Source organism: Sceloporus occidentalis, unplaced genomic scaffold, assembly GCF_023333645.1.
Source record: "Sceloporus occidentalis isolate IW3139 unplaced genomic scaffold, rSceOcc1.0.p SCAF_1, whole genome shotgun sequence".
NCBI lineage: Eukaryota > Metazoa > Chordata > Lepidosauria > Squamata > Phrynosomatidae > Sceloporus > Sceloporus occidentalis.
Window position 1 is genome coordinate 151955056 of NW_028316981.1, and position 144179 is coordinate 152099234.

At 43.1% G+C, this 144179-nt stretch overlaps 4 protein-coding genes across 5 annotated transcripts in view; 3 read left to right on the plus strand and 1 right to left on the minus strand.

The window, feature by feature from the left end:
- LOC149322434 (tubulin alpha-1C chain) overlaps nucleotides 1-1793 on the plus strand; it is a 13920-nt gene extending 12127 nt beyond the window's left edge. Inside the window, exon 4 of the mRNA XM_089477609.1 lies at nucleotides 725-1793. Within this exon, the coding sequence (XP_089333735.1) occupies nucleotides 725-1699 (975 nt within the window). The 3' untranslated portion in view covers nucleotides 1700-1793. The remainder of the gene's footprint in view (nucleotides 1-724) is intronic.
- Nucleotides 1794-26693: 24900 nt separating this feature from the next.
- On the plus strand, nucleotides 26694-54472 carry LOC149322435 (peripherin-like). 2 transcript variants are annotated; one of them, XM_089477590.1, is made up of 9 exons: nucleotides 26694-27284; nucleotides 31974-32034; nucleotides 32392-32487; nucleotides 37542-37706; nucleotides 38330-38455; nucleotides 41570-41790; nucleotides 42662-42711; nucleotides 43378-43457; nucleotides 48015-54472. In XM_089477590.1, exons 1-9 carry the CDS (start codon nucleotides 26716-26718, stop codon nucleotides 48060-48062), a joined length of 1416 nt encoding a protein of 471 aa, XP_089333716.1. In that variant the 5' UTR covers nucleotides 26694-26715; the 3' UTR covers nucleotides 48063-54472. The 2 variants fall into 2 exon arrangements, with proteins under 2 accessions (XP_089333716.1, XP_089333723.1); XM_089477597.1 differs by lacking the exon at nucleotides 43378-43457.
- Nucleotides 54473-58343: 3871 nt separating this feature from the next.
- TROAP (trophinin associated protein) lies at nucleotides 58344-95087 on the plus strand. Its single transcript, XM_089477622.1, has 17 exons — nucleotides 58344-58408; nucleotides 62534-62767; nucleotides 63572-63746; nucleotides 66582-66739; nucleotides 69262-69343; nucleotides 69491-69579; nucleotides 72271-72395; nucleotides 73368-73408; nucleotides 74361-74518; nucleotides 75470-75563; nucleotides 75706-75830; nucleotides 77184-77243; nucleotides 78553-78627; nucleotides 85633-85731; nucleotides 89613-90006; nucleotides 92778-92950; nucleotides 94613-95087. Exons 2-17 carry the CDS (start codon nucleotides 62588-62590, stop codon nucleotides 94676-94678), a joined length of 2094 nt encoding a protein of 697 aa, XP_089333748.1. The 5' UTR covers nucleotides 58344-58408; nucleotides 62534-62587; the 3' UTR covers nucleotides 94679-95087.
- Nucleotides 95088-120047: 24960 nt separating this feature from the next.
- Nucleotides 120048-144179, minus strand: part of C1QL4 (complement C1q like 4) — a 29859-nt gene continuing 5727 nt past the window's right edge. The window contains exon 2 of the mRNA XM_089508188.1: nucleotides 120048-123239. Coding sequence (XP_089364314.1) covers nucleotides 123060-123239 — 180 coding nt within the window. The 3' untranslated portion in view covers nucleotides 120048-123059. The remainder of the gene's footprint in view (nucleotides 123240-144179) is intronic.

Here is a 144179-nt window from a genome sequence, read left to right on the forward strand (position 1 = left end):
AGTTTTGTAACGAACTACGAACTACATTCTAAAATAGTAGGGGACTCGAAGGCTTTCATGGCTGGCATCCATAGTTTTTTGTGTTTTTTTCGGGCTATGTGGCCATGTTCTAGAAGAGTTTCTTCCTGCTGGTTGGGTCTTGTTTCAGCTTTTTGTATATAGTAGGATCCAGGAGTTACTTGATTTTTTGTTTGTATTGTTCTGTATCCATGATTACTGTGGCATTGCTTTTGTCTGCTGGGAGAATGATGATTTATGGATCCGAATTGAGGTCCTTGATGGCTTTTCTTTCTTTTTTGGTTATGTTGATGGGAGGTGGTTTTGCCTTGTGCAGAATCCTTGCTGTTTCCCCTCTTTATCTCTTCTGCTTCCTCCTCGCCCGAAAAACCCACAACAAACTATAGTAGGAGAAATTCAGGCATAAATTGACTAGGATCAAATGAGATGAGAAGGGCTGCTAAGCATCGCTGCATAATACCTGCTTCAAAAGTGGGGAAGCCTGCTGCCTTGGAGCTGTAAGGCACATTGTCCTTAACTCAGCCATGTTGGAAGGGACTGGTAGCAGTTGGAGTCAACATGTGGACTGTCAGAAGATTTCCTAAAATAGAAGAATAAGATAGGAAATATGCCTTGAGTTTATTAACTGGAGCCTCTATGCAGCTAAGTAATTTTTTTTTTTTTTTTTGCAAACCTGCATTAAACATCTGTCTTTTCTTTCCCATAGGCTGACCAGTGCACAGGCCTGCAGGGCTTTCTGGTCTTCCACAGCTTTGGTGGTGGCACGGGCTCTGGTTTTACCTCTTTGCTGATGGAGCGGCTGTCTGTTGACTATGGCAAGAAGTCCAAGCTGGAGTTCTCCATCTACCCAGCTCCTCAAGTCTCCACAGCCGTAGTTGAGCCCTACAACTCCATCCTGACCACCCACACCACCCTAGAACACTCCGACTGCGCCTTCATGGTAGACAACGAGGCCATCTATGACATCTGCCGCAGGAATCTAGACATTGAGCGCCCCACTTACACCAACCTCAACCGCCTGATCAGTCAGATTGTGTCCTCCATCACAGCTTCCCTGCGATTTGATGGTGCCCTGAATGTAGATCTGACAGAATTCCAGACCAACTTGGTGCCCTATCCCCGTATCCACTTCCCCCTGGCCACCTATGCCCCCGTCATCTCAGCTGAGAAGGCTTATCATGAGCAGCTAACTGTAGCTGAGATCACCAATGCTTGCTTTGAGCCAGCCAACCAGATGGTGAAATGTGACCCTCGTCACGGTAAATACATGGCCTGCTGCCTGTTGTACCGTGGTGATGTTGTTCCCAAAGATGTCAATGCTGCTATTGCCACCATCAAGACCAAACGTAGCATTCAGTTTGTGGACTGGTGTCCCACTGGTTTCAAGGTGGGCATTAACTACCAGCCCCCCACTGTGGTCCCTGGAGGCGACCTGGCCAAAGTACAGCGTGCGGTCTGCATGCTGAGCAACACCACAGCCATTGCTGAGGCCTGGGCTCGCCTGGATCACAAATTTGACCTGATGTATGCCAAGCGTGCCTTTGTCCATTGGTACGTTGGGGAGGGGATGGAGGAAGGAGAGTTCTCCGAGGCTCGGGAGGACATGGCTGCCCTTGAGAAGGATTATGAGGAGGTTGGGGCAGACAGTGCAGATGGGGAAGATGAAGGGGAAGAATACTAATCTTGTATGAGGTTTTCTGTTTTTTACTCCTGCCTCCTTCTGGACTCCTGTCACTATTGTGCCAAATCTCATTAAAAGTTGTCTTCAGATGAAAGCAGTCTTTTCTCTTTCTTTGTAGAACAAGCCATGTCCTGTCTTACTGAGCTACATAAAGAGTGTAGTCCAGGGACCTGCTATGCTCTGGTGTCAGTTGAGAACATCCTGGTTGAATAATTTGAATGGGATTGGCTGGGCTGTTAACTTGGCAAAGCTTGAATGGTTCTGTGGCAGGGCAACATGTGCGTTTGAAAACCAGTGAAGCAAGCAAGGACAATGACCTAGAAATTGCAGCACTAGCAATTTGGTGACAGGAAGGGTAACTCCTAATCAGACACATGTTTCTTCTATTCAAGGGCCTCTTATCAGATTACTATATACTATGGATTTATTTTTCTTTCCTAGCAGATATTCTAGGGCACTCTTACCACAAAACAGCCTCTCTGAATCTGGTATCTACCAAATGTTTTGGGGGATCACTTCTGTTTATTTCCCAACCAGCATTGTTATGGGCCATGCTGGCTTGTGGTGATGTGAGTTGTAGTAAAAAACATCTGAGGGAACATTTAGGCAGAGGAAAAATATAGTAAGCTATTGTAAAACAAAACACAAAACTGTCAAGATAGCATTCTAACAATAAAATCAAAAACATTTCTAGGATATTTAAAAAAGATTCCTTTGACAGAAAAGCAATTTCACAGGAAGAATCCAAGGGTTATTTGTGCTGCTTTAAAAACAATTGGGTCTTAAAATAGATCAGGCCTGAGATTTCCCTAGAAGCCAAGATGATTAAGCTGAGGCTGTCAATATTGGCCACATCATGAGAAAACACGACTCATTAGAAAAGACCATAGTGCTAGATGGAGGGAAGGAGAGAGAGAGAACGACCACACATTAGATGGATGGACTATTAAGGAGGTCATGAGTATGAATCTGCAAGAACTCAGAAAAGTAGTAGAAGATAGGGAGTCTTGGAGATGTCTCATCCACAGGGTCACCATGAGTTGAGATTGACTCAAGGGTGGCTAACAACAACAAATGACAGTCCACACATCGAAGCCTGATTACTATGTGGCTAAGTGGTTAAGACACCAGTTCTGATGATCAGAAGATCGGAAGGTTGGCAGTTCGAAGCCCGAGTGCTGCATGATGGGGTGAGCTCCTATCACTAGTCCCAGCTTCTGCCATGCTAGCAGTTTGAAAGCATGCAATTGCAAGTAGATAAATAGGTACCACTTTGGTGGGAAGGTAACAGTGTTCGGTGCAGTCATGTTGGCCACACAACCACCAGAGCTGTCCTTGGACAATGCTGGCTCTTCAGTTTAGAAACAGATGAGCACTGTCCCCTACAGTTGGTTACACCTAGACATTCATGTCAAGGGACTGCCTTTATCTTTTTAAGATATAATGGTGGGTCACACCAGTGCAAGTGTTTCTTAGGGCATTGCGCTAGTAGGTATCTCGTACTTCTTTGTACAGCTCCCTTTTCCTGGCTGTGCAAGAATAGCTGGAGAACACCCAAGCATATTCTTGTGGCCAGTCAGTGGAGATTTGTGCCTGGATGCCTGGACACCATTGCTCAGCTGGAGACAAAAGTCTACACTTAGCACCCCTGGAGACCCAGAAAGTGAAGGCTTATGCAGGTTTATCCCCCTGGTCATTGACTGACTGTGGGTGGTTGTGTCTAGGTAGTTGAAACTTGGTGGCATGGGAGCAAATGGTGGCATGGGAGCAAATGTATCTGGTGGAATGAAGTGGGGATCTGATATGACAGTATTCCTGCTTTTATAGTACCTTGTAACTTTAAAAAAAAAAGGTGAGAGGAACCACCAATAGACTGGATAGGTCCCTTGGTCTTCATTGCAGTACTCAAGCAATTCAAGTGAAAGAGAGGTACTAGAACTTTTTTATAGGATGGTGAATATGGCTCTCATTGTTAAGTTTCAGAAGGAAACTTCTGGTCCTTTCGCACAAAAATCCATTCCTGGTTACCCAAATATTGACTTCAGGCATGTAGTTTAGAGTAGATGAGAAATTAATTTTGTTGCCATTATTAAATAATGGTAAATAGTTGGCAGACCAACCAGAGACCTACCAGCAGAATGTATAGCTCTTCACATACCTAACTTTAATGTCTATCACCCTAGTTCAGCGGTTGTGCTGGCTAAGGCTAATAGGAACTGCAGTGCAGCAACATCTGAGGATCATATATATATTCCGCAGCTGTGCTGTAGATTCAGATGCACTTACCTCAGATCATAAGAGGAGAATTCAAACATGTAGCCGTGTTAGTCTATTTGTCATATTGTTGCAAGGGGGTCTCATAACACCTTTGAAATTACAGTGGACCATTACTATCTGCTGGGGTTTAGTTCCAGGTCCACCTGTGGATACCAAAATCTGTGGAAGCTCAAGTCCCATTAAATACAATGACATAGTAAATACAGTGCCTTATATAAAATTGCAAAATTAATGTTTACTTTTTTGGAGTTTAAAAAAATATTTTCTAGCCATGGATACTTGAATCTGTGGATACAGAGAGCAGACTGAGAGAAAGAAGTTGGTAGCATAAGCTTTCTTGGACAAAGGGGCTGTGCAGACAGTGCCGAAGGGACAGCCTCCAGCCACCCCCTGACTGCCAGATTCGGGCTGCGGCAACCGCACGCTGTCGCCCTGATCTCGCCTTTTCAGGGTGCGAAAAGGAGCTACAAAAAGCAGCCCCTTTTTGTGCCCCCGGAAGGGCACATTAGCTGTGGCTCCATGGCTATATGGCATTCTTTCACCACTGCATCATGCAGTTGCAGTGGCAGAGGAGCGCTGTACAGCCATGTGCTGTGCAGTGCAGTGCAGTGCACAGCATCATGGCACCCTGGGTGTGGGGGCGAGGCATACATCATATGGATGTGATGCCCTGACTCTGCCTACAGGCTGGCCTTAATGGCTGCTCTGCACAGGGCCTAGATCTGCTTCATCAGATGCTGTAGACTTAAGTGTAGTGTAGAAGATAAGTCTATGAAAGCTTATGCTACAAACTTCTTTCTCCCATTTAGTCTCAAAAGTGCTACAAGATATTTTGTCATAGGAGAAGACTGTCCAGAGATCTATTTCTTTGACAACTATCATAAAATGAAAAAGATTGGTTGGGCACTTGCATTTGTAGGGTCATTCTCCATTCTAGGGAGTCTGAGGGCAGCATCCCAGACTGCAGTGAGCTGAATTTGATTTTTGACGATCACTTAATTTCTTGGGTCGACAATGCTTTCACAATGAGGTGCCTGTACAATATGTCATCCCATGATATGGGTGCTGAGTCAATTCATGTTATATCATTCAGGGTTATAAAAGGAGGCTATTCTGAAGCTGTTTGCATTGACAAAGCAAGACTAAGCTATGATATGTTGTAGAGCTAGATCTGGTATTTAACTACAGGGTGAGGGAGAAGCCCAGAAGTTAGCTAACTGCCCTGTAAATGCTCTGGTTATGCTAGAAAAGCCAATAAAATATCTCCTGGCATGGCTAAAAGGAGACATAGCTGTAGCAAAATGGGGAACTAGGACATAAAGGAACTGTGATCAGTGCCAAGGGCTGTGCTGGAAACATGACTAGAAAAAGTTCTGCATCAATAAACTTAGAAGAAAAGACAAAGCCTTCTTTTGTACACTGACCAAGATAGTACTTTTAAAAATTATGATCAAAATACTACTTCCAAAAATTGTGCTTTCAGAGCAATTGCTGATCTTTCAGGCCCTGAGGTTTTTATTTTCACTGGATTGTTAACAAAAATAGGCTTATAAAAGGCATCATAAAAGTAATTTGTATGTAGGTGATGTGGATGAGCCATTGTGGGGGACACACTGGGCTCCAGCTTGTCAAAATGTGTTTGCTTTTATCTTTGCCCTTGGCTTACAAGCCTCTTGCCTGTTCTTTCTAGGCCAACAAGAAGCCATGTATCAAAGGATGGGTGCACACTGCTAAGTCTGCAACTTGGAATTCAACTTCTATGCATGAGAAAATAGCCTCTTGCCAAATGGTTTACTGGGTGGAAGCATAATTAAAAGGCAGTAGAATCTGAAAGGATTGTACTAACAACTGCTGTTGCTTTCAGCTATTCTGCAACCATATCTGCATAAACCCAGGTCTGGGCAGAAAATCAACACAACAGGGAGGCTGGGGGGAAGAGGAAGGCTCTTTCTTGTTTTCATAGTATCTGGCTGAGATGGATAGTGGCCTAGAAATCTGTGGCTTCTCCATAGTTCCTTTGCTTAGTCCATCTGATGCCAATTGAGTTGGCTATGTGTTTGCCCTGGCTTATATGTGGAGAAGATGGCAAAATGCTAACAGGGGACAGAGAAAAGGCAGAACTACTCAACACCTTCTTTGCCTCAGTCTTCTCACAAAAGGAAAAGGGTGCTCAAACTGAGGAAAATGGAGCAGAAGACATAATAGGGATATGCAGCACCGAATAAGTAAAGAGGTAGTACAGGAATATCTGGTTAATCTAATTGAATTTAAGTCTCTGGGACCAGATGAACTACATCCAAGGGTATTGAAAGAACTAGCACGTGTAATCAGGCAATAATCTTTGAGAACTCATGGGGAAAAGGAGATGTCCCATCCTCAAAAGGGGGAAAAAAGAGGATCCCAACAATTATTGCCCAGTTAGTCTGACATCAACATCAGGAAAGATTGTAGAACAGCTCAAAACAGACAGCTCACTAAACAGACAGTCTGTGAACATTTAGAAGGGAATGCCATAATCACAAAAAGTCAACAGCGGTTTCTCAAAAGCAAGTCATGTCAGACTAATCTGATTTCATTATATATCTATAATTACTAGCTTGGTAGATAAAGGGAATGCTGTAGACATAGCATATCTTGATTTTAGTAAGGCCTTTGACAAGGTCCCCCATGATATTCTTGCAACAACTAGTAAAATGCGGTCTAGACAATGCAACTGATAGGTGTATTAGTAACTGGTTGACCGGCTGAAACCAAAGGGTGTTCAGCAATGACTCCTCTTCATTTTGGAGAGAAGTGACCAGTTGGGTGCCACAGGGCTCTGTCCTGGGCCCAGTGCTATTCATTATCTTTATCAATGTCTTAGAGAAAAATTAGGGGGCATAGTTATCAAATCTGAGGTGACACCAAATTAAGGGGTGTAGCTAATATCCCAGAAGAGAGGATCAAAATCCAAAATAACCTTAATAGATTAGAAAGCTGGGTCAAAACTAAAAAAAAAAAAAAAGGGGGGGGGGAAGAACTTCAATAGGGAGAAATGTAAGGTACTGCACCTAGGCAGACAAAATAATACGCACAGATATAGGATGGGGGACACCTGTCTTACTACATGTGAAAGGGATCTAGGAGTCTTAGTAGACCACAAGTTGAACATGAGTCAACAATGTGATGCAGCAGCTAAAAAGGCCAATACAATTCTTGCCTGCATCAATAGAATCATAGAATCATAGAGTTGGAAGACACCACTAGGGCCATCCAGTCCAACCCCCTGCGATGCAGGAAATCCAAATCAAAGCATCCCTGACAGATGGCCATCCAGCCTCTGTTTAAAGACCTCCAAGTAAGGAGACTCTATCACCCTCCGAGGGAGTGCATTCCATTGTCGAACAGCCCTTACTGTCAGGAAGTTCCTCCTAATGTTCAGGTGGAATCTCTTTTCCTGTAGCTTGCATCCATGGTTCTGGGTTCTGTTCTCTGGAGCAGAAGAAAACAAGCTTGCTCCCTCTTCAACATGACATCCTTTCAAATATTTAAACAGGGCTATCATATCACCTCTTAACCTTCTTTTCTCCAGGCTAAACATCCCCAGCTCCCTAAGTCGTTCCTCATAGGACATGGTTTCCAGACCCTTCACCATTTTAGTCGCCCTCCTTTGGACATGCTCCAGTTTCTCAATGTCCTTTCTGAATTGTGGCGCCCAGAACTGGACACAATATTCTAGGTGGGGCCTGACCAAAGCAGAATACAGTGGCACTATTACTTCTCTTGATCTAGACACTATACTTTTATTGATGCAGCCTAAAATTGCATTGGCCTTTTTAGCTGCCACATCACACTGTTCACTCATGTTCAACTTGTGGTCTACTTGGACTCCTAGATCCCTTTCACACATAGTTTCATTCAGCCAGGTGTCACCCATCCTATATCTGTGCATTTTATTTTTCCACCCTAAGTGCAATACCTTACATTTCTCTGTGTTGAATTTCATTTTGTTAGCTTTGGCCCAGCTTTCTAGTCTATTCAGGTCATTTTGAATCTTGATCCTGTCCTCTGGAGTATTAGCTATTCCCCCTAATTTGGTGTCATCTGCAAATTTGATAAGTATGCTCCCAATTCTGTCATCCAGGTCATTGATAAAGATGTTGAATAGCACTGGGCCCAGGACAGAGCCCTGTGGGACCCCACTGGTCACTTCTCTCCAGGATGAAAAGGAGCCATTGTTGAGCACCCTTTGGGTTCGGCCGGTCAACCAATTACAGATCCATTTAACAGTTCCTTTGTCTAGCCCACATTTTACAAGCTTGTTTGCAAGAATGTCATGGGAAACCTTGTCAAAGGCCTTACTGAAATCAAGATATACTATATCCACAGCATTCCCTTCATCTACCAAGCTGGTAATTTTATCAAAGAAAGAGATTAGATTTGTCTGGCATGACTTCTTTCTCTGAAACCCATGTTGACTTTTTGTGATTATGGAATTGCCTTCTAGATGTTCACAGACTCTCTGTTTAATGATCTGCTCCAGAATCTTTCCTGGTATTGATGTCAGACTAACTGGACGATAATTGTTGGGATCCTCTTTTTTTCCCTTTTTGAAGATGGGGACAACATTTGCCCTCCTCCAGTCTGCTGGGATTTCTCCTGTTTATAGAAATATAGTCTCTAGATCAAGGAAAGTAATAGTGACATTCTATTCTGCTTTGGTCAGGTCTCACCTGGTTCTAGGCACTACAGCTCAAAAAAAAAAAAAAAAAAAAAAAAAAAGGATGTTGATAAACTGGAGCATATCCAGAGGCGGGCAACCAAAATGGTGAAGGGTCTGGAAACCATGCCCTATGAAGAGAGACTTAGGGAGCTGGGTATGTTTAGCCTGGAGAAGAGATAGTTAAGAGATGATATGATAGCCCTGTTTAAGTATTTGAAGAGATGTCATATTGAGGAGGGAACAAGCTTGTTTTCTGCTGCTCCAGATAATTTGAGCCGGAACAATGGATGCAAGCTCCAGGAAAAGAGATTCCACTTCAACATTAGGAAGAACTTCCTGCCAGTAAGGGCTGTTCGACAGTGGAACACACTCCCTTGGAGTCTCCTTCCGTTAAACAGAGGCTGGATGGCTATCTGTGGGGGGTGCTTAGATTGTGAGTTCCTGCATGAAAGGGGGTTGGATTGGATGGCCTTTGTGGCTTCTTCCAACTCTTTGATTTTGTGCTTCTTAATCCAGGTGCCACTGAAATGTTAGCCACTCAATAGGCTATTTACAAAGTGTGTGTGTGTGTGTGAGAGAGAGAGAGAGAGAGAGAGAGAGAGAGAGAGAGAGAGAAGGAGAGCTCTGGCAGGGAGTTCTCAAGTTGTGCTTTAAGAAATAAGGGGCAGGGCTTGGAAAAGCTACTTTTAAGACTACAAATCCCAGAATTATACTGGCTTGGGGATTCTGGAGGTTGAAGTCCAAAAGAGTAACATTTTCCAAGTTCTGAGCAGCATGTCTGGACTTTCTCTGTTCATAAGAATGTCAATACACAATAAAAACAGCTGGACCTTATTGTGTTTCCGTTTGATTGAAAGGCTAACTAATGGATTCTAGCTTGCACACAAACAGCTCTGAGTCATCATCTAATACCAGTAGGGGAAGAGACAAAAGATGCTTTCATACTACACAGTCATAGTGCCATGATTCATTCCCCTTTATCTGTCATGGGAACATCCTACGAAATGCTGAGATTTGCAGTTTAGGAAGGATTATTTCAAATTCTCTGCCAGAGAGCAATTCCAGTGTCACACTAATCCCGCACATCCCAGGATTCCATAGGATGCAGCCATGGCAGTTAAAGTGGGATCATAGGGCTATAAGTGAGTAGAGCGAAAAGGCCCCAAGGCCAACTGGAAATACTGATTGTCCACTAAAGCAGGTATTATACTAGACTATACCTGGTAGGTGGGAGTCAATCTTCTGTCTGGCTTTTCCTGCAGTGTTTTCTAATATAATATTAGGCTAGCCCAAGCATTTTGGTCTCAGGCCAAATGCCATCCTCCCCAGTCCACCCAAATCCAATGCAGCCACTTCCTTTTGCCACAGGAGGCAGATAATCCCTACTCCATAGCAGTAAGAGTACATAATGACAAATTAACTAACCATTGGCTCCTCTTACATAACGACAAAGAGCCAGTATAGTTTAGTGATCTGAGTGCTGGACAAGAACTCTGGAGATCAAGCTTCGAATCCTTGCCTGGCCATAGAAATTGACTGAGTGACTTTGGGCAACTGCAGAGAAAGGCAAAGGCAACATTACCAAGAAAATTCCATGATAGGTTCACCATAGGTTGGAAATGACGTGAACAGCAACAACAACAACAGGACAAGAAACGGCATTCTGTTGCCTGTGGCAGCCGCTCATTTGGCCTAAGCTAGAGTACCGAGGATACCATGGATGGCCAAGAAGATAAACAAATGGGGGTCCTAGACCTGCTTAAGCGTGATGCCAGAGGCCAAGATAACCAAACCGACGCTGCCCTACTTTGGCAACATCATGAGGCGAAATGACTCACTAGAAAAGACAATACTGCTAGGAAAGGTAGAAGGCAGTAGAAAGGGAGGAAGGCCACAGGCCAGGTGGATAGCCTCAACCAGAGAGGCCAGGGACATGAAACTGCAGGACCTGAGCAGAGCAATGGAGGACAGGGAGTGCTGGAGATGCCTCAGCCCCAAGGTGGTCCCTATGTGTCAGGGTCGACTCCAGGGAACTTAACAACCAACACCACCCTCCCCTCCCTCCCCTCCCTCCTTGGCAGCCCAGCTCAGAGCTAAACCTCCAAGAAAAGCTTCGTGGCCTCCTGCGGAACCCAATCGCGCCCTCTTGCGCCAGGCTCACACTCCAACAGGAGCTGGCAAGAGCTGGCGAAAGGGCTCTTCTTCTCCACCCCATCTTGCAGCCCCTTTATTCGTGGCCCAGGATGATGAGGATGATGATGATGATGATGATGGATGGATCGGGTATTGCAATGAAGGAGAGATGTATTTGGAACCTTCTCCCGTGGCCCCTTCGCCAGGGTGCCTAGATGTCCTCCTTTCGCAGGAACAGTCATCCATTCCAGCCTTGGCCAGGGTACCCAGATGTCCTCCTTTCGCAGGGCCTGTCCTCCACTTCAGCCTTGGCTAAGGTGCCCAGATGTCCTCCTTTCCCAAGACCTGTCCTCCAGTCTTGGCCAGAGTACCCAGATGTCCTCCTTTCCCAGGGCCTGTCCTCCATTCCAGCCTTCTGCCCAGGAGGACATCCCCAAACGCCCTCCATTTGCAGCAGGACTGAAGAAGCGTGGGTTATACTGAGATGAGGCTGTCCTCGCTTTGCTCTCGGATATGCCCTCCATCGTGGGGGGGGGGTTGCCCCCCCTTGCGGTGAGGCCATCTATCTGCCTGGCTTCGCTCAAAGGCCAGGGGTGGCTGGGTCAGCTGTGTCCGCAGGGCTGGCGCCAGACGCAGCGCCCGCGATCGATGGCCAGAGGAGAGAGGCTCTTGCCAATGAAGCCCTGGGAGCCAGCATGGCACAGGGCTGCTTTGAGTGCGGGACTCTTATCTCTCTGGAGATCAGGGTTCGATTCCCTGCTCTGCTCCGCTCTGGGCCCACAACAGACTCCAACTCCCAGAATTCCATAGCCTTGAGCCAGGGCAGTGAAAGCGGTGCCAAACCGGGTTATTCCTCCAGTGTGGATGTAGCATAAGTCAGGGTTTGAATGTCGTCGTCGTCGTCGTTGTTGTGTGCCTCATTTTTTACTTGTGGCAACCCTAATAGAGTTTTTTTGGCGAGTTTCTTCTTCAGAGGGGGTTTCCTATGGCCACCCTCTGAGGCTGAGAGAGTGTGACCTGCCAAAGTGGGTTCTTATGCTCAATCAGGGATTTGAACCCCAATCTCCAGAGCCGTAGTTCAATGCACTACACCACGCTGGCTCTTTGAATATCATGGAAACATAGACTTGTGGAGATGGAAAGTATCCAAGGGTCATCTAGTCCACCCCGGCCTGGCAGTACAGGGATCCACAGCTAGTGCATCCCTGACAGATGGCCACCCAAGCTTTGTTAGTAACCTCAGAGGAAGGGGACTCCACCACCTTCTGAGATAATTCTTCCCACGTTCTAAACAACTCTTACAGTCAGGAAGTTCTTATCCTTAAGGTTACATTGCCTTTACTCACTAAAGCGGTCTGCAGGCAAGCTGTGCCTTGTCTCATCCTCGTTCCTCTTCATCCATAATATGTACAGGCAGTGTGGGAAGTTACTTTCACAAAGTAAATAGTTCAAGGACCAGTGTTCAAAAGTGGATCGTTTTCAAGAAATTGAAAGTAACGCTCTGCTTTCTTCTTGTTCAAAAGTAGTGGAAACAGTTACTTTTTAGTTCATTCTTTAACATACATGAACAAGCTACCAATTGCTGGGCTGTGATACAAAACAGATCTAAGTGGTGAGGCCATACACTCCTTTAAATACACAAAATAACTAAAAGTTACCCTTACACTGCAAAAAAAAATCTCTCATGGTGTCATGATAACTTAGTCATGACATTGCTATTAAAAAGAGCTAAATTATAAGCAACCCATTATTACTATAACTACTCATTTCCAAGGGCCAGTTAATACTCAGCTGCCTGACAGTGTTGTTAACAAAGATCAAAGAATGTGAAGAACTTTGAACAGTTGACAGCACTATAGAAAACTGGGCTGGGAGAACATGTGACCCTTTGGAAATTGCTGGATTGCAACTCCCATCATCCCTCAACATCCCTGTGTTGAGGGGCAATGGAAGCTGTAGCCTAACAACACTGCAAGGACCATACACATTCCCAATCTGAAATATAGATTATGAGATTTTACATAGATGCCTTTTTGGGGGGTGAAATTTGACCATGATTTACGTGTGGGAAAGCACTCTGCTCATCCCCTGAGTCACTCTTCCCTTGACTGATTCCTTTGTATTCCAGGGCTAAGCCTTGCACTATAAAACTGGTTTTGAAGCCTCAGCCTGGCCCCTAAAACAATCAATTATTCATGAACATCAGTAATTCCTGGCTTTGCAGATTCAGAGCCATGGCTTCCTTGATTGAGTCTATCCATCTATAATGTGGTCTTCCTCTTTTCCTATTGCCTTCTACCTTAGGAGGCATTATTGTCTTTTCTAGTGAGTTATGGCTTCTCATAATATTTCCAAAGTATGACAGTCTCAGTTTAGTAATCTTGGCTTCTAGGGAGAATTCAGGTTTGATTTGCACTAAGACCTATTTATTGGTCTTTTTAGCAATCCACAGTATCCACAGAACTCTTCTCCAGTATCATCTTTCAAATGAGCTGATTCTCTTCCTATCCTCTTTTTTCACTGTCCAGCTTTCACATCCATATATAAAAATGTGAAATACAATAGCATAGAAAATCCTAACTTTAGTATTCAAATATATATCTTTACTCTTCAGGATCTCATATAGTTTCTTCATAGGTGCCCTTCCATGTCCTTCTGATTTCTTGACTGTAGGCTCCATTATGATTAATGACTGAGCCAAGGTATGGAAAATTTTAACAATTTTAATATTCTCATCATCTTCTTTAAAATTATGTAGGCCATCTGTTGCTATTATTTTTGTTTTTTTAATATTCAGCTGTAAACCTGCCTTTGCACTCTCTTCTTTTACTTTTTTCAGTAATGGTTCCAAGACTTTCCTATTTTTTGCTAGTAGTATTGTGTCACCTGCGTATCTTAAATTGTTGATGTTCCTTCTTCCAGTTTTCACTCCTCCTTTCTCTGAGTCTAGTCCTGTTCTACATATGATATCTTCAGCATACATGTTATAAAGGTTGGGTGATAAGATGCAAACGTGCCTGACCCCCTTACCAATTGGAAATCATTCTGTTTCCCCATATTCTATCCTCATAATAGTCTCTTGTCTTGACTACAGATTTTTCATCAGGGCTATTAAATGTCATGGCATACAAATTTCTTTAAGAGCAATCCATAGTTTTTCACAATCTACACAATCAAAGGCTTTGCTATAATCTATGAAGCATAGGCTGATTTTTCTCTGAAATTCTTTGGTGTGTTCCATTATCCAGTATATGTTTGATCCTTAGTGCCCCTTCATCTTCTGAACCCATCTTGGACATCTGGCATTTTTCTTTCCATATACAGTAAAAGTCTTTGTGGTAGAATATTTTGAGCAGCACTTTGCTTGCAAGGGAAATTAATAAAATGGTTTTGTGGTTACTCCAGTCCCTGGTGTCCCCTTTCTTTGGGATTAGAATGTATTTTGTACAATCTGTGGGCTATAGTTTTGTTTTCCATATTTTCTGAGATATTTTATTTAGAACTAGAGTAAATTCAGTCTCTGTAGAGTGAAGCAGCTCTATTGGTAAGATACAAAAATGGAACATATAAACATTGCAATACTTGGGGTGAGTGAGCTAAAGTGGACAGGAATGGACATTTTGAATCAGAAAATTACAGTGTTTTACTCAGGGAAAGAAATTCTAAGAAGAAATTAGGTGACATTTATAGTAAGGAGATATGTAGCAAAAACAGTCAAAGGATATACAGGTAATGCAAAGTTTGACCAAATTATGACAATAAGACTTCAAAGAAAACCCATCAGTATAACCACAATCCTGGTTTATGCTCCAACAACAGAGGCAGAAGAAAAAAATATTATAAGATTCTATGCTGGAGTCCAGATAGAAATTGATTACACACTAAAACAGGACTTCTTCTAATCACAGGCAATGAAATGCAAAAGTAGGAAACAGAGTAGAATCAAAGAAGAAGAAGAAGAGCCCTCCCTCCGGTCCATCTGCCTTGGTCCAGGCCTCAGAGGGAGAGAAGAATGCTGGACCTGATTCCCTCCCCCTCACCATTCCCTTCTCCTTTGTGTCGTGTCTTTTAGATTGTAAGCCTGTGGGCAGGGAACTGTCTGTTATCCCCTCTATTGTAAACCGCTCGGATTCCCAGTGATTGGGCGGTATATAAATAAAACCTATTATTATTATTATTATTATTATTGTAGGAAAATTTGGCATAGGATCATGAAATGAGGCAGGAGACTGGCTGAATGAATTTTGCAAGGCCAATAGATGGTTCATCACAAACACATTTTTCATGCAACTCAGGAAATGACTATATACATGGAACTCACCTGATAGCTAATATAAACATCTTATAGACTACATAATTGGAAGCAGAAGACAATCAATGCAGAAAAGTATAAGGTGACAATAAAAAAGGAAGAACAAGAGACCTCTTCCACAAGATCCAAGAAATTAAAGAGAAATTTAAACCAAGAATTGGAATGCTCTACATGGCAACCAGCAGGGAAACGCATTGTATGACCAAGCAGAAAAAAGAGAGGATGGAATCAAGACATGAAAGAATGGTATAAATGAAGGGGAGTGACTGCCCTACTGGGTATTCACCTCCCTCTTAAATGTCACCTAGTGTGGTCTGCACCCCCTTTATGCCCTAGTGATGACTTTGGATAGATTCAATCAAGGAAGCCATGGCCCTGAATCTGTAAGATTTGAGGAGGGCTGTTGATGATATGATGACTTAAAGTTCTCTAACTGTGCTGGAAGGCTGCAGAAAGAGGTCAACATAAATCAAAGTCAATTTGACAGCAGTTAACTACAACAATTGAACAATTGATTCTGATCTGTGCCCATCTCTATCATTCACATATTTGAAGTGTATATATGAGCTAGGAAACCACACTCATAGCAGATCTCTGTGCATGCAGAATTCCTCAGGAATATAGTTGTTGAGGTTCCAGCTAGTGATGAAACTTTGTGTGCACAGACCTCCACATCCCTGCCTAGCCCAGGAAAGTCTTGAGGTGGAGGGCTATTGACATGATCCATAACCCTTTCACCTATGCAAATGAATACGAATGGAGGGGTAGTTTTCCTTCTTGGTTATACTCAAGATCAGGGGTAGGCAACCCTTTTGAACCGGGGGCCGGGTTGCTGTCCCTCAGACAACTGGGGGGCCGAAGCCAAAAAATAAATAATTAAATATTTTTAAAACAAACAAACAAACAAACAAACAAACAAAATGGGACAAATGTAGGACAAAATTTTCAAATGGAGGGCACTTTTTAAAATAAAAAATGGAGGACAAGCGAAAAAATTTGCTGATTTTTTTAAAAATGTTAAGATAAATGCATGTTTCTGAGGCTTCTATAGACAATTGCCCCCCAAAGGCCCCGGCGGCAATCGGTGGCAGGACCAGGCTGGGGCCGGTCCCAAGGCCTCGCCGGGCCGCATCCGGCCCCCGGGCCGCAGGTTGCCTACCCCTGCTCAAGATGGTGAGAACTCCCACTTCCAGCAACGAAATGCTGGTGGTTTGGGGATGCTAGTATTCTGTGCCCAAAAAACAAGAACACAGCATATATAGTCTCCTCTTCCCCATGTTTTCATTATTGTGGAGATACTAAACACTTATCTCCCTGCTTCCCCCATAGGCAGCATTTTAAAATATAAAAAAGTAGAGTTAATTTAATTCAGTGTCCGGCTGTTAGCAAAGGCTGGTCTGGCTGCAGAGGATCCATTAAGGCTGAAAATTCAATACAGTTGGCATTTCACTGATGTTTCAATTGCCCTGCTCCAACCTCTCTCCCTCCATCCCATCCCCTTTAGCAGTGCTTTGGGCACATTTCAAGTCCCTCAGCAAATATATTCAATTGCCTGGCTTTCCCGTAAGTAGCTGGCACAATTCTCAGACATGGGGGTGGAGTGGGGGTGGGAGTGACAGAATAGCAGCACAGGAATTGTGGATGGAAGTTACTTTGAATGACTGGTCTGAGAAACATTTATCACTGATTGTCTGCCCTTCTTCCTGAAAGTTGTTTCAGGAATAATTTATTTGTTATTATATCTGCATTGCCTGTCACTGTGTCCTCATGGTGACCTCATTAATATGGCTGTCCCTGAACCAGCTTAGAGTGGTACCAGACCCTCAGCACTACTAAGGAAAGGTCGTTCAGTTTAACTGAGGGATGTAGGGGGTGAGGAGAGAGGCTTTGAGTCTGCACTTTAATCATTGTGTGCATCCAATATTCTGCTGATGTCACAGAGGTTAATTTTCTTCTTCTGAAACAGCCAGAAAAACCCATAACTGTGGTGGAAGGCTGCAGAAAGAGTACCGAGTTAGACACAGTGCATGATCCTGTTTAATCCATCAGCTCACATTCCAAGCTCTCTCTGGCTTTGTCTCAGACCCAGGATCAGCACATGGCACTCTTGGGTAAAAAGTGGAGGGCCTGAGAGCTCTGAGGGGCCACCATGACTAAGGCTAAGACCCTATCATTCTTTTTTCCTGTATGTCTAATGTCCAGAGGAGAGCCAGTGTGATATATTAGTTTGAGTGTTTGACTATGACTCTGCAGACCAGGATTTGAATCCTGCCTTGGCCATGGAACACATTCTCAGCCTCAGAAGATGGCAAGAAGAAGAAAATTTGCCAAGCAAACACTGTGATAGGATTGCTGTAAGTCAGAAATGATTTGAAGGTCCACAATAGCAATCAATGTAATGCCCAGAGAGAGGCACTGTGAAGGAATTAAGATGGTGACAGTTTTACAATGGTCCAGCATTGCTCTTCCCAGTGGTTGGCAGCACTCAAGTACTGCTGCCACTCCTTTCAGAACTGCCACCCTTCCTCACAGCCTGTCTCTCCCTTCCATGCATACAGCTGCTCACAGTGGTTTTCTCAGACCTGGCACCAGCCCTGATTTGCCTCCTTCCTTAGTGCACTGCCTTCATAGCCTTATCCTTGGACACCCCCCTCCTCAGCTGCCTGAGGGACTCTTGAGCAGCTTCTAAAATTGCTTCTCTCATTCTACCCTCATACCTCTTGTCTCTGGGGCTTCTCTACACAATTAAAAATCCACATTCTATTTTAATATACTACAGTCTGGCCACATGTGATTTGGAGGATTTCAGAATTTTTGGAGGCTCCCCCCCAAAAAAACTCCACAAATTCCATAGTAAAAAGGAATCATGGTTTTTATCTGTGTATTCACAAGGATGCTCATTATCAGACACATGGCCATCAGTCGATTTCATGTGGATTCATATTGTTGGACATTTTTGGTAACGGGAGAGTGAATAGATGGAGATTTTCACAGGAAAGTGAAGAAATCAAGAAGGTGCAAAAATCTGCAACAATTTGCACAATACACTTATGTGTAGGCTAGCCAACTTCCTCCCCCAACATCTGGACCAGAGGTAGGACACCTGTATTTCTCCTTATCTCATCAGCCTCAGCCATTAAGACTGGTAGACAGGGATAAAGGGAGTTGTGATGCAGCACTGTCTGGAGGGACATGTGTTTCTCCCCTCTGGACCCCTATGATGCCCCCAGTCTCCTTCTTAATCCTTCTTCAGAACCAGTCTTGTTTCTTTGGCCTAGCCCTTGGTGCCTACAGAAAGTGACCACAAGTACAAGTGCCTTGGTACATGTTCTCCTCCTGCTGACTTTGCTTCTTTGTGCTCGCCTTCTTCTTTAATTCCCCCTACCCTGGATGCCTGCCCACACCTTCATTTAGAATTACAGTTAGAATGTAAGTGCTTCAGGGCAGAGACCTGCATTTTTTATTCTCTATGGATGCCAGACATTCTATATAAAGAATAATCATAAATAACCTGCCATTATTTGCCTACTCAGATCTGTGACTGAATCTTAGACCACTTTCTGGCAGAGGATGAGTAGCATTGGCCAGGTGCTTTCTGTTCTGCCCCTGTAAGCTCTGTGTTGCAGCCTTTTCCTTCTATTTATCATCTTTATAGCACTTTCTGAGGCGCCAGGAGCTTTACAGTAATTGCTTTTCTAATGTTCACATTAGTAGGTCATTCATAATGTCTTGATGAGAAAAATAAAAGAAGAGGAACATCTTGTCCAGACAATGCCAAGCAAGAATTTGCATCCTGCTCTTCTTCATTGCCTTAGTGGCTTCTTTTTGTTCATGTTCCTTAGACATTCTTCCCAAGTACGCACAACTTGACAGGAGAACCAACAGAATCCAGGCATCCAGGGGCCCATTCACACAACCTGTGATTATCACACAATGGTTTCAGTCGGCACAACCCCTGCTACAGACAAAGCTTGGTTTGATATGGGGCATATCCTTTACTACACAGTTATAACACTTTGATGTCACTTCAGTCAGTCACCAAGGTTCTACTGTGTGACATCCTGGATTTGTATTTCTGTGAGATACTTAGAATTCTCTGCTATTGCTTAGTGAGGAGGGAGCCAGTATGATGTGATGGTTTGGGTGTAGGACTAAGACACAGGGAGATTGGTGTTTGAATCCCCAGTTGGCCACAGAAAGCCCATTGGGTGATCTTGGACAAATCACACTCTCTCAGCCTCACGGGAAGGCAAAGACAAGCCCCCTCTGAACAAACTCTGCCAAGGAAAACCTGGGATAGGTTCACTTTAGGGTTACCATAAAGTAAGAAATGACTTGAAGGCAGACAACAACAAGAAGAGTGAGGGAATGTTTAGAGTTCTCTAGGAGAGAATAGTCAAATGACACACACCCAGTTGGATTCTTCAGGATGGAGCTATGGTATAATTGATATAATTGTGCAGCATGGACGCTGATGTAATTGTGCACAATGGACAAAATGGTTAAACTGAAGTGAAATATTCTAATTTTTACAGGGTTTTTTTTTAAATACACCACACAGCATAGAGGCCATTTTAATTCCTTCACTTGGTGGCCCCCATAGCATGCCAAGCTGTCTGTGTGAAGCTATTTGTTATTGCCACATGCGGCTGAGGCATGTGTGATCTCTCACTGCTCGCCATGCCAGCACAAACATTCAAAAGGGAGAGAGCTGTAACTGGCATAGAGAAAACCACCCCAAATGGTGGTCCAATTAGCTAATGTTAGACTCTGCATTTAATGGCTTCACTGGAAGGTGGGTAGGGGCTTTTTAGGTGATGGATGGGGATGTGGAGAGATATCATGGTGTAGTGGTTTGAGTGTTGGACTATAACTCTGGAGACCAGGGTTCAAATTCCCACTTGGCTGAGAAAATCCATTGGGTGACCTTGAGCAAATCACACCAACTCATCCTCAGAGGAAAGCAATGGCAAATTTCCTTTGAAACAAACTTGCCAAGAAAATCCTCTGGTAGGCTCATCCCAGCCATAGCTCTTGAAGACACACAATAACAACAACAACAACAATAACAGCATGGGAATATGTGGCTTTCCCCATATGGTTGGACTTTAACTCCCACGCCTTTGGCTAGGTTGATGGGACCCTACGGTGCAACAACGTAGAACTGCAGTAGATTGTGGATATATATTAATGTACATGCACGCACGCACATGTATGCATACACACACAGTATACATACTTGCCCATATACATAAGTGCTCAACCCATTCTGTTCAGAAGGGTCCTGGAGTTTGGCCTAAAAGCCTTGTCCTGGCAGCCCCATTGCCCCCAAGTGCTCTAAAAGACACACTTGTCACGCAATGAGAACAGCAGCTGCTGCCATAGTAGAAAGCAGCCCTCCCAAGGGACAGGCTCATCAAAGAGGTATTCTGCCTCCGCTGATTGCATCAACTGCTCCTAAGAAGGATTATTATTGCTATTATTATTTTACTTTCAAGCAGCAGGAGAATAAGGACTGCAATAATAGCAAGGCCAGGGTTTTATTTTTTGCTTGTCTTAATCTCTGGCTGTCTGGCTGTCTTTCTCTGGGCCCCAGCACTTCCTGCTGATGAAGGATCAGGTCTCTTGGCTTCTTTCTTTCTCTCTCTTCCTTTCTGTTTGCTAAGCTCCATTAGTTGTTAAGAGCCATGGGGGATTGCAGGAAAGGTTCGCCAGGCTGATTATCCAGCTTGCTCTTCGCCAGCCCAGATAAGTTGCATGCCATCCTGGGCATGCTATTTGTATTTTTTGTATTTTTTAGTGAGCAAAATGCTTAGAAATGCTTGGTTTTCTCCATCTTCTCAGACCCCTTGTTTAATTGGCCATTCATAAACAATAATACCAGAGTTTGTAAATGTTACCTTTTGGACCACAGTGCCCAGAATCTCTCAGCCATCCCAAGCAGGGTTTTTTTGTGAAGCTGTGAGCTGTTATCCAAAAATAATGTTCCCAAGGTGTGACTAACATAACTACTAATGGGGTGCATGGGAAGGAAGACAAGAGACTACCAATCTGCAAATTCAGTACTATTAGGTCTGCTTACAGTTATGTTATCAGCTGGATGTACAGTGACAAACAAAATTTAAGTGCTTCTAGCCCTAGGATGGGGAATGTGTGGCCCTCCAGATATTGTTGGATTGCAACTCCCATCATTCTTCATGTGCTATGCTGGCTAGGGCTGATGGGAGTTCAAGTCCATGTGTAGCAATATCTGGAGCCCACACATTATGCAGTCCTGCTTTATCCAGGGCAGAGTAGCATCTTGAACCTTTCTGATTTTGTCTGATTTTGGAAGCTCAGGAGGGTTGGACCTGGTTAGTACTTGGATGGGAAATCAATTGTGATCTCCGGATGAGACCAAAAATAAACAGAGCCTGTAAGAAGTGGGCCAGATGGACCTTTGGTTTCACTTGACATGAGGCAGCCTCCTGTGTTCCTGTTAAATCTGTGAAAACCTAGGTTCAAATCTCTCCTCGACCATAAAGGTCACTGGGTTGACTCCAACCTAGCTTACCTCACTGGGTTGTCATGAGGGCAGAATGGAGGGGAAACCATGTTACTGCATTGTGCATCTTCGAAGAAAAGCTGGATGTACATATAACTGAATATAACTACTTCACCGTTTTTCATGCCTAATACCAAAGACACACACAGCAGCGTTTTCAGTTCCTGGTCTCATTGAAGCGCAAGCCTAAATACATCTCATAGCCAGTTGCTTTGAAAATATTTGGTGATGAGGTTATACCAACACATTAGAGAGCCCAAATAAACATCCTAATGGGACCCTCAATGTACCAAATTGTTTAGGTAGGTTAGGCACTTCTGTATGTTCCCTTGTTGGGTTACAGCTCCCAGAAGCTGTAAGCCAACCATCGTCAGTGGTCATGCTGGCTGGAAGATACTGAGACTTGTAGTCCCAAAAAGTAAATTATCCACGCTGTGCTTTGGACCTTCTTTATGGCCAGCAAAATGTTTAAAATAAGCCCAGACATAGTCATGCTTAGAGAATATCTAGAATTACACGTAACAACTTGGCACAGAATTGTCAGTTTTCTTGGCCCAATGTACATACAACTAGGCCTGTGGACAAATGCATCTTGCACACCCATAGCAGAGGCTTTGTGTGTGTCTGTGCCTTCAAACGGCATGTTGACTTTTGGCAACCCCATGAATTTCATAGGGTTTGCTTAGGCAAGGAATACTGAGAGGTGGTTTTGCCAGTTCCTTCGCCTTAAATATAGCTGGTAGCACCTGATATTTGTTGGCAGTCTCACATCCAAGTATGAACCAGGGCTGACCCTTCTTAGCTTCCAGGTTCAGATGAGATCTAGTGTTTTTAGGATATTTAGGCTGTTTAGTGGAAGCCTTTGCTCCCTGCTCAACACCTGCTGTGTGAAATCAGTTGTTCTAGGCCTGAACGATTCCAGCTGACATAATTTTTCTGTTCCAAGCCCGCTAGGTTGTATTTCCCTCATAGGCTGAGAAACACAGGCATTGTCCCAACCTATTAATTGTGTAGCTGGCATTAATTAGCCCAGATATTGGCAGTCTCAGCAGGTGGCCACAGGACTGACCAAACCCTAGGGATGGCTTTCTCCCTGATGAGAGTGCCTCTCTAGTGGGTTGGTCACTTGGTGCACTGCATGACTGGTTCTGCCACAAGATGGCCTCCCTGTATGAAGCAGCTGTGATGGCTCCAAAGGCACAGTGACTGCTTTAATACAGCTTTCCCATAGGCATTGTGTTTTTCATTGGAGGCAGTTCACAAAGTCAGCTATATGTTGTCCAGTGATAGACCATCACATGTTATTGCTGGTGGTGCTGGTGGTGGGAAGAACCTGAAAGGTTGGCCTAGGGATAGAGTCAGGGTATAGCATCCTGATGACACACACCCAACTCTACCCACCCACCCCCCCAGCACCCTGATGCTGCATGCCACTCCAGGCAGTGCATGGCATGGCATGCCTCCAGCGCTACTTTCTACAGCTCATTTTTGCGGCCTCGAAAGGCTGGATTGGGGCCGCAGCATGAGGTTGTTGTGGCCCTGATCCAGCTAGGAAAGAGGTGGTCTGTTGAACCCATTAATTTTCTTTCTATCCTCTTTCTTCACTGTCCAGTTCTTGTTTGGAGGTTTTTAAACAGAGGCTGGATGGCCATCTGTTGGGGATGTTTTGATTGTAGTTCCCGCATGCCAGGGGTTGGACTGGATGGCCCTTGTGTCTCTTCCAACTTTATGATTCTATAAGTTCTCACATCCATACATGGAGAATACAATGGCCTGAACAATCCTAGCTTTGATGCTTAGTTGTATATTGTTACACTTCAGGAACTTGTCTAGTTCTTTCATAGCTGCTCTTCCCATTCCTAGACTTATGATTTCTTGACTGCAGTCAATATTTGATCCAAGGTACAGGAAATTTTTAACAATTTCTATTTCCTTATTATCTAGTTTGAATTTATGTAGATCCTCCATGGTCATTACTTTTGTTTTCTTTACATTCAGCAGCAGCTTGCCTTTGCACTTTCTTTTAAACTTTCCTTAATAACTGTTCCAAGTCTATGATGTTTTCCTCTAGTATTATGGTGCCCTATCTTAGATTTTTGATGTTCCTTCCTCCTGTCTTCACTCTTCCTTCTTCTGTATTCACTAGTATACCTTTTGAGGAGCTATCTGAGGTTCTGACTGTATTTTCAATAGGCTTCAGCACCTTGGACAGCCATTTTTAATCATTGGCTAAAACCAGGAGTGACTGGACCCGGAACAATGGATGCAGGCTACAAGAAAAGAGATTCCACCTCAACATTAGGAGGAACACACTCTCACAATGGAGAGTGGTGAAGTTTCCTGCCCTGGAGGTCTTTAAGCAGAGGCTGGATGGTGATCTGTCAGGGACACTTTGATTGTGATTTCCTGGCAGGATGGGGTTAGACTGAATGGCCCTTGGGGTCTCTTCAAACTCTATGATTCTATAATTCTATGACTTCACTGCCCCCCATAACATACAAGGCACTCACCATCACTGGCTGGCTGTGAGTTTCTTGAACTTTGGAGATCAGGGTTTGATTCCCACTCTTCCATGAAACTCACTGGGTATCTTGGACAAGTCACATGCTCTCAGCCTCAGAGGAAGACAATGGCAAACCCCCTCTGAACAAGTCTTGCCAAGAAAACCCCACTATAGCTTTGCCTTAGGTTGCCATAAGTCAGAAGGCACACAACAACAACGACAACAACAAGCAGTTGAGTGATTCTAAAAATCAGCCTGCAACAATGTGGTGCCTTCCAGACGTTTTATATCTGGAGGTTGCCAGGCTGGGGGAAGACTGCTGTACAGTACTGCACTCAATTTATATACATTTAGGTTTTTGTAGTGCTGTCCCATCTAGCTCACTATTTTATGGCCTTTAAGATACCACTTTTCATTCTTCATTTTTTTTGTAAGGACCTATGATCAGGTGTGACCAAATGGTGGTTTCTTCACCCAAAAGGAAATGAAAGGAAAAGAGGCAATGCAGAGAGGTGATAGCTGCAGTGCAGTGGCTTTAGCCAGAGCCTGGAAAAGTATGTTCCTTGGGCTACATCTACTAGAATCTGGACCTGCTAGCTGAAGGACTCTGTGGTAGCCCAAATATGACTCTTTCTACAGTTTTGAACCTAGTTTGAAAGGGAACTGTGGAGCAGATAAATGAGTTGAGCAAAAAGTTATCTGAAGGTGGTGGTGGTGTGTGTGGATAAATGAAGGAGGTGATGCTGGTAGAACCAAAGCAAGAAACATTTATAATGTGAATGAATGTGTGTGTGTGTGGGGGGGAGTGATTTGGGGCAGAAGGAGCTGCTGCCATCAGAAACTCTTGGTGAGGGGGGCAAGAGCAACAGCATGGGTTTAAGAAAGAGATTTCTCTCTGCAGTCTTTCAGATCCAAAGCTCCAGCCCTTCACCCTCCAAACAGGCATGAACTGGAGTGGTGGTTACGTATATTAGTACCAGGCTAAGCAGGTATAGGAAAATGAGATAAAAATGAGATCTGGATAGGAAAATTAGATTAAAAAAAGGAGTGGGTGGTGTTGAGCTGGCATCCATATCCACCTCTCACTTCTGTTCTGTGTCACCAGAAAGCTCTGTAGGTGGGGAGGGGTGTCAAGGCTGTTTTTGGAATTGGTATGTGAGTCAGCATATGTGGGTCTCTCTTTCTTTCTCTTCTGTGCACATGGAGGAGGGCGTTCTTCTGGGTGCATCATCCATGACTTGCAGATTTTAAGTGCATGCATGCACACCCATCATCTCATGCTTGCTGGATATGCAGAGATCCTTCCAAGTGTGAGGGAAGGACTGATTGTAAAGACACAGGGTTCTGTCAAGGTTCTGAATTAACTGCTGAGCAGCTGTTTGATGGAAACCATAAGCTCACTGGAAGGGTTTCTACTAAGAAGAATGGCTGTCTTCTCTCCCTCCTAAACCAGAAAGGCCAGCAAAAAGAAAAGGTGGAGCGGTAAGACACTTAGGTTCCATCTTTTCCCACCAGTTATTCAAACTTTTGCCTCTCCTTCGCTCTGCAGAAAGCTTCCTCATGGGGACTGCATCAAGCAGAAAAGCATAGGATCCAGAACAATGAATGCAAACTACACAAAAAGAGATTCCAGCTCAACATTAGGAGGAACATCCTGACGGTCAGAGCTGTTGGTCAGAGGAACACATTCCTTCAATGGAGCGTGGATGAGTCTCCTTCCTTGGAGGTCTTTGAGCAGAGGCCGGGTGCTTTGATTGAAGACAGAATGAGGTGGGATTGCATAGCCCTTGGGGTCTCCTCCAACTCCTCTATGATTCTATCACAGAAACATAGAGTTGGAAGAGACCGCAAGGGCTACCCAGTCCAACCCCCTTCTGCCATGCAGGAACTCTCAATCAAAGCACCCCCTGTGAGAGATGGCCCTCCAGCCTCTGCTTAAAGGCCTCCAGGGAAGGAGACTCCACTACACTCCGAGGAAGGAGTGTGTTCCCAAAAACAATTCAAGATGACGGTTCTAGGGTTTGCCTGGTGAAGGAGGAGGCAAAACCAGGAGTTGCGTGAGACAGAGGCTGGCTGTCCCTTGGTCTGAGGACGAGCCAGGCCTCTTGGGTTCCGACTAGGAAAAGCCCACCGAGCCAAGCCCTGGCCCGCCGCCTTGCCCTTGGCCTGCAGGGTGCCCAGCCAGCCATCCACCCGTCCGTCCTCCTTTCCCGGGGCCACGTCCTCCATCCCTGGGTCCAGGAGGGATGCCCCAAGGTGGAGCCCGGCTTGGCATTGCCCTGGGAGCGGGTGGGGCTTTGCTTTGGCCAGGTGCGACCTTTGCGGGAAGAAGGTGCCAGGGCCTGGTCCTCCTGCGGGGAGCCTCCCTCCTCCTCCTCCTCCTCCTCCTCTTTCTGCAATGCGGGGCTCTGGGCCGCATCCAAGGCAGCAGCAGGAGAAGGAGGAGCCCGCCCTTGGCCGCCTATAAAGCCGCCCTCGGGAAAGCCGGCGCCTTCTTCTGCTGCTTCTCCTGCGGTAGCTGCTCCCTCTCTCCTCCGGGGCCACCATGAGCCACCTGCGGGCCTCCTCCTCCTCCTCCACCTCCTACCGCCGCACCTTCGGGCCAGCGCCGTCGGGGATGCTGGGCTCGGCCGGCTCCTACTCCTCCTCCTCCTCCTCGTCCCGCTTGGCCGCCTCCTCCTCGGCCTCCAGGCTCCGCTCCTCCCGCGGGGCCACGGCGGGCCCCCAGCTGCTGCTGCTGCTGCGCCCGGGCCCCCATTCCCGCTCGCCGTCGGCGCTCTTCGGGGAGAAGGGCCCGGCGCTGGACTTCTCGGGGGCCGAGGCGCTGAACGCGGAGTTCCTGGCCACGCGGAGCAACGAGAAGCTGGAGCTGCAGGAGCTCAACGACCGCTTCGCCTCCTTCATCGAGAAGGTCCGCTTCCTGGAGGGCCAGAACGCCGCCCTCGCCGCCGAACTGGGCCAGGCCCGCGCCCAGGAGCCCCCCCGGGCCTCCCAGCTCTTCCAGGGCGAGCTCCGGCAGCTCCGCGGGCAGCTCCAGGCCCTGGCCAAGGACCGAGACCGGCTCCAGCTGGAGAGGGACGGCCTGGCCGAGGACCTGGAGGCCCTCAAGCACAGGTGAGCAAGGAGGGAAGGAGGGGCCGGCCTCCTCTGGGGGCAAGCGTCCGCCACAGTCCCCTCCCCGCCCTTGGAAGTGGAGAAGGGCCTTTTTGCCCTCGGGGGAGTGGGAAGGAGTGACCCTGGGCTCTTTATTTCTATAGAGGGGTGGGTTAGAGCCCAGGCACCAGATGGCTTACCTGCAAAGGAGGACAAGGCACTGCAAACTGGAGGACAGTGAAGAAAAATGGAGGACAGTTAAAAAACACTCAGAGAAATGGAAATGGATGATGCTTCTTAAGTCATGCTCAATATGGAGGACCTTGTGGGATTCCTCCTGGGCAGAAGGCTGACATGTAGGACATTTCCTGGAAACGGAGGATGTCTAGTCATCCCGGGTTAGAGATGCTTCTGAGAGAATTAATATAAGGCCGAGAATGCAGTCTGTATAAATCAGGACTTTGTTTTAGGCAGTTCTCCCTAGTAATGTTCAGTTCGGAGTCCCTGAGGGGGCAGGTGAAGAGGTACTCTCTGAACAGAATGTTTTCTTGTTATGGTATACCTTCCAGTCATTTCTGACTTACGGTGATCTTAAAGCGAACCTATCATGGGGTTTTCCTGGCAAGATTTGTTCAGAGGAGGTTTGCCATTGCCTTCCCCAGAGGCTGAGAGTGTGTGACTTGCCCAAGGTCACCCATTGGGTTTCAAAGCTGAGTAGGTTTCAACACTCAAACTGCTATGCCACGCAGAATGCAATCCATATAAAAGCTCCTACAGCAATGTTCAGTTTTGAGTCCACAATGGGGCAGGTGAGGAAGCACTCTCTGAACATATGCAAAGTGTCTTTTCCATCCACCATTTTACCATTGACTAATCTCAGCCAGTCAAGTTTTGGAATAGGGAGCAGGCTCCAACTCTGCCCCCTATGCTCCTTTGAAGCCCTCCCTCCCCAACTTTAGACTCTAAAGAAAAGAGATTTGCTTGGTACTATGAGTGGGATCACCATACGTGTGAAGACACACAACAACACGAGTGGGATTCCTAGTCTTATTGCTTTTTTTTACCTGATGTATACAGCAAATATTCCAACTGCATATAAGACAAATGTCAAATCTGTTGGAACAGTTTTTCTTTTGTATTCTGGGCCTTTGCATTAGAGGGAAGAATCCAGTGGCCCAGGGATTGCTCTGGGCTGGGAATCATATTAATCTCCAGCCCAAAGGAAGGCATTACTGGTTGCATCCCAGTTCCAGCTGTTTATGTCCAATGCTGGGTTATAAAGGCATGTAACCAGCATTTGGATGGTGCATCAATACTGAGGGAGGGGCTGTATCTAAACTGACAGAGGCTGCAAATCTAGGTACACTTATGTGGGCCTGAGCCTGGCTGAATACTCTGGAGATCTCTTCTGAGTAAGCATTCATAGCGCTGTGCTGCGTAGTCACGTAGGACTGGGGCTCAAGACTTTGAACCTGGAATCTGGGATTCGAGAGGATGGCTTTGGTGGGATGCAGCTGTGTGCTACCTCCCATGCTGAATCTGTGTTCTGTCCTGAACTTCAGAGAGCATGAGATGTGAAAGATGCACACAAGGCAAAGTAGGTGGGAATTTCTAGGTGCCCCCCCCCCCCAAAGTGATGCATGCAGAAAAAGAAGTATAGTTCCTGATTGGTCCTTGAGGTGAGCCAAGGAGGAAGGCAGAAAAGGTGTGTTGATGAAGTGCTCCACTAACAGGATGTGTCTGGCAAGGCATCACAGGTCAGGAGTGGATGTTGAAGTGCAGCAAAGGAAAGCACCCAGGCATCCAGAAAAAAAGAGCTTGCCCCCCTATAGGGTGGGGCAGGAGAGCATGGTGCTTTGGAGGAACCAGCAGAAGGTGGTGGGGTGTGGCAGGAGGAGAGGTGGACTTTCATGGTTTGGACCATTCTCCTTTGGCTTTGTGGCACCCATGGTATGCCTGGATGGGGCAGGGGAGGAAGGAGGGAGGAGGGTGTGGCTCTTTGTAGAATGCGGTGGTGGTATTAGCAGTGGGTGCTCTAGGAGTGTGGGGTGGCAATGAAGGAGTGACATGGTGGAGTTGGGTATGACTAGGCAAGAGTCTGGTGCAGCAGATGCCAGCCTGAGTGTGTTACCTGCAGCCATCTCTTCAAGTTAGGGCAACGGTTCGTGCATAAGGCCCCCCCCATCTGATACTGTGAGCCTCTTTCATCACAGGATAGGAGCGCTTTTGTGCATATCTCATTATGGCCATCACCCCATTTGTTGTTCTGGGTTTTCAAGTTGTTTCTGATGTATAGCGACTGTAAGGCAAACCTATCACAGGGTTTTCTTGGCAAGATTTGTCCACAGGGGCTTTGCCTTTGCTTTCCTCTGAGGCGAAGGAGTGTGACTTGCCCAATGTCACCCAGTGGGTTTGCATGGCACGCAGGGATTTGAACCCTGGTCTCCACTCAAACCACTACACCACACTGGTTCTCATTAACACATTGACTGAGATGTATGGGCAGAACCAAACTAAGGGGAAAAGGAACCAAGACTGCATTCCCTCAAGGCTCCGTGGGGTGTGGTTTACATTTCCGCAACCTGGCATTGCTCATGGTGTAGTGAATGGGGCAGCTGGAGAAGAGGAGAGAAAAGCATAAGGGTTGGAAGCCTGGAAGAGAGAGGAACTTTGAGGCAGGGCTCTTCCTTTATGTGTGCAAAGCAGTAGAACTGCCTATCTTCCATCTTGCCCTTCTTAAATATTTTCATCTTCCAAGTGATATGTATATGTGGGTGAGTGGAATACTGAGCGATGCATCAGAAGAGAAGGGTGTGGCCATATAGGAGCTGCCACCTGCTCTTTGGGCAAAAATGTTTTATCTAAATTTTATCCAAAGGTTAATAATAATAGATATTTACTTCACGTGAAAAGAATGGGATACTTTTTTTTAAACCCAGTGCTAATGCCTGTGAACTGTTTCGGAATTTGTTTAATTTCACTAAATTTGCATCTCTCCTCCAATCAAATCTCCCTAGTCATACTTACCTTTCTCTTCTGCCCCTTATCCCAAGGTTGTGGAATGTTTCTTTTGCAATTAAGTTGGACTGCAACTCCCATCAACCCTAGCTCTCATAGCTAATGTGGTGAGATAATGAGAGATGTAGTTTATCAGCATTGAGTAAGCCTGTTGTTTATTTACTCTTCTGTGCAGTGCCAAGAAGAAGGGCCCAAATAGCCTAAAGCAGTGATGTCCAAACTCTGGCCCTCCACATGTTTTGGACTTCAGCTCCCAGAATCCCAAGCGATTGGCCAAGGTGGCTGGGGCTCCTGGGAAATGAAGTCCAAAAACACCTGGAGGGCCAGAGTTTGGACATCACTGCCCTAAAGGCACTAGATCCTGTTTGATCTTGGAAGATAAGCAGAGTCAACACTGTTTAGTACTTGGATGGGAGGCCACCAAATGAATACCAGATGCTGTAGGCTGTATTTCAGTGAAAGGAACTGGCAAAACCACCTCTGGGTATTCCTTGCCTAAGAAAACCCTATGAAATTCATGGTGTCACCATAAATTGTAGGCATGCAAACACACAGACACACTGGCAAGCACACAGAAAAAGAAGGTAACTGGAGAAGTTCATTTCACATACCCTTCTGTTGACCATTGGCAAAGAGTTAAACATGATAAAAAGGAGGAAGAGAAAAACAAATGCGGCAAAACCTTTAAGACTAACTGGTTTTGTTTTTGCATATACTTTCATGGATATGACCCCACTTCTTTGGAAGCAATACAGAATGATAAGTGCTCAGGCACAATGTATATTTACAATGGTATGGAAATAGGATGGGATGTAATAGAATACAGTTTTCAAAGCATCTACTATCACTGTGCACTACATCTGAAAAAGGGGGTTTATATCCATGAATGCTTATACAAAAATAAAAACCAATTAGTCTTAAAGATGCTGCTACATTTCTTTTTCTTCCCCTCCTTCCTTCTTCCTTTTTTGCTGCAAGAAACAAACACAGCAACATCTTTGAAAATTAAGCAGGCTGGCTCTCAGAATCTGCCAGGTAGCATGGCTGCCAGGCAAGTTGGCTGAGGGATTGCGGCAATTATAGTGAAAAAAGTAACTTCTCCAACATGTGGTTTTGTGGATGGCAGCAAGGAGAGATTACAACAGTGGTTCTCAAATGGCGGAGGATGGCACCAGAGGGTGCAAGGGTTGCTCACAGAGGGATGCAAGACTTAGAGGCCCTGATCCCTCCTCATCATCATCCAGACATTTTTATGTGTAAAATTTACACATGCATTTAGTCAAATATTGAATTTACTTGAACAATGTTATTTCCTGATAAAATGCTAAAATACAAATATATATGAATGTGTGCATGAAAATACGTACATTAAATAAAATATTTTTATTCATATGCTATATTGAGTCAGGGGGCATTTTGTTCATTTATAGATGTAAAGTGGGGTTCCCAAGGGTAAAATGTTTGAGTACCTCTGGGTTACAGTAAAGGTATATATGATGTCCAAAGGGCAGGGAGGTGTGTGTGTGTGTGTGTGTGCATACACACACACACACACGGTACTACTTTCTGATATAAGAAAGGGGATGTGTTGGGTAAGATAGGGTGTGGTCAGAGTCAGGGTTGCAGTTTGGCCCTGTGCACACTAGAAATAAGGCAAGTCATGTTTGCATCTCTTTGTTGCTCTCTCTGCAGGCTGGATGAGGAAATGCACAAGCGTGAAGATGCTGAGAATAACTTGGTTTTGTTCCGCAAGGTGAGCAAACCTATCTTTTCTGTTTCATCAGTCCACATTTCCCTTTTCATACTGGTCTCACACTTTGGATCTAACACCCATGTATGAATGAGCGTGTTCACCTACACTACTGTTCTCATCCATTGCTTATATGTCAAGGATCAGGACTAGTTTTTGAATGCCATTTTGGCAGCTCTGTAGACTTCCCTAGTTGTGCTGAGCCAGGGAATCCTGTCCCATCCCCTCACTTCCACCCATGTCCGCCTGACTACCTTCTGTCTTGCACTGTTCCTTTCGCATTTTATGTGAAAATGAAAAGAGATGGATAAGTTATCCTTGGCTTTGCTTACTATTTTTCTCTTTTCTTTGATGTGGAAGGATGTGGATGATGCCACTCTTTCTCGCTTGGAGCTGGAACGCAAGATTGAATCCCTCATGGATGAAATTGAATTCCTCAAAAAACTGCATGAGGAGGTAGGCCTGGCATAAGGGCAGAAGGCACTTGATTTATTGTAGTTATTCACTGATTTTTTTTTATCTCACCTGGCTGCTAAAAAAAGAGTAGCATTGAAGGTTGCAGGAGAATTGCCTTGGATACACATTTGCAGGGAAAGCTGTGCATAAAACAAGGTACTTTTAAGGTGCATAATGTCCACAGAACCCTAGATATTTTGGGAGTGAAGGAAAATTCTTATTAGGGGGCAATGTCTTCATTTTTGTCCACTCCATAGTTACACTATAGTTATACCCCAGCATGGGTACAGGATACCAGGAACCATCCATCTGCTCTTCTGCAGCCACGAGAGAACAGCAGCAGTCCCAGATATGCAGCAAATACAATGGAAATCCAAGAGGAAGAGCACTGCTTTTTCTAAATCCCATTTACAGTCGGCCCTTCTTATACACAGATTTTTTATACATGGATTCAAGCATCCATGGTTTGAAAATGTTAAAAAAAGTATAAATTTCAAATATCAAACCTTGATTTTCCATTTTTTATAAGGGATACCATTTTACTATGTCATTATATTTAATGAGGATACGCCTGAACAGATTAGTTCCTGCTATTGCAGAAGAACTTCACCCTGAAAGCCAATGTGGCTTTAGAGCTAATAGGAGCACTACAGACATGGTATTTGCCCTTAGACAACTGCAAGAGAAATGTAGAGAGCAGAACAAAGGACCCTATGTAACATTTGCCGACCTCACCAAAGCCTTTGACACTGTGAGTAGAAAAGGTCTGTGGCAGATCCTGGAACGACTAGGATGCCCGACCCCCCAGTTCCTCAAAATGATCATCCTGCTACATGAAGGCCAGCAAGGTCAAGTCAGATATGGCGACGCTCTCTCAGAGCCCTTTCTAATAACTAATAGTGTGAAACAAGGTTGTGTTCTTGCTCCAACTCTGTTTACAATCTTCTTCAGCATGATGCTCCAAAGGGCTATGGCAGCTCTCGAAGAAGAAGACGGCATTTACATACGCTACCATACTGATGGTAGCCTGTTTAACTTAAGCCGCCTGAGGGCCCGCACTAAGACTCTAAACTATCTAGTCCGTGAGCTGCTTTTTGCTGACGATGCTGCCCTTGTTGCCCATATGGAAGCAGCTCTGTAGCGCCTAACATCTTGTTTTGCTACAGCTGCAGAGCTCTTTGGGCTGGAAGTCAGCCTGAAGAAAATGGAAGTTCTCTACCAGCCGGCTCCTCAGGAAGAACACTACCATCCCCACATCACTGTAGGCAAATCTGTGCTTAAGTCCGTTCAGCAGTTCACCTACCTGGGAAGCATCATCTCCTCAGACGCCAAGATTGATAAACAGATCGATCACAGATTAGCAAAGGCATATAGTGTATTCAGAAGGCTTCACAAAAGAGTCTGGAGTAACAAACACTTGAGGCGAAGCACAAAAATCAGTGTGTATAGAGCCGTTGTACTGTCTATTCTCCGTTATGGGTCTGAAACATGGGTCACCTATCGCCAACACCTACGACTCCTCGAACGCTTTCATCAGCGCTGTTTACGCACAATTCTAAATATATGGACTGACTATGTGACAAATGTTGCTGTCCTTGAGCAAGCAGGGACCACCAGCATTGAGAATGCAGCTGTGCTGGGCAGGACATGTTTCTAGGATGAAGGCCCATCACCTCCCAAAAATAGTATTCTTTTTTTTTAATTATATCTTTATTTAATATTTCAAAATCCAAAATCAATTATTCTGATCACCACATATATGTCGAAGTAAACTATATCATCTTCTTTATACGACACCGATCAAAGGTACAGACATATGTTTGAAAAATTAATACGACCTTGCTCAATCTTATTATACATATCTTCCATACTGATCTCTATTACGTTTTACTTTGGTATGACTCTTTACTCTGAAATATTGTTGTATTCACATATTCGCATCTTTTGTGTTAACATAGTTCCGTAAACCACATGTTCTACTTCTACTAAATATTATTTTAAATCCCTGCCTTCTCATTTGCCTTCATATTTAGATTGCTAATTACATTCTTATTATTACATTCTTTCATTCCACCTCTTGTGCACAAAGTCTTCAAAGGGTCTCCATACGTCATTTTTATACTCCTCATTTTTCAGCAGAGCCGTTAGCTTATCCATTGCTTTAATTTCTATAACCTTCTGTATCCATTCATCTGTATTAGGTACTTTTTTCATTTTCCAAAATTTAGCCAACAGAATTCGGGCGGCTGTAATAAAGTACAGTACAATTTTCCAGTATTTTTTCTCTGGCCCATTCCCCAAATAATTGGTCATGTTAAAGAGATATAATTCTGGAATCATAGTATATTTTACTCCAATTATTTTCTGTATGTTATCATGTATTTTTCCCCAGAAGCGCCTTATTTTAGAGCATGACCACCACACGTGAAAATAGCTTCCTTTTACTTTACTGCATTTCCAACATTTGTTTTTTTTTGCTATTATTATGCATCTTGGATAGTTTGGATGGTGTCAAGTACCATCTGTTTGCAACCTTTAAGAGATTTTCTTTGAGATCTTGGGCTACAGTAAACTTAGCTGTTTTTTTCCATGAGTTTTCCCAATTTTCTAGCATTATCGGATGTCCCACGTCTTGTGACCACCTTATCATATTCGATGTAATTGTTTCTGATTCAAGCTCCCTTGAAGCTAGAAGTTTATAAAATTTCGAAATCTTCCCCTTATCTGTATCCCAAAAGATTTTGTCTAACTCCGTTGGTTGCCACTCCAGTCCCTCCTTAAGTAGATCTTCTTTGAATTTAGATAAAATTTGAAAGTACATGAACCATTGAACATTAATTCCTCTACCTTCTAATTCTTCCCTGGTTTTAATTTCAATCTCCCCTCTTGTTGTTCTCTTGATTAAGTCCTTATATCTTATCCAACTCTGTGTTTTTTCCCATCTGCCAAATAGTGACTCCTGTGATGAAACCCAGTATGGTATCTTGAAATAAAACATAGATCTTATTATTTTCCAAATTCTTAACAGGGGCTTCCTAATTGAATGGTTGACAAATTCTTTATTGACTAGATCTTTACGATACCGTAAGTATCCATGCCAACCATATCTCAAGTTTGATGACTCAATGTTTAACAAATGGTTGTTTTCCAACTTAACCCATTCCTGCAGCCATAATAACCCTGCTGCCCAGAAATACAGTTTCATATTTGGTAGAGCACAACCACCCTTTTCCTTTCTTTTCCGTAATATCTGAGTTTTTATCCTTGCCCTTCCTCCTTTCCACAAGAATTTTTTAATCTCCTTTTCCCATGTCAGAATTATCTTATCATTGTTAATTATGGGCAGATTTAAAAAAAGATACATTAATCTAGGGAGTACGTTCATTTTTATGGTACTTATTCTTCCCAACAGTGATAAGTCCAATTTATTCCATCTCTGCATATCCCTTGAGATCTGCTTCCATGTTGTCTTATAATTGTTTTCAAATAGCTCTATATTTTTATTCGATAACCATATACCCAAATACTTTGCCTTTTTTCTTACTTCAATTCCTGATTTCATTGTTAGTCCTTTTTCATCTACAGTACTCATATTCCTTGTAATCAATATGGTTTTGTTTTTGTTTAGCTTAAATCCAGAGAAAAACCCAAATTCGTTCATTTCCCCTAAAACACGATCAATACATTTGATTGGGTCTTCTAAGATTAGTATTATGTCATCAGCATAGGCACGGAGCTTGTAATCTACTCCTTTTACCTTTGCACCAGTAATTGTTTTATTATCTCTAATAGAATTGTTCAAGACTTCTAAAGCCATAATAAAAAGTAACGGCGAGAGGGGGCAACCTTGTTTTGTGCCCTTCTCTACCTTAATATAATTTGTCCTTTGTCCATTTATCAAAATTTGTATCTTTTGATCGTCATATAAATGAGCAATATTTGCTAACCATCTACTTCCAAACCCCATTCTCTTCATGATTTCAAACGTAAATTTCCAAAAATAGTATTCTACAGTGAACTCGCCATGGGTCAGCGTAAGAGGGGTGCCCCAAAGAAGAGATACAAGGACTCCCTGAAACAATATCTCAGGCTTGGCCAAATTAATCACCAACAATGGTCCGCCCTAGCCTCATACCGGGAGGCATGGAGACGCACTATCCACGATGCTGCAGCCTTTTTTGAAAGCTCACGCCGAATGAGTCTCGAAGAGAAATGACAATGCAGAAAGAACCACAACCCAGAAACATCACCCAAGGAGACTTTCTGCTGTGCTTTTTGCAACCAGACTTGTTTATCTCGGATTGGCCTTTTTAGTCATCAATGCACTTGTAGAAAGCGCAGGATGAGTCCTTCCTGAATCTTCGTTCGCGAAGTAAAGCCAGAGAGAGAGAGATATTTAATGGGACTTGAGCATACACAGATTTTGTTATCCACAGGGGATCTTGGAACCAAACCCCAGCGTATAACAAGGGTCCACTGTATAACCATGGTGCCCCACAATCTCCTGCAGCCACTAAATGATTTCTTCTCTGCCCATTGAATGGCTAAGCTTGTTATTTACAGCAGGTGTACAAAGTAGGAGGGGAGAGTTATTTAGGAGCCACTAAATAGCTCCTTTTACAATATTTATGAAAGGACATATGTGTGCATAGAGTGTACATGTGTTACCAACAGGATTCTAGCCTGTGTGTTTAGGCTGGGCAGAGCTGATCTCCCTGAGAAATTCAGTGACAATGTGGGTGGTTTGTTTTTGTTTTGCATTTTGTCTGTCAGCCTGATAGTTCGTCTGTGGGTGGGCAACTCTCTTATGATGTCTCTAATTCTAAACAATGCCATTTTTTGTGTAGAGTTTCAAATTCTTGTTACCATGTGTAATGTTATTGTGTTGTATGTGTATCAAATTGGATCTTTTGTCATTTGTGTTCTGCTTTTTCTGCATGGCCCTCATATGGCTCTGCTATGCACAATTGACCTTATGTGTACCAATCATTTTTCACAACTGATGCATCCTTGTATGTCTCTGACATGCCTCCCTTTGGGCCTGACACATGTAGGAAATGCACGACATGCAGGTGAGCATCCACAGCCAGCAGCAGGTGCAAGTTGAGGTGGAGCAGGCCAAGCCAGACCTGACGGCTGCCCTGAAAGAGATCCGCACCCAGTATGAGAGCATCGCTGTCAAGAATCTTCAAGAGGCTGAAGAGTGGTACAAATCCAAGGTACCTAAACTAGAGGGGATTATGTGTTGCGGGTGGCTGGGGCGCATCTTGACAGAACCTGCATAGTGTCCTTGGGATAGCCAAGGTCTGGGTTCAGATCTCTATTTGGCTGGGAAACTCCCTGTAGGGTTTCTGTGAGGATAACTCTGTGAAAACTCTGTTTGCTGCCGTGAATTCTGTGCAGGACAAGGCTGAGGCTGCTGCAAGTGTGAGGAAGGACCATTGCCCACTAGTAGTGTTGAGAAGGTCCCAGGTATGATCCCTGGCATCTGCAGTTAAGAAGAAAAAAGTGACCCTTGTGTAGGAGTGATTTCTTCCTAAGACCATGGGAAGCTGGTGCCAGTCAAAGTAAAAAGTACTGGGCTGGGTGGACATTACTGGGCTACACTGTCCTATTCTCAGGCAACTTTCTGTATCCTCCATATTCCTAGATACAGGGGACAATCTACTGTTTCAAGCTGGCCTTGGTAACTAGAACAATTAAGTGTGAATTTCCTGGTTCACTCAACCCTCTTCCCTGACTGGCTGGAGGCAAATGCTTCCACCTAACAGGAGAACTTTTCTTTGCTCTTGGGGCTCTTCCCTGTGTCTTGAAAAAACTTCCACCCCCTAATTTCTTGCAGTTTGCTGACCTTTCGGATGCAGCCAACAGGAACCATGAGGCACTTCGCCAGGCCAAACAGGAGATGAATGAATCCCGGCGCCAGATCCAGAGTCTCACCTGTGAGGTGGATGGGCTCAAAGGAACTGTGAGTAGTCTCCCTCTGCACTATGCTAGCATGAGACTCTGGTCCTTTTCCCTGGGACAGACCCATAAGATTTTGTCTTTCCTGAGATGCTTTCCTCTGTATCCCAAGATCCCTCTGCTTTGATCACTGAGATTTGTGCATAGGCAGAATGGACTCAGTGCTGCCCTCTGCAGGAGATGCTCCTGCTGGTTGAACAAAACCTCAGCAAGAACCTGAACTCCAGATTCTATTTCTAGCAAAATGCAAAAATTGCTTTTTTTGGACCACAGCTCTCAGCATCATGTAGGAGATTATGGGAAATGTGGTCCAAATCATTCAGTATTTCCAAGCTCTGTTTTCATTATTTTTTGTATGTAATGGTCAAACCAAGGACTGGGATGCTCTATGACAATAAAAATAACATAATTCAAGACCAGAAGGGAATAAAAATATGTTGGATGCAATACACAGAAGAATTATACAAAAGAGATGACAAAATAAAGGACACATGAAATGAAGAGCCATATGAAGATGAACTCCAAATTCTAAAAAGTGAGGTGGAAACTGCAGTAAGAGAAATTGCGAAAAACAAATCACCAGAAACAGATGATATTCCAATTGAACTGCTGCAATCCACATTGATAGAGTCAACTCTAGTGCTAACCAACATATGTAACAGATATGGAAAACAAAACGATGGCCAACAGATTGGAAGCGATCAATATACATCCCCGTCCACAAAAAGGGAGACACATAGACTGAAGCAACTATAGGACCATAGCACTGATCTCCCATGCAAGCAAAATCATGATGAAAATTCTGCAACATAGGCGGGGTACAGACCACCCAGAAGAGGCACCTCCTTGGCGCCTCTCTCTGCTGCACAGCTGCACCACAGCATACAAATTGCATGGCACAGCCGCGCAGCAGAAAAGGAGCTCAAAAAGTGGCTCCTTTTTGCTGCGCCACAGAGCACCAAAGACGGTGCATATATGTCACAGCTGTGCAGCTCCGTATGGGAGCTGCACAGCTGCGACGTAACGGTTACGCACGCCGTGTGTAAGGCACTGCATAACGGCAGTGCATGCATGACGTGCTAGGGTTGCAGGGCATGTGCACGTGCTGCCCCGAGGCAACCCTAGCACGTCGTGGACGCACCGCAAAGGGCCCGTCTGGAGAGGGCCATAGACTCTAACCTTACATGGTGAGAGAAATCCCAGAGGTTCAAGTGGGATTCAGAAAAGGAAGAGGCACTAGGGACCACATTGCAAACATAAGATGGCTAATGGAGTGTTGCCAGGGAATTCCAAAAGAAGATCAATATGTGCTTTATATACTTATAGTAAAGCCTTTGATTGCATAAATCATGAAAAGCTATGGAATGCCCTTAAAGACATGAGAGTGCCAACACATCTGATAGTCCTGATGAGGAATCTGTACTCAGGACAAGAGGCGACTGTCAGAACAGAACATGGAGAAACAGAATGGTTTCCAATTGATAAAGGGGTTAGACAAGGCTGTATCCTTTCACCCTATTTGTTCAACTTGTATGCAGAACATATTATAAGAAAAGCAGGCTTGGACACAGAAGAAGGAAGAGTGAAAATAGGAGGTAGGAATATCAACAATCTAAGATATGCAGATGACACCATAGTACTAGCAGAAAACCTCATTGACCTAGAACAACAAGTAAGGAAAATCAAGGAGGAAAGTGCAAAAACAGGCTTATTGTTGAACATAAAGAAAACAAAAACAATTACCATTGAGGACTTTCACAAGTTCAACCTAGACAATGAAGAAATAGAAATAGTAAAAGAATTCCTATACTTGGGATCAAACATTGGTAGAAATGGGGATTGCAGTCAAGAAATCAAAAGAAGATTAAGAATGGGGAGGGTAGCTATGAGAGAACTAGAAAATCTTCTAAAATGCAAAGATATACAACTGAGCACAGAAGTTAGAATCATACAAGCCATTTTATTCCCTATTACTATGTGTGGATGCATGAGCTGTACAGTTAAGAAAGAAGATAAAAAGAAAAGGAGCCCTGGTGGCGCAGTGGTTAAATGCCTGTACTGCAGCCACTCACTCAAAACCATAAGGTTGCGAGTTCAAGACCAGCAACAGGGCTCAAGCTCAACTCAGGCTTGTATCCTTCCAAGGTTGCTAAAATGAGTACCCAGACTGTTGGTGGCAAATTAGCTTACAGTTGTAAACCGCTTAGACACTGCTTAGGCAGTATGAAGCGGCATATAAAATGAAGCTTGTAAATCCATTCATTTGAGATGTGGTGCTGGAGAAGAGTGCTGAGGATCCCATGGACAGCCAAAAGGACAAACAAGTGGGTCCTAGAGCAGATCAAGCTGGAGACCTCCCTGGAAGCCAAGACCAAACTGAGGCTGTCGTACTTTGGACACATCATGAGAAGGGAGGACTCATTGGAAAAGACAATAATGCTGGGAAAAGTGGGGAGAAGTAAGAAGAGCGGAAGGCCACATGATAGATGGATGGACTCTATTAAGGAGGTCACTGGTATGGGGTTTCAGGAATTATGTCTCATCCATAGGGTTGCCATGAGTTGAGATTGACTTGTGGCCAGTTAACAACAACAAATGGTAAATCCCAGCTCCTTCTTAGCAGCCTTTTCTAAATACTGCAACTCATCTGCTAAGACTGAGAATTCTGTGACAATCTCTTTAAAATTTAAACTACTCTTTAAACTACTTCTAGTGATTTCAGTTCATCTACACTGTAAAAATAATGCAAGTTGACACCACAGTGTGTGTGCTGGATGGGAGACAAGATATTGGAGAGCCAATGTGGTTAGAGCTTAGATTGGGCCTGATGAACATATTTGTATACAGTATTTCCATGTATATGTTCACTTATTTATCTTTCTCACCCACATAGTGGTTTAAGTTTGATGATAACAAGATTTTAAAAATGGGTTTACTTTTATTCGAAGCTCCAAGAATCTAGTCACTAGCTCTGAGTCAGCAGACTCATCTTCTTTTAGCCATTTACTCACCATCATTTTGAGCCCTATTGTTTTTGTGTAAGGGGTCTAGGCTCAAGCTATGCTTTAAAAATATGGTAAAAATAAAAATAAAACCCCAGTACTACTTGCCTTGCCAGAATGAAGCCTTGCTGAGGCAGATGAGGGATCTGGAGGACCAATATGGGGCTGAGGTGGGCTCGTACCAGGATACCGTGGGACGGCTGGAGCAGGAGATCCAGCACATGAAGGAAGAGATGGCACGGCACCTGCGGGAATACCAGGACCTGCTGAATGTCAAGATGGCTCTTGACATTGAGATTGCCACTTACCGCAAGCTTCTAGAAGGGGAGGAGAGCAGGTGGGTAACCAATGGACAGGAACTCTCCAACCTTTCTGGGCATGTCTGGAATTTTGTGTCATGAACACTGTGAAAAATGGCTGCAGTGGTGGACCTGGCGCCATTTCAGAGGAGGCAATGAAACACAGTTTACCCAGAGGTAAAAGACAGAGGTGAAGTCTGAATCCCAGACCACACCACTGTTTTCTACTCCACCTGTTTCACGGAAGGAAAGCTTCAACTTGACCTTCCAAATCTCCCTCCCTCCCTGATACACATGTGTGCATGCATGCAGAGACAGATAGTCAGACACACACACTCACACTCTTTCTTTCCCAAGTTTATCAAAACTTTCACTTTACCACACCCAATTTGGAAACAAAGATGGCAATTACCCACTACATAACACACATCATTTCCTTCTCTTTGTTACAGAGTTGTTTTCCAATGGTTCTTCTCAAAAGATCATCCACCATACACTATTTCTCACACAAATGCAACCCACCCCATACATCCATCTAGCATGCCCTACTCTGCCTTCTCTCCTCCCACACTTGCACTCAGACACATTGCAGCTGTCTGCTGTCTTCATTTTGTTAAAATGCCTTAGGGTCCATATGGCACTTCTGGAAACAAAGATGGCAAATGACTGTAGATTGGCTACTTTCCTTAGTAGCATGTCTGGGAAGCACCAAATGGGGTGTTCTGGTGGCTCCTAAAACAGTGTTGGGAATGGTAGCTCTCTCTTTTCTCAGGTTACAGGGTATTCTTGCATGAATGAAAAGCAGGGGGAATATTATCTGTCTTTAAAGGATGGAAGAGGACTTTTAAAGGGGAAGCCTAGATGCTAGTTAGATGTTATACTGTTTACTCACTTGTGTGTTCCCTTTAGGATTACTGTTCCTGTCCATTCCATGGCATCTCTCAGCATCAGGACTACAGGTAAGCCTATATTGTTTCACTCTGTGGGAGGGGCAAGCCATTGCACCTGAATGTGGGGTTCTAGAAGAGTTGGCACAAAGATATTTTTGTGTCATCAGTGCTGGAGCTTGGAAAAGTTACATTTTTGGACTGCAACTCCCAGAATCTCTAGCTTGCATGGCCACCACTGACTGGGAAGATGGTGAGAGCTGCAATTTTAATAAGCATCTTTTCTAAACTGTATCTAAGATTTTGTGCCTTTGTGTAAACTTGAGTGATTATGTTTTCCTGATGCGCTCATTGTGCCCCATGTTGATCAGTCCCTACCCAGAGCTGATTTATAGTTGACTTTGCTTGAAATGCACTGGTTAACAGCTAAGGTGTGTTGTATAAATTCCTTTCTCCTTTCCTATCCTACATAGACTTGTAGACCTCAGTTCATAGAATTATAGACTTATAGAGCTCAGTCTCTTTGTTGCTCCTGCTTTCCCTTGGAAACAGACATGGAAGACACTACCACTGCCTGTCCCTCTCCTGCTCCCATCCATCACCACCTTGCCATTTCCAGATCCTTCTGATTGCCTATCACTGTCTGAAGGGATCTTTTTTTAAATCAAGGAGATGAAAGGGGATGGTTATCTTGAGGGTGGTGTGATCCTCTCTCCTTACTGCATCTATTCCATGTAGTTTCAGAGCCAGAGCCCACTGTAGAGACCCATACAAGGAAGACAGTACTGATCAAAACCATTGAGACCCAGGATGGAGAGGTGAGCTTGTTCCCTTTCTCCCATCTTTGGAGTGCTGTGTACTATGTGCTTTTGTGTAGATTTTCGCAGGGGTAATGTGGTATCCAAGTTTGATGCCTGCCCCATGCTAAGGGTAGACAAATTATGGTAAAGCTAGGGACTGTTCAGTATCTGAGTTCTTTGGATCTCACCAAAGGATACTGGCAAATCCCCCTCACTCCTGAAAGACTACGGACCTTACCACACAGGGCACAGAATTAGGGTCAGTTTGCATTGGTTGATGCGTATTTGCGTTATATCGCATTGGTGTTTCACACCTGTGAGCTCAGAATATGTATTGACCAATGCGATATAACGTGAATACGCTTTGGCCAATGCGTATTCACGGCGGGGTTCTGAACTGAAGGCAGCCGGCTCCTCCGTTTTGCGAGTCTGCAAAAATAGTGGATTCACGGGATCCGTATTGATGGCCAGTGCGAAACCTCTGCTGCTTTGGCTGTTGTGTACATCCAATCCGCTGGTTCTCCTGAAGACCACCGGGTTACAAATTTCCCATGATGCTGCGCTGGAATTTCCCCCATCTCCTTCCGTTGGCCCTTTCCCCTTTCAGGACAACTGCCGGGGCTGGGGAGCGATTTTTCCATTGAACGAGATAAAGCGGAAACCTTTTGTGTCGGGGGGGGGGGGGGGAATGTATATGTATATGTGTGTGTGTATATATATATATATATATATATATACACACACACACACACACACACACACACACACACACAAGATGTGTGTGTAAGCATATACATGCAGCATTACACTTTCGGCTGCTCCACAGTTTGTGTGTGTATATATATATGTATATGTATATGTGTGTATATATATATATATATGTGTGTGTGTGTGTGTATATGTATATGTATGTATACACACACACACACACACACACACACACAGACAGCTGTGTGTGTACACATATAAGTACGGCTTCACACTTTTGGCAGTACCACTATGTGTATATGTGTGTATATCTGTGTGTGTGTGTGTGTGTGTGTGTACACACACACACACACCTATATATACAAACACTCAAGCAGACAGATGTGTGTGTACACATATAAATACAGCATCACACTTTTGGCTGTGGCACAGTGTGTTTTTGTATATATATGTGTGTGTTTGTGTTTTTGTGTGTGTGTGTGTGTGTATATATATATATATATATATATATATTAACACTCATACAGACAAATGTGTGTGTACACATAAAAAAGGCATCACACTTTTGGCTGTACCACTATGTGTATATGTGTGTATATCTGTGTGTGTGTGTGTGTGTGTGTGTATAAATACTCATACAGACAAATGTGTGTGTGCACATAAAAAAAGGCATCTCACTTTTGGCTGTACCACTATGTATGTATATATATAAGTATGTATGTATGTATTTATGTGTGTGCATATATATATATATATATATATACACACACACACACACACACACACACACACAGATGGTGCATACCCCTTTCGTAAGTGGCTAAAGGCAGCAATTCTCGCGATATTACGCACTAAACAGTGACCTCATTCTTCACCCCGGAAGTTTAAAATGTTGCGCCAGTTCAGAGCCCCACAGAGCATGCGCAAGGCTGCCGATGCGAATCGGCCAATACACATTGTATTGGGCTGGTGTGGTTATCCAATCTGCACTTGCCTCACTTTGCCTGAATACGCATTGGCCGATTCGCAAAACCTCGATTCGGAAGGCCGCCCAGGTGTGAATGAACGATGCAATATGACGCGAATAAGAATCGGCAAAGTGTATTCAGAGAGTGCGGGTGTGAATTAATGATGCGTTATAACGCGAATACGCATCGACCAATGCGAACTGACCCTACTTCTGTGCCCTGTGTGGTAAGGTCCTACCTTTGCCACCTCCAGGGGCTCTATCACTTCACTTTTATGACCTTTGGCTTACATGGGGCTATGGCCACCTTTCAAAGACTAAGGGATATTTTACCCCTGCACAATCCAGTGTACAGTTGTGGTGCAGCCTGTACTGATGACAGCCTGTTTGCTGCCATAGTTGCTCCACTAACCGATTTTTAAAAAAGAGTTCAAGAAAACTACACTGGGGAAAACAAAAAGATCAGGCATTCCAACTATTCAAAGATAAGTTGTATCAAGCTCCCATATTAAAAGTGCCTGATTTTTCCAAACCTTTCATTTGGCAAACAGATTCCTTGGAATATGGGTTGAGAGCAATCCTGGATCAGAAAGGTGGGAAAGAGAAATACAGTCGGACTTCTGTATTCATGGGAGGATCCATTCTGGACCCTCATGCAGATATGAAAATCCATGCGTGTATTCAAGTCCCATTAAAAGTAATGGCGGTGTGGTGCCTGTGTGCTGGCTAGCATGGTCTCATGCATGTGGTGCTATTACCCAAAAATGGTGGCTTGCAGTCCATGGATGGTTAAAGCAGCAGATGGCATGTCTGCTCAGGGACGTAGCCAAGGGGGGGGGGTTCTTGGGGTCCGGACCCCCCCTTCCATTAGAAAAATGAATGGTACATGCTGCTGCACCGCTGCGCCCAAGCCCCATTATAATGGTGGCACTTAGTCTGGACCCCCCTCCCCCTTCCTAAAATCCTGGCTATGTCCCTGGTCTGCTGATAAGGAGTGCAGACTGCATCCCATGTTGTCTCTGAATAAAAAATTAAACCCTCAGCAATGATGACATTCCACTATAGAATGTGAGGCCTTGGCAGTTAAGTGGTCTGTATCCACTTTAGGGCACTATTTCTGGGGTGCCCCCTTTTGCCTAGTAGCTGACCATGCCCATTACATTTCATTGTGTGAAGGATACTAACTAAAGCCTTGTACAGTGGTACCTTAGCCTACAGCCTTATGTCTTTACAGTCACTTACCATCATGGGAAGCAACATGCCAATTCTTTTGATAAGGTGAGGCGTGAGAAGAGTGGACACAGGCCAGTCCTCTTAGGGGTGTGTGTAATAGGGCTACACTTACTAGGGGAACCCTCCTGGACTATACTCAGATTGAAGCTACTGGGACACTTGGGAGCTGTAACAATGTGGTGGGAAATAACTGTGGAGGAAGAGCCAAAAACTAGCAGTCCAGCTCTGATATAAGCTCAGAAGGTCTGGTGAGGAGAGAGTGAGGTTGTGGGGCAGCATTTGAAAAAGTAGGATGCCAAGCAGAGTTGAGAGGAGAATGTGAGATAGGAGAATGTGAAATTGAAGGCTTTCACGGCTGGTATCCATAGTTTTTTGTGGTTTTTTGAGGGCTAGAACATGGCCACATAGCTCGAAAAACCCACCAAAAAAACTATGGGATAGGAGAGTGAGTAAACCCAGCTGCTTTTCAAAGGGAAAGGACTATAGAAGGGAAGCCAGTGGAATTAGACTGTAGAACCATCTAGTGGCCTCTTTATGCTATTGCAGCTCAGTTGTGAATGATAAGACTGTGCATTTATTGTATTGGCTAGATTGGAGAGACTGCGAGCTGTTAGTTCTCCTTGCAAAGAGGGGGGAAATCTCTGTTACTCATCACTGAAGTGAACCTGTCTTAGAAGTGATTCACCATATAGGTCACCATGAAGAGGGGTCTGTGGCATTGTGTAAACCATGCAGGTTGGGTCTTTTGCTGTCCCTCTCCCTATGGAGGAGAAGCAAGCTACAACAGTGGCTCATTAAATAAATGAATTCTACGTTCTGGCTCCTCTTTTAGTTTTGCAGGTTATAAAATTTTGCACACAGTAGTTTGTTTTGCATATTTTCCTCCTTGCATCAGATATGGGAAGGAGCAAAGGGCCACAAAATGGACTGAGATCCTACCCAGGTTCCTCTGTCCACTAGCGTCAGTGATCTCTCTCTCTCTTGCTCTTTCTCTAGGCTCATACAGTTCAAATCAATTGTTTTACATTTATTTTACATTTTTAATGTGTGTTTGTGTGTGTGTGTGTGTGTGTGTGTGTGTGTGTGTGTGTATTTCACTCCATGCTAAATCTAAGGCCTGGAGGAAATGCACAGAATGGGGGAATGCACATGACCCTACCTCTGAATCTGTGGATGGGCTAGCAGTGCTCATTCCATTCCCTTTGTTGTTATATTTTCTGGTTGACTTTGACTTGTAGGGTTTGCTGTTGCTTTTTCCTGAGGCTGAGAGAGTGTGACTTGCCCAAGGTCTTCCATGGCTGAGTGGGGATTCAATCCCTGCTCTCCTTGGGTGCATCTGTACTACAGAATTAATGCAGTTAACTATCATGGCTCCATCCTTTGGAATTCTGAGATGTGTAGTTTCTTTTGGCATCAGAGCTCTCTGACAGAGAAAGTTAAATATCTCACAGAACTAGAGACCCCAGAATTACATAGCGTTGAGCCATGACATTTCAAGCAGTGTCAAACTGCATTATTTCTGCAGTACAGATACAGCCCCAGAGTCATAGTCTGGCATTCAAACCACTACATCATGCTGGCTCTTTTCTCACTCCCCACGTCCTGCCTGCTCCCACATTCACTGTGCTTTGGTGTGATCCTGTGACCTGCTCTTTTGTCTCCTGCAGGTGGTGACTGAATCCAGGAAAGAGCAGAGGGCTGAGATAGAGAAGTGATGCTGGCTACACCCAGTGCCTCCCAGATGCCATGGAGATGGGCACTAAAGCTAACCAATGTACAGAAGAAGTCCCAGCAGCAGATTCCCCCATTTCCTCACAAAGCCACACTGGCCTTACTGATGATAATGATAATGATAATGATACTTCTTACCTCTGACAACTTTCCTGCACTGTCTGCCAGGCTTCACAAACCAGTTATACCCCTTAATGTGCACCTCTAGCCTTCCTGAGGTCAGCCTGGTTGTGATCCCAGCAATAACCGCCCACAGTCTGGGGAGTGGGTGATGCCACTCTTCTTCATCCTACTCTACTCTTCCAGTGCCTCTTTTCTTTTTTACCACACCTTCTCTCATCTTGCTCAGTAAAGCCCCATCCCATCCTATATCAGTATTCTCTTGTGGAAGAGAGAAAGGTTTCTTTCTTGATCCAGATCAAGCCATGTGAGGCTTAGGTGTGCCAGGTATGTTTGGATTAAAACCTTGAGTATAATCACAAGGTCCACAGAATTCAATGGCTGTGAAAAATGGCAGAATCTTGATATCTGGCAAGTCTAGCTAGGCAACACCAACCTAGAAACACCAAAGAGAACCAAATGTTTGATCACCATTTAATTCTCTGTGTTAACCACTATAACCAATCATTCCTTACAGAGATTCTCAACTGATCTTCTTATCAAGATTATAAGTGGAAGCTATGTACCAGTAAGTTCCTGATTCTTGCCTCTGTCATGAATTCACCAGATGGCCTTAGCCAGTCATCTCTCTTCCTCTCTCAACCTCAGTCTCTCACTAGCTCATTCCCCTCTCCCCCAGGCCTGCACCATGAGGGAGAATACCACTGAATTCCCTTACAAGGTTGTTGTAAGGATAACAAGATAAATACATGCAAGGCACTCTGAACTCTTGAAAGTGCTGTACAAATGCTACAAATAATCACGTTCCTTAAGTATTCACAAATGCACCCAATAATAATAAATGAAAAATAGATTATTGATTGCATTTTAAAAGAAATGTATGTTTTCAAGGATATTCTTCTAAAACCAAAAACACTCAAAAGAAAAAGGACAGGTCACTGACAAGTTGATTGATATGGTTTATCACTGGTTCTTAACACTGATGGGACACAATGGCAACCTTTCAACCCAGACCTTTCCTCAGAAGTAAGTCCCACTGAATTCAATTGGTCTTAATCCTAGACAGTTTTATTCTCATACAGCAGCCTTGGAGTGACATTACTTTGCCTTCATAAATAACTCTTTATCACAGGCCACTTGTATGCCTCTAACATGCTAGCTTCCTTTCCCCAGTTTGATTAATGTTGGGCTTTTGGGACTTAAACCTAAATAAATGTGTTTTGTTTTATTTATAGCAGGCTTCAAGTAACATTATTTTGCCTTTCTTCTTTAGAGGCAAATCATATACCTCGAAAATGATAACTCTTTTCCTGAATCAGATAAACTTTGGGTCTTGCTGAGACAATATTTCAAGATTGCAAGTCCTTGACAGCTCATCTGACCTCCTCCTGCCTTCCAAAGCAGTCTCCCTCTCCTCTACTCACTTCATTGTGTTCTTGTGGAAACCTCACACTCTCATTCCACCTCTGGTCAAGTCCTATGTGGTACAAAAAGGCACCAAAGTCAGTTTTGCTGGTCTCAGTCCAGAACACCACTGGGTTCCCCCTTCATTTGTATTGCATACAGGGCAGTGTCACAGATGTGAGAAAGGCAGAGGACCAAATGGTTTTTAGTCTACAGCAGCATGTAGACATTGCTTTCACACGTGCTGAGCCAAAGCTGATGGTTTAAAAATACTGAAGGAATATGCCTACATCTAACAATTATGATTCCTTACCATGAGTGGGTGTTGATTACTTCCTGCTGGCCAATAGAAATGCTATATATAATGAAAAGAGATTGCTATCTGTAGACTCTAGGATTTGTTTTGGTGGACCAACACAATGATATGTTTATTATACATAATTAAGTGGCATGAATGTTTTGCTGGCACAAGCTGTAGCTTCTCGTGGATGCTAAAGATAGTGCCTTATAAAGATAGCTTCTCAGATCCAGGTTTCTAATGGTTATGTTTGTTCTCAGATTTTAATCACTTTTATCACCTTGTCTTTTGTCTTCGCTTCAGCAGTGGTGGCAGGTAACTTCTTCCAAGATAAAATCCTCTGAGTGAGTGATACATTCCTTTCAGTTTTAGTCCAAATTTAAAAGAGCTGTCCAAGGTTTTGAACATATTGTCAGGACAGTGTTCCGTATCATGGACAGTGTCTTTAAAAGTGCAGACAAGGAGCTGGTTTATTACCCCATTTAAATGGAAGCTATCACTACACTTCAGCCCTCCTACTAGCTGCCATTTTGTTTTTACTTCTACCTCTTCTCTTCACATTCCATACTCCCTTCCTTCATTCAACTTCATGACGACCACAGGTATAGGCACTGCATGTCTTGCCATGTTGATTGATCAGAGAAAATTTCTTCCTTTCCACCTTAAACCATGGAGCCACTTGGTAGGCAGGGAGAACTGTTTTCCTCTTTCCTTTAGTCACGTCCCTGTGCAGGAAATCACCAGAGAGACACATGTTTTTGAAGGCCTCTTTCACCTCTCCAGTCCTCTCAGAGTCTAGACTAGAGAGGGGCAACTGTGGTGTGGGGAATAACCCGCCCTGAACCCACTAGGGGCTGCCTTCTAGTACCACTGCTACTGATCTTGCCCCTGTGTTGATGAATTTTGGAGGCAGAGCAGCCACAGAATAAAGGCAATATCTTTTTTTAAAACAAGATTGGCAGAAAGCGTGTGCCTGTTTTCAAGCAGAATCATGCTTCCAGGAGACTTTGCAGAGTACAACTTGAAAACAAGGGACTCACTTTCCATTTTAATTGAAAATTGCAGCATATTGCTGCTACAGTGATGAGGGACAGTGGGCAACTGACTGTACTGCTCACTCCCACTCTAGATGAGTAGCTCAATTGGAAAACAGGTTTTTGTTAGTAGAAAATACATTTCTCTGGAAGAAAGCTTTGTGGTGGCTTTTGCAGCTGCTGCTATCAGTGTAATTGGTCTCTGTGCCAAGTCCATTTCTCAACATGTTATTTCCCAATCTGTCTTGGTTTTCCACTTTTGATTATATGCCGGGCAGGCAAATTCTCATGGTCTTAACCACAGCTACTTGACTGATACTCTACTTTGAACCAATATGGAGGTTAAAGAAGTGGAGAAGCTGCACTGGGGTGTGGGGAGGGGAGGGTAAACTTTAGATGTTTTCTCATGTCAACCATAGCAATTCTGGAGATAAGCAGATTTTACTCATTCTTGACCTTTCCCATTTCTATGAAGAGCTTGTCAGTGTAGGCAGGGCCACCCTGGGTGTGGCTGAGGGTAGAAATATCCAGGCCAGATTTAATTCTGCTGCTCAGAGAACTCATATCTATACAGTTCAGTTGAACACCAGGAAATGGACACCAGGTATCTATTCCACCATCTGATACAACTTCAGGGCAAGTTGGCTGTGATGTTTTCAAAAGGCTAGAAACAGTCCTGCAATGCTGGCCTGCACTGTGCTATAAATGGCTGGAGAAAATTATATAGGCTATAGCCCTTCCTTTTGTACTGGAATGACCTTAGTTTAACTTTGGCCTGGAAAGAGATGTTTCTTCCGATCATTTATTATTACAAATTAATTATAGAAGAAGAGGTATAATGTTTGAGCCGAATGGCTTGCCTTCACCAATGTTGTTGTTAGCTGTATCTTCATCCAACTGCTTTAGGACCCCATTTCTTAGCAGGTGGCCAGTGAGCTAATAGGTCTGTCTGGCCTCATCACCATTCATCTTGCATTTTTCTTTGTCACCCATTCATTGTGTCTGCTGCCTGTTTTTAGTGGCCAGCATCTCAGATACTACTCATGCAGGTAATGTTTAGTTTTGTAAAGGAACTGACACATGGGGCTTGGCAGCAACCAAGCATACTGGATACATGGCAGGCCAAGAAGTGGGCTTGCTCTTTCCTCTCAATGTCCCATTGAACTGCTGCTGGGGTGGGCAATTACAGCCTTTCAGATATTGAACTACAAGTCCCCTCAGCCCTCACCATTGACTATGTGCTGTGACTTGCAGTCCAATGCCATCAGGAGGATCTGGCAATTCCCATCTCTGCTGTAGAGCCACCATATTACATGAATAAAACTTTTTATCCCATAACAGATCCTTTAAAATACAGTTCATGTACCTATACGGCTAGTCTGAAGGCACTGTACAAAGAAAGATGTAGCTTCTCAGGGACACTTCTGGCAAAACTGTTCAAGAAGATGCAACACAACAAAATCAGGAGCATAATGGAGGCTTGGTGAGTCACTGAAGGGATCAGTAGCATAAGGCCTTCTAACTTAGAAGAGGAGAGAAACTAGCTTCCAAAGAAGCCTGCACATACTGTATCATCATTATTCATAATTTCTTTGATGTTTTAGATAGGAGTTCACTGTAAGAATGCCCTTAGCTATCCCATTTTACATCTGTATTTTTAACTTTCAAGAACTTGGCTAGTTCTCTTTTAAACACCTCCTAGATAATATTAATTGCAACAGTATCAGAATGTGACAGATAAGGCCCCTATAGGTTTTTTCCTTTTCCGTTTCTGTTCCCTTGTTGAAGGAAGAACAGTTCAGTGTTTTCCAAGCCTTGATCTAACTTTTTGAAAGCTTGCCTTAGGCTGAGAACCTACACGTGAGCAAGATAATTTGGATGTCTCAGTTTCCATTTTTCTCCAAGTCTTCCAAATCCTTTGAAGCTTTTATTTCTTTGTCGTCTGTGGAGTCTTTCTCCCCTTCTGGCCTATAAAACCAAAAGTTGACTTGACAGCTGAATTCTAAGTATGTTTACTTGCCAACTTCTCTTAATGATCTCAGTTTCCCAGTTCTGTTATGTTGCAATGCACTTAGGAATTTACTTAGAATACAACTCCCAAAATGCCCCTGTGACTCAAGGCTTCTGGGAGTTGTAGTCCATACCTTCTGGAAACTCTGCCTATAACTGAGAAATTCCATCATCTAGATAACTGTTATATCTGGTTCCCGAATTGCTAAGTTGCAGCTTCAAAAGCCCATCTTTAATATTAATAATGCAAAAGGAAATTGTGCCCCTACCCCTTTTGGCTGCCCCTTCCTTTTATGGCCTACACCTCTGCCATGGGACAATTTTAAGGTTGCTGCAATAGGGTGGAGGGGGGCAGAAAAAGAATAGCATTTGTATGTGTTCATCCTAGTTAAAGAGGCTTTAGCATTTGAACCTGATACCTTTCTGAGTGGATCATACTTTAGGGCAATAACAGATGGTTTAAGATTGAGCTATTTTATATTTGGTGGAGATCTGACTTGCAGAAAATGCTTCATTGTTTCTCTCATCTGTAAGAGATTTGACGGATGTTTTAGTCTGCTTATGGTAGTTTTTGGGAGCTGGCATTCAAAATAAAGAGGAAATAGCCCAAAAATGCACAAAAAACTAAAGAGGAGATTGTTCCCAATTGGTGGCCATTCATTTTGTTTTCCTTTTATTTGGGACAACTATCTGGATAACTATTTTTTCTTCAGATCCTGTTCTGAACATTGACAGTCACAGAAATGAAGCAAGATTTGCAAATTTGTCACAGTTATAAAATTGTCCCTCTGGCAAAACAGCAGGAGCAGCACCACTTTCCAGCCTCTAAGTCTGCAATCTCATGCACTGTGTAGTATGTTCGACTCTGTAAAGGACTGGGTTGCACCATAATTCAAAACTTTCTGAGAGTGATTCTTTATGTGATGGCATTAGCACATGGCACAGTTCTAATTCTGGATTTTTGACACCTCTTTCAGCCTTACTTCTATATTTTCCTTTATTATTCCCCCTTGATCACAGAAATTCTCCTATATGGGTTTTGGTGCTGATTCCCTTGTTTTTGATACTCATGTGCTTGGTTCCCCATACTCCTACTCACAGCTGGTGAAAACACCCGGTGCTATTCCTCCATAATAACAGATCAGTGCCCTAAACCTGATCCACTCAATCTTGGCACAATCTTGGTTTGGTTAACCATACTGTGCTAATTAGCCATCAGGCCCACTCTTCTGTGTTCTACCCCCAGCATGCTGTCATATATTGGCTCTCTGGAATATCCTTCCTTACAATTTGGCTCGTCTCACAAATGTTTCACTCGGGGAAAGATGATGTAGTATGCCCAGGTGACAAAACAATCAATCTCACACTCCCACAAAGACAATGCAGGGTAGCATGGAAATGGGAGTGGTTGCTGTAGAACTGTTACTGATGCTTTTTGATCTCACCTGGATAGTGACTGTTACTTAATGCCACTTGGACATTGTGTGCCATGTATTGCTTCCAACTAGCCAATAAATATCATATTAAAGAGACCTTCTTCTTCTGTCCTTTTTTTGGGGGGAGGATTTCTCTGATGCTAAGTAGTCTTAAATTCAACCTAGACAATGAGGAAATTGAAATAGTTAAAAGATTTCCCATACTGTGGATCAAGTATTGATCAGAACGGAGACTGAAGTCAAGAAAGCAGAAGACTAGCAATGAGAAGGGCAGCTATGAAAGAATTAGACAAGATCCTAAACTGAGCACTAAAATTAGACTTGTCCAAGCCATTGTATTCACCATCACCATGTACAGATGGGAGAGCTGGACAGCAAACAAGGTGGATAAGAAGAAAACCAGTGGCAGAATATTGCAATCTCCCTGGTCATTCCATCTCAGACCTCAGAACAGTGGTCCTTGAACAAAAGAACCACAAAGGCAGATTAGAAAGAGAAACAGCAGAACTGGAGTTCATCTATATACTACAGTCCCTAAGCAATAAACTGAAAAAGATAATGGTTTCAGCTACACACATTTCAACACTATCTGACCCCATCCTCAGGGGGGCATCCTACAATCATCTATTGTATTCACCTACAGGCTAGTTTCCAATGCCAAAGTGGACTTGCCACTTCATTTTCACACACCAAAGCTAGTTCCCAATGCCTTTGTTCACAAACCACCATCATTAATACTGGACTTTCATTTTCATGCACAAAGGATTTTGAATTTGAATTGACAATCTGACATACCAATGGCATATACATGTCTGTCCCTGGCTTCCACTCCATCAAATGCATCTGAGGAAGTAGACTTTAGTCTAGGCAGAGACGTAGCCAAGGGGGGGGGGGGTTCTTGGGGTCTGGACCCCCCCTTCCATTAGAAAAATGAATGGTGCGTGCTGCTGCGCCACCGTGCCCAAGCCCCATTATAATGGTGGCACTTAGTCTGGACCCCCCCTTCCTAAAATCCTGGCTATGTCCCTGGTCTAGGAAAGCTCATGCTCCCAACTTCTTTGAGTTAGTCTCAAAGGTGCTACAAGATCTCTCTACATACTATTACATTAGAAGCTGAGGAAATGTTTGAAATAAGGATTGCCCATGTATGGGTGTTTTGTCAAATAATAATTTGGAATTTATGTCATTCAGTATAAAGTCTTTGGGAGATATTTGGGAGATCTTGATGCAGAATCACAGTTTAGTAACTGAGTGTATAATCAGGAGTTTCCCCCCAGACCTCTCTGATAGGTCTTGATTCGAAGGCCCCCCGCACTGGCCAGATCTTGCCATCAACCTTCAATTCTTTTGTGTAGCTGGGCCACTTTTTCATGCACAGTTCTACCAACTGTTGAAGCTTCATGTTTGCCCTCACTGGCAATTGTCCATCCTCCCAAAGGTGATACATTAGTCCCAATGGGCTGGCAATGGGAATGCTCTCTCCACCTCCCATCTTTCCTATACAGGGATCTACAACTAAATGCTTACCCTACCCAGACCCCCATAGCCACCTCCTGGAAGTCAGTAAGAAAACTCACTATAGCCACTGCTCACCCAGTAGTACTGGTCTTTGTTCCAAGGAGGTTAGCCTGGCTGGGTCCAAATGAGCCCACATTAGCTTTCCCCCAGACGTGCCGCCAATTATAAGCAGGAGGGAGCACTAACATATCAGCTCCCACCACAACCACCCTTAGTGTATGTGGACTGCAGGCCGATCCTGAATCTGTATGGAAAGAAAGTTATGCTTGATCAAGGGATTCCCCTCCCCTCTCAAACAGAACAACCTGGCAGTCTGTGTGAGAGCAAAGAAAGAGCAACTTTATTGATAGGTTTTTTGTGGGTTTTTCGGGCTATGTGGCCATGTTCTGGAAGAGTTTATTCCTGATGTTTCGCCAGCATCTGTGGCTGGCATCTTCAGAGATAGGATTCCAACATTTATAAGCTTGTAAGGTTACATTACAGATGACTGAAAAAATTCATGTGTACATTACTAAGATTCCCATTACTTCATTCAGTGTACATGTCTACTTGGTGTAAGGTTTCAGCAATCAACAATAGAGCATTCTATTTATTTCCCCTCTAATCAGCCCCTGTACATAAAATGTATCAAAAGGGGTACATCTCATACTGAGAACTGCCCTCTCCAACAGTCCTGCAGCTGTAACTGTATCTTTCTCAGTTCCTCTGAGACCGTTGTTTCTCAATGGTCAGGACTCTGTAGTATGGCTGTACTAGAGGACTCAATTTACAAATATTAATATCTTTCTCTATTGATTATAATTCAGGAAGGGGATCAGGTTTCTACTTTCAAGTGCATTTCAATAGCCCTTAGGCAGAAAACTACACACAAATGGAAACCTATTCTTTCAAATTTATCTTCAGACATCAGTGTGGAAATAGTAGCTGATTTTTAAGGACACTGTTGTGCTGGTATATATTGGAAGCTAAACACATGACCTAAAAGGCACTTAAAAAACTATTAAGATAGTATTTTAATACCAACTAACTTCACTTATTTATCAATTGTATCAAGAAAACTGTACCTTCCTTCCTCATAAGGTTGACAAGGTTCTTGTAAAGGCTATGCCAGGGGTGGGGAACCTTTGAAAACTACAAGTTTTCTAATCTTTTATCATTGCCCCTTCTGGCTAGGACTTTTGGGAGCTGAAGGAACAGTGTTTCCATATCCCTGGACTACAGAGAGAGATAATGACTTTGAACACAATACAAATATACCTCATTTATCTAAACAGAAGTGTTCCTTTGCATGACTACTTCTTTACCAGAATCTTTGGTACCAGAGTCAGAAATAACATGGAAAGAATGGGGATAGGTTCCTGGACCACAAAAAGAAGATCAACTCAATATGTTTCAGCAAATGTTTATTTAAAGCTAGCAATATCCACATGAAACAAAGCAACTACATCAGATCAACCTTGTGTAAGTAAACAAAAGCACTTAAACATTCTAGAAACCACTTAAAAGCTTCATCCAGGGATTATTTTCCCCCCTTTCACTAGTATCCACTTTTCTTATGACTTCAGTTTGGGTGGCCAAAGTTATAGATCTGTGGTTTTTAACATGCTGAGAGGATTTGAGTGGGACTAAGAAGCATGGATTTACATTTCAGCTTTTGTCACCGCATACTTTCTTCTTGAATCCCCTCCAATTTTGCACTGCCTGGTCCTCCTTTGGGGTGAGGACATCTGGTCACCTTTGTTCACAGGTTTGCCCTTGCCTTCCTTTGAGGCTGAGAGTGTGACTCACCCAAGGTCACCTAGTGGCATGGATATTTTGTAGTAAACGCAGTCTGTACATGTTCAGAGGCACTTATCTATACATTATATCAATATTCTGGAGCTGGGCTCTGGAAATGAATATAATAATAATAGGGCTTCCAGAGCCCAGTGAACAAGGGAGCCTTCAAACCTCCTTCAGGAAGCTTTTAAACAACATCCTGGGGGTGTTGTTGTGTTGTTTTGATGTGTATAGCTTTTAAGTGTTTTTCTCTTTTTAATTGTGCTGTATTCTGTTTTTGAACGATGGATCTGCTTTAACATGGCAACAGTCTAATTCTATTTTAGTTATCACTTTTGTAAGTTTTTAAGCTGTGTCTTTGCAAGCTTTTAATTGGAAGTTTTTAGACTGTAAGCCGCTTTGGGTCCCAATTGATATCATAAATCAACCCATCTGCAGGCCTCTCTGCCAAGAGGAAAGGTTAGCCATTTCCGCATCCCCCCCTTCCTGCTCCCTTTGGTCTCTTCTGCCTCTTCTCCTCATTCCGCATCCCCCCTCTTCCTGTTCCCTTTGGTCTCTCCCGACCCGCCTTCTCCTCTGTTCTTCTCAACGTTCTAACCACGCCCCTTCAGGAAGCACGTGCGGAGGCGGACCGGCCAATCAGAGCCCTTTGCTTCTTTATGAAATGGTGGCGGAGGTTGGTGTGGATGGAGTGAGGCAAGTGTCCTGCTCGAGGAAGGAAGGAAGGGGAGGTGAGTGATAATAATGGGGTCTTCAGGGCTTTGCAAAAGAGGAGCGAGCCATGAAGGAACAGGGTGGCGACCAGGCGTCCTCCTTTTCCCGGACATGCCCTACATTTCCAAAACGCCCTCCATTTTGAGCATGTCCAGAAGCACGAATGTTCATTTCCGTGTTTCCAGTCTTTAGGTGGTCGTGTCCTCCAATTTCTTGAACGTCCTACATTTTTGCGGTGCCTGTCCAGGAGGAATTCCAAAACGCCCTACATTCAGAGCATGGGATTTACATCATATATATGAGTGTTTAAGCCTTTATTTGGGTATGCCCTCCATTTTTATTGAACGTCCTACATTTTGTGGTGCCTTGCCCCCAGGGCGACCGCGCGTCCTCCTTTTCCAGGACACGTCCAACATTTCAGCCCTCCTCTCCAGGAGGGCATTCCAAAACGTCCTCCATTTTGAATGTGAGTCAAGAAGCATGCATTTTCATTTCTGTGAGTGTTTTCAGATTTTCTTTGGTCATGTCCTCCATTTTTCTTGAATGTCCCACATTTTGTGGGGCCCTGCCCTCAGGGTGACCAGAAGTCCTCCTTTTCCAGGACACACCTTACATGTCTGCCTTCTGTCCAGGATGTATTCCAAAACGTCCTCCATTTTGAGCAGGACTAAGAAGCAAGAACTGACCTTTATAGGAGTGTTTTTAGCTTTTCTTTGGTCGTACTTTGTTCAGTGCTTTGTCCTCCTTTGAGGTTGTGACATTTCACCTGTGAATGAGTGAAATAGCATGTTCCAGCAGTTTCAAGGGAGGTAATGGATACAAAGATAATTTAATGTGGATCCAAAGACATAGCCATGTTAGTCTGGAAAATCAGTCAGCAAAGGGATCTTGTAGCACCTTTGAGACTAACTGAAAGAAAGAAGGTGGGAGCATGAGATTTCCTAGACTTGAGCCTACTTCCTCAGATGCATGTTTGGAGTGGAAAATCCAGAGACAGACCTAGATAAGCCTTTTGCTTGTGAGAATGTAAATTCAAATTCGAAACCTTGGATCATGAGGGTACAATAGTTTGCTGAGGTGAGTTTTGCCCTCTACTCAAATCTCTCACAGCTCTTCTCTGGCTGCATCTTCACTGCAGAAATAATCCAGGTTGACACGGCTTTAACTGCTATGGTTTAGGCCAGGGCTATGGAATCCTGGGACTTGTAGTTTGTGGTGGCCACGGTGACCAGATGTCATAACCACAGTGGAGGACAAGGCACTGCAAACTGGAGGACATTCAAGGAAAATGTAGGGCATGAACAAATAAAAGCTAAGAAAACTCAGATATGTAAATTCATTCTGCTTAATCATGCTCATAATGGAGGACATTTTGGTATTCCTTCTGGACAGAAGGCTGAAATGTAGGACGTGTCAGGGAAAAGGAGGGTGTCTGGACATCCTGGTTGTGGCACCAGAGCTCTGTGACAGAGGTGCATAAGTGTCTCACAAATCTACAGATCCCAGAATTCCATAGCATTGAGCCATGGCAAGTAAAGTGGTGTCAAACTGGATTGTGTCTGCAATGCAGATGCAGCCTCTATCTCTCAGGGGAGAGGTTGCTGTCAGGTATTACTTTGTATTAGTATTATATCAGTATTTCAGTAATGGGCGATCTAAACAGAAGGCTGAAAAAGTATACTGTCAGAAGAGAGGATATTCTGTGTTTAGTGTGTGAAGCATGGCTTTGCCTACAGTGTTAAGGGGCTTGTGGGAGCTGTAGTGCAGAACATCTAGTGGGCCAGAAAAATTCCCTGTTTAAGCCTCCCTGAGATAAGGATAATTTTTTTATCATATCAAGAGTCTTCAGCACTCAAAACCTAGTGGCTTAGGCCTAAGGGGGCTCCCTGTACTGAGAGGAAGGTGGGATATATATAAACAAAATAATAATTTTAGAAGTGTATGGGGGATATAAGGCTCCCACTTTGATCCTTGGAGAGGGGGGAAAATATAAATTATTATTATTACTATTATTATTATTATTATTAGTGTTGGGTCTCATAATTATGTGTATTGGGGTAAAGAGATTTTCTTGGTAACAAAGAATGCTGGTTAATATTCAAGGTGGTTGAAAGATGGCAGTGGCTAAAGAAGAGGATTATCCCTCAGGCACTAACATCTTTCAGCCCTCTGGATGTTTGTTGGACTGGAGTGTAACGCCCAGCATCCTTTGGTCTTCTGGTTAGCGTTGCTAGAACTTACAGTCTTAACAACATCTGGAAGGCCATATGATTGCCACTGCTGGACTAGACAAAGAAGCAGGGTGGAACGGATGATCAAGCAGTAGTGCCAGAGCAGTGGTTTCTAACTTTTTGATCCTCTAGTCATTTTGGACTTCAGCTCCCTGAATTCATGACTTTTGCTCAAGCTGGCAGAGGCTTCTAGGAATTAAAGTCCAAAACACCTGGTGGGCCAAAGGTCAGAAAACATTGTGCTAGACAGAAGAAAACTTTATGAAGATGACACCCTTCTGGTAAGGCTCCTGTTGTTTAAAAGTTGTGTGACTGCTGTGTATAGTTTTCCCAGTGGTGCTTTACTGTGCTGGGAAGAACTGCATCTGTTAACATTTCTTTCTCTTGTGCACAGGGTGACCAGACACCCTCCTTTTCCAGGACATGCCCTACGTTTCAGTCTTCTGTCCAGGAGGAATTTAAAATTCTCCTGCCTTTTGAGCATAATTGAGAAGCACGAATTAACATTTATATTAGTGTTTCCAGCTTTTATTTGGCCATGCTCTCCATTTTCCTTGCATGCCCTACATTTTGTGGTGCCTTCTCTTCCTTTGTGGTGAGGATATCTAGTCACCCTGCTTGTGCGGCTCTCACAGGATCCCCATGGAGACTGTGGAGGTGACACATGGAGAAGCCTAGAAGCAGGAACCACTGCTAGAGCCATGTTTCTTGAACTTATTCTTGTGCTTTTTTTTAAATGCACCCTGGTTCAAAAAATCAAAGGTAGTACAGAGGATTCTGCCAGGGAACTGAAGGGACTGGGCCAGGGGACTGAAGACAAGATGTCAGCCTTGTAGATGACAAAACCCGGAGGCTAGGGCCAGGGGGTGAGGAATATGGGGTGGCTTCTCTATTTCTACAAATTTCATGGAATGGCACGCATGGCTCTTCACCGTAAAGCAGTGACAAGACCCTCTTAAGTAAAAACTATTTCTACTTTACAACCTTTACATTCAGAGAAGTCTATTCTCAGAATCTGAACTCAGGTCGAAAACACACTGCAGAAATAATCCAGTTTGAGAGTGACTTGCTCCATGCTAGGGAATTCTGGGAACTGTGTCTCACAAAACTATTGCCTTCTCTGTCAGAGCTCTGGTGACACAATAAATTCCTAGGATTCTCTAGCACAGAGCCAATGCAGTTAAAGTTGTCTCAAACTGGATTATTTCTACATTGTGTTTTCAACCTCATACTAAAGAAGCAATGTCCGAGGAAACAGTGAGACTCGAGAGCAAGTGAGGAAAAGGGGACTGCTTTCACAAACTATCCAGCTTACTATTCTCGAGGAAGGAGTGTAAAGCAAATTCTGGTTGAGGTTGAGCCTGGCACCGCTACGGTTGGGCTTTGCCTGTTACCTGCTTCCGGTGGAAGCTCTTTGGGCAGCAGAAGTGTCATGGCTGCTGCCCTGGAGCAATCTGGGAAACAGGTGAGGACTCTGCCCAACCTAGGCTTCTCCTTCCTGAACTGCCCTTTATAAATGGCATACAGTGGTTGCCTTGGGGCTGTAGCGCCTTTTGTAAGCCACTGTAGAGTAGTTATTGTATCTTCTGGCACTTTTTTTTTGAGTACTGGTGCATCTTCTGGCACTTTTGTGAGGAAATTGATAGGAGGTTCTTCAGTATTCATGAACATTTTGCAGCTTGAAAGGAAACTGAGCAGTTGACTATACAACCAGGTTTTAGGTGTCTGGTTGTACTGAGACCTCCATTGTACTTCTGAGCAAGAATCCAAAAGTGCATATGGTTAGCCTGTCATGTGCTGATGGCACTCAGACTAAAAAACAAATAATTACAACAGTTTGTTCCCTCTAGCCTTGCTCTGTTACTTCTCTCTCTTTGTCTGTCACAAAACCTTTTTAAAAACCACACACAGGTACAAGCACTGACAAAGAGAAACTAAGCCATAGGATTGGGATAACGCTACTAAATGGCTCAAGTGGGGAAGGAAAATCAGCAAGGTGCCTTGCCCCTCCCAGAGCTGGCATGGAAGGAGAGCGTTGTCCGTGCTAGAAATGCCTTGAGCAGCAGCAAGATCCCTGTGCTGTCCAAAAGTGGAGTTCCGCCAGAACGGAAGCAATTGCACCAGCAGCAGTGCTGGCGTCAGCAGGTGAGTGTGAAAGTTGTTTTTGGCATGGCCCAGATAGTGTGTTCTCTTGTTTTTGGGGAAGGTTTGTGCCTGCCCTCTTCAGACTTCCTCAATTTCATTACAGTTGGCTCTCCTTATCCATGAATTCTGCATCCACAGATTCACCCATGCATGGCTTGAAAATATTCCAGAATTAGAATAATCCCTCCACCTCCCTGGCAAAGCAAACCTTGATTTTAGCCATATTATATTACCCTTTAAAAGCAGGGCAGAGGAGGGAAGCTTCTCTAGATTCTGCTCCCTTTCTCTGCCAACGTGTGCTGGTGCCTCACAAACTACAATTCCCAGGATTCTGTAGGATGGAGCCATGGCAGTTAAAATAGCATTAAACTGCATTATTTCTGCAGTGTAGATGCATGCCAAGTGGCCAGTTACATGTGTGCACATGCAAGCATGCACACACACACAGAGTTTCAGGAGCTGTTTTTAAGTTAACTTCAAATTGGCCATTTTATGCAGATGTTCTTCCCAGCAAGTTGGGGAAGGAGCCCTGGTGCCTTAAGTGGGCTGCATAATTCCCATACTTGCTCTAGAAATTGTTAGACTGTAGTTCCCTTCTTCCAAAACCGTTGGTTATGCTGGCCAGAGCTGATGGAGGTTACAGTCCAGCAAGGATTTGGCTCAGGCCTGTGCTACTGCATTTGAATAAGAAGTCTTCCCTCATTCCCTAAAGGACATCCACAAGAGAGTGGGGAAGAACTTTGCCTAAAGCTGGGAAGGTTCTAAAGATGGAGGCCATTCAGTTCATGCCCTCCTTTTCTGTAGGTATGCACATCCAGTGGCAGAAGCAAGGTGCCTCACACGAGTTCAACACCTGGTGATGGAGCTTTGCAACCAGTAGCTGCCTTAATGCCCAAGAGCCTTTCCAGAGAACCCCTGGGGGAAGTGCAGCTCAGCACATTTGGTCATAGGAATGAAGGCAGTGTCTCTGATGGTAAAGGTATGGATCCCAGTGGGAGAGGAGATTAGGTGCTTGTATTTAAGACAAAGATGAATGAAAGCAAAATGTACGTCGTAACTAGTTTTAACTTGGAATAATGTGTTGTTGGTACACTTGCTGCTTGGAATCTGTTGATGACTAAATAATACAAACAGGACCCATGAAGTGGCTTCTGTGTAATACTAAAGGGAGGGGGAGGAGTGTAGGCCTTCTAGATATGGTTGGATTGCAACTACATTAGCTTCAGCTCTCATGGCTAGAAGAAATTTGGGAGTTGCAGTCCAAAGGCATTGGAAGGCTACAGACTCCCCAGTCTAGTGCTAAACTGTAGTAGTTTGTTGTTGTGTGCCTTCAAGTTGTTTCTGACTTACCGTTACCCTATGGTTTTCTTGGCAAGTTTCTTCAGAGGGGGTTTGCCTTTGCCATCCTCTGTGACTTGCCTGAGATCACCCAGTCTTTTTCCATGGCCAAGCTGGGATTTGAACCCTGGCCTTCCAGTGTTCTAGTCCAATGCTCAAACCATTACACCAGGCTGATCCTGCCAAGATCCTGGTCCATGCCCTAGTGATCTCACGACTTGATTACTGTAATGTCCTCCTGGCTGGACTTCCTCTTTCTCACCTCCGTCCTTTAATCTCTGCCCAGCATTCAGCTGCACGCATTATCACTTCCACCCACCGCTCTGACCACATCTCTCCTGTGTTGGCATCCCTTCACTGGCTCCCTCTCCCTTTCCGCATTCAGTATAAGCTCCTGCTGTCGACATTCAAAGCCCTCCATGGACTGGCCCCTCCTTACTTATCAGACCTTCTTTCTCCTCACCTTCCCACTCGGGCCCTCCGTTCTGGTAGTCAAGGGTTCCTGTCTCAGCCCAGGATTTCCTCTGCCCCATCCCGGATTCGCCCCTTTTCACTTGCTGCCCCTCACTCCTGGAACCTTCTTCCTCCACAAGCAAGAGTCATCACTTCTTTAACCAGCTTCAAAACAGAGTTGAAAACCATCCTGTTCAGAGAAGCCTTCCCAGACATCGCATAATTGTCGCTTACTATCTGATGTTCTGTTGTTGACTGTTTATTGATCCATTTCCTGTATTGCTATGTACTGTATATGTATTATCCTACTTGTGAGTATGCATTTTCCCTGGATAATGATTAACCTTCCATTTTGAAGCCAAGCCCTCCCTCCTGTCCATCTGCCTTGGTCCAGGCCTCGGAGGTTGAGAGGAACTGCTGGACCTCTTACCCTTTCCCGTCACCACTCCCTTCTCCTTCTGTGTTATGTCTTTTTAGATTGTAAGCCTGAGGGCAGGGAACCGTCTAACTAAAAAAAAATTGCATTTACAGCGCTGTGTAAATTTACAGCGCTTCATAAATAAAGGTTAATAATAATAATAATAATAATAGCATTAGTTTATTATGCTATATTTTAAAATATGCTATAGTTTACAGTTATGAGAAGAGCCTGGTCTCTCCCCGGGCTTCTGTACTTTTTCCTCCCTCCGTAGGCGGGATCATGAGGAATAGCTCTGTAGCTTTTGTTTGTGTTCTCCATTAAGCACAACTTGCTACATCATCTAAACCTCAACAGCTGCAGTTAACTTACATTTAATTAGTGGAAACAAGCCACTTTCAAGCCATGATTTATGAAGCTGTCTTGCTTTTGCAAATTGTAGTGGGGATTATCAACAGTTCAGATAAACTGTGGATAATCTATAATGCAGAGAAAGCTTTTTTTGTTTTTTGTACAGTTGCACCAGAGGAGGACAGGCATGTGAACCCTAGGGAAAAGTTGATCTTGTTCACATAATACTAAAATATGATTTTAGCACTACTAAAAGCAGCCACTGATTAACTTCAGTCTGGGGAGATAGTCAGGATACTGGTTTGGATGTAAGCCTTGTTCGAACATGTGTCAAGATTGCAGAGTTTACTAACTGGCCTCGAGCAAATTATTCAGTCATTTTGTTTCAAATACACTGATTTTCTTGAGCCCGAGGACTGTAAGTCAGTCTGGAAAACTGGGATAATTGTTTAGCAGAAATAAATTTTCTCAAGTTGAGGGATGTGGGTATTTATGTTATAAGTCCTTTCTTGCATATTTAATTATTTTACTGTAATAGATCTTTGTGTCACCTAACTGAGTCATTTGCAAGGATATCCCCAGAAAGAGAGACATTTCAGGATCAACAGGATGTCTTCTTAACTATCATATGCTACCACTCAAGTAGAAAACTGATAATAGCACATGCTTAGGCTTTAGCTCATGAGCTAATGCAGTTTCCTAGCAGCAGTGGTGCTCATCTGGGCTCTTGGAGCGCTGATGGACGAGCTGATCAGTCAGTATAATTAGGCATCTGGTAAGCAGGAGTAAACAGAGTTTGTTCCACTATCCTCTCCACTGAAGCATGTATGTTTACTTGTCTTAGCCATTCAGGTTTATACTAATCAAAACAAATTATTTCCTAAAGATGCTCTGGTACATATCAATCCATCTATCAATACTGCTAGCACAGTTCATCTTGCTTCCCCTTCCCCTCCATCCCATTCTCTACTTGCGGCTCATCGTATTCTGGAAGATGTGGACCCTGTTTGGTATCTTTATCTCATCTAGTGATGTGATTTGTGATCACTGGTATGGCTGAGAAGTTTGAGTTCTTTCTAGTCTTCCACTTTTTCAAGGGCAGGTTCAGGGAAATGTTTCTGACTGGGGGTTGGGGCAGGGAGTGGGAAAACTGGGTATTGATGGGTAAGCAACTGCTTAGGATTTCTTTTTCTCCCTCAGCTGTGCTTTTTAATCTTCTGTGCTGCTCATGTGAGTCCATAATTCTTTTTGTAGGAGTGAGCACAGTTGAGTTTGTGCCTGATGTTGCAGCTCTTGCCAGCATATTGTCCAACACAGGGTTGAATAACCACACAGTGAGTGCAACCCATAAGCCCAGCCTGGCCCGAAGAGTCCCTCTGAGAGGAAATAGAGCATGCTCAGCAAGCACTACAGTGAGTTCCTCCTTCCCATAAACATGCTGTTGTGTAACTATGTGTTGATGCGCTGCATGTTTGTCCATTGCATATTTATTTACTGTTTTTATTCATTTTTATTCCACCTTCCTCCTGATAATGGGAGTCAAGGCAGGTAACACCATCTTTAAAACAACAGAGTTTAAAAACAATACAAAAAGATTAAGTACAAATATAAGATTTAAAAAACAATTTATGAAGGTAAAACTCTAAACATTAAAAATATTTAAATGCATTAAAAATCTAGGGAGCACTGGTGGCACAGTGGTTAACTGCTGGTACTGCAACAAAAATGTTGTTAGTTCAAATCTGCAGGTCTCCAGGTTGACCCAGCCTTCTGACCTTTCGTAGGTTGGTAAAATGACTACCCAGCTTGTTGGGGGCAATTGGCTTACATGTTGTAAACTGCTTAGAGTGCTTAGCACTATAAACAATATAGAAATGTAAATGCTATTGCTATATGTTGTTGTTGTGGCCTTCAAGTTGTTTCCGACTTATGGTGACCTTAAGGCAAACCTATTATGGAGTTGTCTTGACAAGATTTGTTCAGAGGAGGTTTGCCATTGCCTTCCCCTGAAGCTGAGAGCATGTGACTTGCCCAAGGTCACCCAGAGGGTTTCATGGCCAAGCGGAGAATTGAACGCTGGTGTCCAGACTCACAGCCCAACACTCAAACTATATAGCAAATTTAACACAGAACTGCACAGCATTAAAACCCTAATGTATGTATGTAAAAGCTTGATGGCGCAGAAATGTTTCGACCTGCTGTCAAAGGTGGGACCATCCTGGCCTTTCTAGAGGGCAGCTCCAAAGGATGGAAACAGCCACCAAGAAGGCTATCTCCCTTGTTCCTACCAAATAAGCCTGAGAGGGTGGTGCGACAGAGAAAAGGGCTTCTCCAAATGATATTAGCACTCTAATGGGTTCATCAAAGGAGATAGAGTCCTGGACTCAAGCAATATAGGGCTTTATAGATCAAAATCAGCACTTTGAATTGTACCTGGAAACGGACTGGCAGCCCATGGAGCCAGTTAACAATCTGACTGCAGCCAACGGGAAAATTTGAGAACATTCAAAGGTAACCCCATGTAGAACATATTGTAGTAATCCAAATGGGAGGTAACTAAGGCATGTACCACCGTGGCCAGATCCATCCTCTCCAGAAACAGGTGCAGTAAGAGCGCTAGTTTTAACTATGCAATAGCACTCTTGGTCACTGCTGAAACCTGGGCTTCCAGGGTCAGAGCTGAATCTAGGAGTACCCTAAACTAAAAACCTGTGTTTTCAGAGGGGAGTACAGTGGTCCCTTCCCTTATGCGGGGGATTCGTTCCGGACCCCCTCCTGTGTAAGGGAAATTCTTTGTATGCTCAAGCCCCATTGCTTTTTCTGGCACATGGTGCTGCTTCTTCCAGAGCAGCTTCCAGCGTATGCTGAAAGCTGCATAAGGCATGCCTGTGTATGAAGCGAGCGCACTGTATATCCCCATATAACACAGGCTGAATCCTTATTTCCAGATCTGTCTTTCAACTGACGAGAAGCACCTTTTGTCTTGTTTGGATTAAGCTTCAGTTTGTTTGCCCTCATTCAGTCCATTACAAATGCCAGGCACCAGTTCAACACCTTCCTTGGAATTAGTTGGAAAGGAGTAACAAAGGTTGGTATCAACAGCATTCTGGTGATACCTGACCCTAAACCTCTGGACAGCCTCTCTCGGTGGTTTCATGTTCAGGAAAGAACATAGTCAGTGTAGAACAGTACCTCCAAGCCCCATCCCAGAAGGATATCATGGTCAATGGCATCAAAAGCCACTGAGAGGTCCAACAAAACCAACCAGGTCACAGTTCCCCCTGACCAGTTCCCTGCATAGGTCATCCACTGAGGTGACCAAAACTGTTTCCATCCCCATAATCAGGCCTGAAAATGGATCTATAAATGGAGTAGAGCAGGAATGTAGGCACACTTCTATTATAAGTGAGGCAGTAGCTCAAAATATAGTCTGTTAGGTAGGTAGATTAAGAGAGCTTTTAATGAGAACATTTAATGAAAGAAATTTGAAAATCTACTTTCCCACGTGTTGATTTCTTTTCTCCTTGGATTTAATTTTCCCTTTCAAAAAGAATTTCAGTTCCAGCTTAGCTTTAGTGTTGGGCTAGTGCGCAGTTGCATAAATTCTTCTGTGTTGGTGCTTAGCTTTGATGAATAAACATGTGAAAAAAATTCTCCTGTGTACTGGGAAGGCTTTTCTGTGCTTATCCTAAAAATCCACTTCAGCAAAATTTTACCCTAGTCTGCATGAAAATCCACCTTTAGGTGTATGCCTTCCATTTTGGTTGTGCGTGCTATCTACCATTTCTTGAAAACTATGGAAGTGGCAATCAATACTTGTGGTAGACTCAGCCATTTAGACTGAGCCATGTAATTACTAAGGGCTTCTCTGCATTCTGTTTTGCCTTAGGGTGGGGTTTTTTTTGGGGGGTTAATATATTCCCTCTTCCTGTAGACTGCCCGAGGCTCCCTGTATACGAATGTTCCTGAAGGAAATCTTGTTCGCTTTTCTTGCATCTCCAAATCAACTTCGAAAGGTACGAATGAATTTGGGGTCTGAGACTCATTCATTCAACTTCCACATTGCAATTTACTGGATCTCTGAAATAGCTGAATTTACTGCTTCTGGGCACAGAGAATTGAATCTGAAACTATAAATGCCTCATTTTATTTTCTCATGGCAGATTCAGAACACCCACAGTCCTGTGGCCTGGCTCTGAACACTCAGCAGCTAAAGACATTGTCAACTAATCTCAAGAACATTGGTCCCAGGGTGAGTAATGCATGCTCTCTCTTCTCTCTGACGAGCATGTGGCAGCACTGACTAAATAGCTAGGGGTGGTGAAAGGTTTGAAAGGTTCTACCAGTCTCTGAACATGTTTGCTTAGGAGCTACTGTACTTTAGCAAAGTTACAAGGAATTGTATGAATGGAGATTAAAGAATAATAATAATAATAATAATAATAATAATAAAATTTTATTTCTATACCGCCCTTCTAAGAAAATCAAGGCGGTTTACAACAAAAATGCATACAACAAAATCCAAAACAGTTAAAACATACAGTAAAAACAGCAACCCAATAACCCAAACTCATGCCAGCTGAACAATGCTGACGAAGGAGGGGGGGAGAGAGTATCCAGGGGTGGGAGTCAGGGGTAAGCCTGCTCGAAAAGATAGGTCTTCAGACCCTTCTTAAATTGGACAAGGGAGGTGGCCGAGCGGAGCTCGACAGGCAGCGAGTTCCAGAGGTTGGGGGCCGAGGTGGTAGAGGCCCTCCTGGTGGTGGTGACTAGTCGAACCTCTGGAGCTGTTAACAATTGCTGCCCAGATGATCTGAGTGTGCGGGGCGGATTGTATGGGGAGAGGCGGTCCTCTAAGTACCCTGGGCCCAAGCCATTTAGGGCTTTATAGGTAATAACCAACACCTTGTATTGCGCCCGGAAGCGAATAGGCAGCCAGTGTAGGTCTTTAAGGACCGGTGTTATATGACTGGCCCTGGATGAACCAGTGACCAGTCGTGCTGCCATATTCTGCACTAATTGCAGCTTCCGGGTATGATACAAGGGCTGCCCCATGTAGAGCGCATTGCAGAAATCCAAACGAGAGGTTACCAGAGCATGTAATACAGTTTCAAGGTCCCTCCGGCCCAGGTAGGGACGCAGCTGGCGTATCAGCCGAAGCTGATAACAGGTACTCCTGACTGTCGCATCCACCTGAGATGTAAGGTGAAGCGACGAGTCAAGGAGCACCCCCAGACTGCATACTGAGTCCTTCACAGGAAGCGTGATCCCATTCAGGACAGGTGGAACCACCACCATCCCTGGGCCGGAAGAACCTATCACAAGTACTTCCGTTTTCTCTGGATTCAGGCTGAGTCGGTTTTCCCTCATCCAGCCCATTACCGACTCCAGACAGGCCACGAGAGGAGAGATGCCATCCTTGGTCACTGCATCACTCGGAGACATAGAGAAGCCTATTTGGGTGTCATCAGCGTACTGATAACCCCGTGCCCCATGTCTCCGGATGATCTCTCCCAGTGGTTTCATGTAAATGTTAAAGAGCATGGGAGACAGAATGGCTCCTTGAGGGACCCCAGATTTAAGGGCCCTCTTATCGGAGCACACGTCCCCCAGCTGCACCATCTGGAACCTCCCAGAGAGGTAGGATCGGAACCACTGGAGCGCAGTGCCCCCGATTCCCAACTCTACCAGGCACTCCAGAAGGATACCATGGTCTATGGTATCGAAAGCTGCTGAGATGTCTAAGAGCACTAACAGGGACACGCTACCCCTGTCCATGCTCAGACGGAGATCATCGACCAAGGCGACCATAGCAGTCTCAACCCCGTAACCTGCCCAAAAGCCGGTTTGAAATGGGTCTAGATAATCCGTTTCATCCAAGATCGATTGAAGCTGGATTGCAACCGCCCTCTCGATCACCTTCCCCAAAAATGGCAGCAGCGAGACTGGCTGATAATTGTTATGCATCAGGGGGTCGAGGGAGGGCTTTTTTAACAAAGGTTTTACGATGGCCAATTTTAAACTAGATGGAAATTGCCCGTCCCTCAGAGATGTATTAATAATCCGGTGTAACAATGAAGTTACTACCGGTCCCCCCTGAGCCGCTAGCCACGAGGGACAGGGATCGAGAGAGCAAGTTGTCTTCCTAACGCTTCTAAGGATCTTGTCCACATCCTTGGTACTTACAGACTCAAACTGATCCAGTACAATCGAGTCCACGGAAGCTCTGGATACCTCTGGTTTCTGCTCTAATGCTGGCGTCAAGACCTTCCCTTATCCAAGAGGTTTTATCCGCGAAGAAGTTGTTAAACTGGTCACAGCAGGCCTTGGATGGTTCAAGAATAGGGTTCGGAGCCGGAGGGAGTTGAGTTAGCTCCCTCACAACCCTGAACAGCTCTGCTGGACGCGACTCCGCGGAAGCGATACGTGCACCATAGAACGAATTCTTTGTTGCGCCTATCGCCTCTCCATAGTCCTTCAAAATCCCAGATTCCAGGCTGGCTAGCCTCTTGGAATTAGTAGCTAGCAGCTGAGATGGTACTTTCCCACCATGAAACCAGATGCAAGCACTATCTTGAGTGGCTGGTCAGGGCACAACACAATAGAGTGGCAGTCTTGAACAACTACCAAAATGTCAGTGTGGGAGCAGTTCCACTACTAGAAGGACTGCTCCAAAATGGCAGCATAAGTGCTATCATTTTGAATTAGTCCTTGCTCCTGTTTGCATGGACTGTCCCTGTGACGGCTGCATGTGGTATGCCAATATTTGGAGTAGCTGCGCTCCTTCCCCACTCTGGAAAAGCTGATTGGAGTGTTCTGAAGGGGGCAATAGTCATGGATGGGTTACTGTATTAAGCTGCCCCTTTACCTGTTTTTGTGGCTTCTGCCAGCAGAATTGTGCTTAAGAGCAGTTGGCCTTGTGTCTCTGTGACATTTGCATCAGGTGGAGGCAGCTAAGCCAAGACAGACAGCACAGGATCTGGGAGTGGGCAAATCTGAAGATCCTGCAGCCAAGCCCAGCACAGAATGTCTGACCAGAATGACCCAGGCGGGTATCCCACTTCAAAGGTGAGAGAGTAACAGTAATGCCCAATGGGTTGTATAGGTGAATGGCCTGCAACATTTGTGAAAGACAAGGAAGTTGTATTAAGGCCACAATGCATGATGAATAAACTAATGGTTGTTTTTGTCCTGCTTTCTCACTCTTCTGGTGGAGAGGTGTAATATCTCTTTTGGAGATGTACTGCAGCATTGCTGGTTCTCCTATTAGCGTGGGAAATTCTGCTTCAGATGGGGATGTGTGAGGGCAACAAAGTGTGCATACAATCACCATTGCTCTGGGAGAGTCTTCTTGATCACTATTGGCCTGAATCATATGGGAGGTATTGGGAGAACTCTACTAGTTGCTTTCCTGCTGAGGAAATGCTGCACCAGAGGAACAATCAATGCATGTCTCTCCAGATACAGCAAGAGTCCAAATACTTAGCTCGCCCTCTGGCTGTTTTGGACTTTAGTTCCCAGCATCCCTGACCATAAGTTGTGCTAGCTTGAGCTTCTGGAAATTGCGGGCTAAGACAAAGTTAGAGACGTACTGTCCAGGTGGTTGCCTGTGCTGCTGTATCACCATCAGTTTCCCAGAATGCCCTGCTTGTAATGTGGGACTCTATGGACCCCTCATAGCTGGGCACTGACTGGCTCTGTGGAAAGCAAATGTTGTCTACCTTTTGTGGGCTGTTCTGCTGTCCACAGAGGACAAGTGGCCATAGTGGAGAGAGTGACTCTGCTTTTCGTCTTGCACTATATGAAAACTGGGGTTGCTGCTTCTCTTCCTTCCTTGCTTTGAATGTATCTAATTGAGGGAAGACAAGTTGCCCTTTTTCAGTAGGAACATGAAGATTAGGCATGATGATCTCCTTATTTTCTCTGAATCATACCACTGCTCCCGGCTTGAATAATACATCCGAGAGTAAATCCTGGAGGTGAGAGGCCCTGTTCACATGTAACACCTTGTAACTGTTATTTTTTGCTTTTCAACTGCAGCTCAACTGGGACAAATGAAGCCACAGGATCATCATGGAAAGGTAAGCGAAAATATTTTTCTTTATAATCCAGATGGATGGACAAGAGTGGGTGTAGGTTCTGTCCTCTAAATGGCTTACAGGCAGACAACAGTTTTGCCCACTGTTAATTATATACATAAATTTGATAGTAAAGGTTAAATGTCACTTATCTAAAATGGTGAAATTTGAAATGCAGTTGAACCTTGGTATCTGTGGGGGATTTGTTCCGGACCCCCCACCTCATGGTTGCCAAAAACACAGGACCTCAAGTCCTGTTGTCCCTAATGGCAGTGCAACGTGCACAACAGCGTGCATACATTGCCATTGGGGACAATGGGGCTTGCCATTCACAGATGCTTAAATCCGCAGATGGCAAGCCTGCAGATAATGGGGCCCCACTATATTCCACAATCCAAAGTTGTAACACCTTTGATTTCTGTTGGTTCAATGTACACAGACTTGATTTGATGCTCACAATTATTTAAAATATTGTGTATAAAATTATCTTCAGACTATGTGTATAAGGTGTATATGAAACATAAATGAGTTTCATGTTTAGACCTGGGTTCCATCTGCCATGCTATCTCATGAGGTACATACAAATATTCCAAAATCCAAAACAGTTCTTCTCCCATGCGTTTCAGATAAGGGAGACTCAACCTGTATTTGCTTTTAGCAAAGTCCAAAACCTAATGATGGAGCTTGTGAGCATTTTAATAATAGTTATCTGAACCTTTTTCTTGCCTTCCCCAGGCAGTCCATCTATTATCTTCAAATTGTTCCTTCATAAAAAGCTTGGAGTGTTCAAAGTGAAGCATGAAAATAAAGTAACAGTCAACAAAACTAACAGGATAGTTGGTTGTGTTGTGCGCTGAGCGTAGTCCTTGACTTTCTTTGGTGCAGAACACAAACAGCTCTGCTAATGCTGAACCACCCCCCATCTCCTTGACAATTCTTCCCCTTGTATTTGCAGATGAAGAGTTTGTACCAGACCCAGTTGCCAAAGCGAGCATCCTCTCGAATGAAGGCTTGAGTCGTTTTGCCCTAGGGGCCAATGGCAAGCTGAGCTTGGCCCAGCGGGTGCCAGTGAAAGGTGCTCAGAAGCCTCCTGTCCCGTGTAGCAGCACTAGGGTGAGCAAAGTATGAAGGCATTGATTTCTGTAAAACCCTCTCTGTTACCAAGGTGACTGGCTGCTGGGTTGAGCATCCATGTTGGACTGGGGCACTATGGGCCTCCCCACTCGTCTTCTTAGGATTCTCATGTGCCGTGTAGTGTTTTTAGCTAAGGAAGAAGGCTACTGATCTCTAGGGTCATTGGAACAGTCCTGAGAGAGATATTTAACATAAAATGGCTGAGAGTATTCATTAGTCTTCAGGGCACCCTGACCCTCCTCAGATTCTGCTCTGATATCACATTCCAGTGTGGAATGTTTTTCACCAGGCTATGACTGTTCCAAGATGCTTCTTTTTGTGTCTTCTGTCCTACAGTTTTCCATGTCTCTCTTCTTGGTATTCCATCCCTAGCAATCAGTCAGGTTTCTCTGGCCAGTGAGCATGTTTCCCAGGAATGTTTTTCAGGGGGAAGTCCATAGAATGTTCTATAGTCTGGCAAACATTGATTTTCCTTCTTACATGTGGATGGTGCAGTTTTGCGTTACGTAAGGATCAGCAGGAATCCTGGGGTTAGATTAGTGAGGCACTAGATGAGCTCCCTGGTGAGGAAGTCTTAAGTACCCTTCTTACACTACAAACATCATAGGATGGAACTATGACAGTTAAGCGGAATCATAGCAGTACCATTGTGTGGTGTGAAAAAGGCCCTATAAAGCAGCTGTCTTATCAGTCAGCAGAATAGGGCACTTAGTAGAAAAGGTAGAAGCTTGAGCATCTTTGACATCTGTTTTGGGAGCTCATGAATAAAAACTCAGCTAGAGAGTATGTCAACAGCTGTGGGCTAAAAGAGAGGTAAGTGGTAAACCTTGATTTGTTCAATAGGAAATTATAGACTTGTAAAATGTTCCCTTTTTTTTTAATACAACTCCAAGAGTCAAGTACTGATTCTCCCTCCCTCTCTGTCTATAGGGTGAAAGTGGCTTTTTGCGGGATCCCCATATGAAAGTATCTTCAATAGGGAAGTTTGGTCGTGTGTCCTGTTGTTCCACTCAGGGCCTTAAAGGTATAGTTTGCAGAGGGGGTTGTGTGTGAGGTGTGTAGATTTGTGCCCTTTAGGAAAGGACTTGTCTTACAGCTGAGATCTTCTAACTTTTTCTCTTTCATCTCCCCCCCCCCTCCCCGCTTCACTCCTTCCTATTTCACAGATCTAAAGAAGTCAGAGGCTTCTGGAGCCCAGTTAACCAACACACCTGGTGACAGATTTTCTGCTGTTGATTGTTCGCCTTATCCACTGGCTAGAAGGGTTCCCACTAGCTGTCCACAATCCTTGGTTTGTGCTTGAGACAAGGCGAGCTTGGAAAGCCTCCTTTTTACAGAGTGCAGCTCCCAGAATTGCCTCCATGCTGCGTGGGAAATTCTGGGAGTTGTTGTCCAATAAATGAACTTTTTCTGAGCCCTGACAAGGGGGAAAGGACAGTTTCTAGCTGTGAAGTCTGCATTGAGTTCCCAGCTAACTATGGGCAAAAAGTATGGCAAAGGCCAGATCATGTCAATAGTGCAAGGTTTTGTGGGATCAGACAGGAGAGAATGCAGCTCTGCTGGACTGGGTCTGGGTCTCATTCTGTCCTTTATTGCTTTAGGCTTGAAAGGAAAGAGCATGTGTCCCCACCAATATAAGACTATTTCAACACTGCTTAAACGTTCACCCACTTCACCAGCTGTCTGTGTGTTTCCAGGTTCAAGGCAAAAAGTGCTAATGTTTGGATCTATAAACCCTATTGTCAGGAGCAGGGAAAGTGAGGCCTTCAAGACATATGCTTCTTTATATGCTATCAGAGAGGATTCTAGTTAAAGAAATTAACTTTTCCAAGCTCTGCTCTTTTGCTGCAGTTCCCCTCACTGCCAGCCAGCATAGACAATACTAAGGATTGATAAGAGTAGCAGTCCAAAAAACCCTGAATGGACTCTTACTTGCCCATTTCCTCTGTGTGTATGTTGGGACCTATATGAGCTTGTCTGGCCCTTTAGATCATATTCACTGGCCTAACTTTCTTGGGTTAGGCAGGGGTCAAATGGGGATAGGCCTTTCTTGGTGGAGGCACTTCACTGGTGTCCACTCTATGGAATTTTAAGTACTAGCCGAAAGTGGCTCATTCTCTCGTTTTCTCTCCCCTCCCATTTTGGTATGAGTGTTTAATGCACAGTAACTTCTATAGTTTCTATTTGCTTTTTCAGTAACATTATTTAAATATTTTACTTTTATTTTCCCCTTATAATTTGAGGCACCATAGAAATTATTGGATGGAAAAGGTGATGAGGGATAGAAACATTGGGGAAAATTACTGTAGAAACACAGAGCATCCTTATACTGAGTCCCACTTCTACTCTACTGAGTCCACTGTTGTCCACCCTAAGTGATGGTGGTGGCGGTGGCGGCGGCAGCGGCAGTTGCAGGTGCTCCAGAGTCTTCAATAGAGGTCTTTTTCAGTGTTGTCCTCCAAGATCTTGGAGGGTGCCTGGGGTTGAACATGGGAATTTTTACATGTAAAGCCATGTGTTCTGACACTGAGCTATCAGTCCTTCCTGAGTTGTTAGTTTCATCCCTTTCTCAAGTTCTATGCTTTGCAGTTTGCTGTGACTGTATCAGGTCATGCTCTGAATACTTTTTCTTGTGTTTGATCAGCATCCCAGTCCTTGGACATGCCACCGTGTGCCTCTTTCTTCCTGTTGTAAGGGCAGAAGGGTAAGTACCCAACACCCAACAGAAACAGAGGAGGTGAGAGCAATTTGATGATCTGAAGCATTACAGAAGGACTACTGCATATACAGTGGGGCCTCCTTATCCATGGATTTGCCATCTGCGGATTTAAGCATCTGTGGACAGCAAGCCCTTCTTGTCCTCAATAGCGGTGTGTGCACATTGTCGTGCTAGTTGGTACGCGTATGTCACACTGCTATTAGGGAGAATGGAACTTCTGTTACTGCTTTTTCGGTATCTCCCTATGGATCCAAAGGTCTACACTTGACTATAAGTCGGCCTTATACATGTAGGTCAAGGGCAGGTTTTGGGACCAAAATTAATGGATTTTGATATGACCCCTGGATGTGTTCAGCGTAAAACTTAGGGGTATGTAACAAAGGATGTAAAGGACAAAGCAAAGGAAAATGATGCCAATGAACTTACAAAATCTGACAGGCATAACTGCTTAGCCTGAAGTCTGCATGGATAAAGAGGGAACTATAGTAAATTGTGGCTATGTAATGTGTGGGGGAGGTGACTAGGCACAGGGAGGGCTAAAAAAATTCATGCATGACAAAAAGGATGAAAAAGCAAAGCAAATGGCTATGTTAGCAGTGATTACAGCCTTGTGACTTTAATGTGATAACTGTCTGATTTTAACTCAAAAGTTGACAAACATACACAAATGTCTTATTAAATTTTTTCAAAGCCCTGTTCCTCTCTGCACTCTTTTGAGGGGAAGCGCCAAAGAGATGCCACCATCATTTTTCCACCTAGGCATTCAAAAAGGTCAGAGATGGCACTACAGTGGAGAGAGTAGAAGGGGTCAGTGTTTCTCTTAGGTTCTCTTAGGATGGACTAAGCTCTCACCGTTGGCCATTTTTCTCAGAGACTGGGATGGTTTCTATTTTTGATAAGAGTTAAAGTACAGAGCTTACATTGATAAGGTATAAATTGATTCATGATTTTGGGGACAATTTTTGGGCTAAAATTTCTAGATTTATACATGAGTATATACAGTACCTACTTGAGAGTTAGATATTTCACTCGTTTTAGAAAATTCTCTCATTGGAAGGACTGGTTATTGGCATATGTGTAGGCAGATGGACCTGCTGGGGGCTGGAGACAGCCAACATCTGAAGAGCCGCAGGTTCCCCATTCCTGCTCTAAAGAACCCTTGGCGGTAGCACTAGAAAGTAATAGTAGACAATGACTATGTTGGTTGTAAAGACAGAATAGGGTTTAGAATCTGTTGTGGCTAATGTACATCAGGGACAGTGTCAGAAACTGCTAAAAATCATGCCCTTCACAGGTTAAGGTGACAGGCAGTGTCGCCCCACAGAGGGTCACAGAGGGCTCCAAACAGGACAACACTGCAGTGCCCTGGGTAAGTGTTCATGTGTGAAGGGACCCTGGAACTGTTCTTAAGGTGAGGCAACAGCTGTTTTTAAGATCATTACTAGTTTTGCTTACTTGAAGGTACTTTCGGGGGAGGGCAAATTACTTTCCCCATTCATTATTATTGGAGCATACTTAAATATGGAGGCTCTTACAAACACAATGTATCCTCAGAATTGCTGTCTCTGTGTTCATTGTAGCTTACTCCCAAGTATGTCTAGGACAGAATGCAGACTGGCTTTATGATCCTTGGGAGGGTTCAATCATAATTGCTGTTTTAACATTTCTTGGTGATTGATAATTTGGTACACTTCTAATTGATAATGCCCAAGGAGACACAGCTATGTATGTGGTCAAAATTTGCTAGAACATTTCAGGAGGGGCTCAGCCTAGTTGGGGAGAACTCAAGCTCTCTCCCCCATTTGAGGACTCATGCATGAGGAGGTGAAAAGTAGAGAGTGCCTTCCACAGGGGGGGAAAAGTGTGCATAATAACTTGAATTTATGTTGCTCAGAGGCATTCAGCTCATATAGGAATGCTTTTATAAAGATTGTGATGGCACATGCATTTCCCAACAAAGGTCCCATCCTCCTGTAGAATGGGTAGCTCCTCCCACTTGGCAGGAAATTCAAAAAACAATACCCAGCCCCCAGTGCGAGGGGCTATTACCCCCTTTGGAAGCCAGTATTTTTCCGGTCTGCACTCCTAGTAGGATGCATTTTTGGAGTCAGCCAAATTTCTTGGTCTTGAGTAGACTTGTCGTTTGTTTTACCTATGGACTTTTTCCCTGGCCTCCATCCACCACCTTCTTCGTTGCCGGTTCCCTAGGCTGGTGAGACCAAACTTGATTAAATAGGCCAGGACGATGGGGACGGCTTGCCCCATCCCTGAGCTGGCAACAGGTTCAGGAGTGCAGCGGGCTGATCTACAATGACTGGAGGGAGATATGGTGAAACAGCCAGATGAGAGGTTTACTCTCCGCGTTGCTGAGAAAATGGCTCCCCTTTTGGGCATCCTGCACTGGCTCCAGGACCAGGAGCACAGCAGGCTGATCTGCTGCACCTGAGAGGAGATGATGGGGCACAGCCAGAAGAGGGGTTTACCCTCTGCATTGCTGAGAATGCCCAATTCCTCCACCCAGCCCATTCAGGGCCAGGGGACTTGGGGGCACAACTGGCTTCATTCACATCGCTGGACCCAGGGTCTGTAAGTAAGCTCTCCCTCCCTGCTGAGCCCCCCATCAGCAGTAAAAGGTAAAATAAAGTTATTCCTCATTGACAAGGTTGTCAAGTCATGTCTGACCATGGGCAGTGCTCATCTCCATTACTAAGCTGAAGAGCCAGTTTTAGAGGCTACTCAGTGATTATATGGCCAGCATGACTGCACCAGATGCTGTTACCTTCCCACTGAGAAGTGCTACCCATTTATCTACTTGCATTTGCATGCTTTCGAACTGCTAGGTTGGCAGAAGCTGGGAGTAGTTAGTGATGGGAGCTCACCCCATCATGCAGCGTCCAGGCCTCGAACTGCCAACCTGCAGTACCAGCTGTTTATAACAGGGCAATGTTCCCTGAGCAGCAGCCTGCTATCTATGGGTTTTCAGAGTGCCAGAGGAGGGGGGGTTCCATTAAGGACTCAAGTGCTTTCCAGCCACCAGTTGTACCGCAAGCTGGGTGCCTAGGATGCACAAGGTACTAAGCTATTTCACCCCTGTGAGGTTTCTCTGCCAGTTACTGTCTTCTAGCTGACCATTGAGGGGCACCCTTTTGGGCTGTCATGCCCGTGGGCTGGAAGATGGTCTCTATCTTGACCACATGAGTGCTAGATGCCATCTTTGCCATGTGAACAGTGGCCGCCATCTTGGCCATGTGGATGGCGGCAACCATCCTTGGCCACCAGTTTCCACCATGGATCTTAGTGAGTATGGTGGGGAAGCAACATTGGAGAGAGGACAGTGATGAGATCTGCCTGTCTCCTCGGAGCCATCACCCCCCCCATAGGGAAACTTACAGACCTCCAGGCCTATCGGACAGGCAGTTTGACTCTCCCTTGGCCCTACCAGGAAAGCTAGAGGCGGGAGAGGTCTTTACCTCAGAGTCAGCATGGCCTTGGATGTTGGCCAGGGCAGCCCTCCTCTGCATATCTTCTCCTAGGCGGAGGTGAAGGAGTGGTCTTGGATCTTGGAAGCTAAGGAGGGTCAGGCCTGCTTGGCGCCTGGATAGGGGTCTGCCTGGGATCACTGGTTGCTGTAGATGCCTTGGCGTTGTTCTGCCTGACCAGAGAGCCTCCCAGGATGGCAGCTTTCCGGGATTGAGGAGGACTTGTTTTTCAGTGCCGGCAGCCTCTGTGTTAGGCAATCCCCTACCCCTTTCAGCTCAGGTGATCAGGGCTGGGTGGGTCAAACTGGCTCCAGTGATCCACGTTCTCCTTGGACAAGGAGCCTCTTAATCCCCCTTTTGGGCCGTTATGGATCTGCAGGTTTCCCTAGTGGGCCTCGTTGTCATGTACAGGCCTCGTCTTCCCCAGATTGCCCTGGTGCCCCCAATATTTGTTGTGAGGTTCAAGGATGGAGTGGACATCTGAAAATTGCTGGGGAGAGGGGGGTCAGTGCTGGCCTTTGTAAAGGCATATGAGACCTTGGCTATGGCTGTCAGAGCCTAGGCCACCACCTCCATGGTGGCTAGGACCTTTCTCCTGTGTTTATATGGCCTATTTTGGGAGGTTACCTTGCAGACCACCTGGCTTATGTGGGGTCTTTATATGTGAGCTGCCCAGGGTGACCAGATTCACCATTCGCCATGCCGTCAGGAGGCTACTCAGAGCCAGGGCATCACCATCAGGGCAATGCCCCCTCAAGGAACCTCCACTCCGCCCTCTAGACTCGGTCACTAAGGCAGTTCAAACCCCAATAGGGGTTTCGAAAAATCGCTTGCCCTGGCAGGTTCTGCGCCTCACAGCTAGCACCTGGGCTGGTGCGTGACTGTGCTTGGCACACTGCCGGCACATAGGACCTGAATGTCTTAATCTGGATGGGTTTATGCTACAACAAGATTCCCCCTTCTTTCCTGAGTTGGAAATATTCTACATCAGACCGGTGGATCCTAGACTCACTGAGATCAGGCTATGGATAGGGTTCATCTGCAGGCCCCACAAGATATTTATCCCATCACTCGGGAGGAAGAACTCTGTGGAGCATCGCCTCTTGCTGGCAGCTTTAAGTGAATGGCTACAGGTGGATACCTAGAATCAGCTCTTGCCTTGTAAAGAGACCTGTAAAAAATGGTCGCTTGAGGGGCAATCCATAATGATAATGGTAACTATAATGATGATGTTGACAATGATAATGATGGTAATGTTAATTATGATAACAAAGAGGAGGTTCCGGTTGGAGACTCCCAACCATCCTCGAGGCAGCTCAGCCTGGGAATCTCTGCCTTGGGCCTTAGGGATGCGTTTCACTTGAGTTACCACCTATGCCTGCACTTCTCCTTTAACAACTGGTTACTCCAGCTCAAAGCCCTATCTTTGTGTCTGCCAGCGTCCCTTATACACTTGCCAAGTGCATCGTGTCACAGGTGGCTTGCTGGAGGAAGACGGGCCTACACAGCAACGTGTCAGTGTCGGTACTCCAGGGCCAACGTAACAGATAGGAAATGCTTCAGTCATGGAGGCAGCATGGCTTCCTCGTGATCCTTTCAGAGAACTCCCTGTCTCCTTTTCAGAGCTTCCAGTGAACAGGAATGCCTTTGGCAACAGTGGTGGGGATGGGGTTCCCGCTGAAGGATTAGACCATGACCATCTCCACGGCAGTCCTCGTAATCCTGAGTAGTCAGGGCCAGGTTTTTTCTCGCTGCTAGTCCTCCTTCAGGGCTTGGGGTTTTGAGCGATACTCTGCCTCCCTTGGACCATCTTCTGTGTCAGGTCTTTACTGGGCCTCTCCTGCCTCACCAGGAGGCCATCACACTGAAGAACCATCACAGAACCACTGTCCCCTGCTGGGACCCAGAATCTCTTGGCTGGTGGGCCTGCCTGTCTACTCTTGACAGACATCCGGTTTGGGGAACCAGGGAGAGTCCAGATCTCAACACAATCAAGTCTGATTGGAGGGGGTGCTTATGTTGGCCTCCATCTGACTCAGGGCAGATGGCCTCAGAGGAGCAGTCTCACTGCATCCCCTGGCGGAAGCTGTGGTCAGTCAGGACAATCCTACTCTCTTTCAGCGACTTTGTTAATAGCAGGATTGTCTTTGTGAAGACAGACATCACGACAAAGCCTCTTCGGTATCATGAGTGACAAACACGAATGAGGGCCCTGATGGAGGAGTTGTGCCCGTGGTGCCAGCGGGCGAAGATAAAAATTCTTGTGTCTGCAGGCAGATCATCTTCAGGGAGGCCTTTGTGCATCAGCGCACTGGTGGTGTAGAATGGACACCAATCTCCCAGACAACATTGGATGTGTTGGGCTATCCTGAGACGGGCATGTTCGCCTCATTGCTGTCTGCTTCGCCAGTTAAGGCCACATTCCTGAGGTTTGTCTCTGGGTTCTGGTCAGAGGGGCAGAAACATCTGACTGTTTCCTCTCCTGTGACCCAATCCCGCCCTGGTATAAGGTTCCAAGGTAGATTTGGAGGGACAAGTTAAAGGTGATCTTAGTGGAGCTAGTGTGGATGAGAGGACCATGGTTCCCAGAGGTTCTGGTTATGGCCTCAACCCAGCGGGACTCCAGTGACTGCTTGGAGATTGACAAACACTAGAGTACTGTGGAGGAGTCCATCCTGGCTTCCAGATGTCGTTTTCACCAGCTGGTGCTATGGATTCATCCTCAGTGTCCTATGAAGTCTGTGTTCCACGTGTCGCAGGTTATACATCTGCTTCCAGCCTGCCATCATCTGGTAAGGGATCTGTTAGGGCTCCAGCTCACACCTGATGTGTGCAGAGTGGTTAGAATCTACATCAAGAGGACATGAATTTTCGGATGTAGGAGGTGCTATTCGCCTCCCTCCAGCAGTGGTGCCTGGGGTAGAAGGGGTCTTTGTCTGCCCTGGGCTGATGGTTTAGGAACTACATCTTTGCCTGTTACCAGTCTGCACACCTGCTCCTTTCTTGGGAAGGGGTGAGGGCTCTTTCCTCCAGGAGTGTGACAACATCTGCGGCTTGGGCCACCAATGCATCCCTGGTGGAGGTCTGCAGGATGGCGATGTGGAAATCTCCTTCCACGTCTGTCAGATATCTCAAACGGTCTTTGGGAGTGTGGTGCTTCGGCAGGCGGTGCCAAGAACCTCTGTTGAGTAGTCGCACCTCCCTCCCTATTAAAGGGGGGGCTTTGGTAAATCCCATTCTACAGGACAGTGGGACTTTGTCTGCTAGGAAAAGGAACGTTGGTACAGTAGGCCTTTTGTATATGCAGCGGATTCATTCTGGACCCATCTTCCACATATGGGAAAAAACGTGGGCCCTCAGGTCCAATTGATTTCAATTGCAGCACGCTCCTGTGCGTGTGCCATTTTGTCCCCCCTCTGGGCTTGTCGTCTGTGTGAGCTCAAGTCCGCATACGGCAAGCCCGCGTATGGGGAAGGCAGACTGTACTTACTGTGATACGTTCATTTCCAGCAGATAAGGTCTCAGGATCCTACCCACACTGTGCTGACAGAGGGTCCGGGTACCCCTAATGATTCTCTTTTTCTGATTTTGTTGTTGGCCTGTTGTTAGCACCTCATCTTCTATGGCCTTTCCCCTTTGTTTGTTTACCTTGGTTTTTAAATCAGATACAAGATAGCTCCGCTGTTGACTGTTGGTCAGTGGTGAGGTTTGCTTTGGCTGGCTAATGACTGCCTTCCAAAGGGGTCTGGGTATTGTTTTTTGAATTTTCTGCCTATTTAGGATCAAGTGGAAGGAGCTACCCATTCTACAGGATGCTAGGACCTTATCTGGAATGTATCACAGGTAAGTACCAATGTTCCTTTTTATTGTCATGAATTCCTTGCTATAAAATGTACCGTATGCTCAAAAAGCAAACTTCAACGCATTGATTTTCAATTAGATTTGGTGATAGTTTGAACAAGTACTTTTTTCCTATGATGGACTGACCAAACAGAGTCCTAATTGTGAGGATTATTTGTCTTATTTTATTAAGAGAGATGTTTACATCATTACATTTATAGAATATTAATGAATCTGCAGATTATTTGTCTTATTTTTTTAAGAAAGATGTTCCCCGCATTATATTATTTGAATATTAATGTACTGGATTTAGGAGGCCCTACATGACAAAAATATGGATCATGGATTGTGGAAGATTTTCTTCCAATATTACTTTTCTGTCCAATTTATAGATGTCCCGGATAATATTGATTTTGGTGTATGGTTCCTAATGCTTTTGGTAGAAAACTGATAATCCCTTTTAACATGCAAATTTTTAACCTATAAATCTAGGTCCAGCTTCAGCTGCATTCTTAATTTTCTTAATTTTGTTAAGCTAAGTGTAACATGTTATGTTTATTCTCAATGGCTTTAGGTAATTGTGATTTGACGTTTTTCTGAATTAAGTCTGTTGCTGTATTACATTATAAAACTTGTTTTTTATTGAGGTGGAAGTAAAAAATGGTCATTTAGTGAAAGCCTTAACTACAGTGTGCCCGCATCATATGCTGGCACGCTATATGCAGATTTCAGCTTATGCTGAAAGCTGTGCAACACAGAGGAAATGGCACCTACGCTCTGCGCATGAGCCCCATTAGTTTCAATGGGGCTCAAGCACACACAGAATTTACCTTACGTGGCAGGTTCAAGAATGGTGTAGTTGTATTATTTATTTCATTTGACAGCTCCAAAATGTAGTAACTATCTTTGGAGACCTGTTAGCTTCAGCAAGCTCTTGTAAGGCAGATAATAATGAGGTACTTCTTTCCCATACTACCTACCCATACTACCTTGTTGATGACAATCTGGTGGAAGGCATAACTGTGAAACTGATGTGACATTTTTCTCTCAAATAGGGGAAGATTGCTGTGCGCCTGTTTGATGATGAGGTGGCTGCATCAGCAAAGAAGGTGTCTGCTGTTCCTGTGATCACCCCAGAAATGGGGACGCTCCAGGTAGAAAAGGGAGTCTTATTGAAATGTGCCTTGAGTGCTCCAGTGTTGTTTGTTATCCCTAATTCATTGATCCTACTGATCAGCCAGTGCAATGTAGTGGTTGGAGTGTTTTGGCTAGAAATAGGTAGACGTATATTCTAATCTCTGAGCTATGGAACTCACTGGGTGACAGTCAACTGCTTACTCTTTCTCTCTCTCCTGACCTACCTCACACAGTTGTTGGGAGGAGAGCCACATGCCACCATGAGCAGGATATAAATGAAGCAAATACAAAAAGGGATACTTTCGAGTGGTAATATGGCAAAGAGTGTTTATTGCAATCTTTAAACTCAAGAGGTGATGAATTTGTTCCCACAAGCTTTTAATTTTTTGTAATTATAGTATTTCCCAACCCCCCTGTCTGTTTAAAATAAAGTTATGTGATTAGTCACCATGTACATAGTAAAATCAGTCAGAGTTCATGGTCTGTTGTTCCACAATTTTAGATGGCAGACCTCATGTAGAGAGATGATCCACAGTATAGTTAATGAATTCCATAATGGTGTCCTTTTCTCCTCTGTTCAGCTGAACATGTTAATTTTTTAATTTTTAGATTAAAATGTTAATCTAACTACCTCCTGATAAATCCTTTGCTGATTTCCATGCCCTTCATATCTCAGCTCAAGCAGCATATAGCATTATACTGTAGATATTAATGGCTTGTGTGATAGATTTGTATTGCCTGTATCAAAAGTAAACAAAATTAATAATACATCTCTGAACTGTATATTCTGCATTATCATTTGACTGATGTAGGAAAGGATTTCATTCCAAAATTGGAAGATTTAGAACATTGAATTCACATATGTTCTAAGGACCTTCCCTCCCCCCACCACAACCACTTCAGCATCTATCAGACAAAGCCTTATTAATATGACCCAGTTTATCCAGATACAGATGCCACCTGTGTGTAGATTTTATAACACTTTCCTTAAAGTAGGCGTAAATGGAGAAGCTGACCAGATGGTGTGCCAAGCTTTATGTGAGATCTTTGATTCAAGATTTGTCTCCTATACTATATTTGAACGCTTCATTTGCCCAAGTGCTTTCTCAATTAGTAGTTTATAAATAAATGAAATTAGACTGAATTTTAAATAGAGAAAAAACTTATTTTTGTTCAAATTTTGTAAGTGCCCTTGGAGATCCTTCTGACCCAAATATCTAATTGGTGAAGGAAATAAATCTGAAATCTCTGTAACCAAGATATACTTCCTTCATCTGTTCTTTATAAGATGTGCGTTTTTTAAAAAATGGGTTTGCTGCATAGACCAGATCTCCAAGTTTAAAGAGTCTAATTTATCTCTAGCCTTTAAACTACTGAGATTTATCATAGTGTCTAAAATTAGGGTGTTTAAGAAAGGGGCATAGAGGCAATATTGACAGGGCCAATGAGTTGGAATGCTTGCAACAGATGTATAGCATTTAGCTTGTAAACAGATTCTGGATTTTAATTTTCGTTTTATGCTTAACTAGGCAGTAAATCTATGAATCAAAAGAGAGGTACCAAACTTCTTTCCAAATTTAGCAAAATAAAAGTATCATAATTTCTTATGAATTCTGATATCTGGGCTAGTTGAATCACTATTTAGTAGGTAAGAAGGTGAGGGATCTTGAGGCCTCCCTGTGTGGAAGGTCCATGTTATTTGTATTTGTAAATCTAATTTTTTACCACCTGATAAATATCTCCAGGGTTTTTTTTGTTTTTGTTTTTGCAGTTATCTAATAATATTATTGCTGGGCATCAGTGGAAGTGTTTGAAGTAGGTAAAGAAATTTAGAGAGAATATGAGCATACATGTGGCTTTGGAATGTCAAGAAATAATTCACAAATCTTATGGATTTCAAATTTGTTTCTCTGGATTTAAAATATCTGGGTATTACAATCACCAGGAATGCAAATGAATTAATCTCAAGGAACAATAAATCAGTGTTTACATACTTGAAGCAGAGGTTGGAGGCAGACTAGCAGTTGTTCCTGCAAATTTGAAGAACAAACCTGCAGCCTACAGGCAGAAAGTGGATATCCACTGTTCTGTCATGGTGGCTAGGACAGGTTGTTGTTGTGTACCTTCAAACTGTTTCCGACTAATGGGGCTTTCTTGGCAAGATTTGTTCAGGTGGGGTTTCTTTCCTCTGAAGCTGAGAGAGTGTGACTTCTCCAGGTCACGTAGTGGATCGCCAATATCCTTTTATTGGGCAAGATTCTAGATCATGTAGTGCCATTCTAGCTCCAGCTAAAGTAACACTCTAGCTAAAGTAACACATGCCTTGATTATATCTTGTTTGGACTACAGTGAGATCTTGGAATCTGATGGAGTTTGGTTCCAGGACCCCCCGTGGACACCAAAATCCTTGGATGCCGAAGTCCCATTAAATGTAATGAATCATAGAATCATAGAGTTGGAAGAGACCACAAGGACCATCTAATCCAACCCCATGCCATGCCATCACAATCAAAGCATCCCTGATAGATGGCCATCCAGCCTATGCTTAAAGACCTCCAGGGAAGGAGACTCCACTACACTCTGAGGGAGTGTGTTCCACTGTTGAACACCCCTTACTGTCAGTAAGTTCCTCCTAATGTTGAGGTGGAATTTCTTTTTCTGTAGCTTGCATCCATTGTTCTGAGTCCTGTTCTCTGAAGCAGCAGAAAACAAGCTTGCTCCCTCCTCAATATGACATCCCTTCAAGTATTTAAATGGGGCTATCATATCACCTCTTAACCTTCTCTTCTCCAGGTTTAATATACCCAGCTCCCTAAGTCGTTTCCAGACCTTTCACCATTTTAGTTGCCCTCCTTTGGACATGCTCCAGTTTCTCAATGTCCTTTTTGAATTGTGGTGCCCAGAACTGGACACAATATTCTAAGTGGGGTCTGACCAAAGCAGAATAGAGAGGCACTATTACTTCCCATGATCTAGACACTATATTTTTATTGATGCAGCCTAAAATTGCATTGGCCTTTTTAGCTGCCTGATCGCACTGCTGACTCACATTCAACTTGTGGTCTACTTGGACTCCTAGATCCCTTTCACATGTAGTCTGATTCAGCCAGGTGTCCCCCATCCTATATCTGTGCATTTCATTTTTCCGACCTTACATTTCTCCCTGTTGAAGTTCATTTTGTTAGCTTTGGCCCAGCTTTCTAGTCTATTGAGGTCATTTTGAATTTTGATGCTGTCCTCTGGGGTGTTAGCTACTCCTCCTAATTTGGTGTCATCTGCAAATTTGATAAGTATTCTCTCTTATATAAAATGGCAAAATCAAGGTTTGCTTTTTGAAATTTCTATATATTTTAAATATTTTCAAAGTGTAGATGCTTAAATCCATGGATAAAAATCATAGATATGGAGGGATGACTATGTTGTTAACGTACTTGACCTTTTTTGGAAACTGCTTGGAGAGAATTGGCATGCTTTTTCTATGTTTGTATGTGAATGTACATGTATAAACATGCTTCCAAACTGTTTGAGAAATGTATAGCACTGGATAACTTGATATGTTTGGGAGGCAATGGAGTAGTTAACTTTGGATGGCCTCTATGTCATGTGGAAAAATGAGGTGAAGTGGCTGGAATGTGTATGAGTGAATGAAGTGTGGTGGGTGGGATATGAGACCAGGGTTTGAATACCCACTTGGCCATGGAAACCCACTGGGTCGCAAAGGCAACGCACCTCTGAACAAATCTTGCCAAAAAAAAACCCTGTGGGTTGCCATAAGTCAGAATTGACTTGAAGGTATACAGCAATAAAGAGAGATATGGCAAGGTAAGCAAGATGAAGCCTAAATATGAGGTTAGTTTCTGGCTAGCTGCCTAATTTCTTTGTTCTCTTATTTCCTTAGTGTATTGAGCTCCTTGCACAATTGTTACGGCAGGAGATGAATAATGGTAGTGTTGATTGTGATGTTGCCCCCTCATTGGAAGAACTACACAAACTGTTGTCAGCTCATTGCTCACCTGCCCAGCCGGACCAACTCAGCACACCCTCTCAGAATCCCAGGCCAAACCACTGCAAACCCACACCACTGTCTACTGTTGTAGCCCCTGAGACTAGCATGACACTCATTACGCCTTCTCAGGATCCTAGACCAAATCTCCGCAAAGCCACACCACTGTCTACTGTTGTAGGCCTTGAGACGAGCGGAACACTTACCACCGCCTCCAGCCAACCACCTGTCTACCCAAGCACTTCTGTGCAATTGGCCCAGCCTCCCTCATCCAGTGCAAGTAGTTCAGGTAAGACAGAACAGTTGATTTCTCAGGCACCAGACATTTTGGATGTGAGTGTGGTAATGGATAAGTGTCCTATCCCAATACTGCATGGAATGTAACCTTGAATTTCTGTTCTTGAAAATTTTGGCATCCGTTATCTCTCCAGCTGTAGTGAATCATTGAAAGAATTGTCTATTAGCCAGATATAGCTTCAGAAAACCAACTGGTTCATTAGACCATTTCTTGCTTTGGCTGATAGCCAGCTGCACCCCTTCCTGGAGCCTGGGGACCTAAAAATTGTGGTACACGCACTGGTAACCTCACAACTTGATTTCTGCAATGCATTCTGCATAGGGCTACCCTTGTGCCTAACTCGGAAACTTTCAAAATATGGCAGCCAGATTGGTCACCAGTCCCTTCACTGGCTACCCATTAATTTCTGAGCACAGTACAAAGTGTTGGTTATGACCTTTAAAGCCCTTCATGGCTTGGGCCCAGCTTATCTATGGGATCGCCTTCTTCCATGCAATCTGTCCCACACATTTAGGTCCTCTGCCTCCCACTGTCTACCCTGTCTTGCCCATTTTAATAATCTTAATTGTATTTTTATTGTTTATTGTTTTGATTTATTGGTTATGTGGGTGAGTGGGTTTATGGGGTATTGTATCTAATAAGCTGCCTCAATCTCATTGGAGAGGCGGGGCATAAATCATCATCATCATCATCATCATCATTATCATTATTATTATTATTTTAAAACTTGGCTTACCTACTAACTTGAAGCCAGTTCATTATTGATACAGAAAGTGTCATGACTTCACGATTGCATCACTAGGTCTTCAACCATGTTACTACTTGCTCTCCCATAGAATATTAGGCTTGAGTGGATAAGGGAAGGTGGAATAGACCCTGCATTCATTTACTCATCTGCTGTTAAGTGCCTCTTGGGTGGTGGTCTTGGGCAAGTGATGGATTCATCTTAATATACATCACACAGTTGCTAAAGAAATAAGTGTAGTGTGCACTTATATGATGTTTTATCAGCACTAAATCTTGTTCTTCTGCTTAACCTTCTCATACATTTCACTTATTCCTCTCTGTAAAAATATTTTTGCAAGTATATTTAAAATCCTATGCCGATTGAGTCTCCCTTATCCAAAATACTTGGAACCAGAAGTGTTTGGGATTTCAGATTTTTTAAAAAATATTTTATTGTATTTATTTTGGAATATTTGCATATACATAATGAGAGATCTTGAAGATGGGACTCAAGTCTAAACATGAAATTCATTTATGTTTTGTATACACCTTATAAACATAGCCTGAAGTTAATAAAATAATATTTTGAATGATTTTGTGCATGAAATAAAGTTTGTGTACACTGCACCATGGGACAGCAAAAGTGTCACTATCTCAGCCACCCATGTGGACATTTTTGGATTTTGGAGTATTTTGGATTTCAGTATTCCAGATAAGGGGTGCTCAACCTGTAATTAGGAAAGCCTCATGTTTGCTGGAGCTTTTCTAAATTGTTACTTGTTGAAATATAAATAAATATGAAAGGTAGGTTGCATAGTATCAGCAGAAAAGCACTGCCTTAGATTTGGAGCTGGATATTTCTCTGCCTTCAGGAAAATAGGTTGAGCCAAAAGACAATTTCAGTTCTAGAATTTGAAATGCTGTGTTTATCAGCCCTTGCTGCATCCATTGCTAGAAACAGATAAAATTCTTCAATTGGACTCTAGTTCTGATTAATCAAAGCTAGCATGGCCAATGGTTAAGAATATAAGAAGTTACTGTCACAGCTTTCCCAAACTTGATCTGTCCTGGCTAAAGCCCTGATATGTACACTTAGGACCCGTACAGACAGGCCAAAAATAAAGCTGCTTCGGGTCACTTTGGAGGTGTGCCATTTAAATGATGCATGCATCCTAAGAGTCTGGAAGCCACACCAAAGCCATGCTCCAGTCCTTAGGCAAGCAATTAGCTTTCAGTCTTGCCCCTCCAGCAGTATATAATACGGACAAAATATTGCCACCTGTTATCCTGGGAGACTACTAGTCTACCTTGCAAGATGGTTTGTAAAGACTTCTGAAAATGTATGTAGGACACTGGGGAAAAGTATGGTAATAAAGAGTGTTTAAGTGGTGTGGGAGGAATCTTGTTTATTTTTATTTAAAAAAAATGTCCTGATATGATAGCCATCTTTACATATTTGATGGGATGTCATGTAGAAGTTGGTGGCTCCAGAGACTAGAACATGAAGTGATACATTCAAATTACAAGGAAATAGATTCTACCTAAACTTCTTCACTGTAAGTGCTGATTGACAGTGGAATAAACTGCCTCAAAGAGTGATGGGTGCTCCTCCTTTGGAGGTTTTTAAACAGAGATTGGATGAATATCTTTCAGTAGTGATGTACTTGTGTTTTCCTGCATGGCAAGGGGATTGTGTTAGATGGCCTTTACAGTTGCTTCCAATGTTATAATTCTATGATTCCACTTTGTTTTTAAGGGGAATTGCAAAATATGATTGACAAAATAAGAATAAAAGCAAACTTTCAAAAATAGCAACATAATTTGTATTTTATACTGCATTCATCACTATTAAATGTGTGGACAAATACAACTGGGTTCTTAAGAACAGCAATGAGACAGTGAATCAACATGCTCTCCCTGGGGATGGAATTCAAGAGGCTGTCTTGCCTAGAGAGTGCAGAGGACAATCTTTCTGCCTGGCTGAGGGACTGTAGTTCATGCTTCTCTCTCTTTTGGTACTATGCCTTCCTTGGTAGGCCAGGTCAAGCAGCGGCTGGATGACCTCCTTTGTGCACCTCAGCGCTTCCATGAGGCCTGCTTAAATGATGAATGTGCCTTCTACACTGCCCGCATCATGTCTACCTTCCAACCTTCAGTACGGCGGTGTAAAGACCCTGTGGCAAAAACACTAGAAGCTCATGATGCCATGGTAAGATATAGCAATAGCAAGTACATTTCTATACCACTTATCAGTGCGCTTAAGCACTCCCTGAGTGGTTTTCAAATTGTAAGCTAATTGCCCCCAACAATCTGGGTACTCATTTTAGTGACCTCAGAAGGATGCCAAGCCTAAGTCGAGCTTGAGCCCTTTTGCTGGTATTGAACTCGCAACCTTATGGTTTGTGAGTGAGTGGCTGCAGTGCAGGCATTTAACCACTGCGCCACCAGGGCTTCCGGACTCTTAGGAGGCATGCATCATTTAAACAGCATACCTCCAAAGTGACCCGAAGCAGCTTTATTTTGGCCTGTCTGTATGGGGCCTTAGGTAGAGCATTGTAATGATAGTTGAGTACATTGAATCTGGTGCATACAGAATCGAAACTCTGATGGTATGGTGGTCCAGGGCATCAAACTGATCTATGTACAGAAGGGTGACAAATAAATATATTTATATATATATATAAAACAATATACAAACACATAACTAAAGATTCCAAAATTCATATTACACAATAATACTTTATCTGAGTTCCTTTCTTCTTAGTCTTCTTCACTTTTCCTTCTTCTCTTCCTCCTCCTCTTAAATTCGTCCATGTCACTTCTTTTTTTCTCGTTCTCTCATTCATTTTCTTTCTTTTTCATTTTCCTTCTTACCCTTCTCTCTTTACCCTTCCTAACCTTCTTTCATTCTCCTCCTCTGCTCTACCTTCCTTCTCTATCATCCTGTATTTCATTACCTCCATTCACTTTATTCTTACCCCCCACTACATGCTCTTACCCTCAGCTACATACATTTCCCTCTTCTACATCTCTTCACAGTACTCAACCTTCAGAAGAAGAAAAAGGAAATTTAAAATTTTTATCCCTTACTCCAGTGAATGTGCAGGGACTATATTATATGTCTGTCCATCTGCCTAATCTTTTGTCAGGTGGGTGGGTGGGGGAATTGATTATTCTTTGCTTTCCAACTGTGAGGCACTCAGTGAACATCATCCTCGTCAAGCAGTGCTATGACCTATGGACTGACTGTGTGTCACAGCAAGCTACTACCTGGAAATAGTGCTCTATATTCAGTCAGAATTACAGGATACAAACACAATATTTAGGTATACTGTGCCCCCTGAGTAAATTTAGATTCTTGGTGTTCTGTTGAGGGAAGATATCTCTGAGAATTGTTTCCTCCAAAGGTTTACTGAGGTTCAAAGAGGGGCTTCTGTCTCCTCTTCTATGCTCATATTACTGCACAGCTTTAACAGTGCAGAAACATCTCTACTTTCCAGTTCAATTCTTTCCATATTTACAAGGCAGTAGTTAATAAATCCATGACACAAAAGGCTTCAACTTTTGGGCAGCTTTGAACACTCTTATTTCACTATAGCATTAATATTTAGCTTTTATGTGAATGGACTGCCTGCTGCAGATACAGCTGTGTATCTGTCCTAGTGGCTTTTGGCTCCCTTGGTCAGGAGTCTGAGACTTTTGTTGTCTCAGAAACATAAAAAATCCTAATTTTATTTGATGCTGAACATTTAAAAGTTGGGAATTCAGCTTTAATCGATTCTGGGTCAAATGTGCAGGGGGAGCATGTTTTCACTGACCAGACTGCAGGTGCCTCTTTTTGTGTAATGTTTCTTGCTCTCTTTACCCACAGCACTTTATACCCATTTCTGCACCTCTGTCCCCTGTGGAAGAAGGAGAGAGGCCTGCATCCTCATGATGATATCATAAGACTGTCGACACAGAGATGATGCACTGAAGTTCCTCTTCACCAAGACGGTGCTTTGCTCCATCTGTAACTGCTTCCCCTTTGATTCTTCTCACTAAATATATATGAATCTCATTGGGGTGCTGAATGCCCAGAGGGCAGTCATAGCTGTAGGAGAGACAGGAACTGGAATACCTACTACTACCTGAGAGCTCCCATAGAAAGGAGTATCTGGTGCTTGTGGTAAACAGAAGACTGGTCTTAAGGAAAGAAAGGTTTTTTTAGCTGTAAGCTCTTGCTGCAGAAGAGTATATAAACTAAGTCTATATTGACTGCATGCAAATAGATTTTTTAAAAATAAAAAAAAATCTTAGTAAAATATTCTAATTTGCCTGTTAATTATTATTTGCAAGTACCTTGTTCCAAGGACGGAAGGCTTCTTCGCAAAGACCTCTGATGAGGAGTGTCAGTTTTTTGGGGTTTTGTTATGGGCACTCTTTAAGCAAGTACCTCTTACTGCTTTTAAAGTCAAGGACCTTTATCATTATTTCTGACCATAGATGGATTGCAGGTGCAAGAGTAGGCAAGAAAAGTATTAAGCCAAGCTTCAAAAGTGTTTGCCAGAATGATGTCTTTCAGGTGTTCTGGATTTCATCTCCCATCTGTCCCATTTAACAGGGCCAGTGATAAGAAATACTGGGTGCTGAAGGCCAAAACATCAGGAGGCCTGGGTTAGGATATTTAATTGACTGAAAAATCTTTTCTGTAATGTAACAATCCTCCAAGGCAAGTGCCCAGTTTTTTTTCCATTTTTCTAAAGGTAATGGAATCCCTGGCAACCACTCGGGAAATTTCATGCTGGACCTGTGTGTCCATGAGTCAAATTTAGTACCTGTAAACTTTACAAAAGAGCAAAGCACTGATTGGGTTTTTCTACTAGAACTCCAGAGCAGGTTAGCGAAGAATCTAAAAGGATTTACAAGTCCTGCTGGAGGATTCAGGAATTATAGTTACAAATTTCTAAATTCAAATTCTGATCAAAATAAGGCTGTGATGTAAACTCTTCCTTAGGCCTGTGTGGGAATGCTTAACCAAGTGACCCTGATGTAATGTATGTGCAAATGTATGTGTAATGTAGGATAGTTTATCTACTTTTGCTTGATCTGTCTACTGATGTAGGATCCTACCCTCCACAAAGGCAGGAAGGGCCTCCTTGCCAGAAGCATTACTTTCTCTGAGTAAATATGCAGCTTCAACAACATGTCTGAGCCTCCTGTATTGTAATTGTCCTGCCCAATGGCTAGTGACAAATGACACAGCAGTCTGTGTTCCAATTCAGTTACACCCACATTGTTTCATCTAAAGCTAAATGAGAATGAATGATTCTTACTCATCCCTGCAAGCACTGCAAGGATCAAGGCTGAACTCCACCACCTTCCCACACTGGCTTCCAGTCAGATTCCTGCCTTACCTCAATCACTCAGGAAAATGGCAAGGCCACAAGTTAGAACTGATGCAGTCATGAGAACCGTAGCTGCAGCTTTGTGGAACTAGTGTTCATAGAGTGGGAAGTGTTAGGCCTATTGTTACTTTAAGAAGGCTGCCCAGTGGCAAAGCATAGAAGAAAATGCCCCAGGATGCTGAGGACTGCAATAATCTTGAGAGAGAGGTTGCGAGGAAAATAACCAGAATGTCTTTCTCAGGGAAATAACAAACTATCCCCAAACACACCCAACTACCAGTCTTGCTCAAACACACACAAATATATGCACAACAGAAATGAGAAATGTCTCCCTTTTGCTTGCATGATTAAAAGCATTTAGTTACTATTGAACATTAATCCTGTAGCTTGCAGTCTGGGTTAACTATATTTAAGGAATTGGAAACCTGGTGTTCACCAGATATTGTTGGACCCAGTGCTCGTCACCCCAGGCAGCATGACTAATGGTGAGGGATTATGGTAATTGTCCAACAATATCTGAAGGGTGAACACTTTCCCACCTTTTCAGTATTCGTTAAGGAAAGAAAAATGGGGCTACAATCTGAACATCACGTTGTATGGTCATACAGTGTATGGTAAACCAGTCTGAGACTATTAAAGGTTTCTGTTTTTAGAGTGGTGTAAATTCAAGAGGCGATCAGCTGGGTACACTCCTCCACTCTGAACAATTATCTTAAAGGTAATGTCATTGGTATCCCTCTCCTAGAGCTAAGGATGAAAATGGTGACTGCCTAACCATCCCCACCCCATTAGCACTATGATGTACTCAACTCCATAATAACAAACACAAGCAAGAGTCAGTCATTTGGCCTGGAAAAAGTTAACAAAAATCTAAAGCAGGGGTAAAAATCATGTGGTCCTCCTGATGTTGGATTGCATCTCCCAGCAACTTCATTCAGCATACCAATGTTGAGGGTTGCAATCCAACAATGCGGGGGGGGGGGGGAGTCTCATGATTCACATCCCTGGCCTAATCTTATTTCCCAAACCCATCAAGGCTAAATCCACTGAATGAACTGGTAAATCAAAACTTTTACCAGTTCCATTCCTTCAATAGTTCTGCACTAATGGGAGAAAGCGGTGATTGGATTTAGGTCAAAGTATTTACACACAAAATTTAAATGTCTAGATAATGGGGCATGAAAAATGGAAAGATCCTGTACCATTGTGATCAAACTGTGGTTTTTCTGTTGACTTGGAAAAATACTATTTTTTCTCTGTTCATGCAGTATGTAGGCTATGTATTATGAAAACATTTACAGGGAGGGCTAAGGCAACTTCCTTCCCTCTCCTTTGTGTGATGGTCTCTTAAAACTGATTGTGAGGAGCATAAGGGGATTCACACACGCATGCACTTCAGGGCATTTAGAGGTGGAACACGGGAGGAGAGAAGCATTCGTTTGGGCCACAATTTTCCCGCTACAGCTGTGGGGAATGTTTGAGGACTGGCAGTAGCTGGGCCCTGGAGGACTGTGCCACTTGTACTGAAGGAGGTGGGCTGTTGTGGCAGTCTTCTTGTTTGTTTTGTTGGGAAGAGAGGAGGTGTGTGTTCTTCTCTCTGTTAGCTTGTTGGCAACTTTTCTGTGGCATAGACACTTCCTCATGGTCAAGGGCCCTGTATAGTATATGGTGGTGGTGGTGGTTACAGGGCTTTTAAAGATGGCACTTAGGTGTTGGTTTCAATACTGTGTTTTCCCACCCCTTCTGTTTTGAGTACATATCAGATGTGGAAGCACCATTATCTTCCCTCCACTGTCCTTTATACTCCTGTTGTAATGTGAGTATAGGATCGCACTATTAGAAGTGTTAGAACCCATTTCCGTTTCTGGCCTGAGAGCTTTTTGGCCCATGGCTAATGAGCGAAGTTCCTAGAACCAGAGGAACAGTAGAGGAAAGAGTTTAGAAAAGTTGGACTACACAGTATGGCTTCCAGAAACCTCCAGCCAGGATTGGAACTGTACTCCCTCAAAGCAAATTTTCCAAGCTCTGGAAAAGGGAGTATAGCACCTGCAAACAGAAGAGCAACAAAACTCCTGCATCAACTTGGACCTTCACTAATTGTTATAAACAATTGCTTGATGCCCTACAATCCTGCAAACTACATTGCCATTTCATTTACCTATTCTATTTGTGTGGATATGGACACGTGTGTAAATGTCACACTGTTACAAGTTTACCCACTGATTCTTTTATATCTATATCTATATCAATTTATAGAAGAGAATGTAGTGGTTTGAGTGTTAGACTAGGACTCTGGAGACCAGAGTTCATATCCCTATTCACACATGGAAACCCACTGCTTGACTTTAACCAAGGCAGACTTTCTCAGCTGCTGATGAAGGCAATGCCAAATGCCCTTTGAAGAATTAGAGCCCAGAAAACCCATGGGGAGGGTTGCCATACTTCAGAGTCTTATGTGTCTTGAAAGCATATAGCAACCACTGTTTTATTGTCTTTAGCTAAAGGTCAGCTACATTTCCGTATTAGATAAAGAAAACAATTTTGTTGATTAAGTCTCTTTCATTTCTTATCATTTCTAAAGTACAGCGGGCCTTGATTTCTGTTGGGGCTTTGTTCCAGGATCCCCTGTGGATACCAAGAGTCCCATTAAACACAATGGTGTAGTGAAAAGGTGCCCCTTATGTAAAACAGCAAAATCAAGGTGTGTTTTTTGGAATTTATATTTTTTGGGAATATTTTCAAGCTGTGAATCTGTGGATAAAGAATCTGTGGATATGGAGGGCTTACTCTAAAACAAATTGGTCATAGCAACTATTGACCAGCAGATGGTAGTCAAGTCCAAGCTAGATGTACTAACACCCGACTACCACTTTGTTCCCAGTGTTTTTAAGTTAAGTCTTGCTTGAAGTGCTTTCAGTGGAAAAGAACAAGCAAATACATCAGGAAAAAAGAATGACATATTACACTGGCATATGAGCCCAGCCCGCTGAATTTGTCTTTCCACCACCTCCATCCAAGAGTGAACAGGCATTCTTCGCATGAGAGAAAGAATGGCATAAGCTTATTACACATTTCTATGTGTTTTTCTTTTTAATCCACTCAATCTTGACTTGCAGCAAAACATTCCCATTATGTTCTAATGTGCTCACAAACAACACAACAATGCCCCCTAACTGTAGATTGCGACCGTGGGGCCATTGTGAGCAATAAAGTAGAGGACACAACATCTCTCTGTGGTCTGATCCCTGTTTTTGTTGTTCTTGTGGGGTCTTCACCTATTACTAAATATGCACCAGACTAGAAGACAGGAATCACCTGTATACCCTATGTCCCCTGTGGAACTACCAGAAGCCAAAGAGGTGGTTGTAAGACGTTGTCCCAGACCACAGTAGAGGAATGTAGGCTGGGAGAGTGGACTAGATTACTGGAAACCTGTAATTAAGTGGAACAGCCTCTAATTAAATAGACAACCTCCCATTTTGGATTACAATACCCATAATGCCTGGCTGTTGGCCATACTGGCTAGGTCTTATGGGAATAGAAGGCTAAAACATCTGTGAAGTATCAAATTGAGAAAGGCTGAAATGGATGAATTAATGCGTCTTTAGGTAGTGGAAAGATGAAGGATGAAGTGCGTAGTTTTGGTTTCATCTTTGATTCTTCCTTGTCATTCATTCATCAGATCCAGGTCACTGCCAAATCTTGTCAATTTTTTCTTTATAATTTAACTAGAATTAGACCTTTTCTTTCAGTTTCTACTACCAAGACATTGGTTCACACATTGGTCGTTTCTCACCTGGACTACTGCAATCTTCTGCTGATGGGACTTCCTCTTGCCTGCCTTGGCCCTTTGTCCTCGGTGCAACATTCTGTTGCCAGGATCATCTTTTCAGCACCCCCCCCCCCTTTGCAATGATCACATTACTGTTGTTATCTTTTCATTGGCTCCCAATCTGTTTCAGAGTCCTCTATAAGGTCCTTTTGTTAAGTTTCAAAGCTTTACATAGTTTGATTCTTCCTTATCTTTCAGCACATTTCCCCTTACAATCCTGTTTGTGCTTTTCGTTCGAGGGACTCAGGGCTGTGAACTCAACCATGGGTTTCCACTTCCCACACTGCTCCCCACTCATGGAATCTCCTTTCCACACACCTCATTAGCAACTTTAAAGTCCATATTAAAGACGATTTTGTTTAGAGAAACTTTCCAATTTGCAATCTGATCTTTGGCTGCTGGCACTATGTATGGATATCTACTGTTTGATAATTTAGTGTTTTAATAATATGTTGTTTATTCTATAATTCTTCCTTTTGTTTTAGACTGTTTGAAGGCAGGCTTTTATTTGTATTTTGATACTTACTTTGTACAGCGCTGTGTAAATTTATGGCACTTTATAAATATATTTAATAATAATAATAATAATAATAATAATGCAAAGGCATTTTAAGAGAATTAAAATATCAAAATGTAATTAATCATCTGGCTTTCCCCTTCCAGCAAGCCCAGGGGCTGTTTTGGGTGAAAGATAACAATAGCATTTCATCTAAATTCAAAATGCAAAAGTAGTCCACACTTAGAGTGGAGGGGGGAGGGGGGAGAGAAGAAGAGGAGATGGAATCTTACACTTCTCCGTAGGGTCAGGCAAAAGCAGATGGCTGCAGCTTCTACTAGCTTGTCTGTTCTTCTTAATAACTTTTGTTATCTGCACCACACACTGGTGTTGCTTGGTCACACATGTCTTGGTTTTCATCTGTGAAATCTTGGAAGGTATGCATGCAGAGGACATGTCTTTAAAATATTAAATCTCTCCCCATGCCACTTTTCCTCTCCCCACTTTTAAAAAATATTGCCTGGGATTGCACAAATTTGCAAAAGATTTTTGACTGGTCCAATATATGTTACTACAGTATGGATTATGCTTTTAATATGGATAGTGCATATAACAGTAAATTCAATATTATATTTTTAAAAACTGTGTTTCCTTCCTGCCACTTTTAAATGTAAACTAGAGACAAGCAGAATTAAAAGGGCACTTCCGGGGGAATTTCTTCTACACCTTGTGATGAGAAGTTTTTGATTACAGTTTGTGTTGGGAGGTAGCCAAAAGTGGATATGACAGATAGCTATTATCAGCCATGGTGTGTGCAACAATTAATTTATTTTTGGCCACTGACTCCTCTCGTTAAGTGGGTCTGTTGCTGGTTTTGGAAGCACTGTTCCATTTGGCCAGAGACAACCTGCAGAATGAAAGGAATTAGTGGGTGTGCTAGCAGTGGCACTTTCATACCCTCTTCTACACTCTTAGAAATTATTCTCTGTTTTTGGTTGTGACACAGCCTTCCAGTCACGGAAGCCTTATATGACAGACAGGTGTGGGCAACTATGGCCCTTCAGTTGTTTTTGGACTTTTAATTTTTGTCATCCTTGGCTGCTAGCTGTGCTAGCAAGGGCTCATGGTGGGAGCTGTAGGCCAAACATATCTGGAAACCCATAGTTGTTCAGAGGTGCTATGCGGAATTAATGGAGGGGCTGGAGATATATGGATGTTACGCTAGAATAAGGCCAACAGATCTCACATGTGTCAGAGGGGGAAAGACTATGACAGATTTTTTTTTAAAAAAAGCAAAATAAAAGCAATGGTACATCACCCCCCCCCCCCCAACATCAGCACCAGGAGCACAGGCAGCAAGCACACAGCTCCTGGGGAAAATCTCAGAGATTTTAACTTGCGATGTATAAATATTTTAGATGAGAGGGAGCCTGAACTATTGAGCTATTGTTTTGTGTGTGCATGTGTGTGTGTAAAAACTATTGGAAAGAGGGTATTGATGTAAATTTACTAAGAAACAATGCTAAAATGGTTGTGCACTTCAGGTGTTTATTTTGGCTCCTGCTATGCATATTTTTGGTGCACATCAAAGCATATACCCTGAGTAAGGTCCTTTATCCCATCACTTCTGTCTAAAGGTAAATCTACAATGTAGCAATAATGCAGCTTGAATCACTTGTACTGCATCCTACAAACATCCTATAAATCTCTGTTTTCTCTGAAGATGCCAGCCACAGATGCTGGCGAAATGTCAGGAAGAAACTCTTCTAGAACATGGCCACATAGCCAAAAAAAAACCACAAAAAACTATCCTATAAATCCTTGGATTTGTACTTTTGTGAGGCACCAGCACTCTTTGTCAGAGAAGGCAAAAGACCATGTAAAACTACAAATCTCAAGCCCTCCATTCAATGGAGCTATAGCACTTAAAGTGGTGTCAAACTGCATTATTTTACAGGGAACATGCTCCCTAAAGCAGGGGTGCCTTTGAGAGGACAGAGAGCCATGGCAGTTCTCAGAATCACCCAGATTTATGAGATTTGTCTCCATCTCCTACAGGATCAATGAACATGTGGAACATCAGGGAGAACACAAGGGTGTGTAGTGCATGCCAAGTTGTTTTGTGAGGGCAAATTGCTCCACTTGTTTCTCCATCAATCAGTTAATAATAATAATAATAATAATAATAATAATTATTATTATTATTATTATTATTTATTTATTTATAGCTCGCCCAATCACAAAGAATCCGGGCGGGTTACAACAATAAAATACATCAAATTACAATAGAGTTAAAAAATCAAACCCTAAACCTACCCCCCCCCCCCCATTCCCAGTACTAAAACAGAATTAAACAATAATAGTATAAAAACATTAAAAACATTTTAAAAGGCAGAAACATAGGCAGGGAAGAATAGACAAATGAGGGGACAATATCTCTATATCTGGGGAGGGTAACTAAGTTGGAAAGGCCTGCTGGAAGAGATCCGTCTTGAGTGCTTTCTTAAAAGCTGTCAGAGTGGGAATGCGACGGATCTCCTCCAGCAGGTTGTTCCATAGTTTAGGATCAGTAGTAGAGAAGGCCCTGTATCTCAACTGTTCCCCCTTTTCTCCATTCTGCGGTTATTGGGAAAGAGGTAGCCCACCCGTCTCTTCTTTTGTTCTATAAGGAGGTCCACATTTTTACGTAAAGAAAAACCCTCTTTGCCACTATGAAGGCTAAATCCTCAGTCCAGAAATAATCTGGTTTGACATTACTTTAACTGCTATGGAATTCTGGGAACAGTAATTTGGTGGGTGGGTTATTTTTGCAGTGTTGATGCAGCTGAAATTGGTTGTGATCCACAGGTTGAGAATCACTGATGTAGATGTTAAAAAGCATAGAGGACAGGACTGAGCCCTGAAGGACCCCACAAGCCAATGACCAAGGAGTCAAACAGGTATCCCCCAGCACCACCTTCTGAGAACGCACCTCCAGGAAAGAGTGGATTCACTGTAGAACAGTACCTCCAAGCCCCATTCCAGAGATGCAGCTCAGAAGGATACCATGGTTGATGGTTTTGAGCACCGCTGAGAGGTCCAGCTAAACCCCCAGCATCACCTTCTGAGAATGCCTCTCTAGGAAAGAGAGGAACCACTATAAAACAGTGCCCCCAAGACTCATCTTGCAGAGGGACCCAAAAAGATACCATAGTCTATGGTATCAACAATTTCTGAGAGGTCCAGCAGCAGAACCAAGAGAACCATCTCTCCCTGTCCAGTTCTCTGCGTGGGTCATCCACCAAGGTGACCAATGTGGCTTCTGTCCCATAGCCAGGTCTGAAACCAGACTGATATGGATCTAGATATTCCATCTCATCCAGGAACTTCTGGAGTTGAGAGTCCACCATACGCTCTAGCACCTTGTCCAGAAATGGGAGACTAGAGACTGCTCTGTAATTATCTAATACAGTAGGTTCCAGGGAAGTTTTTTTTCTTCCAAAAGAGGTCTTTCCACAGCCTCTCTTAGGCATGTTGGGACCCTGCCTTGCTGTAAACAGGCATTAATCACTTTCCCTTACGCATTCCACCAGCCCTCCTTTGACCTGTTTAATAAGCCAGGAAGGGCAACGGTCTAGAATACATGTGGTGGCCCCTCACCTCTCCAAGTAACCTGTCCACATCATCAGACTATACAAATTGAAAAGTAGCCATCAATACTGGACAAGTAGGGGCCAAGGTTATATCCAACGAAAATGTATCAACTAAGTCAGAGTGAATTCGAGCAATTTTATCAGAAAAATAGTGGGCAAATTCTTCACAGCAAGCTGTTGAGTGGCTTAAGTTCTCCTCAGGACCAGATCGTAACAGATCCCTGACCACTCAAAACAGCTCAACTGATTGGTTCTGTGTATACCTACCCAGAGTGCAGTGTAGAAGAAAGGTGAGTTCTAATGATTTGAGAAGTAGCAAAACAGAAAGCAGCTGTAAGTTACCTGAACACAGATCATTCTCCACTCCAGTAGGATTTCTTGTCTAATAGAAAAACTAGAAGCCTTTTTTGCTTCTTGTGTTGCAATTTCACCTGATTTGCTGCTGTTGGGAAGCTGAATCCATTTAGCAGCAGCTTTTGATAGTTTGGTGGTTCCTAGTCTAGTAAGCAGAGAAAGCTATTGCTCATAAAGGCTTGGGGTATAATTTAATATTGGGTCTCTCATGCACTGCAGCCTTTGGTGGCTAAAGGGTAGAGTGTATAATTGTTTTAAATAGAGAAATATAGAATTTATTTATCTATTTAAGGGGTTTATATCCCACCTTTCTCCCAAAATGAGATTCAAAGTGGCTTACAATGATGTAAAAAGGTAGAACTAAAACATTGATCACAAAAGTTAAAAATAATTAACTATATGTTTCAAACATCATATTTTTTACCCTCTCAGGGTTAGTAGGTAGTGATTTATCACCTCCACTATGGTAGTTTAAAATTTATGGCTTTTTTTCCTCTCCTCCTAGCAAAGACTCTAGTTTTTTATACAGTTAATTAATGAAAGTCCCGCAAGTACAGTAGACTTAACAGGTATGTGGCCTTTATACTTTCAGCAAGCAATGATCTGCTTTAATATTTGATAATATGTTCTATTTATTAATTTTGTTCTCCATTTTGTATTGTTAGGTCTTTTCTGTATTATAAGCTAACATGGGCTTAAGAGTGGTCTAGAAATGTTGGAATAAATATGGTGTTCTGTGTTATGATCCAGCATGGGGTTAAACGTGATCTAGACATGTTGAAATAAATATGGTAATAACTTCTGAAGGAACAGACATGTTGGAGTGGTGCAGCCAAAATAAACAGTCCTTTGACAGCATAAAGACTAACAGTAGTCAGAATATTATCCTTGCCTAAGTTTGTGCAGTTACATTTATTTCAACTTAATTGTTTCTTTAAAGCCCTACATGGCTTGGGCCCGAGTTACTTGCAGGAGCGCTTCTCCCTACACTATCCGCCCTGCACTCTTAGAACATCTGGGAAATTCTTGCTAGAATATTATAATAAGAGGCTAATGACAACTTCACATAAGGCATTCACTGCTGCAGCCCCAAGATTATGGAATGACCTACCGGAAGAGATCCGTCTCATTACTTACTACCTTAGAGGCCTTTAAGAAGGTACTCAAAACGGATCTCTTCCAGCGGGCTTATCCACTGAATTCCATATAAAAAGGTTATGACAACTGCTCTTCCTTGACTTTGATTGTTGGCTAATGGACGAATTGTAATTTTTAGAGAACTAATAGGAATTCTTGGTAAATTCAGTGTTAGTATTTTATTGTTGTATTGATTGTAAATTGTACTAAGTGTCTTTTAAGGCTGTAATCCCGCCTCCATGTAATCCATGGATTCTGCTACCACAGATTGAATATATCTCTATCTATCTATCTATCTATCTATCTATCTATCTATCTATCTAAGGCAAGCCTTGATTTTGCCATTTTTTAAATAAGGGACACCTTTTTATTATATCTTGTATATTATGGGACTTGAGCCAGCAAGGATTTTGGTATCCATGGGGCGTCCTGGAACCAAACCCTAGCAGATACCAAGGGCTCACTGTAGATGGAGCAATCATGGGAAATGCGGGACCCTTGAGAACAGTGCTTTTGAGGTTATCAGATGTAGGGAAACAGGATTCCCATCAGAGACTAGTACCTTGTTTGTTCCCATTTGCTACAACTTTTTCTTTCCTTCCTGCAAACTTAGTGAACCAGCAGCCATTCCGGGACCACCACTTGGAATAGCACTGCTCCAGAACAGGGATGGCAACTGTGTGCCCCTTCAAAGGTTGAACTGCAACTTCCAGCATTCCTCACAAATTTCTGTGCTAACTATGCAGCTGCTGGGAGTAGCAGTTCAACAAGATCTGGAACGCCATGCATTTCCCACTACTTCTGTAGATGCTGTTGGAATCCAGCTCCCATCAGTCCTCACTATTGGTTGTACTGGGTAGTGTTGATGGGACTACCTTCCAAAAACATCAGAAGGGCCCCATTTCCCCCACTGTAAATGACTTAAATGTTGATCAGCAGCAGGTTCTTGTAACTGATCCAAGTTTTACTTCCCAGATTTCTCATAAATTCTAACTACACAAATAGCAGTGCTGGTCTTTCTTAGTGAAATGTTATAATTAGACAAAGCTGAAATATTGTGAACCAGCACTGCACTGAGGAATTTGCGGCAGGCTGACAAGAGCATAGAATCATAGAATTGGAAGAGACCTCAAGGGCTATCCAGTCCAATCCCCTGCCATGCAGGAACTCACAATCAAAGTATCTCTGATAGATGGCCATCCTGCCTCTGTTTAAAGACCTCCAAAGAAGGAGACACCATCACTCTCCGAGGGAGGGTTTTCCACTGTCAAACAGCTCTTACTGTCAGGAAGTTCTGCCTAACACTGAGATGGAATCCTTTGCTCTTGTGTCCCAGTCTTGGGTAGCAGAAAACAGGTTTACTCCATCCTCACAATGACACCCCCTCAAATGTTTAAACAGGGCTATCATTATCATCTCTTAACCTTCTCTTCTCCAGACTAAACAAACCCAGCTCCCGTAGGACTCAGATTTCCAGATCTTTCACCATTTTGGTCATCTGGACACGCTCCACAGTAAGCTTTAATTTATAAGAGATTCTCTCCAAAACTGTATAATTTGGTTAAATACACAGGCAATGCAATTTTAAATGTATTTTCTCAGACATAATGACTTCTGATTTAGCTAGGGCTTCTTTTGTAAATGATCATAGGACTGCAGTCAATATGTGTCATGTAAATGGCGGGGAGGTGATTTGGAGTAGTACGACTGTGTTGTGTTTTGTTTTTATTGTCTGGTTGATAGCTTCGCTTCTTATCTGTGAGTTAGGTTTTCAAATTTAAGAGAGAATTTATTTATTTAATTCACTTAGCCCGCTTGCTTATACATATACTTAAGTAGAAATTAGTATTACTGCTTTAGCCAGAATTGTTTCATTTTAATCAACTGATAGTGAATTAATGTATGCTTTCACCATAATGATGCTGCTTTTAAAAGTGTTGTATAAGTGTTCCTTGCACCATTTCCCTTTCTCTTATTCTTTTAGTTGCTGTAACTTGGATAGTTTTTTTTAAAAAAAGTTTAAAATGGAATAAATGAAAGAAAGAGTTTGGTTCATTCTTGCTTGAGGTTTGGATGAATGGAGAAGAATAATGTCTGGAAGTGTTCCATTTATTACAATTTTTGTTTGAAACAGTAAAAGATAAATGGCAAGAATATGGGACTTGAGTGCTCACTGACAGTTGAAATGCAGGGCTTGTTACAGAGAGTAACTCATGTTGTAGAGGAAAATAATCAGCAAACATATTCTTTTAAGTATCACTGAGGAATAATATGTGTCAAATAGTAAATACTAGATGTAGACTGGAACTCAGTAATCCAATGGATTTATATGTGTCCTAGATAAAGCAGTTATCAGTTTTAATTAATATAACTTTGCACCCTGTAGATGAGCTACACTTATTTCACTTTTGTGTTCTTACTTTACATATAGAAGTTTTATGGTACAATCTCAATCTCTGTTTAGATTTAAGCCCTTTAAAGTTCAATAGGATTTACTTCCAAGGACGTGTGTGTAGAATTGCAACCTTAAAATACTATGTAGTTGGTTTGAACTCTATTCTGACAATGATTCAATGCAACTTAGAATGGTGCTTTTATCCTTTGCAGTAGCTATTTAATAGTCTTCTTTTTGCAAGCACAGGAAGATTGGTCTAACAGAAAAGAGATGCATTTTACCTTTTGAAGTGATTGTTTATATTACTAATGTACTCCTCTGGCAAGGCAAGTTGCAGTTTAACACACCTTATCCAATTTAAGAGATAAGGTTGTATATTCTTTGACCTTGGCAATTTTCCATTAAAAGGGAAAGGTAACAAATTTTATTAGACTGGTATAAACTGTAGGCCATTGTAAGCATGCACAGTACTGTATATAGCAAGTTAATCTGTCATAAAAGTCTGTGTATAAATTATTAGGCTGACAAGTCATTGGAAGGTGTTCTGGATTAGCAGTGGTAAAACACTTAATGTAGAAGGTGTTGGGTTCAATCCTGGGTGTTTCCAGGGTTCAGTTCCTTTCATTCCTAGTTGAAAAACCAAAACAAAACTCAGCAAAGGAGAGAGGGTTGACACTAGAGCTGGATTATTGGGCTGGGAAATGGTTTGATAAGATCAAATAACTTTATATGAGCAAAAGCTTTTCGACCAAACTGGCAGTTGCTTTGAATCAGAAGTGCTTGGCTATGTTGTGTACGCTTAACTCCACTACCATGGCCTGTGAACATTTTTAGCGGAGACTGAAAATGTTTTAAAATAATAATAATAATAATAATAATAATAATAATAATAATAATATAAAGATTTATTTCTAGCCCACCCAATCACAAAGAATCCGGGTGGGTTACAACAGTAAAATACATCAAATTACAATAGAGTTTTTTTAAAAAACCAAATCCTAGACCTACCTCCCCTCCATCCCAGTACTAAAACAGAATTAAACAGTAATAGTATAAAAACATTAAAAACATTAAAATCATTAAACAAATAAACAAAAAATAGGCAGAAAGATAGGCGGGGAAGAATAGACAGATAAGGGGACAAATATCTCTATATCTGGGGAGGGTAACTAAGTTGGAAAGGCCTGCCGGAAGAGATCCGTCTTAAGTGCTTTCTTAAAAGCTGTCAGAGTGGAAATATGACAGGTCTCTTCCAGCAGGTCGTTCCATAGTTTTGGAGCAGTAATAGAAAAGGCCCTCTGGGAAACTGATGTTAGCCTAGATTTTTTTGGCTGTAATAGATTTCTTCCAGAGGACCTTAGTGTGCGGGACAGACAACAGGGAAGAAGGCGTTCCCTCAAGTACTGTGGGCCCAAGCCATGTAGGGCTTTAAAGGTAATCACCAACACCTTGTACTTTGCCCGGAAACTAATAGACAGCTAGTGCAGGGACTTCAAGACTGGTGTTATATGGTCATTCCTAGAAGTTCCCATAATCAATCTGGCTGCCATATTTTGTATCAACTGAAGTTTCCGAACTTGGCACAAGGGTAGCCCCATGTAGAGCGCATTGCAGAAGTCCAGGTGAGAGGTTACCAGTGCATGCACTACTGTTTCCAGGTCCCTCGGCTCCAGGAAAGGGCGCAGTTGGCATATCAGACGCTCCTGACTGTCGCATCCACCTGAGCTGTCAGTTGGAGCGATGAGTCAAGGAGCACCCCCAAACTGCGGACTGAATCCTTCAGGGGAGGTGTGACCCCATCCAGAACTGGCTGACACAACTCCATTCCTGGATTCGGGGTTCCTATAGCAAGTACCTCCGTCTTACCTGGATTCAGCTTGAGTCGGTTTTCCCTCATCCAGTCCATTACCGCCCCAAGACAGGCATTCAGAGGAGAGATGCCATCCTTACTCACTGCTTCAGTCTGAGACAAGGGCCGGTTACACACCGGCACTTTAGTGCGTGACGAGCACGCACTAGGATTACAAAAGGGCGGTGCTTCCACACCGCCCTAACCCTAGTGTGTGCCCGTCACGCACTAAACGGCGGCGGCCCTTCCATATGGCCGCTGCTGTGAGGACGTCACGGCCGCGCCGCCTCTAGACGGGGCGACGCGGACGTGACGTCCTCAATCCGCGGCAGGGCGCCTAGGGCGCCCTTTCTGCGGACCAGGAAGGAGCTCCGTTTTGGAGCTCCTTCCTGGTCCGCGGCGCCGCTTTGCTTCGCTGGGCGCAGCCTTCAGACGGCTGCACCCAGCAGAGCAAGGGAGAAAGGGGCCAAGCGGTCTTTTTCTCCCCCTCCCCGCCGCCGCGGGGTGTCCTTGGGGCTTGAAGCCCCAAGGACACCCCTTTTCAGGCTGCGGGGAAGCGGCATTTTGCTGCTTCCCCGCAGCCCGAAAAGCGGTGGATCGGGGCCTCAGCAGCTGCCAGTGTAGCCACTGAAGCCCCAATACTCCGGGGAAAGGGGCGGGTCCAGACCGCCCCAAATGGGTAGTCTATAACCTGCCCTAGAGAAATATATTTGGGTGTCATCAGCATACTGATTTAAGTAAGGACACCTCTAACATTCTGATGAGTAGCAACAAAAGTCATAAAAGTGGTGTTTGTTGTGTGCTTTCAAGTCAGACTTATGGCAACCTTAAAGCAAACGTATCATGGAGATTTCCTGGCAAGATTTATTCAGAGGTGTTTTTCCTTTGAAGCTGAAAGAGTGTGAGTGGCCCATGGTCTCTCAGTGGGTTTCCATGGCCGACAGGGATTCAAACCCTAATCTCCAGAGTCATAGTAAACTACACCATGTTGGCTCTCCAAAAGTAGTAATGCCTGACTCTTTGTAGACTGAAGAGGAATTTAGATAGAAGTTAGATCAACCGATTACAATGGAAGAACTACAATAGGCAATTCAACTGGCTAAAAATGATAAAATATATACAGTATGTAGTGGAAAGAGATGGTTTTACAGTACCAAACTTAAAGTTGCATTTTGAAGCCAGTTCTTTCATATGGTTAAAACATTGGATTAAACTAGAAGACAAAAAGCTACTAAAATTAATTCTGTACCACCAAACTGGGACAAAATGTAGAAAAAATGTAGGACAAAATTTAGGAGATTCAAGAAAAATGGAGGATACAGCCCGCCCTTGCTTTACGCGGGGGATCTGTTCCAGACTCCCCCATGTAAAGCAAATAACACGTATGCTCAAGACCCATTTAACTGAATGGGGCTCGTGCATGTGGCAGTGTGGCGGCACACGCACACCACGGGCGCACACCCCATTAGTCACAATGGCACACGCTGCCCCTTACACCCTATGCACTCCTGCGCGGCTTTCAGCATATGCTGAAAACCGCACATAGCATGCCCGCGTATGATGCAGGCCCACTATACAACCAACTAAAAGCCAAAAATATTAATTTTTAAATAAAAAAAATAATATAAATCTTTATATTATAGAGATCTTGTTGCACCTCTGAGGCTAAATGCATCTGAGGAAGTGCAGCAGGAGGCAGTGGTGGAGGAGGACCAGAGTTCAATCCCTTCCTTGGGCATTAAAAAACCCACTGGGCTACTCATACTCTCTCAGCCTCTAGGGAAGGTGAAGGCAAACCCCCCTCTGAACAAATCTTCCAAAAAACCTTTAAGTCAATCAGCCTCAGAGAACAGCAAGGGTAAACCCCCTCTGAACAAATCTTCCAAGAAAACTTTTGGGTAAGTCACACTCTCTGAGGAAGGCAGAGGCAAATCCCCTCTGAACAAACTTTCCAAGAAAGCCTTGGGCAAGTCACATTCTTTCAGCCTCCGAGGAAGGCGAAGAGAAACCTTATCTGAGCAAACCTTCCAAGAAACCCCTTGTGCAAGTCACACTCTCTCAGCCACAGAGGAAGGCCTGGCCCATGGGGACAGAGGAGCTAGAAACCCTCCCCCTGGCTGCAGTCTCAGTCTCCCACAAACATTTCCGCTAGCAGGCCTGTTGGGAAAGGGAGGCCAAGCCTGGAGGAGACTGGAGACGAGACACAGAGCTGAGAGACAAGAACTGGGAGTCCGTGACAGCTGTCTAAAGCGGGATGGGACATTCCAAAGGCTAAAAAACCGGGGATCTCCTGCCAAAATCCGGGATATGGCAACCCTATTCTGAATTAAGATTTGGTTTCCACACCTATTTATTTTATGAGAAATTACAGGTCAATCGTGACTTTAATAACCATTTTATTAGAGCAGCTTTATACAGAGTGTGGAAAAAATATAGAAGAAGAATATGGCCACAACTGCCTTTATTGTTATCATCCCTTGAGGCTTTATTTAGAATAGACTCTCAGAGGAAAGAAAAATGGTTTACCATATATACTCAACTATAAGTCGACCTCATGTATACGTCGAGGGTAGGTTTTGGGGCCAAAATGATGTATTTTGCTATGACCTGTGGATAAGTCAAGGGTGAAATTTAGGGGCATGTAACAAAGGACCTAAAGGATGAAGCAAAGCAAAACAGTGTCAAAGAATTTCCAAAATTCCAGCAGATATAACTCTTTGTGCTTATTTTTAAGACTGGATGGATAAGAGAATAGAGGGGTCAGTGCTTCACATACTATACTCTTGCATTTCACCAGGAGATGGTTCCTTCTTTTAAACAAGAGGTAAGATACAGTGCTTACATTGACCCATGGATAAGTTGACTCAGGATTTTTGGGTCAATTTTTGACATAAATTTCTAGACTTGTACTTGAGTATATACAGTAAATATAAACCCTGGTGACGCAGTTGTTAAATGCCTGCACTGCAGCCACTCAGAAAGCATAAAGTTGTGAGTTCAATACCAGCCAGGGGCTCAGGGTCGACTCAGGCTTGCATCCTTCCAAGGTTGCTAAAATGAGTACCCAGCCTTTGGGGGGCAATTAGCTTACACTATGTAAACTGATTAAGGAGTGCTTAAGTGCACTGATAAGCAGTATGGAAATGTAATTGCTATTGCTATAATGAAATCCTAAAGAAAGACCAGAATGGATATGAAATGAAATCATTAGAACAAATCAGATCAGAAGACCAAAACTGTGAATGGTTTTTGTACCACCAGTTGAAATCTAGATTTAAAATGAATAAAAAACCCAACGGGGGTTAGCAAATGTTAAGACTGATCTGAAAGAAATCGTTTGGTCAGAGAAACCTGTCATGCTATCAAGAATATACAAACAATTGTTAGAAACCTATATGGAAGAAGACATAATAAAAGAACATATGATTCAATGGGCAAAGAATTGTAGGAAAGCACTGGAATTATCACAGTGGGAGAAATCTTGCAATAAAAGGCTAAAATATTCAGTTAGCCAAGATGTAAAAGAAAATTTACATCTAATATAAATATGTAAATATAAATATAAAATCATATATAGATGACACTTTTCTCCAGACAAGATAAGTTAAATATATAGAAATGAGGAAAACTTATGTTGGAAATGCGGGAAAAGGAACCTTTTTTCATATATAGTGGGATTGTGTAGAGGTAAAAAGATTTTGAAATAAGATATATGAAGGTATAAAGGAAATATTAGAAATTGATTTGGAATTTAGATCAGAAGTTTTGCTTTTGAAAATGATAGAAGAAAACATTGAAGAAAAGTACGCTAAAATCATTTTTATATGCTAACAGCAGCTAGGTTTAGTGTATGCAAGACACTGGAAAGTAAGAAAAGAAATACAAATTGATGAATGGGTCCTTAAATTATTTGATATGATGGGAGTAGATATTATGTCAAAAATACAAATGCAAATGAAAATATGAAGGAAACCAATACAGAAGACTAGGATAAAATATGTGTATATATAAAGAAGAAGTGGCCGAATATCCCAATTATGGATAAAGTGGGAGAAACTGGAAAAGAATAAGAAAAGAAATGAAGTAAGATTGTGGAACTTATATAATAGCTTTTATTTTATTATAAGTTGATATGCTCATGTAGAGACAGGAAGGGTAAACTGATTAAAAGAGCTTTGTTTTGAAGGAGATCCGCAAAATGTTAAGAATGTATGTATGAATCAGTGAAAGGTGGATAATTGGAAGTCTTTGTGAGTGTGTTGTGAGGTATGTCTGATTGTTTATGTGTAGTGTTTAGTGTTTGTAATGTTTTGTGGCTTATTGTATGTATGATTATTGTTATTCTTTTTTATCTTAATAATTTTTTAAAAATCTATCACATGACTTTTCCATCATCAAGCTGGGCTTGCCATTGAAACTTCTGCAAAATATATAATTTTGTTTCAAGGGTTATAAGGACAACCCCTTTGGTTGTGAAAGGTCTGCTAACTGCCAGGTATCTCCAAAGTTGAGCATGTACATGCATGTATACTACCACATTGTGCATGAATGTTCTGTGTTTTGCATATATGACATACATGGTATGTGTTACTCACATGCCATGCCTCAGAGGCTTATATACCCCATAGCTTTTGCAGTCCTCTGCAATCTGTCCAGTTTGTACTTTTGAGATTAGTGCTGTGCATGCAAACCTTCTTTTAAAGCCTGTGTCTCGCTTCTCTGCCTTCTCATTGCAACTTGTTGTAATAATTTCCTCCCTCCCTCACCTCACCTCACCCCACCCCCAGCGTATGTTTTGCCTAATGCAAATTCCATCCGTGAGATAGGGAAGAAAGGAAGGGATATGTGAGGGTCTGAGGTCAGAACTGGAGGGTATTCTCTCTTCAGCCTCCTTTCTCTCTCTGCTTTTGTGCCTTCGCTGTATTGATGAGTTTTGCTGAATTATGCCTCCCAACAGGCCACCACACAATTCCCTGGCCCTTGGTTCCTTCTCATAGATGCTTCCCCAGTCTGATCAGTCGGGAAGTTTAAATCCCCAGCTTCCCACCTCAGATGGGCTGGGGAGCTCATTACGGCAAAAACGTCTCTCATCAGCTGTCAGTGCAATGACAGAGGCCAGCAAGCAGCACCAAGGAGCCATTGGCTGCATCAGATTTGAAGTGTTGTGGGGAAGAGTGGGCTTCACACAGATGGTTCTAGGAAAGTGTCAGTATTTATTGGTTTCATGGGCCTTTCATGGCTGTCTGCAAATGGGAAATAAAGTCAACAGCAGGTATATTTCTCTACAGCATGGATAAACTACATGTCTGTGCATGATGTTCATAGTGACATGTATGTTACATATGTCTGCATGTCCAGAGATGTTTGCTACTAGACTGGTGTTCCAGCTTGCGGGTCATATCAAGGCAACTGTGCATCACTGTGATGCTGCATCTGGGAAGCTAAGAGAAATTGATTTGTGGAGCTTGGGTGGTCCAGTGCATGTGAGAGATGTGCGGACTTAAATGTAATGCTTCAATAGGAGGCCCCTGTGTGATGTCTTTGTACTGTATTATCTGCTGCAGTTTAGTCTAAATGTTGTGCATGAGAGATGTGCCTTCAGGTGGACCATCCATCCAGAGGCATTTTTATGCCTTGCCTTTCCCAGCATTGATCAGCCCTGAGAAGGGGTACACAAGAGAAGTGTAATTGTAGGTGACAATGGAAATCCCAAAAGGAATACAGGGAATCATGCTCTCTCTCTATTAAAAGAGTTGTCAGGCCAGAGTCCCTGGGGGTGTCCATTCATATGTGAATAGGGCAATGTGATTAAGCAGGAGGGAATTCAGAAATGGAGTGCCTGGGCTTCTCTACTTTTGACAGCAACCTCCATACTTTGGGACATAGATATATACATGTGATTTACTGAGCCACTTTGATGTAGTCTGTGGTTGCAGTGGTTAAGTGTGTTGTCCCCACTGAACCATGAAACTCACTTTAGGCCTGTCACTCTCTCTGAGCCTGCTCTTACGTCACAGGATTGTTGTGAGGGTGGATTTGGAAATGGAGAGCTGTATATGCTCCAGCTTTGAGATCACTGGCTTTAAGGTAGGCTGTAAATGTAAGAAATAAATAATAATCAACAACAGAATCTGTGTGGTGAAAGTAAAAAAACAACACAACAGTATGAGCCAAGAGCTTATGCAGATGATTTTATGTTAATGACACAAAAAACCATTGGACTCAATGAAAGCTCTTTTGGAAAATAATCAAGGTGTCTGGGACATTATATTATTGTGTTATTGTTTTTAACTGTATTGTTTTAATCTGTATTGTTGTATATTATTATTATTGTTGTGAACCGCCCTGATGTTTTGAAGGGCGGTATATAAATAACGTTTTTATTTATTATTATTATTTATTATTATAGGAAATTGTGACAAAGCAAAATTGCTAACAAAAAATATGACTTCATAAGAGGACAGTGTACTAATTGCTCTTTCAGATTTTAAAGTGGAAAAAAGTGGATTAAATATTTGGGAGTTACGATTACAAAGAACAGCAGTTTATTATTTCAAAATGACTATGAAATAGAAAAGAAATAAAAAGACACCCTAGAAAAATGTGGAAAATTAAATATATACCTTTTGGCTAGAATTGCAGCAATAAAAGCAAATATTTTGCCAGAGCTTTTATTTCTCTTTCAAATGATCCCTATTATAAGAAATGGAATAACTTTTCTGTAATGGTAGCAAGAGGTTTCTAGATTTGTCTGGCAGGCAAAGAAACCCGGAATAAATCTTAAAACACTCTATGAAGCTAAGGAAAGTGGTGGTTTGGGAGTCCCTGGTGTTAAATTGTATTACAAGCCTTGTTGTTCTGTTTGCAGGAATGGATATTGCTTAGAGATGTGAGGCTCTTAGTACTTGAGGGCCATAATTTAAGATTTGGTTGGCATGGTTATCTTTGTTATGATAAAGTTAAGGCACATGATGAATTTTAAAATCATTATATTAGAAAGACTTTCCTAAGGGTTGGTATAAGAATAAATATAAACTTTTTCTTAAGGTATTATTAGCTACCTCACCACAGGAAGCCTTTTTTTTAGAGGAAAAAAGGGGTAAAATTAGAGATGGCTGCTCTATGACCTTTTGTATTTTGAACAAGATGGCTGGAAGATTAAATCAAAAGAGATGATTCTTAAGGAAGGCAGTGATCTTAACTGGTTTGCTTGAATGCAACTTAAGGACAAATTTAATCTTGAAAGAGGTTAGAGAAAATTAGTTGTGTAAAGACGCTGACCATGTAATTTAAAAAGTGTATAAATGGTTTCTGAAACTAGAGGCAGAAGATGAGTTTAGAGAAGAGTAAATGATAAAACGGGCAAACATTTTGGGCATAATGTCCATATGGATGTATGGGAAAATGTGGTCCAAAGATATAAAATTTACTCTCTACAATAATTTAAAAGAAACCTGTATAAGATGTTAACCCAAATAGCCCCAAATAAACTGTTGAAAATAGCCCAGGATGTTTCAAATGAAAGTTGGGGATGTCAAGATAAGGAGGGTTCCTTTTTTGATATGTTGTGGATTCGTAAGAAGGCAAACAGTTACTGGTCTAAAATTCTAAATATAGATTTTGTAAGGTTACCAGAAATATATTTTTTGGGCATTATGGATAAAGAAATGGATCGTAAATATGAATCAGTTCTTCAATAAATGACATCAGCTGTTTGCTCAAGCCTGGAAATGAACAAAGCACTGATTATGGAAGAATGGGTTGTTACAGTTACTGAGTTAGTCCAGGTTGGCCAAACTGACATGGGTTCTAAAGGATTAGCAAATTTAGGATGTTTTTAAAAAAAAGACTGAAGCCATTCATGGATTTTTGGCGCAATAAACACAATCTAATAATATAATAATCTGTGGCTGTGGATATTAGTAATTCAAGTAGGATTATTAAATTTGATCTGTAATAGAAGAATAATGTTTTTCTGTTTTTCGTTTTCTTGTCATTACATTCAGGATGGGGGGGTTAAAGTGTATTAACATTAGATGTACAGCATGTCTCTTCTTCTTCCGCTTCTTTCCAATCCTTCTTTTCTTTTTCTTCCTTCAATTTCTTTATCTTTGATTGTATATTATTTTGATTGTAAATTGGACTGTTTGTACTAAAAATGAATAAAAATTAATCTCATAAATAAATAAATAATAGATGAGCGTTTGAAATTACCTATTTGCTATATTTTATAGAAGGGCAATGGTGAACCATCTCTGAGTATTTCTTGCCTAAAAAAACCTTATGAAACTCATGAGGTTGCCATAAACTGATGGACAGCTTGAAGGCACATACTGTAACATTACTTTTCAAGGGACATCACATATTTGGTTACATGCCTACACTGTAGAATGTTATGTTAGTTTTTGAGGAGACCATGTGGCTGCCCATCCGGAATTTGATGCTGTTTGGTTATCTCTTCCTCCCTTCTCTTTTACTTGCCACTCCAAATACACAAAATGTGGTTTATTCTATATTTGCAGCAGAATGAGATGAAATATACGACTTTGACTGTAAGTGAGGGATTACAGTGTTGATTTCTTCTCTATATTAAAAGAAACACAACAGACAATGGAGTTTATCACATTGGCCCTAAAATGGGCTCTGTGCATTCTAAAATGTGCACGCGCGCGGGTGCGCACGAAACGGGATGGGGCCAAGAACCTCATTTTATCGCATGCTGGAACGCTGCCTTTGCCACTGGGCATTCCAATTGTGTCCCCGTTCAGTTCTAGAGGGCACCATTTCTGAGAACTGTTCTAAAGCGTTCTCAGAAATGGCGCCCTCTGGAACTAAACGGGAACGTAATTGTAATGCCCGGCGGCAAGGGCAGCGTTCCAGCGTGTGATAAAATGGGGTTCTTGGCCCCATCCCGTTCCATGCGTGCCCACACGTGTGCATATTTTAGAACGCACTGGGCCCATTTTAGGGCCAGTGCGATAAACTCCAATGTTCTACAGAGAGGGCTGTGATGTCACCTTGATGCACAAAGGTTTTGGTTTTTTTTTTGGTCCATGTTTGCTCCTCACACAGTTTTTGTTTGTTTGTTTTGCATTTAACACAAGGGAACACTAAAAATGGTGAAGTAGAGCAAGTGTAACATGGGAGTTGTGTTGTAGAATGGAAGATAATAAGTACCTTTAAAAGGCAGACTCAGAAATTTCTTTATGTTGCTTTCATTATTTCTTACAAAACATAGTCCCAAACTTGATTTGAAAAAGGATAGACAGATAGCTGAGATGATCAAAAACCGGAATACTCCAGCTAATACAAAATGTTGTTGCTCCCCACTACCCAATTTTGGCTGTACCAGTCAGTGTCTGCTAAAGAATTCTATGGCAGTGTAAATAGACTGAGGGAAGATATCTCTTATAAAGAATTACTCTTGAGCCTGGGAAAACAGGAATGTGCAAATATGTGTCCAGAAAGTGTTTATGCTTCTGTATGGGCCTTTGCTCCTGTAGCTGTGGTGTCTGTATGCATGCAAGTGTTTCTGGGATCGCATATATGGTGCATATGCATGCAAATGAATGTGTTACTGCTTAGTAAATAACAGTATTTGCATTCAAGAAATGCAGTGTTCATTGAACTGACACCAGCAAAAGACAAGATGTGAGTCAAAAACCAGAGTATCTTTATTAACCGATAAGACACAGTTTCTATTAATTTAAAGACACAGAGTTGAGTGGTCCCAGCAGCGTTCACATTCCTGGCAGCAAAGCCATCCTGAGGCTGAGTTTACAGCCATGGCCCGGGGCCTCTCTGGCAGATTTCCATCTACAGTATGTACTAGGCACTGTCCAGCTCTTCAGTGGATTTCAAAACTGCTAATGAAAGAAGAGACATACATGCAGGGGGTGGGGGTGGGAGAACTGTGCAAAATAGCAAGGCTGCAGTGTGGTCCTCCATACAGCAACCACCAGCAGCAGAAGGATTCTTTCTCTATCCATGAAAGAATGAAGAATGGAAGAGGCAGAGGGAAGCATTATGAGAATGGAATAGTCAAGAAGAAGATATGCAGGGCACAAATATAAATGTGCAAGAAAAAATTATATGCAGCATGTTTGTACACTAGTACATCTGCATTCACTTACTTACATGAGTGTGTTTGCAGACTGAGGTGCTATAAAAATTAATCACACAGCCATACACAAATACGTTTGGGCTTTTATATTCTACCCTGTGGATGTTAGTTTGTGTATGATCTCCATTTTGGAGCTTCTCCTTTTTATCTCACTATACTTTCAACCCAGACCCTCAAGTTCAAATACAGAAATGAAAATGCCTATGTACATGGCATGCTTTTGTATGGGTATGTGTATTTTTGAGTGCCACCCCAGACAGTCACATCTTCATGTATTATTTACTGGGCTGGAAGAGTCCCAGAGTGGTCACAGAGAACTTTTAATTATTATTTTTATTGGTGTTTCAGAATATGAAATGGAAATGATGAATTCAGTTTTCTGTAGGGCTGTTTCTGATCTGGCTGTGGCTGTGCAGCATTTCATTTCCTTCTCCTTCCTATTAAGCCTGGGACCTACTACAGATGCATCCCTGCTCGCACGCATGCAAAGCAATGCTCTAGGCACCATGAATTCACATGAATTATAGTTTAGCAGCAGCAACAATTTAACATGACCATTCTGACATATGCAAACACTTTCAAGTATGTGCACACATAACATACCTAGTGAAAATGCAGGTGTTCACATCTCAGGGGAGGAGCAAAGTCACAAGTGCAAATTAACCCACCATTGGAAAAGGAGCTAAAAGATTTAGGTAGGTCTAGAGATGTGTGGAATGAAACAGAGGAAAGCTGTTGCCATGTTATAACCTACAAGTAGTGTAACGTTGCCTCTTTCCTTTCTCATGTGCTTCCAATGGGAGAACCTGAAGTAAGAGAAAGAAAAGCTTTGTATGTGTGTTGATGTGTGCATGAGCCGTCAGGGATGCACAGGGATACATATGTGTACACTTGAAGTAATGATGTGATGACGTTAATTTTTAATAAATATAGTCTGAGCTGTAATGCTGCCTGAAAAAAGCCTAAATAGAGCACCATTCTCTTCTAGATCATCATTTAATTGATTCAGACACCAATGCTTGCTTTTCACTTGTGGTGTTGCCTGAAGCAAGTTGCTGAGCTCATCTGCATGGCATGACTGCCCTCTTGCAGGAGTGCATGGCTGTGATGTTGTTTAAGATAACATCTAAAGTTGTCCTTGTATGTGTTGAGGTGCTTGTGATGTTCTAATGACAGAGATGAAGCGTGGTTCTGGAGTTTGGGGAGTAGGGAGGTTATGCATTGTAATGGACCTGTGGACACAGTGATAGCAATGGGGCATGGATGAGGTTTTACTGGTAGGTGTTACATACCTAAAATCTGATTATAATGGTGTATGCTTAGGAGCTGGTTGTTTTGTCCTGGGGAAGTGGCGATTCATACAACAGATACTGTGGGACATGAATTAGTGGCGCTCCTTTATGCATGTGGAGGCCTTCAAGGACACACCAGATTCTATTATTTGACAGAGCCTTAATAGCCTCTACTGATTCCAGGGTGGCAGCAATGATGATACAGAAACTCTTTGGGACATATTCTTGTCTGATTTAGTATGCTTCCTCTTTCTGCCATAGAGGGATTACCATTTGCTGTATAAGGATCTGCAGCACAGACCGGTGCAATCAGTGTTTATTGTCTCAATGCAAGAGATGATTGCAGTGAGATATTTACATACAGAGGTACATAGGCCTCTGACACTTGTCCCATTTTAGGGTACATATGAATATTATTTTTATCTATCTATCTATATATATATATATCTTCATGCGGGTGGACAAAGGGACACCAAGTGGGCAGCTGCCCTGCTAACCTGTGGATAAATTTACAATAGTAAGAGGGAAACAGTCTTTCAATGTCCAGTTTGGTACTTGAAACATTATTTGGTAACTGTTCAATACAGAGAATGGGTGGGGAGACAGGGCAAGGACAGATGAGAAAGGCTGAGTTTTTTTTTGCATTGTTTAAATTCAGCAGGCTCAAACTGTGAAAGCCCCAGTATAAATAAGCAAAATTTTAATTCCACATCCTTCCAATTGCTGATATGGAACCTGCCACCAGAACTGTATCCTCTGAATTATTGTAGTTGTGTTGCGTGAGAGGGCACACAAATTCCTACACAGGATGGAAGTGGGCAAATCAATGCCCATTCAAACTATCTCTCATTTGATCCTGCTTTTTCCACTTTCCAGTCGGAAAAGGACTGACTTTTTGCACTGAATAAAAAGGCCAGCGGCTTTTTCTGCAGGATAAATTTATTATCCACATAGTTACCTTTCCAACTGACATCTGTTCAGTGGGAAAAAACTGTATCTGTGTGTGTATGGGATATCTTGAACAAGTACATTGTATTTGTGTGTTGGGTTGGAAGAAAGAGATGAACGCACAAGGTCCAAAAAACGGACTCCAGCCCACTTAGCCAAGAAGCTCACTGGATGACCTTGGGCCTGTCACTATCTCTCACTGTCACAAACTACCTCACAGGGTTGTTGTGAAGATAAAATGAGGCTGGAGGGAGAGATCACACAAGCCACCCTGAGCTTGCTGGAAGGAAGATACTGCATGAAATGTAATAAATAAAATATTTCTTGTGAATGTTGACAGCAGAGGGGTACTAATGGAGCTGTCCCTCTTTAGCTCTGGGTTGCCTTAGAGCTATCCAGGGAAGAGGGATGACATAGAAATAGAATCCCACACCCAGTTTGCCATGGGTTTGGACCCCATACTGCATTCATTGCCCTTCCCTTCAAAGGAGGCATACCCCAAACCTGGATTTGGCCTCTTCTCAAGACCATTGCTTCTACTGACCAGGGCCCCACCCATGATGATATTAGATTACCCTGGGTCCATCCCCTCCCTGGTTTCCCCATGCACCATAAATCCCTTAATTCACCCACCCTCCTAGCACTGTTATTGACCCAAGAAGAGAGGGCAGCAGAATAGCCACCTCCTCAGAGTTATGTTTTTTCCTGTTCCAGCCTCCAAGGATTGGAAGTGGCAGAAGGGACCCCCACCCCAAGGATCCAGGGAGGTGGAAAAGCCAAGGAGAAGAAAAACTGACCTAGGGGGGAAAGAGTGTTTTGGGTAGGCAGAATGGGAGTTGGGGGGCAGAAATAGGGAGCCAGGTGGAAGAAGGCTCAATCTGGGTAGATGATGAACCCTGAGAAGGTGCTGTACTTGTTGGTATTGCCCCCATGCACCTTCCCTCCATCCAGCTTGATGAAGACTTCATCGCCAACATCCAGGTGGAGGATCACACTGTTGCTGGCGTAGTCATAGTTCTGATCAGCATCCTGTGCAATGGCACTGGCACGGACCTGGGAGTAAGAAAAGGAGGTCAACAAGCAGTGGAGAAAGAGAACACATACCAATGGATTCAGATTACAAGAAAAGAGATTGCACCTATCATTAGGAAAAACCTTTTCACTGTAAAAGCTTTTTGATGGTGGAATAGATTGTTTGGGTGGGTGATTAACTCTCCATCTTTAAACAGAGGATGGATGGGCATCTTTCAAAAGTGCTTTAGCTGTATATGGGACTTGGGGGAATTGTTATCCAGTGGTTCTGGTTTTTCTTGGAGGGGCGAATTCAGATGGTGGTGCTGTATGACTGCATTGGTCTGCAGGGCCCCACAGGGTTCTCTTTTGTCCCCCATGCTGTTAAACATCTACATGAAACCACTGGGAGAGGTCATTCAGAGGTTTGGGGTATAGTGTCACCATTATACTAATGACACCCAACTCTATCCTTTTCATCTGATTCTAAGGAAACTATAGTTTTTTGTGGGTTTTTGGGGCTATGTGGCCATGCTCTAGCAGAGTTTCTTCCTAACGTTTCGCCAGCATCTGTGGCTGGCACCTTCAGAGAAAAGCCTTCGACTTCTAAGGAAACTGTTTCAGTACTGTACCAGTGTTTGTAGTTAGTAATGGACTGGATGAAGGCAAACAAATGGAAATGTAGTCCAGACAAGACAGAAGTGTTCCTGGTCAGCAGAAAGGCAGATCAGGAAATAGGGCCTTTGTTGTGCTAGATGGGTTTACGTGCCCCCTGAAATTTCAGGTTTGCAGCTTGGGTGTTCTCTTAGACTCTACTTTACATGGGGCTGCCTTTGGAAACTGGAAACTTCAGCAGGTTCAAAACTCAGCAGCCAGAATACTGACTGGGATCAGTTATAGAGAGCATATAATTCCCTTGTTGAAAAAACTTCACTGGCTACTAGGTCATTTCTGGGCACAGTTCAAACTGCTGGTCATGACTGACAAATCCCTCAACACAAGAGAGCTTTCAAAGTGGCTGCTCCCATTCTCTGGAACTCCCTTCTGCAGGAGGCTAGGCTGGTCCCCTCCCTGCTTTTCTTTCACCGACAGGCAAAACCCTTTATATTTCAGCAGATATTTAATATGTACCGTATATACTCAAGTATAAGTTGACCTCATGTATAAATTTAGGGCAGGTTTTGGGGCCAACATTATGGATTTTGATATGACGCATGGATAGGTCAAGGGTAAAACTTAGGGGGTGAAGCAAATGAAAATAATGCCCAAGAACTTATAAAATTCCAGCAGGTATAACTGTGCTCACACTAAAGGCTGGATAGATGAAAGAGTAGAGAGGAGTCAGTACTTCCAGGACAGATGACACCCTTGCCTTTCACCAGGGGATGGTTCCTTTTTATATATAAGAGTTAAAGTACAGTACTTACATTGACCCATGGATAAGTCGACTCAGTTTTTTGGGGGTCACTTTTTTGACTAAAATTTCTAGACTTATACATGAGTATAAGTACATGAGTGAGTAACTACACCAGGGAGGCTTTTTTATTGGAGGTGGATGGATATTTGTTTATTTTTAAACTTTGTATGTTTTAAAATTATTTTTATAATGTTTTAATTGTGAATATTTTAATAGTTTTTAAGATGGCAGTGAGTATTTTGATTGATTTCCTGTTGTGTGTCGCCTTGGGTTCCACTCTAAGAGAAAGGTGGCATATACAATAAACAAACAAACAAACAAATTTCTGTATGGCAGTGGCATCACTTGGGTTGGCGTCACCTGGTGCAGTAACTCATGGTGTCACCCCATCACTGACCTCCTCCCATGCCACACCATACAGAATCCTTAGTAATGTTTTTTGTACTAATTTTACTCATAAATCATAATTCCCGTATATCACTGAATGTAATAGTAATATTTGTGACATTAACAAATAGCAAAATTAAAATTATCTCTTTAAATTAGAATATCATACAGCATCAGTGCATTTACATGTACGTAGTTTCATGCGCTTAAACTGAAAATTCGGTATGATGTGAATTTTTTAAAGAAAAAATTGAAAATAATTTTTTAAAAATTAAATAAACAAGTTAAATTTTTTAAAAAATTAATTATTAAAATAAATCTGGGCCTCTCTTTTTTCCTCTAACTTGTGGTCCTTTCCAGTTCTAAGATTCTATCCTATGATTAAGGAGATAGCTGTGATAGAAAACTCCACAGGATCAGCCCCCAGGCTTTTAAGCTGTTGATGAGCACAGTGTGGAAAAGTATTTTTTTTTTCTCTCGCCATTATTCCAGCTCCCAGACTATATCTCAGCAAGCATGGCTCTGTACAGCTCCTATGCTACCACCTGAAAGCTTAGGAATGTTACTATTTTTGGCTTCCAAATTCCTCAGCCAGCATGGTTGCTGGCCATACTGGCTGGGGGATACAAAAGACTTTTATCCTAGAAAGGTAACTTTTACAAACTTGGAATGAGGCTGAGAAGAGTGCATAGAAGCTTCCACTTCTGGAGGAAAGAAATCTTTATGCAGCTGGTCCTCCGGCTTCTCAGAGTTCATTACATGCTGTCCATGCATTTTCAGCTTAAAAGATTTTTCAAGAAGATTCATCTGTACCACAAATATTGTTTCTGATTTTTCAACGAGTGGGATTGCCCTTTTTATTTCTTTGCTATTTCTTTTTTGTAGAATCATAGGCCTCATTCACACTCATGGCTTTGTACTGGATTGGTTCGGATTGCACAATTGATTCGATGCTGAATAGATGTTCACACTATGCTTGCCACGATCAAAGCTATCCGTGTTCATATTAAAGCTCACATTAATATTTGTAACCAATTGAAAATGGTGATCAAAGCTGGCACCCAGGAGGGAGGGGCGGTGGGCAGAGGGTGGGCAGAGGGGTGGGACATACCCATCTCAAGGGTCTTGCCAAACTGCCATTCTTTTTCCCCTCTCAGTGCTCACAGTTTGGTGGGGCTCTTTGTGATTTCAAATTTCCTGCATTGTCAGGTGGTCCTATTAAATCACTGTGCAGATATTTTCCGCTTCTGCTGGAAAATTGGTTCCCTTTTCCCTGTGGGCCTGAGGTAGGGGAAATTGGGGGGGGGGGGGGGGGGCTGGTGCGGCATGTTTTTTTTAAAAAAACTTTGATAGCTTCTGTACACTATCACATTTGCATGGGTTCACAGGCGGGGGGGGGGGGGGAGAGTAATGGGTGGATCCATAGGTACCATGGGGGATTCTTCCCTGGCATGAATGGATCCATGGGTGCCTTGAGGGGATTCTTTCTTGGCATGCCTGGATCCATGCCTGCTATGGAAGAACACCCCCCCCCCATGAACCCACACAAAAGTGACAGTGTGCAGAAGCTGTCAAAGTTTTTTTTTTTTTAAAAAAAACCTCCTATATCATGCCTCCCAAGGAACACCCCCCCCACGACTTCCCGTACCTCTGGCACACAGGGAAAAGGGAACCAATTCACCAGCAGAAGCAGAAAACAGCTGCACAGTGATTTAAAGGGACCACTTGACAGCATAGGAAATTTAAAACCACAAAAAGCCCCATGGAACCATGAGCGCAGAGAGGGAAAAAAGAATGGTGGTTTGGCAAGACCTTTGGGATGGGTATGTCCCACCCCTCTGCCCACATTCTTCCCATTTCCCCTCCCTCCTGGGTGTTCTGAACGTGATAGGCAGTGCGTTTGCATTTGTGACAACCTGTGTCTTTTCAAAAGACATGATAAAAGATCCAGAATCAAAAGAACAGGCTTGTGCCGATTCAACCCGAGCACACTTATAGGTGTAATTAACTCAAGTGTGAACAAGGCACCTATAACCTAGTTTGCAAACCAGTTTAAATTATAGCTTCAACTCTGAGGAGAGACCACAGCTCTTACTGTATCTGTTACTGTTACTCCAAAGTTAGATAATATTGTTACACATGAAAGAAAGAGAAAGAGTGTAGAGGAGGTATAGACTGCTTAGTAAGGGGATCATATATGCCATTCCACATTACCGCTTGGGGAACCTTCTCCTCTATCACCCTACATTTGGGGTGTTGTCACATGCTGGGGTGGGAGTAAAATCTGCTCAGAGAGAGTAAGAATCAAATCCACAGGGTTTCCTGGTTTGCCTTCTTCCCAAACCCCAGTCCTGTATGATAAAGGGGCAAATCCTGTATGATACAGAGGAATCCCTGCTGTTGTCTCCAATCAGAGATAATAGCAAAAATTCCCTTGTACATTTTGCCTTATCAGCCAGGAGGGAGAGCAGCTTGCAAAGAAGTTGGCTATTCTCAGACCGACAAGTCTGCAGGAACTAACAGGGATAAGAGAATACTCTGCTCTTCCTTCTCCTCTATATATTCCCTGCACTAAGAATGGAGCAAGAATCAAAACTGACTGTCTTTTTAGCTGACTGGCATTTGCAGGCTTTGGATACACCCAGGTGAGGGAGAGGAGAAGAATGCAAAATAGGAACAACAATAACAATGCAGCTTCCAGGTTGGTGGCAACATCCACACTGGGGTTGTGTGAACACTGTCCAGAGTTCATTCAGTGCTGCCCAGTGCTGGGCTGGGAGTTGGAACTGTGCAGCCCACCTGCTCAATGCCTCTTCCAAGTTGTTTAGTCTATCCAAAAGAAACATGAAGAATGATATGTCCAGGATGCTGAATTTTAATCCAGGTACAACATTCCATGCTTGCATAGTGCAATCAGAAACCCAAACAGCAGACACAGCTCTGAGCATACCAAGCAGCTATTAATCTTGGACAAGCAGAGAATAATTGTAGATTGACGATGGGTAGCAGCAGCTCACACGGAAGAGCTGGGGCTCCCTCAGACATCTGCCTGCACATCCTAAACATCTATTATTTCAAAGTCCCATCCCAGGTATGATAGGCTTCTAGGAAGGATGGCTCTCAGAGCTTCCATTTGAAATCCTGAAAGCTTAAGGCAGCATTGGTTTGTTGCATTTGTCTGCTGAATAGTCCAGGATGATCACAGATGGTGAGATTAACTATTAATGCTGGCTAGTGTAGGTGTTCCTGTATGCATTACAATTGATCTAAGCAAAACCTGTTGCCAGGAGTTTAAACACCCTTAGGCTGCAACTGCTTCAGTTCAGTGGTATTTACTTCTGAATAAGAATCCACAGGATTCAGCTGCATTTCTGTTAAGGTATCTGCTTCAGGGTAGTTAGCAAATGAAAACTTTCAACTGGTGACATGAATTGAGGGGGGAGGGGAACTATTCTGGAATTTGTTTCAAGGAAAAAAATAGGGCATATTAGGTGAGGGTGCCTTTGCCCCAGAGTTCTGGATGTTTAAATGCAGAACTTGGAAAAACTACTTATTAGAACTATTGGCTGGGCAATTTTGGGAGCTGTAGTCCCCAAAACCCTAACATTTCCCAGTTTTTACCAAAGGATATTTTATACCTTCCTAACTGTCCTTCCTACAGTTTCCCCCCACAAAATTGTGTACATCTGCAATAATCTGAATGATGCCTGTTCATATATTTTCTCTTCAGTCAAGATATGACTCAAATCTTTCACCAGGCGAAAGCCTTGTGAACCAACAATCCTCATTCATGTGAGCTGGCCCACTGGATTCTGAAAAGCGTGCAGACTTATAAATAAAGCATGAAGAGAGATTAAAATGACCAGGGCTGTTTACCTAAGTGAGAAGGCAATTAAGAGGAGACTTGATCAAAATCCATAAAATTTGGAAGAAGGCCTGGCTTTGGAATGCAAGGTGATATAAACTGAGAAAGAAGGAAATACCAGGATGAGGTTTTAAGTTGTTTTTTCTAGGACACTTTTATTACTCCTTCCTATTTTTCCATCCCAGGGAAGGACATAGGTAAGGTGATGTATGGAGGGGTGAACAGCGACTGACAGAAATGGCATTGTCCAAGCCCTCTATTCATACACTTGTACCTCCTCCCTATTAAGGGATTAATAATAAGAAGGTGTACTGTGTGTACTTGTTTGTCTGGATTAAAAATAAGAAGGTGTAGTGTGTGTACTTGTTTGTTTGCTGCTTCTAACTTTCTCCAAATGTTTTCAGACCATGGTGCTAGCAGGTGGTGGAATTTTACATTGTCATTCAGAAGACATGGCACAATTGTTCCTCCGCTCCCCCCATTACAGGTTTTCTGTGGTAAGAAAAAAAGTAGAAGAATTGGTAGAAAAACATGGGGGAAATAGCAATGGAAGATGTTGATATGTTGTACCACTCTTTATTTTATTTATATCCTTCTGTTCTCTCCATGTGGGGCCCAAGGTGGCTTACAGCACAGATTAAAAAAGAATATAGCTAAAATCAAATATTAAATGCCATAAATTAAGCAGGATGATTGTACAATAAAGGCCTCATCTGGAAGCACTTCAGAGCTGATACAGTGGAGATGCCTTTTGAACCCCAAGGCATACTATATATTGGTTTGTGGGTTAGGGTTATGCATGCAGACCATGCATTCACACGTACATAAAGTTCATTGTTTCATTTTCATTGCTTCCCCCCCTTTCCCGAGCAGCATGCTTGGGATTCCACATGGTTTGTGACTCCAAAAGTGCAGGCAGGTCTGGTTTGCTTCCTTCATCTGGATTTTCTGCAGTGTCTAGCACAGGGACATCAGGGTTTTACTTCTGTTGTTGGGCCTTATTACAGACTACTATCCTTTCTCCCTTGATGAAAGCAAAAGGTTTGAAAGGAAAGCCCTGGTTACACAGGACCCTTGCTTCCCTTTTCAGTTAAGGCATAAAATGAGTTGTACCTGCAGGCTGTTTGTAGATATAAATCTTGGAAGTCCTGAACCTTGCTGTCTTTGTATTTTACTGCTCATTGCAGATTGCTAAACATTTATATAATATAGCTTCCTCCTTTCTTCAAAAGCATGCACCTGTTGTCATGGGACAGTCGAGTCACCGGGATGGTGACCCAAGGCTCAATTGCCCTTTCAATAGCATGGTTTGTTTGGAATTATGAATATAGTTCACTCACCCAAGGGATGAAGAAAGTGATAATGTCACCCCTTTTTTCCTTCTGCAGATGCATATATTCATTCTGTGCTTTTTTTCCCTTCCCATCTCCAGTCTTTGCTTACAAATCAGTCCAGTGCCATTATGACCAATAGTTCCTTCATTGTGTGATCTTGGGTAATGTCTAAACCCATAATCTCACAAAGAGTTTTTCCTTTGTTGTTCAACTTCCCCTGCGTTCTTGACAGTTTCAAGTCAAAGAACTTCACTGTCCCATTCCAGCCCTCATGCAGTTGAGTTCAAAGTTGTTTGAAGGAGTTGTATCATAAATTGTTTTTCCTTTGAGTTGTCTTGTATTGTTTTGGCCCCTTTGGCAGCTTTTGAGTCACCCGGCACCATATTTAAAGTTCTGACAGAACTGGGAGAGAGTGAACAAGTTCTTCTCTGAAAAAGAGGTTGTTAGGTCAGCTTCTCGTAGCACAATCACATCTCTTTTTTATTACTCAGCCTAGGAAACAAGTTTGTCAGGCACTGCTAGGCCAGTTTCAAGTTTGAGATATTTCTGGAAGGAGATGAATGGTGGTAAATGTTGCTTGCTAGCAAACTGAACCCCAAGCAGTTTTTTGTCAAAAGTCACGTGACATTAGAATGTATCTTGAATGATATCCATCTGCAAGTATGTGTAGAAAGCAAATAGAGGCAGTTCCAACGTGCCTCTGGTCAAGTGATACTTTTTTTTTTGCTCTTTATGTCCTAAAGACCTGCCTTTTAATGTTGGTAAATTGTCAGATTTCCCTGGGCCTGCAGTTATGGAGAAGTATGTGTTTTTCTGTTCCTAACATTTCTATTAATATTGCCAGTAATTCACCCAGGACAAAGAAGTTAGTTTTTATTTTAAAGGATAAATAGACAAAAATTTAACATCAGAATGGGCAGTGTGCCACAAACAATGGGAAAACATTTCCACCTCCCAGGAATTTCTGTTGCTGATCTGAAAGTGGATATTCTTTAACAAAGGTTTCTTAATGTGTGAGTCTGTCATAAAACCACTAAATTGCTTCAGGAAATTCCATTCTGCCACTCATGGCCTGAATTTAGATAACAGATGAGATCTAGGAAGCACATTGGCAGAATGCAAGCCTCCAACAGCATACTTAATACTGTCATTGGAGGTGGGGACAGCTGTTTCCTTGTCCCCACTTTCTCTCTGGCAATACAACAGTAGTTGTCCTCCTCAGACACAGATTGCTTGCAGAGGTAAATCCAGGCATGTTCTGGCTTCTTCCACCCACTGCAGAAGGCCACTGTTTCTTCCCCAGATTAATGGGGGCAGCCAAAATGTGACTGTTGGGCAGTAGTCAAGGGGATGGAGATGCACCTGAGAATCTGGAAACCTTCCTTGTACATCACACCAAAAAGTACATATACTGATGTAACCATGGGTTATAACTGGAGTATGTCACTTATTGGCCCATTACAGATGGGTCTAAAAGTGCACGCTCCGCGCATGCTAAAGTTAGAAAGGAGCGTCGTTTCTGGACACTCCCAACCCTAGCACGTGCAGAGCGCGCACAAAATGGCAACGGCCACTCCACACAGCCACCACCATTATGATGTCACGACCGCACCGCCTAAAAATGAGGTGGCGCAGATGTGATGTCCTTGCGCCGTGCGAGGGCGCTTAAAGCGCCCTTTACGTGGCGTAAGAAGGAGCTCCCAAATGGAGTTCCTTCTGGAGTTTGCGTTGCTGGCGTAGCCTTTAGACGGCTGCGCCAGCGGCGCAGAGGAGAAAGGGGCCAAGCAGCCCCTTTCTCCTCCTCCCTGTTGCCGCAGGGTGTCCTTGGGGCTTGAAGCCCCAAGGACACCCCTTTTCAGGCCATGGGGAAGCGGCCTTTTGCTGCTTCCCCGCAGCCTGGAAAGTGGCAGATCGGGGGCTCGGAGGCTGCTGGTCTGGCAGCTGAGGCCCCGATACAGCGGGGAAAGGGGCGGGTGCAGGCCGCCCCAAACGGGCGGTCTGTAACCCGCCGTTGTTTTCTAGCCTGTGAGTTTGTGCAAGTGTGTACATGTGCATGAGATTAAAAAGCAAACCAACGGCATTTCTCCCAAGTTTTGCTCTTTATCTGTGTTTTTAAATTCTGTTTATCACTTCTGTGTGTGTGTGTGTGTGTGTGTGTATCTGTCTGTGTATCCTTTCTTATCTATCTGTCTGTCTGTCTGTCTGTCTGTCTGTCTATCATCTGCTCTCTCTCTTTCCATCCCAATCTATCCTCATCTAGCTATTTGTCTTTCTAAATCTAATCTATCAAGATACATGTGCTACATCAGAAATCTGCACATCCTTACACAGAAATATGCTCTTGAGTTCAATGGGGCTTACTCCCAGGCAGTGGCAGAGTGGTAAACTTTGATGCTCTAGCCTTCACCAGGACAGTTTTTGTAGCATCATGTCCAAGGAGAGTCCAAATGTGGAGGTGGCTAGAAGAATCCAAATTGTCACTTTCATCTTCATCAGTTGTTCTTTTCATCATATATATTGAAATTATGCAGAGCTAAGGTGCTTTCTGAGATAGTATTTTGTGAATCAGAGTACCTTTCATCTGTAATCAATCCATTTAGAATGCTGATTTTCATGCTCATGGCTGCTAGTCCACATGAACCAGCCATGTTTTGTAGGAGGCATCTGCTGATGCACTGAAGTAATAATACTTCTCCAAAATACTTCTCCAAAAGTTGGTAAGTTTACTGATCTTCTGTATGTTTTATCTGAAAGTAATTCAGTGGGACTTGCTTTACAGTCTTATTTGTAGGATTACCTCTTTAACCTTTTGAACCTGGAAGTGTAGGATTAAATTTCTTGTTGTGCCACTGATTCGTAGTCTCACCTTGGACAAGTCATTTAATTCTACTGTACACCTTCATGTTATGCTTTATAGGGAGAGACATGTATCACTGTTTGCTTCTGTTTCTCTCTCTTTCTCTCTGTAGGACAGAAATGTCAATGATGTGAGATATTCAGACACTATAGTGACAGTGTCCAGGTAATAAATTCCAAAGATAGACAGATCAAAAGAGGCCAGCTTCAGGCCTCTCCAAACAAATCTCTGACAATAGAGTGAGCTCTTACATGGATCAAGCTGTCACCAGGGGAGATGAGATATTACCTGTATCAGCGAAGAGAGGAATAAAGCTGCCATGTGAGGCTTATGCTAGGGTCATAAACAATGGCAACCAATAGGGCATGATTTAATGGGGAATCTGCTCTGTCCCCATATTGCTGGTTCAAATGCTACTTGGAGAACTTGATCTCTTTCTGTAGTTTTTGTGAAATTGACTAAAGATCCACAAGAAGTTGGTTTATCACAAAATCTCTGATCTCCCTCCCCCCCCCCCACATGCACCAAAACTGTGCTCCAGTCCTTAGGATCAAAGCATGACTTTGACATGGCTTCCAGCCTCTTAGGACACATGTGTCATTTAAACAGCACACTTTCAAAGTGGGCTGAAGCAGTTTTATTTTGGCCTGTCTGTTCAGGCCCTCTATAACTTTAAACCACTGGCACTTTTCCTCCCAACAATGTGAGGTGAAGAACCTGCCATTGCTGCTGTTGGAACTCTCCAAATGCTGAATGGGGCGAGACTGAGCCAGGAAGTAATCTTGTGCACAGTTGATTGAGTTCAGGTACACTATATGTGTTTGAGTGAAACAATTTATTTCTTGTAGTTCAGATGCTGGTGTACACAACTGATAGGAGTTCACTGATTCTCTGTGAAAAGCATTAACTTTTGGAGTCTGTGTGAAAATACATAGGATTCAATGTGCAGAAAAATAGGACGTTTTTCTATCCAGGGCACCTGTTACATATGAATCTTATAGCATAGCTATTAACTGCAGAGTTTGAGAATCTGTGACCCACCAAATGGCTTACTGTTTTGGCCTACAATTTTCATGAGCTAGCCCAGCAGGGCCAATGGGAGGTTTGTTGGGAGCTCTCCAAAATATCTGGAGAGCCAAAGGGGTGAAGCAGATAGGCAAGACAGAGTGGCTAGAAGCTGGTCCAAGGCTGATCACCCCAGGACCACAGTGAACACACTCTATGGCCCTGAGGATGCCACCTCCCATAGCTCCAAATAGGATCTCCTTTTGTGGTCAGTTTTGGGCCGCCTTAGGCAGCCCTAATACAATCCCAGGGCGGCTTTAGGGTGCTCCTAGGGTATGCATTGTGTAAATGACATGCCCCCAGAGTGGCCAGATGCTGTTACCATCTGCCCCTCTGTTTCAAGCCAAAGTTTCCCCAACTCATTTACTGTAACTAAGCTGAAATGCAGACATAACCTTGTTAGTCATCAGTCATCAAAGGGATCTTGTAGCACATTTGAGGCTAATAGGAAGATAAGCTTTTGTAGACTTAAGTCTACTTCATCAGATGCATGGACTAAAGTGCCTAGGAACAGATCTTTATGAGCTGGTTACATGTGTGAATAGCAATACAAATGCAAAACTTGTGCGTATGGTGATCAGGTGAAAACTTCAGTTTTAACTATGGTCATTGCAGGTCAAAGGCGGGAGCGGGAGGAAGGATGTTGCCTATAGCCAGGATGAGTACATAACCATATGAATGGTGGTGGGGAGTTACTGGAATGTAATGTGGGAATCAGAAAAGAGATGTGATGACTTGGCCAAAAGAACCTTCATGAGGCTGGGGTGTTAACTGGTCCTATAATATGTGCTGTGTGCCAGGAAAATATTGTCTGTCAATGGACTGGATACATTCCAATTCTGCTGCGTCTCTTTCAAATAGTCATTTGTAGTTGTTTGGAGGGGGATTTTCCAAGGACTGCTGTTCTGAGGTCCTAGATGTGATGCTGAGGAATAATGAAGTGTTCTGCAACAGGCTTTTGTGTTTTCTCATTCCTGATGTCTGATTTATGTCCATTTATCTTCTGGTACAGGGACTGGCCTGTTTGCCCAATCTAGAGAGCTGAAGGGCATTGTTGACAGAAGATGGCATATATCACATTGGAGGATGAGCAAGTGAAAGTACCTTTAATATTGTGGATGATGTGATTAGGTCCTATGATGACATTTCCCAAGTAGATGTGTGGGCATCTGGGTTTGCAGCAAGGTCTTGTACCTATCTCCCCATTCATGTTCTGTGTCCTCCTGTAGCTAAGTAACTGTTTGAAATTAGGAGGCCTACCACAAAAAACCCTTGAGGTGGAAGCATTACTGTCCAGGATGGATTGTAATTCATTGATGTGGTCTCAGTAGGCTCAGTTGGAATCTGTACATGACCACTGAAATAACAGCACATTCTTCACCTGTTATCTGTTGCCTCTGTTTCCCACCTTTCTCTGTGTTTCTCTTATGTCTTTTATACACACACACACACTGTAACCCACTTAGAAAAGAGACCTGTTAATGCTGTTTCTTTTAGCACCTGGCAAACAGATGGCACCATGTGATGAAATTAATAGTTACATGATATTGCTGTGGTGTAAATCTGTGTCTTGAACTTTCTCTAAGAACTGCAATAACAGTGTGATGTTAAGAATGATGCCTGTTGTTCATAACATGTAAACAGAGGATGCAGTGACAAAGGCACTAGCTTTTCTACTGCACACTTCCATATGGTGAATTTCCTCCTAGTTTCCTGTTGTGTCTCCTCCAGAAAAAGCTTGAATGAGTCAATGGATGGTCTTTCTGCATCCATACAGTTAATGGACATACTTTTTGCATCCAGTCTGAGTGTGAACACAGCTTTACATGAATAAGCAGCTTTACATGAACCCTTTTCACTGCAGATCTGCTCAGTCAATGTGTAGTGGTAAGGAGCTGACTATACATCCTTATTTCCCCATATGTGCTCCTGTTTTTGGAAGGCTTGCATGACTTCATGGAGTACAACTCACATGTTTACTTGCCCTGCTGCCCAATATAATTGGAATGTTGAGATCTTCTTAACTGGGAGACTTCTGCATCCTACTGGTTGCCCAGAAAGACCCCATTTTCACAATGATTGCTTATTCAAAGGATTGAAAGAGAATTTAATTCTTAGTTTTTTGTGAGTTTTTCAGGAATTTAATTCTGTTGAGAATGGGTGGCTAGTGAGAGTTGAGAAAGGAAGCTGGTGGGAACTGCATCAAAATGCAGTGTATGTTCACATCTAAACAGGAGTGTTCAGGGTCACAGTCAGGCATGCCCTATCCAGCACCCCATCACCCCTGCTCCCATGTTAATATTTTTTCTTTTAAAAGATACCCAGTATTCTGCACTATGTTTACTCATCATCATTGGTCTGGCATCATGGGGTGAGGGAGTTACCCCTTTAGTCTTTGGAGATTAAATATTTTGGGGAAAGTGTGTAAGGAAATTAAAGGTTCCCCTGAACAGCTTGATATCTATAGTTTTTTGTGGGGTTTTTGGGCTATGTGGCCATGTTCTAGAAGAGTTTCTTCCTGATGTTTTGCCAGCATCTGTGGCTGGCATCTGTTTCTCAGTTTTGGTTCCATTTTTGTTGGCACTGCCTAAGTCCTCTATGGAGGAAGTGACTGTAGTATCAGTTTATATACTGTCCTGCCAGTAATATGTACAGATAAATCAATGAGCATCTCCTCTCCGACATTACCTATCCATCTTCCCATTCAACCCAAACTCCTCCACCTTCCACAGGATACTGGCCCTAGAATGCTCCCCATATCACACACACACACACACACACACACACACCCCACATATATCTCCTCATCTATTGGGGAAATGTTTTACCCTACTTCAGTCCTTTAGAAGCCAGATTTTTACGTACAAGAATGTGTTTATTCTGTATGGAAGTATTCAATTACATTGAGGGTGGGAATCATGCAGGACTCCAGATGCCGCTGAACTGCACTTCCCTCCCTCACATTAACTATGCTGGTTAGAACTGCTGGGTATTGCACTCCTACATCTGAAGGACCACACTATTCCACCCCTGTGTTTTCTGTTCCTCCTGACAGAAATTTGTTGACCCCCCCTCCTCCTACATGCAATCTGAACTGTATATTCCAAATACAGATTAGTGAGAAGTAGGCCATATAATGATCCTACATGGTGTAATGATTGGAGTGCTGGACTAGGACATTGGGAGACCATGGTTTGAATCCCTGCTCAGCCATGATGAAAACGCACAGGGTGGTCTTGGGCAAGTCAGACTCTCTCAGATTTAGATGAAGGCAATGGCAAACCCCTCTGAACAAATCTTGCCAAGAAAACCTTGTGATAGAATTGCCTTTGAGTAGTCATAAGTAAGAAATGACTTGAAGGCCATATAATGCTTTGCTTCTTCCATTTCAGACTTCAAGAGCTAAAGTTACTGATGGTGCTCAGGATTGTCATGAGTCTGTCTCTCCTCTGCCTATCTCCCCCTTCCATTTTGTGTTTTGTCCTTGTCCTGTTTTGTCCTTTGATTAGTGTCTCCTGTATGCCAGACCTTACAGAACCACTGCTCTACCCTCTCCACTGAAAAGCAGATCTTCCCAGACCTTGCAGTTGACTCCAAACTAGAGTCATGCTGGGGTCAACATAATATTCACATGTGCAGATTTGGCATGGCCTCACTGCTATTTGGCTTTTAATAAGTTTGTGAAGAAACTAGTAAACAGAAAGTCTGAAGAAAGCATACACAGAGAGTCTGTAAGGTGGGGTGTGTCTCTGAAAGTAATATGTTAGAAGAATAAGTGTGGGTGGTTAGGAAGCAATGGAAAGACAACGCAGATCTCTGAATATGTAAAAGGGAAAGAAGTTGATAAAAGAGGAGTGCTACTCCCCCAAGAGTGAAATTGGGTGATGGTCACTGGCAGAAAGGGAGTCAAAACAGGGGAACTGTGTCAGCATGCTGAGACATATTCAGGTCTCAGGAAAAATCTGTTTCAAATCACACAAACCCAAGAGGGGCAAAAAAAGAAAATAAAAGAAAGCATAAACAAAAATGTCATCCCAGTGAGAACTGAACATGCACAGTCAGCAGAGAATGTTGACTATAGTTGGAGGCAAAAATAAAATGGAAAACTGGGACAGTAGGAAAAAGGAATGCCTTGCTGGAGGAGGGCATGACCAGCAGCTCATGAGGTGATGCTCAGCTTCCTGTTGAGGGCCCAGAATATGCTGCAGGTTTTTGCTGCCAGTCCCACTTGGATTGTGTATCACTGTCTTGTTAGCACATTTTCCTTGATCTTCTCCTGGAGAGGTGATTTATAGTATGATGACAGAAATGTTTGTAGAGTGGCATGGGCTTTTGTTTGCTGGGATTGGAGAGGGAACGATGCTTGTGGAAAGGAGAGGGATGTTTTTCTTCTCACTACATTTGAACTAGGCTTGGCTCAGGTTTTGTTGCACTTCAATAGCTCCTCTGACACAGAGATGCCCATTTACTTGTGCATTGGGATAGGACCATTTCTCAGTCAGAGCTTAGGAAACTTGATGTTTAGCTCTATAACTCCTAGAATTTCCCCAACCAACCAGAGTTGTAGTCTACAAAAAGAAGTAGTAGTAGTAGTAGCAGTGGTAACAGTAACATTGCCAAGGTCTGTTCTGCATAAGCAAAAAGTGTTAGAGGAGGAGACTGTGTGCATGGGTAATTTTCAAAATAACTAGCTTTAACCCTCTGGCTCTTTGGACCTGCTGGGATTGTTTAGCCTATTAGCTGCCTGTGGGGGAGAGCGCCTCCTGCTGGTCCAACAAAGTTCTCCTTGGTGGTCTCCTGTCCAACTAGTGAGGCCGCTAAGCTTGGATGGGCTGACAGGATCACATTCTGAGTTGGCAGGGCTGCATTCGATGAGGGTGTTTATGACAGTGTGTCTAAGAGCGGCCCAGTGCCCGGGAATGTATATGTGTTTTAAAAATGACTCTGGAGAGAAGTCGAAAGGAATTGCTGTCTGTTGACGAACTGACTGTAATTCCTCTAGCTTTTTCTCACACACACACAAAGTGAAGGATGAAGACTCGGGAGGGCTCCAGAGGGCAGATTTCAATTAGAATGAGACATGTTTGGGGTATGGAAAGAAGGGAGGAGGATACAACAATATAAATGTAATAGAAGCAGTTTTTATACCTTGATGGGCATATGGTTTCAGGTTTAGTGGAGAGTTTCCAGCATTCTCACTGAAGGAGAACTTCAGAGTTTAAAGGATAACAGAGTTAGGGGAATACATTTGTAGGATGCCAGGATTTTTCTGTCTGCACTTGAGAATTTGAAACCTACACTAGAAGAGTGCATAATCAAGAATTAGGAACAAGACCCAGGGTGATGTTGTGGTTAGAATGCTTGAGAGATAGTGATCCAACTCCCCACTGAGCCATGAAATTTATGGGCAACCTACTCTGTATTTCTCAGCTTCACCAAACTCACAAGGTTGTTGTGAGAATAAAGTGTGCAGGAGGGGAACTACACACTGCCTTGAGTTCACTTGGGGAAAAGTGAAATATAAATGTAATAATAAGTTAGGTCAAGATGATTTTTAACAGCTGTATCCCACATCTTTGTCTTAAAACTTGCTAAAACATCAGGAGTGGAGCGTTGCAATGCTAGAAGCAGTGGGGCTAGTGAGATATAGGGGGTGTCTGCAGACAGCCAGGAGTCTGTTAAGCCATTGTTGCAGTCCTGACAGAGAATTGCTAACTAGGCAGGCTTCCTTGTTTCTCTCCACTGATTATTCAGTACCTCAGTTTCTGCCTCTCTGATTTTTTGGCCCATGAAACAAAGTTCAGGTCCTCTGGGAAGAAGCTCTTAGCATTGCTGAAAAACGTGCTGTTATTAAGAATTGCTTTTACACATCGGTTCCCACATCTTCCTTAGATACTTGCTGGCCTTTATCATTCCCATATTTTTCCTCCAATCTTCTCTGTGGAGAGTATCAGGCTTATTTATACCACTGAATATTTTCTGTTCCAGAAGAGTAAATTGCAGGGTTTTATGAACTCTGTGTATCATTCAATAAAATTATCTCTGGTGATGATACGCAGACACAGTAATACTGTTTACTATTAGTGGCAGTATAATACCAAGTGTAATTTGTGTTTCTGTTGTTTCAGTACTGCTAGGGATGTGTGAACACCTGGTCATCTAAGATCTCTGCTGTGGGAATTATAAGTAATACAGCGATTGAAGTTTTAGAATATATTTTGAGGGAAGAGAAATTTGTCAGCAAAACACTTACAAATACTTCTCCCATTTATCAACACAACAGCAATTCTAGCTAGTAACTTTCCCACTGAAATGAGCAATTCAGTTAAGTTTTGATTTTTTGTGTTCAATCCTAAGGCTGTGTCCACTGAATTTTGCTGTTTCCTGCAGGAAAAAAACACCTATGTTGGTAATAGAGTGTCATGATTATACCTAGAATTAGTGGTGTAGTAGAGCCCAGGGCTCACAGGGTCTCCCCACTCCAGGACTTTTTAATTTGAAGGCACTAAGGGATCATGTACCATCCCACTTGGAGTGGCTCTCATTATATATGAGTTGAACTACAATCCTCATAAGAGCTAGAGGGAAAATGGATTTTCTCAGCAGTAGTGTATTTGTAAACCTGTTGTAATGGCAAGTGTTTTGGGGGGTAGCTTGGTCTTGAGTGAGAAAGACCCATTATTGTTAATAAGACCTGCTCGAGATGAAAACTGCTAGAAAACAGGGTTGTTGTTGGGTGTTTTTTTTTACAAAAAATATCTTCTTAAATGTTTTTTAGCAAATATTTAACACTGCATTACTGTCCTAAGTACTAAGAGATGATATGGTGTAGAGAGTGGAGTGTTGAGCTTGGACCATGAAGATCTGGTTTGCAGCCTCCACTAGGCAACAAAGATAACTGAGTGGCCCATCCTGTGTAGTTGTATTAGGATAAATTGGGGCGGAGGTGAAATTCCTTGTATGCCCTTCTAATTTTTCTTGAGGAATGGGTGAAATGCAGGTGCGACTGTTATTAATAGGATTATCTGCTTCCATTGAACCTCCCCCTCACTTTCCAACAGGGTTTCTCTGACTTTGACAGTTTTATAAGAAGCAGACAAGTTTGTAACACACACATATAGACTTAGTGGTGTCATGCCTTTACTTGTTGAATTTCAGCATCAGAAGTTCATTGGGGTACAGGAGCTCATGAAGGGGGGAAAAGATGACCCCACCATTATATTTTTTCTCTTCCATGGAAACAAATAAGCAATATCTTTGAGGCACAACAATTGCTTTTGTCAGGGAGGGGTATGCATTTCATCTACTGCCTCTGTGCAGTTTTTATCCCTTTCTTTAACATTTGATCATTCCTAGCTGCCAAAATGATGCCAAGTGACAGCTGACTCCACTGTTAGTACACAAAGCTGACCCAGCTGTGCAAGCCAGTGACACCCATGACCTTGAGAGGGGACCTACTTGAGAGGGACAGTGGAGGTCTTAATTCTCCAAGCCCCCTTTAATCTCTGCTTCCCTTCTATCATGAAATAGTTCTCTCAGCATGGACCTCCTTCTACTGCCAAAGACAGGAGAGAGGGATAGGTGGATCTTATCCAAATTCTTCTCAGTCACGAAGGGCATTTCAGTCTCTGTTACCTATGTAGAAGCTTATTCTGCTCTGAAACGAAGCTCAGAAAAGTTTTTTGGGGAAACAGAGTGCTGAGGACAGCCAGAAAGACAAACAAATGGGTATTTGAAGAGATTAAGCCTGAATCCTCCCTGGAAGCCAAGATAATGAAACTGAGGCTGTCATATTTTGGCCATAATATGAGGAGGCAGGAATCACTAGAAAAGACAATAATGCTAGGAAAGATAGAAGGTAGTAGAAAGAGAGGAAGACTCAATTAGGAAAATCATGGGCCTGAGTCTACAGGACCTAAGAAGAGCCTTGGAGGATAGGGGGTCTTGGAGATGTCTCATCCACAGGGTTGCCATGAGTCGAGGCCGACTCATGGGCAATTAATAACAACAAACCTCCCATATTTCCCAGGCTACATGTTGGCCAAGGGCTTCTGGGACTTACATTACAAAATAGTAACTTGTTTAACTCTGCCAGCATAGTGTAGTGCAGTGATGGCAAATCTTTTAGAGGCCTAGTGCCCAAACTGCAACCCAAAACCCACTTATTTATTGCAAAGTGCCATGTCCCTCTGGCTTTCTAGTAACAAACTCTGGCAAACTGTGCTGGGATGATGGCACATGTGCCCACAAAGTGGGCTCTGAGTGCCACCTCTGGCACATGTGTCATAGGCTCGCCATCACTGGTGTAGTGGTTTGAGTGTTGGACTAGGACTCTGGAGACCAGTATTCAAGCCCCTACTCAATCATGGAAACCTACTGGGTATCTTTGGGCAAGTCACATTCTCTCAGCCTCAGAGGAAGGCAAGGACAAAACTCCTCTTAAAAAATCTTGCTAAGAAAAGCCTGTGACAGGGTCACCTTAATGTTGCCATAATTTGGAAACAACTTGAAGGCACACAACAGCAATCTACCTAAGACAATACACACATTTCAAGGGAAATCTGTGTATTTCCTTAATCCTGATCAACAAAATGTGGTTTATAATTATATGGAATTCAAGAGCTACGAAGGAAACCCAGAGGCGTCATTTCAACATGGATTTTGACCCCCACTGTCTCTCTTTGAATCTTGTTTGAAGAAGAGAGCTTCTCTAGGCATGTACAAAAAACTCAACCCTGGGTTTCACAACCTCTGGAATTAGAAGGAAGGCCTGCTGGATAGAATAGTAGTTATTTTTTTTTCCAGGCAGGCATGACCCTGAGCATTGCTTTGATGATCTAGCTGTAAACCTCATCTGGCACTGCCTATTACAGGTAAATCTCACATCTTTGAGCTGTCCTGGAGATGGATGTAGAATTTGCAAGTGAGACAGATGGGAAAAGAAGAAAAGAAAAGAAAAACCCTAAAACTAAGCATAGATAAACGCCCAGGGATAGAAGCCAAGAATCTGTCCCTGTGGTGTAGGATTTGGGACTGACAAAGTGATGGATATTGAGAGTGATTGGCAAGGGAGGCAAGAGCCAGCTTGATCCACCTGGGAATGCTTCAGGGCCTTAATGGGGAGAGAGGTGCAGCTGTACTTTACCCAGCTAGTTGAACGGCGCCAAGAGAGAATAGTGGCCCAGATCCTTTCAAAATGTATGTGTGTGTTTGTAAATATCAAACCGGCTTCAAACACCATCCAAAAATGTCACGTTGGTGTATTTGTCCATGCTGAATTTTACTGTCCAGAAAGTAATTAGGGATTCAGGAAGGGGGAAAGAACCAAGAAAAATGCTCACAGAGGATGGTGGGGAAAACTTATTTGTGGTACTTAAATTGTTTTCAAGTAGGCACACAGAGGGGAGATCTAGCTCAATAGTGTCTCATACACTGACTTTCCTAAACTTCCCTGAAGATGCCTAGGACTAAACATGGGAAATTCTGTATGCAGAACTGTATGAACTGAGTTTTAGGACTCCCCTTAAATTTCGTATCTAGTTCTGTCAAGAACTAGGCAAGCAATCCAGGCTGTCTTGACACTATGCCTTATGACCCTTGAGGTCTTTGCTCTTTTAACCCAAGAAATTATGGTTTACCTGTCACAACTTGGAAGTAGCAGGGAGAAAAGGCATTGTGTCAGTGTTTTAAAAAGTATTGTCTTGTCATTTTTGTATTCTGTACTGCACAGGGAAATTGAGCTTAAAACCAAACTAAACCCATTTTCTGCTGCTTAATCATACTTAACCTTTTCAGTTTAGACCCTGGTTAATTTTATAGTAAGAGTGGGATAGACTGCAGCTAAATTTGTGGAACCAAACAAATAAGGGGCAGAACATGTTCAGCTGTGATTTGGTTTGGTATCTCTGACAACAGACAATTCTCAAGTGTCACACACTCACATGCACAGGAAACTTGTGGCATTTTCAAATTAAAACCTCCCTTCCCTAAACAAAACCCCCTCCCTCACCTTGCTCAATTTGCTGTGGGATTTACAGCCATGCTTCACAAATTATAC

Coding starts and splice junctions, on each gene's coding strand:
- LOC149322435 (XM_089477590.1), top strand. CDS start 26,716: ATGAGCCACCTGCGGGCCTCCTCCTCCTCCTCCACCTCCTACCGCCGC. Junction 32,488..37,541: donor TCAAAAAACTGCATGAGGAG/GTAGGCCTGGCA, acceptor TGACACATGTAG/GAAATGCACGACATGCAGGT. Junction 41,791..42,661: donor CTAGAAGGGGAGGAGAGCAG/GTGGGTAACCAA, acceptor TGTTCCCTTTAG/GATTACTGTTCCTGTCCATT.
- TROAP (XM_089477622.1), top strand. CDS start 62,588: ATGGCTCAAGTGGGGAAGGAAAATCAGCAAGGTGCCTTGCCCCTCCCA. Junction 77,244..78,552: donor CCTGTTGTAAGGGCAGAAGG/GTAAGTACCCAA, acceptor TGCCCTTCACAG/GTTAAGGTGACAGGCAGTGT. Junction 92,951..94,612: donor TAGAAGCTCATGATGCCATG/GTAAGATATAGC, acceptor CTTTACCCACAG/CACTTTATACCCATTTCTGC.